The 144,179-nt window shown below is 47.7% G+C and overlaps 1 protein-coding gene across 1 annotated transcript; it reads left to right on the forward strand.

The window, feature by feature from the left end:
- Window positions 1–2,757: 2,757 nt before the first annotated feature.
- Window positions 2,758–69,757, forward strand: ZNF516 (zinc finger protein 516). Its single transcript, XM_037806304.1, is given in 6 exon segments — window positions 2,758–8,510; window positions 60,078–61,534; window positions 68,129–68,191; window positions 68,193–68,226; window positions 69,050–69,085; window positions 69,088–69,757. Coding segments are annotated over 6 exon segments (3,420 nt in total). The 5' UTR covers window positions 2,758–6,745; the 3' UTR covers window positions 69,153–69,757.
- The last annotated feature ends 74,422 nt before the right edge of the window (window positions 69,758–144,179 follow it).

Raw genomic sequence — 144,179 nt, forward strand, 5'->3', positions numbered from 1 at the left:
AAGGCTCCTCAGTCTGGTTGGGGTGAGAAGTGCACGGGCGCCCGGGGTCCCGCACGGGCAGGGCTGAGGACCTTCTAAGGCCAGGGAAAGCATTTGGGCTTTACTGTAAGGACGTGAAAAGCCTGTGAAGGGTTTTGAGACTCCAGCAGACCCTTCTGGAAGGATGTTTTTGGCTGTATCTGGAGACAGAAAGAGATGGAGAAAGGGCAGTGTGAGGCTCTTCAGAATCTGGGTTGCATCTGTTGGTACTTTGGATCACAGTGGGGTGTGGGTGGGTGGGGGGCGCCAGTTAAGATGGAGAGGTGTCCATGAGTGGTTGAGAGCGGTGCCAGCGTGGCACGGTGGTTTGTTGTTGGGTTTTGGCAGAGAGGGAGAGGAAAGAGTTGAGACTTCCATCGTTCCCAATTGGGTTGTTGGGAATGTAGAGTTGTTCTAAGGGCTGGAACTCAACCCGAACCAATGTGACTCCCAGACAAGCCTCAGCTTCCCTGGGAAGATTTGGCCGGTCCCTGCAGATAGAGCTGACTACTTCCCTCCCTGGCTTTTCTGCAAACTTTTCCTTGTCTTAGCTGTGCATGGCCATTCGGCACATGGCTTTATAATTGTATATTTACGTGTTTGTTTCCCTTTTTGGCTTTTGGGTTCCTAGAAGCTAAGTGTTGTTTCTTGGTGGCCTTTGATTCTTTGGCTTCTCATTTGCTGCATCCACCCAGTAGGCTCTCAAGATGTGTCTGTTTTAGTGAAACCCTGGTTGAGATCTGACCACACGACCATGTGCTGTAGGAGCTTCTCTATTGCAGGTGCTTTGGGGATGGCATCTGAACTGTATTGAAGTTGACTCAGCCTCTGCCAGCCAGCCCACCTTTGTTTCCTATTTGTCATTTGACTCCATGAAAATGTTTTTCTTTCTGGCTACAGGTTTTGGATCTTGGCTTTCCCAGTGCTTGTTCTTAAAGGTGTTAACTCGATGTCAGTGGAGCTAACCTGGGGCCCTGTGCTCCTGCTCTGGGGGCTGTTTCATATCACCCAGGGCTGCCTGAGCAGATGACTTTTCAGAATTATATTAAGGTCAAAAAGGCAGTTCCCAGAGTCCGGGCTTTCAGGAGGGAATTTATTAGTTGAAACGTTGACCCACAGATTAACTTAATCCCAAATCAGGTGAGTGTAAGTAATTAAGTAATCTTGGGACAGTTGGTTAATTTCAGTCGTACTGTCTCGGCAGAACACACACACAGGCACAACTCTCTGAAGGCGGAGCATCAGCGTCATACCTATGTCTTTAGAACTAGGGCTTTATGTGTTTAATGATTATGCTTTATATATTTTATTTAATAAATATAGCTATATAAATAAAATATAGCAATATATTTCATTTCACTTTATATTTTGTCCTCTCTTTAACCTTTCTCCCTCTTCATTATAATATGTTTTTAAAATGTAGCTTCAGATTGATTGCTCATTAGCTCCGCAGACACACACACACAAATCCAGTGGAAGTCTATTTTAAAACCCTAACCAGCAAGTCATTTTTAAGTCTGAACAATTAGGCTGCAGTCTTATCTGGCAAGTTCTCCATTTCGGCTTTGGAAAGTTTTTAATGTATTTTACAATAACAACAAAACTGTGATTTTACTGTGGGTAACACTTTTGTTCACACGGGGTCTGTTTTCGGTGGGTCTGTTGGTGGACGTACGGCCGCGTGATTGCTAACGCACATGCAGGCAAACGCTGGCTCTCCCTCGCCCCCTCTGCTCCTAATATTTGGGGGCCAAGAGACTTTCCTTTAATTTCCCTGGTGTGGGTAACAAGCCAGCACTTACACATTTTATAAGGCAAGTTATTTGTAAGTTGATGTGTTTAGGAAAGCTGGAGCACCAAATGGCATTCAGCGTGCATCTTTCCTGTCTGAGGAAGTGAGTGGGGCAGCTCTCCGCTAGAACTTATTTGACCAAAACTGAGGATTATAATACTTTACCAAACCTGGTGGTGTTGGAGGGGCCATGCCCCAGGAGGGACCAAAGCACATGAGGGGAACCACCGGGGACCCTCCTGGCTCTCGGGGCTGGTGGTGTTTCCTGGAGGACAGCAGTTGGTGCCTTCTCACGGTGGCCATCCAGGGTGCACTTTCACATTGGACGTTTCTTTGCTGGAAAGGAAGCAATAACCTTGAGTTCGGTAGTGATTTTTGATGCATCTTAGAAGAGCAGTTGCAATGATCTGTCGGTTTGGCCACTGCACAGCACGGAGAGAGCCAGTTGTGGGGAATTCACTTTTGCTGCTGCTTTCATGGTTTGCAAGGAGCCGCGTTAGTCACTTGTCGCAGGGGAAGGTGCACTTGACGGAACTCTGAGTGGAGGCAACTTTGTTACTGTTTGATTTCTTTAAGATAATGGTGTTTCTGACTTACATTGTATTACCATTATAGTGGGTACCCCCTCCACCCCATTTCTACATTCATATATTTTCCCCTCAAAATATTTCTAGGTTCCTTCCAGCCCCTTCCCCTGTGGTGCTTGCAGGGACTTGGCAGGGCTGGTTTTTGAAAGGGGGGTGGGCAGAGAAGGGACGGAAAACAAAAAAGAAAGAAGAGCTGCTTGTTGCCCTCAGGGGCGTCCGTCACCCTATGTGGGAGTGCCTGTAGGTGTCATGGGCCCGGCGCTATGCTGGGGAGGGGGGTGCTTGGTGAGAAATGAAAACCGGGCTTCTCGGGGCGAAGGGCCTGGTGTTTGGCTGGGGTGGGGGTGTCAGAGAATCAGAGACCGCAAGATGAAGCCTGGACCGAGGACATGGGACAGGGGCCTCTGAGGAAGCAGAGCCGATGGCCCAGGCCTTTCTAAACATGTGCAGAAATCCGGGCCCCTGGGGAGTCAGACCGTGTCGGGCTCAGTGGCATGATCAGGCCCGGGACCCCGGCTGGGCCCAAATCGGAGAAGGGGTGTCCGCCTGTCAGGGTGGTAGGCCAGGACCCCGGCTCCGCCTGGAGCAGGAATTCAGTACCTCCTGCGTCCTCATCTTCCCCGAACCCCTGAGGGGCCTGGAGGGCATGGCAGTGACTCCCTTTTTTATGGGAGGGGAAGGGGAAAAGGGAGCTTCTGGAAGCCTCCTGACATTAGGCTCTGTGCTCTTGGATGCTTTTCCTTTGTGCTGTTCCAGGGCACGGGCGGTGGCCTGGAGGGGGCAGTGACTGATTTGAGGAGGGGCTTGCCAGGGGGTTGGCGGTTCAGCTGGCACACGCTCCCAGAGTAACCCCTAGCCCCCTAGCAGATGAGGAAACTGAGGCGCAGGTGTGAAGGGCCGAGTTTTACGGACAGACCCCTCGGCCCCTAGCTAATGGGGAGGCTGAGGGGACTGAAACCAGGCCCCCCGATTGCCATGTCCTGCCTGGTGCTGCTCCAGCCCTGTGACCGGCCTTGCCACAGCTGGCACGTGGCAGCTTCTCGAGGGCAGTTTCCCACGGCCCCATGTGCTGTTGAAGCTGGACTTTATGGGGTGCCCCAAACGCCAGGGTGTAGCAACGGAGGAGGGAGCAGACCAACCCCAGAGCCCAGGTTGGAATAACTTGTCCAAGTCTTCTCACTTGAAAAATTCAGTTTGAATTCAAGGTGAGCTTGTGGGGTTTTGCCTCTTGTGATCCTAAACTCACCGAGCATGTTCAAGCTCTGCATCTTGTCCTTGTAGATGGATTTTGGCTGTGTTGAATTTACCTGAATTTGAGAATTGTCTTTACATTTAATATCCTTCATGACAGAACATTAGAGGCCCAGGGGTGTCTGTAAAATTAGTTCAGAATCACTAACATCCAGGGTTTCAGGGTTCCGAATTTTGGTTGTTTTTTCTCTGTAAACTTAGTTCTATATGGTTCCTCAAAATTGGAAGATTTTTATACTCAGATCAGGTCACTAAAATCAACATACATGGTACATGTCATTCATACGGTTATATACTATACCAAATTCCACATTCTTGGGGAAAAAATAAGCCCTGAGGATAGCAGTGGATAGATGTAAATCATTGGCCTTGTAAAATCATCAAGAATAAAATACAGCCCTCTTCCACTGTGCCAAGGCCAAAAGGGTTTGAGAAAATAAGTTCATTTTAAGAAGCGTTCCTGCTTGCCTCATTTATTTATCCGGTGTCAGGGGAGGCCTTTTTGTTTGGGTGGATTTTTTTTTCCCTCCTTCCTCTTGCCCCTCTGTCAGCCACGAGGACTTGAGTTCTGAGTTGGGTCCACTTTGCTGGCTCTGACTATCATGGAAGTCACTGCCTGGAACCATCCTTGTCTTGCTTTTTCAAGGTATGATGCTCAGATTGGGTGTGTGTCTTTAGGTGCCTGGGAAACTTGACAGCATGGGGCTTTCTAGAAAGAATATTTAAATTATGTAATTCTCAACAAGGATTTTGCCTTTGCATGGTTGTTTGTGGGAGGAGAAGTTCGGAGATAGAGGCCACATGTGGCCCTCTCTGGTGTTCTGTTGGCGCTGTTTCCCCCAGTGCGGAAGTGGGGGGAATAGAATTCTCCTCCTTTGGGGGTGTCTTGGTGACCCACCTAGCATGTGTCCGCTGGATTCAGAGCAGATGCCCCTGCCCGTTCCACCCTCTCAGTGGTATTCTTTTGTTACCCGGCTGTGGCAGCGCTGACATCTCTCTCCCAGCATGTACTGCCCGGGGGGTGGGGGACAGATGACCAGCAGACAGAAGCATGCACTCGCAGTGATGCGGCCAGCTGGCCACACAGTTCTCAGTGCCGAGGTCTCCGGCCACTTGGGTCTGAGCTGTGCCTGCCACAAGGCTTTTTAAAAGATGAAGTGAGGGTTCACCCTGGGGTCTGGCTGGGAATTGGGGTCTGGCATTTTATAGGTCTGTTTTTCCTGCTGCAGGGGACACATTGCAGGTTTAGACAAATCAGAGCGAGCACAGACTCCCAGCCTAAGACTCTTCTGAAAGGGAACCTCGACTATTTGAACAAAAGAGATGCATGGATAGACAGTCACCTTCAAAGCCAGAAACAAGTAGCTGCTTCATATTTTATAAAATTTAAAATATGAGTTCTTAACTTAGTCTGTAGGAGATTGTAATTGTGTTTTCAGAAGACAACTTCTTTTCTGAGGTTATAGCCTGTTTTTGGAAAGTCTGCCTGTCCCGGGTGCTGGCACACCCTGTGCTGGGCCCACAGGCCCCTCTGGCTGAGAAGAGGTAGGTGCTCTTGCAGGTGGGAGAAGGCTGGATCAGCACGTGCAGGGTGTGGGGGGTCAGGCCGAGGTGTCTGGGCTTCATCTGAGAGCAAGTGAAGGACGCGCATCTGCCCCTCCATGCCGCCATGGCCTTGCTTAGAAGTGTTGGCATCAGGGAAGCCAGCTCTGCCCGCAGAGTCTTCCTGGACTTCGGATTCTGTTTGGGTGATGCTTCCTCACCCTTATGAAGTATCTACCTTCTTAATTGAGGGCTCATTTTCTTCTCATCCAAACACAGCATTACCCAGCTGATTCTCATTATTAGCAGTGGTTGGGCTCTTGAAAGCCCAACTGTGAAACTGAAGTAGCTAATCCTGAACCTCGGCTCTGGAAAAGTACGAGTTAGGGTCCTCTAGTCACCCAGGAAAATACAGGTTAAGGTCCTCTAGTCATATTGTCTTCATCTGATCAACACAGAGCCTGGTTCATGTGTTTCTGTGATTCGTGAACATGGACCTCGAAGCCGACAGCACCGTAATTCATTCCTGAACAAAGTGCATCCCAGCACTCTGGCACTCAGGACCACTAGACAGCACTTCGGCACTATGCCTCAGGGTCACTTTAACAGTGAAATCACCAATGAAAAGCAGAGACCTGAGAAAAATGTGGCACTAAGTAGACTGCCAAAAGGACGCTTGTTTACAGCATGAGCTAAACCGAAGCCGTTGAGTCGCCTCGTTCAGCCTCAGTTGGGAGCGTGCACATCGGGCTGCTTTGCATACGTCTGCAAATGAGTACAAGACACCACTTATAGTGATTTTGGGTTTACAAACCAATTTTTGTGGGTAGGTGAATCTGCTAATATGGAACTGCTAATCATGAGGCTCGATTCTTTGTAAAATGATTCTAGCAATTGTAAAGTGCCTTTGCAGCTGATGGACCATGGACTCTGCTTTGTCCCTCACTGTCTTTCTCTTCCATTTCTTTGCCTTCTCTCCTCCTAGCTTTGTTTCTCTTTGTCTCTTATTTCCATGGACACCACTTGTCCTGGAGCCTGTAATTCTCACTTCCAGACAGTGCTTCCTTAATGACTTGATCCCTTTTTAGTAACAAAAAAACCATTTTAGTTACAATTAGTTAATTTATTTAGCACACAGTGATTTGATTGTCAGTAGTTAATTATTGATATTTTAAAAGGGAAACAGCTGCTTGTTTGTGTACTTGCATTTTTATTGTCACTTTCATTGGTGTTGGAGTAACGTTTTCCAGGAGGATGCACTGGATGGCTGTCGTTGACACCACTGCATACACGTTTCCTCTGGAAGCTTTGCTCACGAGGCCTTTATGTCTTCTCTGTTTCAGGTGCTTGGTGCCTGGGCATGCCCTCCGCTTAGAATATGCAGGAACCTAATCCTAGCAGGCTCGTCGCTTGCAGCTGGGAAGCAGATGCCACGTCTGAAAATGAAGAGATAAAATACTGTCCCCGCAGGACCACCTGTTAGAAAGCTCTGCCCACCTCCGGGCGAACAGAACTGTGACCTCGCCCCTGGGCAGCTCATGCCATAGTCTCCCCAATGGATCGAAGCCGAGAGGCTGAGACGGAGCTGAGGGTGGGCTCCAGCCCCAGCAAGGCCGGCAGGAGCCACGAGCTGGATGGGGACAAGATGGTGGTCCACAGCTGCTGCATCTGCGGCAAGAGCTTTCCCTTCCAGAGCTCCCTGTCCCAGCACATGCGCAAGCACACGGGCGAGAAGCCCTACAAGTGTCCCTACTGCAGCCACAGGGCCGCCCAGAAGGGCAACCTGAAGATCCACATCCGCAGCCACCGGACGGGGACGCTGATTCAGGGGCAGGGGCCTGAGGCCGGCGAGGCCCAGCTGGCCGAGTCGCGGGTCTCCGAGGGCCTGGGCGGCTGCACCAGCCCCACCAAGAGCTCCTCGGCCTGCAACAAGATCCTGAACGGGGCGGCGCCGCTGGAGGTCGGCAAGATCCTGCTGAGGAGCAGCCGGAAGGAGCCCGAGGCCGCGGGGGAGGGCAAGGCGGCCGCGGCCCAGTGCTCCTTCTGCAAGAGCCGGTTCGAGCGCAAGAAGGACCTGGAGCAGCACGTGCAGCAGGCGCACAAGCCCTTCAAGTGCCGGCTCTGCAGCTACGTGACGGTGCGCGAGGAGTCGCTGCTCAGCCACATCGAGAAGGACCACATCACCGCGCAGGGGCCGCCCGGCGCCCCCGAGGCCTGCGCCGAGAACGGCCGCAGCGAGCCGAGCCCCGGGGAGTTCCCCTGCGAGGTGTGCGGCCAGGCCTTCAGCCAGACCTGGTTCCTGAAGGCGCACATGAAGAAGCACCGGGGCTCCTTTGACCACGGCTGCCACATCTGCGGCCGGCGCTTCAAGGAGCCCTGGTTCCTCAAGAACCACATGAAGGCGCACGGCCCCAAGACGGGCGGCAAGAACAGGCCCCGCGGCGAGCTGGACCCCATCGCCACCATCAACAACGTGGTCCAGGAGGAGACCATCGTCACCGGCCTGTCCCTCTACGAAGTTTGCACTAAGTGTGGCAACCTGTTTACAAATCTGGAGAGCTTGAACGCCCACAACGCCATCCACCGCCGGGTGGGAGCCGGCCGCGCCCCGCCGCCGCCCGGGGGCCCGGACCCCGCGGCCGCGCAGCAGCTCTTCCTGCAGTGCCTGAACCTGCGGCCCTCGGCGGCGGGCGGCGGACCCCCCAGCGCACCCTCGGGCAGGAGGGTGGCCGAGCTCGACCCGGTCAACAGCTACCAGGCCTGGCAGCTGGCCACCCGGGGCAAGGTGGCCGAGCCGGCCGAGCTGCTCAAGTACGGGGGCTGGGACGAGGCGCTGGCCGGGGCCGACGTGGCCTTCGACAGGGACCGGCGCGAGTACATCCTGGTGAGCCAGGACAAGCGCAAGCGCGAGCAGGACGCGCCGGCCGCGCCGGGCCACCCGCGCAAGAAGGCGGCGGGCCCCGGGGACGGCCTCCCGCCGGGGCCCGACCTGGACTACCGGCCGGCCTCGCGCCAGAGCCGCCGCGCCGCGCAGAGCAAGTCGTCCGAGTGCTTCGAGTGCGGCAAGATCTTCCGCACCTATCACCAGATGGTGCTGCACTCGCGCGTGCACCGCCGTGCGCGCCGCGCCGCCGCTGGGGACGCGCTGGGGGACGCGCTGGCGGACGGGGCTCCCCGGGCGCGCTGCGGCTCGCTCAGCGAGGGCGACTCGGCCAGCCAGCCCAGCAGCCCCGGCTCGGCCTGCGCCGCCGCCGACTCCCCGGCCTCGGGCCTGCTGGCCGACGACAGCGGCGAGGAGGGCGCGCCCGAGCCTGCGCCAGGTGAGCCCGCGCCCAGGTTCCCGCGCCCTGAAGGCCTGCGCCCAGGTAGCGCCCACCCAGATGGCCTCGAGCCCGTGTAGCCCACGTGCAGGCAGTCCCGTCCCCGAGAAGCCCCGAGCCCGGATAGCCCTGGGCCCAGGTAGCCCCATGTCCAGGTGGCCCCGTTCCCAGTTGACCCCGCACACCAGGAGCACGTGCCTGGGTAGCCCCGTGTCCAGGTGACTCTGCACCCAGGTAACCAGGCATAGGACCCTTGCACTCAGGTACTCTGTGTGCACCTGCCATCTACATTGCCTGCTTCTTTTGCTAGTTAGCCACACCTGTGTGAATAAGTTAGCACCCTTTGCCTCTTGAACTGATGTTCTCTCCCAGGCGTCCCTGATTTCCCAACGAAAAACAGCGGTGGGCACTCCCAGGTGGGCCTTCTCCTCGTTGTGGGTCCCAGATCCTGTTTTCTAATCCACAGCACACACAGGTTCACTCTCGTGCATAGACACACACACATACACACACACAGTATCCTTTGTTCTCCCGCACAGCACACAGATGCATAGAAGAGTAACTTCAGATTGGTGTGCAGTTATAATTAATCTCCTTGGATTCAAGTAACCCTGTGGGTTTAGAGATGGCTAATTGGAGTAGATGACTTTGCAGATAGCAGACACATGAATATTTAAAGGAGCTTGGACAACTTTGTTTTTATTTTCCTAGTTTTCAAAAAAAAAAGTGTAAGCATTTTGATATTTTCTTCATTATTATTTGTGTTTGGGTAATTCTTTTAAGTGGAAGGTGATGTTTCTTTTAAGGAACTTGTAACTTTTCCTACATAGCCAGGGATGTTTCTCTCTTCTCCTCACAAATTGGTTAATGGGTTTGTTACTACCTGACAGTTGGAGAATGATGGTAAGCAGTGTGCTTCTGCAGGGCTCCTTACATTCTTTCATGAGCAAAATGACCCCAGTGCATTTCTTTGAAACACAAAGACAATCTGCATAGTTTTCCATATTGGAGAATTAGCCACATCTTTTGAATGGAGTTTAATCATTGTGGGCTTATACAGTGTATTACATGATAGTATTATTAGGTTTTAATACATATTGAGACAACAAAAACATAGGGAAAAAGTGGGTTCTCTCATCCTTTAGATCAACCCAGGCTGAATCTACATGTGCATTTATAGTTGTGTATGTGGGTATATGAATGATAATACATTATGCGTCAACCCACACTTTGCTTCTCATTCCTTCATCGTTAGTCCTGGGGTGAGGAGGCAGGAGGACACACTAGTCTGCGAAAATTCACTGCTCATTCAGTTGAGTTCTTGTGCATTTCTGATGAACAGTTTGTGATGTGAAACTTGGTGGACAATTGTGACCCCTGAATGGTTTTTTTTGAAGTTTAATTCTTGGTTTTCTTTTTCTTTTTACAACTATGTATTTGACTCGTTATGTTCCGATAATACTATGCCTGCTTTTTGGAGAACATTGGATCACATACTAGGAGACCACTGACACCACCCCCCCCCCCAAACACACACATTTTGAGGATTCATTTTTAATATTTGGAAAAGATCTTAGGCCTCGCTTCCATCCATTATGATGGCAGGCAAATGATTAATAATAAGCTAATTAAGTAGTGCTTTTTGAATCAAGAAGTTAGATCAAGTCTTTTATTATATATTGGAATTTACTCCCCCCACCAGGTTCCTTAAATTTTAGTAGTCATCATTTACTTCTTGAAGAGAATATATATGTTTTCCTTTGTATGCAATTTATTTTTTGAAACATTTCATGCCTCAAATGGTTCTGTAATAAGATTGTGCATTGTAATTGAATTTAGCAAAAAGAAGAGAAGACAATAAATAAAATATTACAGCTTATTGAGTGGCCAAAGAAATTTGTGGCCTGACAGAAGCTTAAAAAGCCAAAGCATTGTGGGCTCCTCAGGTCACTTTTGAAACCCAAAGGACAGCTTTCCCTCCCGAGAGCACAAGCTTCTCCGTCAGAGCAGCCCCACCAAAGGGCAGGAGCAGCAGGAGGGGGCTGAGTCGTGGGTGCTCCTTAAGGGGAGAGACTGTGATGCTGATTTACCTCCTCACAAAATGCTCTGCTTTGTAGGATTTGGTAAACCTTTCAAGCAGTTATCTTGGAAAAGAAACTGGGTGTTTTGAATCCTCTATTTTGATCTGTAGTGTGTCTTTTCTGAAAATCATATGCTACTTTGGAAAATACTCGCCTTAAACTTTTATGTTATTTTAAATTCCCATAGAACTCTGCAGAGATGACTGGATAAAACTGTTAGAGCAGATACGTAGAAACTGAGGGACAAAGGATGGAAGTAGCTCTCCATAAGGACAAATCAACTTACGTCTGGCAAGGCTGAAATCAGAATTCACATCTCTTTCCAGTATATTGCGATTGTTCCATAATTTTATCCAGCAGTTTTTTTTTTTTTTTTTTTTGACATTCAGGAATTGGTTTTAGAAATAACTTACGTTTTCAGATTAACTGAAAAAAACTTACTTCTTTAGTGAAACATGCAAAAGTGTTGCTCTTCTCCTGCTTTGGAAAGCTGGGAAAGTCACATTGCTTTTTTTTTCCACCCAAGGCAGACTCTCAGGAGTCCCAGTTACTAACTTAAAGTACTCGAAGAGCAAAATTGCAAATAAAACTCAGTAACCAGAAGTATGTTTCTGAGGTAGATTTAGATCCTGGATTGACAGAGGCACGTGGCATCAATAGAAAACACACTTTTGCAGTTAGTAAAAACTAAAACTTTTAGTTGGGAACGAAGAGAATTGGAAGGGCATCTGACTGAAGTTTATAAAAATCAACATTTCCAAACACAAAGGGGAAACAGCGAGCTTTGAAGTTGTCATAGGAACACTGAGGATTGCCCCACAATTAACATGTGAACCTCGAGTATACGGGCCCAAATACAATTCAGCCAGAAAGCATTTAGCAGCCCTTCATTTTTTTTTTTTTTTTTTTTTTCTCCCACTGGCTGTACACTTTCTTTTTTTTTTTATTTTTTTTAATCATTTTATTGAGATATATTCACATACCACGCAGTCATACAAAACAAATCGTACTTTCGATTGTTTACAGTACCATTACATAGTTGTACATTCATCACCTAAATCAATCCCTGACACCTTCATTAGCACACACACAAAAATAAGAAGAATAATAATTAGAGTGAAAAAGAGCAATTGAAGTAAAAAAGAACACTGGGTACCTTTGTCTGTTTGTTTCCTTCCCCTATTTTTCTACTCATCCATCCATAAACTAGACAAAGTGGAGTGTGGTCCTTATGGCTTTCCCAATCCCATTGTCACCCCTCATAAGCTACATTTTTATACATCTGTCTTCGAGATTCATGGGTTCTGGGTTGTAGTTTGATAGTTTCAGGTATCCACCACCAGCTACCCCAATTCTTTAGAACCTAAAAAGGGTTGTCTAAAGTGTGCGTAAGAGTGCCCACCAGAGTGACCTCTCGGCTCGTTTTGGAATCTCTCTGCCACTGAAGCTTATTTCATTTCCTTTCACATCCCCCTTTTGGTCAAGAAGATGTTCTCCGTCCCACGATGCCGGGTCTACATTCCTCCCCGGGAGTCATATTCCACGTTGCCAGGGAGATTCACTCCCCTGGGTGTCTGATCCCACGTAGGGGGGAGGGCAGTGATTTCACCTTTCAAGTTGACAGCCCTTCATTTTTTGTGAACTATCCAAGTGCCCGAGAGACTGAGAGCATCTTCCGAAGTTCGCTGCCGCCAGGTAACCTGGCTGTGGGGTCCCGCTACTGGGAGAAGCCCCTTGGGGCTGCGTTGCTTGGGGCTGGGAGTGGACGAAAACGTGTGTTTAAAGCCAAGGCAGCGAGGAGCCCTTTACTCTTGTTTATCTGCATATCGTTGAGGTTAGTAATAATTTGACTCCCGCAACTTGTGACCCGTTCTTGTTCTGCTGACGTCTTCAGTCACATCAAAGCCATGTTCTGTTGAGCCTGGCCTCTCCATTTGTGTTTGGATACTTGTTGCAACTTGGTAGGAAGTAAAACTTCAAGTTTTAGAGCAGGTCATGGACTTGTCAGTATTTGACTGTTTTTGACCCACAAAAATGGCATGTTATATGGTTTAATCTGAAGAAAAGAAAAATACAATCTAAAGAAAAGAAAAATAGAAAAGTAGGATCATAAGCAGGTTGAAGAAATGTGGGGTGAGTGATCAGAAGAAAGAAAATATGGTTAAGAGAAGGAAAGATAATTATTTTCACAGAAAGAAATGGGTGTACCTTCAGAAAGTCTCCATTGTCCTGTATTTCTTTCCTTACTTCCTCCTCCCCCAGTAGGTAGTGCCGGCTTTTTCCCCCCGAAATTAATTGCCGGCCGTCTTTCACTGTAAACACTTTAGCTGAAGATGGGCTTTGAGACTGGCCGATTGACCACGTTTGAGAGATGAGGGTTGGGGGATCAGGCTGCAGGAGGCTGTGAAGCAAGAGGTTAAATAGCCCTTCGCCCTCCTTTTTCACAGGGTAGCTTAGGGAGAAGATGTTTCTCTATGTCCACCCATTGAAACAGGATTTAGGATGAGTCTTAGAAAAGTAGGAATGGAATGTGGGGGGCGGTGGGGAGGGGTCTTTGCCCATTGGTAGCTGAGCCGGCTGGGGGTGGGGAAGCTTTTATATGTGAATTATTGTTTGAGTTTGCTTCAGTTTAGAGCAGAAGTCATTCGAGCTGAATGCATTCTCCCCTTTGTGCTTTGGGTCCGGTCTTGTAAAGATGCTGTTCTCCTTAGGAGGGGCCCGGGGGGCTGCGGGCCACCTAGGGTGGCACCGTTAGAATCTCAGACTCTGAGGGTGGGCGTGCTCACCCAACACGTTTGGTGGTCAGACAGGGAGGCAATTTTGCCTAAGTAAATACTTCACCGGTCATCCCACTGAAGAGGCTAAAGATGAGACAGCAAAGAAGAGGGCTGTGCACCAAGGAGAGGACTTAATAAAAGGAGACGAGGGGCCGTCAGAGCACACACTGCAAGTCACGGCAGTTTACCTGGGGAAGCCACTCGGACTCGTCTGGGGGGGATTCAGTGCAAAGAAGCACCACCCCTTGGCACAGAGCAAAGCAAAGTCATCTTTCTGAAGGGGAGGTAGGGGACAGAAGGGCCCTGCACTCAACACGAGCTTGCAGAGTTGGTACAAATCAGGAGGAGGCTGCTCTTTTTAGTAACTGGAAAGACTCCCTCAGTCTGCTCCATCTCTTCACCTCCCTGGCAGCGCAAGGTGCATTTTGAAGAATATCTAGTAAATGTCCACAAGCAGCTGGAGCTCTGGCAGTGATGCGGTGAAGGTGAGTGTGAGGGCCAAGCCGTAAAGCGAGAGACAAACTGCCACGTGGCCCGAGCCAAGCTGAAGATGGCTTCGTGAACACGCTTTGTCTCGCTGGAAGAAAAATAAGCAAGAGAGCATCCAGAGAACAGGGCCACACTGATTCAGGTGAGGAAGACTCCACAAGGAATGTCTGAAAATGGCGATGGAGGTGAACTGGGAGTAGAGACCATGTAGACCAAAGAGTAGTCGTCGTGAGGCTGACAACAGATTGAGCCAAACACGAGTTGTGAAGATGCTCAGTGTTTTTTTACACTGTACTGAATCCTGGGAAATTTACTTTTTTGGGAATAAAGTAAGAGTTGAAAATCCTCATTAATTTTCTGTCGAGTTGAAGAATGTAGCAAAATGCATTATAAAAAATGCTGAGATGTACTTGACAATCATATGGAGAGTGCCCTGTGGTTTAGTTAACATCCTGGCAACCAGAAGTCGCTCTTAATCAGTGCTCCCACACATTCAGGCATGGAAGTTGTTGTTCCTAAGGCTTGTCTTGAGGTGCTGTCACACCGGGTATGCTTTCAGAGTTACCAAAGGAGGATGACATGATGAGAATAGTATTTTATAAGTACACTTTACCGTATTCTCATCCTTTAAACATGATAATCTGTGCATGATGTGCATGCTAATATCTGCTCAAATGCAGTACCACATTCCCTGAACTCACCAGAATGAGTATATTATACTGTGAACGACATTTGACTCCAAAAATTATACCCTGGGATTTCTTCCTATCACGAGAAACACATACGGGATCTACGTAGTCAATATTGTAAAACATACAGAACACACTCGCTTTGGTTTTTGAGGGAAGTTCAAACACTTGATTTATTCTCCCTCTGTCTTTAACACAGAGTAGAATCGCAGAATTGTAGAGCCGGGAGGGAACGGAGGGATGCCTGGTCTCCCCACTTCAGTGTAGAAAGTCTTATAATTCACTCAGAGCTGTATTTTTTATTTTTTTATTTTTTCTGTTTCCTGAAGGACAGCATGACGTGGTGGAATGCACGTGAGCTTGGACTCAGGAACCTGGATTTTCATTCCGCTTTTACCCCTGAGTAGTGGTTTGGTCTTAGGGAAGTTCTTTAGCCTCCTTGAGTCTCCAGTTTCCTCCTTTCCAGAATGGCAGGCAGCGCTTGCCACCGCAGTGGCATCTGATACATGCAACGGTTTTTGTTGGTGTTAGAGTTGGAACCGGCACTGGCGTCTCCAGCTTCCAGCTCCCAGCCTCGGAGCGGAGGGCCAAGGTGCACACTCATGCCGTCGCTGACATCCCTCCAGGTGCCGCGGTCCCGTGTCCTGTCCACGGGTGGAGAGAGGGATTCAGCTGCGGCCGGTCACCCTGAGCTCGGTGCTGTGGACTGATGGTCTTTTCTGTTACATAGATGCTGCTCACGGTAAACGTTGAGTGAGTGTCAGCTAAAGGTGAAGCTAATATTCTGTGTTCCAGTACCAATGGATGCACTGTGTTTATAGATTCTTATTTGACATGATTTTTAGTCTTTGCTTCACATCTTAAATTTCTTTGCTATTTCACTTCTTCATTCTGTTAGAATTTTTTGCGTTTGCAGTATGAGTTGTTGCTGGCTACCATTTTGGGATCCTTCCACGTGGTTTAAATGTCACCTTTGCTATTTTGTCATTAAAAAGTGGGACGCTTGGAAACCTCCAATTCGGACTTGACACTTGCTACTTGTTTACTTTTTACTGGAAATGTAAGGATCCCACCTTGTAGGATTTGTCTAGTAATGGTGAGTAGAAATGACCCAATTAGGCTCATTCCCCCCATGCCTGAGCGGTGTGGGGCTCTGTGTGGAGAGCTGGGGTTGCAGGGGTGTGTCTGCAGGAGGCTGTACTGATTTCACATCTGAAACCACCAGTTGCTGATCAGCTGCAAGAAAGAACAGGAGCCTCTGGGAACGGCAGGTGCTTTTGTTGAACTCATCTGTTGCTCATGGACAGCACAGAAACGCTGGAAGTTGCTGGCTGGGGGGCTTGGCTGACAGTTGCTAGGTGGTTTCCGGGCCAGCTGGGGGCGGTGCTGTCCCGGAGCTGGGGAGCAGTGCGTTCCCACCAGGGAGGGGCCACGGTGCCCCCTGGGTGCCCTGTCACTCAGAGGTGGTGGTGCTTTGTCTCAGAGCCACCCTGGAGACGTTGCACCCTCGTGTCCACCGAGTGGCCCCTGGCCACATCTGCTGTGCAGTGCATCTTGCACATGTGACATGACACATCTGGCTGCCGGCATTCTAACCTCTTAGTCCATTTCTTTGTACCGATACCAGTTATTTGTTCAGAGCATAGGTAGGAGCGTGTGGCCTTTCTGTTGTGCTCTTATTTTCTCACTGGCTCTCATCTTCGCAGTCTTCCTGACTGAGGGAGGGTGGCTGCTCAACCTTGAACTAGCTTCGTCTTCCGAGTTGAGAGGGAGTGGAATTGGGGAATGTCCTGTGCTGTGGGGCCGCATCTTGCACAAGGGTAGTTGAAATACTCAGTGGTCATTTCCGTTTGGACATCTAGACACTGTATTATCCGATAATAATAAGTGATTAGCAAGGTAATGGTCATGACTCCTCTGATATTTAGTATTTCAATGAATGTTTGGGCTCAAACCACGATTTTGCATTGAAAGCACCATGTGAAGGTAAAATGGTATCACTGCTGTTTAGAATGTGTGTGGATTTGTTACTTTGATGGTGAGTTGTCAGACTTTGACTGGGATGCTGGGAAGTTGCATTTTGCACTCTTTGGCCCTTTGCATGCTGCGTTGTGCCCCTGGGGCCTCCAGCAGAATGATTTGTGAGCTGAAGTGACTTGGGACACTTGGTGACAAGTGGTCCCGCTCGGACCTCCCACAAATTCACGGCTGGAAGATGTGGGTCAGGTCTGGGTCGTTCGCCCTCATTAGGGAGAGGCTCTGTGTCCTGGGACCCCAAGGGGGCCAGAGGCTGTGGGGAGACCCAGGGACCTGGGATGGGGGGAAGGTCCCATCCAACGGGGAGCTGGGAACCCCACCGGGGAGCTGGGCTCCCGGGGCCAAGGCTTCGGCGACACGGGCAGGGCGTCTGAAAGCCAGCGGGCAGCCAAGGATGTGACGAGAGGTCACCCACCAGCAGAGGCTGGGTGAGAAGACAGGTTTGACCCTGTGGGGAGAACCCAGATGCTGTGTCCAGCCAGGTGCAGGGGGCTGCCACATGTGGTGGGAACCGTGCACCCCAGGACCTGGAGGAGCCCGGGACAGAGCCCGGCAGCTTGCTCCTTCCCGGGGAAGCCTCCTTAAGCACATGGCAGGACGGTCCAAACAGGCCCGGAACGTGAGGACGCGGGCCCCAGGCTCTGGGGTCTGGGGCTGCCTGTGCCCGACCGTGACTGTGGGGGCTCTTCCTTGCCGGGGATTTGGGGTCTGAAATCCATGGCTCCTGCCAGCCCGGCCGTGCACCCAGGACGATCCCTTTCGGTGGCATTGGCTCCTTTAAACGAACAAGTCGTGTGCTCTGTGCTTTGCCTCCTTGTTGCTGTGCATTTTCATGGTAGGCACTCTGAATTATTTACAGGCTAGACTCCCTCCTTTCAAGCACTTAAGTTATATTTGATAAGTGTTTTTGTCGTGCACCCTTCTCTGGAACAGCTCTTGCTTTTTCATTTCTGACTGGAGTGTTTTTCATTTGGATATTTATTAGATAATTTCCTGTACGCCAGACCTAATCTGAGGTCAATTTTTAGGGGGGTTTCCTGGGCGACTAAGAGGAGCCAGTGTTTGCATATGCAATTTGCATAAGCTTTTGCATATTAGAATGGTTTGTGGCTTTAGATGTATATTTCCCTAGAATTGCACAAAGCCAGGGGTAGTCCTCTTTGGAGGAGCAGTAAGAAGTAATAGTGGTATTCGTGGAATTTGGCCTGATTCTGCATGTGCAGTGGATGTGGCGATACCCCCTGAGAGCACGCCTCCCCTCTTGTCTTATTTACTCAGAAGCCATTGGTTTGAAAGAAGTATTTCCAGAGATTAGGGAGACATTGGGCTGTTAGCTCCCAAATATGCTGCAGGAAAAATGTGCCAGTGCGGGATACTGATCACGTGCTTCGACTTGGCGGGCCTGGGCTGGGGGACCTGATCAGCCCCTGGGGAGGGTGGTGGGCACGGGCGACAGCGCCCTCCACAGCCCCCCAGGCCTGGGAAAGTGGAGCCGGAGGCAGGCCCCATTTCCTCACCCAAAATACCACCGTTGGGGGAGGCTTGCCGGAGGGAACCGTCTTTTCCCCACCCCCTTATCTTGCCCCTGACACTCCCCATTGCCAGAGCAACTCCCCCACCGTCAGTGCGCATGCGCAGTTACCAGAACAACTCCCGCCCCTTGTCTATCAACCTCTGCGTCCTCTCTGAACCAATCCAAGCCTTCGACCTCTACAGCTACCCCGCCCTCTAATCGCCCAATATAAGCTTGTGCTCTCGCCTAATAAAGCTCTCTCTTAGTTTTCTTCTATGACCCTAAAAGAACCGTGTCCTGCCTGTTCCTTCTCGCCGCCCTCCACACCTTGCACGCCCCCCCGCCGGGGACCTGGCCAAGTCCCCCGCCTCGCCTTCGCCTCCGGGAAAGAGCCCCCGCCGCCGGTACCCTCAGAGCAAGCCTGGGAGCCTAGGATTTAGCTACCGGCCGCCACCCCCCCCCCAGACGAATCAACTGCGACCGCATGCCAGAGCTGAGTATTAGTCATGTTCCTTCTTCAAACTCCAGGATAGTTACTTTCAGCACTGAGAATGAACTCTTCCAAATTCAGGATGATTACTGTTTTCATTTAATATCCTGATCGGTGATAACAATATAACATTTGCATGACAGTTCGATGGTGACACCTGATGAGTTGATCGTCTTTGGGAAATTCTGTGTGTGTGTGAATCTGGTATTGCCAACTTGCTGGAGAATGGCGGCTTCCTCCAACATCACAAAATCTGGTTGTGCCTACGTAGGATGATTCGATAATTGAACATTATCGGACTGGTTCATTAATTGGAGTTCATTAACTGGACTGGTGTAGAACATCTTTTTGATTTTAGAATGATAGTTGGGTTTACAGTCTGGCTTCTAGTTAACATTTCATTTGATTTAAAACTCATCTGTAATGTTACTTTCTTTTTTTAAATTGATTGCTAAATGATTAGTGAGATATGATTTATACAGATTATTTTGCTGTTGGACTAGAAAATGGTACCAGCAGGTAGATTACAAATTTCCATTTTGATGAACTGTTATTGAGCACTGCATTTTCAAAAATGATGAAATACGGTAGCACAGGATATGAGGTTGGAAATAAGGTATAAAAGCTTTTTCTCAAAAAACTTTTTGTTGTAAACCTTCTTGACTGCTAGAGAAGAATCAGGAATGGCCTTGAAATGCAGTTAAATGTGTCACCCTGAAGATGACTTCCAAAGTTGCTGAACCTCAGGGGTGAAGAAAGGAATTGCAAAGTATTGACTTTGAAATTTTTTGCAAACTGTGAACGTGACAGTTCTGGTCCGGTTATATGTTATAACAACAAGAAAAAGAATCCCTGCAATTCCGACGGGTGAACAGTACCCTAGAAAGATAACCCGGCAAACCACGTAGAGATAAATTCTTGATGTTGCTTAAAAAAACGAGTGACCAAAGGGCTTGATGCTGAACGTTTAGGAAGAGATAAAATTGGTTCTGCAGAGCTGCCGGAGCAGCTGGACAGCACCTGACAGACATTAGGTTCTTTGACACCTTTTAAATACCCACAGCTCTATGCATTTATTTTCCATTCTGGGTCAGCTCTTTTTCTGTGAATTTAAAGATCTGATATTTCACGGATGTTGCCCTTTGCAGAAAGTTTAGGGCTGTGCCACCCCGGTAAGCTTAGGGCATTTTTGCAGAGGGGAAGGGGGGAGGGGGCTGTTTTTTTTCCTGGAGGGGGGGTGGGGGGGTGTCCACACCCCTCAAAGCACACACCTGCCTCTGCTCTCCATCTCCCCCATCATTTCCACCCCTTCTTCCTATTGGCAGTGGGCAAAGGGGAGCAAGGAAACTTAGGGTGCCATGAAACCCCCACGATGCATCCACGACCAGTCAGTGTGCTGGGCAGCAGTGGATGATACACCTGGGTCTGTGGCCGTAGGGGCACCCCTGAGTGTACCTGTGCAGCCCACCTTCCTGGCCCAGGTCAGGGGCAGAGGCCCAGGCTTTGGCCTGGACGGGGCGCCTCATTCCCGTGGCCCTGCCTCCTTGGGGTCCCGAGCCAGCCCCCCTGGTTGCCGTGGGAATGGCTCTCCTCCGTCTTCCTGGAACTCGCTGGGGTTGGGGGGGAGTGTCTTGTCCCACAAGGTCAGGCCCCCCCCCAACCCCGCCTCCCACCTGGGGACCCCCTCATTCCCACTCCCTGCCCAGGCTGCCTCTCCCCAGGCCAGGGCCTGGCTCTGTGGCCCCCTTTATCTCCTCTCCTTTCTCCAGGGACTCCTGGGCCCCCACGATGGTGACGGGGGTGGGGATGGGGCAGACGCAGGGAAGCAGCAGGACCTGCTATGCCTGGCATATGGTTAATTTTAGAATTTGACCCAATCTTCAGAAAATTTACAAGTGTTTCACGGACATCTGCTGATTGTGGACAATTCAAATCACATCATCCCCTCCTGCCTTTCTGTCACCCCCTTGCCTCCTCCCCAGTTTTATTTGAACCCTCCCAGGTCTTTAAAATACACTGACATATGTAAGTACCTGTGCATACATTGATTGGGACGGTCACTTAATAAGATCTTCTATTTGTTTTGTTCCACAGTTTGCTTTTTCCACAAAGCAGTATGACTCGGAAATCTCCCCATGTCGGTAGATGAGCCTCAACCTCGCTCTTTTGAACTGTGTGTTTTGAACTGTATAATTAATAGCCCATTTTAATATTATTACAGTGTATTTGTGTATTGATGGACTTTCAAGTTGTTTCCACCTTTTCCTTCTATACAGTGCAGTCATAGACCTGCTGGAACACTTAGGAGTATTTCAGGATAGATTTTTTACATGAACTTGCGGGTTTGAGGGGTGTGCCCATTTTATGTTTTGATAGATACTGCCAGATAGGTGGTAATTGTCATATCCAACAACAGCTTATGAGTGTGTCCACTTTCCCCCACCCTCAATAATTTTGGATATTTTAAATTTTCTGAAGTTTGCCTATCTGAAAGAAGAATGGTGTATTTTTATTATTTTTCATTTTTCTGATTTCTTTCACAAGTTCTGCCCATTTGTATTTCTTCTGTGATTTACCAAGCATATTTTTCTAATGTGTTGTTTGTCCTTTTCTTATTCATTTGTAGGAACTCTTTATATATTATGGACACATAGCTTTCCTTATATATACTGTAAAAAATTTTCTCCCAGTTTCTCATTTGATATTTTACTTTATGAAATTTTTTATTGTAGAATTCTAAAAAGTTTTTACCTTTATGATTTCTGCGTTTTCTGAACAACTAAGAAAGACATTCCCTATCCCACTGTGAAATATTTTCATTGAATTGATCTAGTTTGCTGTTTTATATTTGCTTTATTCCACATTGCTTCAATCCATGTGGAATGTCTTACGTATTCTGTGAGGTGTTTTAAAATTTTTCCATATTGACATCCAGTTTTTCTGACATAACTTATTCCATAGTCAGTCCTTTCTCCTAGTTTGAATCATTAGCCTTGCCCTGTCCTGAATTTCCCGGTGTAGACCTGCATTTCACTGAAACTCCGTCTGTAACCCACTAGGGGTAAGAACAGGAATCTGAGGCTTAGAGCTGAAGCCCCCTCCCACAATGGCTCCTCTGGCCCCGTAGAGCTGGTGAAAGCACAGTTGGCCCCAGCCCGGTGCTTGTGGTGACACCACAGCGGAGGGAGGGAGAGGGGCTGAGAAGTGCAGGAGCTGCTCCTTGCCTGGGCCCCTGCCCCTCCCTTTACAGCCCCTTCCCCAGCAGGGGCGGGAGCAGTGGGTGGGCCGGGGGCTCCTCCACACCTGTCAGTAGAACAGGGATGGTGCCATTGTAAGTTGGAACTCTGAGCACATTTGCCCTGAAAAACAGGGTTACGCACAATAGATGGTTGGATATTGGCGATTCCAGAAGTTCTTGTTACTTTCCTGTGGGGGTGGGGTGGGGTGGGGTAGTGAAGGGACTGAAATGTTCATTCATGGATGTTTCCCAAAGCAAATTTGTTTTAAACAGAATAATCGTTGATTGGACAGCAAGTTGCTGTGTATCTTGAGTACCAGCAGGTGAGGGATTTGTAAGACCTAGAAACAAAAGGTTTGCGTGGATGGAACCTGTGGGGATCCCGGAATCCCAACTCCTTGTTAAGGAACGGACTCCGAGAGGCCCCGCCCCAGCCCAGGATGGGTTTTTAGGGACCTCTCTGGTTGGGGTCTTTTAAGGTACTGTTAGCTTTTCCTCCTAACTTTTTTCCTTTTTCTTTGAACGCATTCCACTCTTCTCAGTAAGCTGGCACTGTACATAGATGAAAAAATAGTTTTCCTCTTTGTATATAATGCTGTGTGTTTACATCAGTGTTTACATTTTTTTTTGGACTGTGTCTAATTCACACAGTCGTTTGCAGTAATCCATTCAAATAATGTGTTTGTTTTAGAGGAGAACAAGTTAAGAGTTACCAGTTTTAGCAAATAAAAATGCAGGGCACCCAGTTAAATTAGGCTTTCAGAAAAACAGTGAATCCTTTTTTAGTATAAACATGTCCCATAAGATATTTGGAACATACTTATGCAAAAAAATTATTTGTCTGTCTGAAATTCAGATGAACTGGATGTCCTGTGCTTTATTCCACACAGCTTCGATCCTCGTGGAACTTTGTCCAGCAGCCCTAGAGGAAGTGTCTCTTGTGGGTAAATCTTTTCTGGTAGGTTGTGTTATTTCAGTGCACGCAGGAAATGTCTGGGCTTGTTTCTCAGCCTACTAGTTGGCCTGTGAGAGCCTGTTTAGCAGCTCTTTGTTTATTGCTAGGCTGGAGATTTTGGTGACCTCCTACTAGCGGATGTTGGAAGATTGATTAGCTGAGGAGGAGAAGGGGAGAACATTTTGGTGGAGTTTGGCTTCTCGTTTACACTTGTTAACATGTTAAGCACATGTGTCATTAGTTCTATTGAGGGTGGGAAAAAACCATGTTTAGTCTGTTTGCCTGAAAAAAAAAGTTTGCCTTTTCTAACACGGTTCTTTAAAGTTTCTTAAAGTAGGATTATGTAACATATTGGACTGTGATACGCAAAGCGAAAGAATGTGTCCTGAGAAATAATGCTTCCGGGGTTGCCTTCTTGGCGTATCTGCCAGTAACGAGGGCAGAAAGTTTAGTTCTGTCCGGGATTTATATGGCGAAGGGTAGGGAGCCCTTCGTGGCCACCATCCTGTTGGTTTCTCTTGGATGGAGCATTGTTCTGTTTGGAGCCCCAGGCCTCTCCAGGCTTGCGTGGGGACCACAGCCTTTTCACTTACTTTGTGACACGTGGATGGTTGTTGGCAGGTGGAGGCCTAACAAATAAAGGCTGCATAGAGTTTAGGAGCTGGTGCAGGAAACTGCCTGGAACCAGTTTGCCATTATGTGACTCCTTAGTTGAAATCAAAGAAGGTGCGGGAGCCCTTTGATCGTTCTTTGGACACAGACCATTCCAGAAGGCGAGCCCCATGAACATGGGTGTGCATGCCCCGTGCCGGTGGTTTCTACAGAGCAGAGCGAAACAGCTCACCATCAGGTGGTCTCCAACCACCAGCCCAGCCTGGCAGCATGAGGAAATCTGTCCTAATCATGCATCCCCTTTAGTGGATAGATTTCGTCTGGTTCTAAATTGATTTTGCTGTGTATAACCTATCTTTATTTAGTCTTGGTTAAAAATAAATTAAGTATGTGTGAAAAAAATATCAGTGGCCAGTCACCATTTTCTTGGGAATTCTTGGTCCTGTGTTTGAACTGTTAAACTGGTATAGTCGTTGTAGAGTCCACAAAGCAAATTTAAACATCATAAAAAAAACAGTAGGCTCCTTCCATTCTTCCAGTCCTACAGAATATGCAAACAGATTTTAAATTTATTTTAAAAGATTGGCCTGTAATTGAAATAGAAGGTTCTCTGAAACCTGGTGTTACCTTGAGATAAGGCCTTTGTGAGTCAGCTGAGGGTTCCAGCTTTACCTGAAAGTATTTCAGAGGTGAGTGTTATCTCTTAGCAACATATGTTTTGTGTCTTACGCTTAAATGACTTTCAGGCAAGGTGCTGTCAGTTAAAATTAAGCATTGATGGGAAAATGCAAGAAGGACTTTTTCTCTTCCCAGAAGAACCTCATGAATTCCCAGATTTGATCACCATAACTTTTCCTTTACTCTTGTAAAAAAGCTTGCAGTTGTTCTCCTGGGAATGTGCACAAAGAATTCTGGAATCTCATCATATTCCAACTTAAAATCCTTAAAGAAGATGGGAACAGCAGAGGATTTCCGTGTAAACACTAGGTGGCGAGATGATTAAATATTTAGTGCTATAGAACTAAATACAATATTGGGAAGACATTTTGTCTTCTTTCATATGGTAAAACTCAGTGAAGCAATTACGAAAATGAATTATCTATACTTAAAGATTTGGACAGAGGAGAATTCAGTTAGGTGGTTTTATTCATGTATTCCAGTTCTTGGTTTATAATCGGGGCTCTCCTTCTGAGCTTTACCCTCTGTGGATTAAACTCTTTTGACTTGTCCTTTCCTTGGAGACCTGGAGCAGCGCCTCACCCCTCGAGTCGGCCTGGCTCGTCCTCCACGCTGAGCCCGGCTTCTGTTTCTGTCTTCTGCCGTGCCCGTGTCATTTCCACAACCCCTTTCCGCACTGGATTGGTGTCTTCTGCATCTCTTCAGTTCTCTGCCTTTCCGTGCCCCTGGAGCCCCACTTTGCTTGTAACCTAAGTGGTTTAATTCTGCGATCACGCTTTTTCCTTACCTGTTGCTCAGACTTGGATTTCTGATCCTCCACTGGGCCCGTGGAGAGGTGATGCCCGGCCTGCCCTCCCAGGGCCGCACTGCTGCCTCGGGCTCCAGCCCAGAAGTTGGGACACAGAGACGCGGAACGACAGGCTCACCACAGGCAGATCCCGACGCTGCCTGGCGGCGGCCCTCCCGCACCCCTTTCCGGGGACAGCTGCTCCCCGAGTTCCAGCCGGTGCACACCCCTGTCTCCAGGCCCGCCGCGGAGTCTTACTGAATTCTGAGCAGCCCCACCCAATTTGGTACTATTAGCGTATGTAATTATTGTGTTGAATTTAACTGAGATTTACTTTAAATTGCCCAAGAAGCCATAGCTTTATTTAAAATAATAATAATCATTGATAGGTTGGTGCATTCGTTAATTTTTAGGATTAAAAAAAAAGCCCTTGCCTTAAAATGGCCAAAATTACATAAGTTGATGCTTGTGAGAGGCAGAAAAACCCACGTGACTTAGCTGCCAGGTCTTGCAGTGTTGTTGGGATAGATGTGCTTTCTTAAAAAAATATTTTTTCCTTTGAAAATGTGTATTCTGCAGCACTGTGTATACATTCTTACTCTACATAAAATTAAAGAAACGTGAAGTGTCAGGATATAGGCAATCCACTGTGCAATTTGACAAGTTCATGAGATTTATTTGTGGATATCGTTGGTCTGTGTGTTCTGCTCCATGTAGCTTTGAGCTCTTAGAAGAGACCCCAGTGACTTAGGAAGTGTGGAGTTGGTGTGCCCATTTGTCCTTTGAGTCAGAGCAGGTTCTTCCAAGAGTGGAGGGAGGAGCTGGGTGTGGCATTTTGTTCCCGGAACCCGCTGGGTCTTCCTCGTGCAGCCCCTCCTCACCCGGACTTGTTCTCCAGCTCCGTGGCAGGTCTCCCCTGACAACCAGGAGGCTGCCCGGGGACCTGTGACCGTTTTCTTCAGCCACCGGACGTGGAATCTGCTTGTCCTACCGTCCCTGTCGCCCAGAACCTGCCCACACGACCCGTGCCCTCCTGGCTCCACTTGTGGTGCTGGGACTGGAGCAGATGACAGAGGCTTCCCTGTTTGGGCTCCTGCCCCCTGAACTCGGCATCACACTGGGTCTCTGGTTCCCTTTTCCGAAATGCACTGGCCCAAGTCAGGAGAGTTTCCTTCTCGTTTGCCTTCATTTGCTAAAATTTGTAGTCAGTAATTGACCCCAACCACGGGTAATATTTGGGAGTGTTTCTGATGCACCCTTATCAGTGAAAAGGCAACTGGAGCTGTTTTATAAATTGTCAGTGTCCAGACGCTCAGGTCACTTTCGGATCGCCACAGGCCTCCTGCCTCGGCTCTCGTCTTTTGCTCTCCCTTTGGGAATGACCAGACTTCGGGGTTTGTAAAAATCTGCTTTCTTGTAATCTGTTATTAGTGATTGCACAAGATGCCCATGACCGGGGAAGCCCTTGAGTGATGCTGGGGGCTGGGTGCCAGCTGTGTCCTGGTCTGGGGCTGGGATTCCGTCATCTCGGGACCCTCTGTGTGCTCACCTGTGTCATGTGGGACCCTCTGTGTGCTCACCTGTGTCATGTCAGGGACCTTCTATGTGCTCACCCCATGTCATGTTAGGGAGCCCTGTGTGTGTTCATCCTGTCCTTTCTATAGTTACATTGAAGAGGAAAGTGTTTTTCTTATTTTCATCTATGAACAAACTTGTTCTAACATTATTTGTTCAATTTTGGCTTCAAAACTAAATTTGCTATATATTTTAAAGCTGTCATTCATTTTTCTCTTGGCTTAGCACTAGATGCTTCCCAAGGGTAAATAGAGGTTAATTACATTTAAAATGAAGTTATTGGTTTTGGATTTCTTTCCACCCTGATTCTTTTTCAGTGTTGGGGCTCTCCTGATTACACAACCCCCCGACTCCCTGTCTTTAGTCGTTTGCTTTGGGAAGGGCTTTGGGTGAATGAAGCGCCATTTGTGTCACCAGCAGTGAAGGACGTGGGTGCCTAAGAGCAAGACAATAAATGTACTGGGGGCTTCAGAAAGCACTGGGAGATGGAAATTAAAAATGACTTTATTTTAATGACAGATTTGTTTTACCTACCATTTGTAATCTAATTAGAAAAAGCATTCACAATTGTATTTGACCTCTAGGCTGAGAAACCTTTCCAACTTGATAACTAGCAAAATTGTGGTTTTGCCATTTAGTAGGTGACCGCTTGTTGCCTTCTGAATATTTAAATCTCTCTCCTCTTCAGAGCTTGAGTTCGTGTAACTCTTGGCTGAGTCGGTTCAGGCTTTCTGAAATTCATACAGAAACGTGATGACAGCAGTAATTACACAAAGGGAACTCTGTGTTTTTTTTATGAAAAGAAAAAAATCTTCAGGGTAGTGTTTTTTCTAATTGAAAAACTACCAAGTGAATAGAATTCAATACGTCCCAAAAGGGAGGAAATATCCCTTCAAACTTTACTACTTTGTGGCTTTAAGTAGCAAATCTGATGTAAATGCTGAAACAGCAGGTGTTTATCGAGGATTATTTAATGTGCTATGCTAAAGTAAAAGAAGACTTGTCCTTGGATTATGCATCTGTTTAAATATTTTACAAAACGTGGTAGAAGAACTGATGCAATTTTTGCAGATATCTTTGGTAAAGGAAAAAAAGTCATTAATGTTTTCAAACTGGGTGAAGGAAGAAGAGTGTTTAGACGTTAAAAGCTGAAGTTCCTGGAGCAGTTGTCTAGCTCTGGTGTCTGCATTTTCCTGGGTTAATAAAATGTTGAAAGAGCTGGGAGGGGTGCAGAGGAGAGCGTTGAGGGCTCAGCTGGTGCCCCCCAGTTTCCCCCCTTGCCTGGGACAGGCAGAAGGTCTGCGAAGTCTCGGTGCAGGACTTGACAGCAGCCGTCAGAGGGCTGCGGGCTGCGAAGCGCGGGGAAAGCTGTTTATTCCTCAGTATCTCAGCTTGCCCTGACCCGGACTCTGTTAGGTTTAGGGAGGATTTGGGGGCTGTGTTTGCCAAGTGTGAGAATGGCTAAATATTTCGGCATTCGTTTTTTGTTCACTTTTGTTTGCTTAACCAACAGCTCTAGTTTGAGATAAAAGCCCCCCCCGCCCCCCCTTTAATTTGGAAGAGGAGAGGGGGGAAATGAACAGAGCATATATACTCTTACATCTAGAATCACCTGAGAAAGAAGGCAGTATTTAGGAAGGAGGTGAAATGGGTATTTTTTTAAATTACTGCCAGCAAAGTTTCTGTCAAATCCTACTTCTTGTGAGAGTGTAAACCTTCGTGACAAGCAGTGCACAGGCTCAGGTGGATGGCTGTCACTTCCTGAAGGTGGCCCTCACGTTGCTGGTTAAGAGGTATTTCAGATGTGGTCTGAACGACAGGTTTTCCAGGAAGTGCTGGTCACTGTTGCTGGAGGCTTACAGATGAATCTCAATCACAATTTCCCATTCTAACATTTGGACTTGGAGTTAACCTGATGATTTGAAACAAGAATAAATATTTGACTGAAAAAAAATCCCAAACAGCACATTTGAATAACAAGCACCTCTTCTCTTTTGTTATCAATGAACAAATTCATGACTTTGGACAGTAAGTTTAAAGCATCTACAACCCTCCATGTCCCTGAGCCTAAGAAACCGCAGCATCATTTGTCAGAATTGAGAATCTTCACCACCTGAAAGAGAGGAAGGGCCCGGAGCACAATAGATGGTTCTCATGGCGAGGCTGGTCATTCTTTAAGGAGGAGTGAAGCTTTTGTTATGTGCGTGAAATGTCTTACTGCACGGTGGTATTCTTCACTAAGCTAACATTTGTCTTTTCTGTCACTTTTCCTTTCAGTAAGATTCAGTGGTTTGGTGTATTGTGTTAGAAGTCGGCCCTTTATTGAAAATAATTGTACATTTACCAATAGACGGATGTATGACTGAAAATAATTTATTCTGTTAGTATACATGAATGAATTTAAATTCCGTTATTAAAGTAGATTGCTAATAGGTTGTTGGCCCTTTGGCAGACTGAGCTAATTGTTGGTGTGGAAGCAGCGGTTTAAAGCATACGGTTAGAGTCAGATGCGGGAACTTTAGAAGAGGCCTCGGACTGAGGCTCAGGCCTTCGTCATGGGAGCTGAACGGTTGCATTCTGAACCTGAATTCCAGAAACTCTGACGTGAACTCTGTATTCAGTACACTGAACTTCTCTTTACAGTGTTCTTTCCGCCAGTTTCTCTGTGTAATCAACACGAGTTCCATGTTATTTCCCGGTGAGCTTCTGCAAAGCTCTCTCTTGTGGGCGGGTGGTGTTCGGTCAGCTCTTCTCCTCCACAGCGGCTGCGCCCCTCGACCGCTCCTGGCCACCCACTCTGAGGCTTCACTCTGCCGCCAGACCCCGCAACCCCAGAGCTCGGAAGGCGCAGCCTCCGCAAAACTGGGTGAAACTGTACCATTAGCCAGAAACCTCTGCATTGCTTCAACTTAAAGCTGGCTGTTTGCTCGTTCCAGGCCATTGGTTGTGAAATGCACATATATTTACTTATATTGTAAGGTGATGGTTGAGAAAAGTGCTTTCAGTGGTTGAAAATTGACATTTAGGGAAGCAAGTTAGGCACCAAAGTCAAAATGAAGCTTGCCATCACTGCTGTCAGGGTTAACTAATCATCACGTGGACCGATTACCCAGATAATCATTGAGTTTCAGATATTCATGCCTTAGAAATTCTTCTGCAGTTTTGTTCTGTAAGAATTTTCCACTCAGCTGGCTCTGATGTTTTCCGTAGTAGGTCACGCAGTTGATCTGCTGTGGTGAGGCTCCCCATTTAAGTGTGTGTGTGTGTGTGTGTGTGTGTGTGTGTGTGCATGCACACATATGTAACATGTATATATCACTTGATCTGAAAAAATAACTGGAAGCCAGACTCGCCGGGTGTTTGCTATTGAGTGTTTAGCGAAAGCATGAATACGAAACGTTCTTTTCTGTCATCCTCATGGTTTGTTGTCATTCTATGAAATTTAAGACAGTAATATCAAATTTAGAATTTGCTGGCTTATTTTATTTCTCACATAATTAATTATTCTAAGTCTGCCAATTTGGCAAGAAGAAAAGTCCTTTAAAAAATCTTGAGAGCTAATGAAATAGGGAGACTTTTTTGAGTGAAGAAAATCTAAAAAAAAAACGAAAACAAAAACTAAACTAAAATGAAAACTTAACAATGCAAATAAATTACATAGATTTGAAAAGTAGATTATGGCTCAAACGTTTAACCATTTAGTAAGTCGCCAGTATGTGTAACACTGTTTACATATATCAGCCATGTCCTTGACCTTCAGATGGCACAGAGAGAGAGAGAAAATATTTGCCCTGTGATTGGCTTAATTTTAAAACTACGTTAAATTTTAAGGATGCAAAGTGTGTTCTTGTTATAAACACTCCCCAAATTGGAGCCAGTATGACAATTTAAACAGGATTATTTGAAAATGAAGTCTCGCTTAGGCACATGCTACTATGCTCTCAAGAAAAAGGAATGTTTCTGAATAAATAGGGTTTTTTTAGAGCAAGATTGTAAATTAGTAGTTATTAGTGATACTGAAAGCCAAACACTTATGATCTGCCTTATTTAAAGTAAATACATAGAAATATATGTATACATATCAACATGTATGTCTTAAAAATTCTCTTGGAAATATAGTTTTAAAGTGAATTTGAGCAGAATAAAGGCAAAAATAATGTGGCTTTGATGGCAGGAAGTTTCTCAAAAAATCTTTTTGCTTCAGTGTTTGATTTTTTTCATTAAAAATTACATAAAACCCCTTTAGTTATTCAGCAGTTATATAGAACATTTTAATGTTTTGTCAATTTGAGAAAATATTTAACCAACTCTTTTAAATAACCAGTGTTTATTGATAGCGCTGGAACATTTTTGTTCCCGAGATTTTGTGAGGATTTTTACTACTTCACTGATACTGTTTGCTTACATCCTACTTTAAAGTTTCCTTTCCATGTTAGTTTTGTCTAGTCACACTTATCTCATGCCAGATGTAGGTTAGATAAAAAAATCTTTTGTATGTTGGCATAAAATCAATCTGCAAGCAAATCTAGACAGAGAGCCTGAGTGAGCTGGATTATTTCTGAGGGTAAGATAGGACTACTCCTGTTTTTAAATAAGAGAAGAAATAAACAACTTAGCATTGTTTAGAAAAGTATTAGAAAATAATAGGAAAAAGCCAGGCAATTAGAAAACATAATTATAACACTCTGTTTTTATTTATTTATTTATTTATTTTTATTTTTAGAAACAAGCACTTTATCTTATTCGTACAATAGGAACCAGGGCATTTAGTTGTTTGGTTCATATATGTGGTTGCCCTGTTATTTCTTTAATCATTGATTGGGTGATAGATTCAACAAGCTTTTTTTGGACATTGTGTTGCAAGGATTTAAAAGATGACTGTGAGTAAATCCTCGCTGTGAAGGAGCTCCCCATCTAGCAGAGAAGGACATATTGTGTTTCCATTCAGCATGCCCAGAACTTAGGGACATGATACTATCCACAAATTGCACATACAGACATGCACACACACAGACATTAGTGCATTGTTTATTGCATACACATCAGCTGTGTGTGGTTTTAAAAGCATGTCGTAGGGTTAACTCCACCAGGTTCTGCTCCAGTACTTAAGAGACGACATTTCGTTTTGGGGATCGGGGTGAGGGGTCCTGAAGGAGGATGAGGGTACAGTCAGCTTTCAAGACACAAAACACTTTTCTATCGAATCTGAGAAAGCCTTGTGTCATTTTCAGCAGTGGGTCATATTTCCACTTAACAGCATTTGGATTCTGCCATCAAATGTGCTTTTCCAGATTTTCACCCGGAACTGGATTTCGATGCTCTCTTCCTGGATGTGGTAGCTTGTGTCAGAGAAGACGTGAGTGTGGACGGTGCCTCACTGGAGAGGTGTAGACCTGGGGCCTTCGGGGAACATGTCCCCTGGGCTTTACCACTGATATTATTGGTGAGAACTTCAGAAACGAGGCCGGGTTGAGATGAGACAGGATACTGAAAACAGGACAAGAAGCCCCTATGTCGTGGGCCCGCAGGGAACTGAAGGTCACCTGGGCCCCCCATCTGGGCGTCAGGGCCCAGGTCTCAAGCGGCTGCGAGTCACCCAGCACCCTTTCCAGCTCCATCACAGGTGGTGTGTGTCTGTCACAGCCCTGACCCCTGCCTTCCCTTCCTCCCGGCCTGCCTCTGTCCTCCCCATCTCCACCCAGTGTGTCGCAGCCTTTCCCAGCGAGACCCGTTGTGCATTTGCACTGAGCCTGCAGAGTGTCTGTCTGTACCCTCTGGCTCCCTAGAAGATTGGAGGCGCATCTGTAACACACCTGCGCCTCGGGATGACCGAATCGGCCAGTGGTCAGAGGGCAGGAGCTTCCATGGCCAATGGGCCCTGTGGCCTCCCCGCCAGGCCCTCAGCTCGCCGCATCCTCATCTCCCAGGAGGAGCACTGGTCTGTGGCAGGGGTCCCTCAGCCTTGGGTCCCTTTTCTGCGTCCCCCTGCTTGGGACTGTCCCCTCTGGCACTTGGTACCCCACAGCCCCGGGAGAGGACTCGTCTCCCTGGACCCGACTCCGCTGCTCGCCGTGACGGGCTCTCCTGGCCCTGATGGGCAGTGAGGACGCCGCTCGGCAGGGAGGCCGGTCCCCTGGGCACCGTCGCCTCGGAAGATAATTGATGACCTTCTGCACCCCAGTTGACCACTCTATGCGGACTCTTGTATTTTTCTGAGAAAATTAAAAAATCTGGAAAACCCCATCGCGCTCTTCTGGTAAGACTTACGTTGTGCTGTCTCGGACAGCTGGTCCCGACTCCCTCAGAGGTTCAGATGTTTTTATTTTAAGGTTGAGATGACCTCCATGCTTTGTTAATTTCTTTCTCTGAGCATCTGACCATAAAAAGGGATATTTTAAATATTTTTAAAGAATGTTTTATGCTGTTGGGCCGGCACTGGTTTCCAAGTGCCGTTTTCTCACTTGGCCTGAAGGCGGAGTGCATGGGAGCTGTTAGAGGGCCACTGAATCACATCTTTATCGCTGACAGAAAATTTAGAGTTCTAGATTAGTTTCTTTATTTTATGGATGAAAAACAAAGGTCAAGAATAGCTTTTAGCCTTGTGAACCCAGAGCAGTGCCTTCTCCGTATCCAAGATAGAGTTTTAGGACTTACTGAGTTTGGTGCTGTTGGTTTTTGTATTTTGCAAAATGTTTGGAGCTATCGAAACTTGTAAAATCCAGCCCTTTCCTTTGATTAAAAGTCAGTGATAAGTGTTTCATAGTGACAGTTTTGCTTTACCTCCTCGCCTTTGCCGCTGTTCTCGGAATGTCATCAGATGGCGTCGTACTTGTCAGCTCTGGGATGTCAGTGGTCCTGGAGGACAAGTGCCAGCTCAGAATTTCTCCTTTGGTTAAGAAGTATTTAGTTTAAGCACCACCTCACTTGCTTAACCATCTGCCAGTCTTCTTGTCTTGAGGACGTGTTCTGTAGAACTCTGTATTTTGGAAGAGAGATTTTGCACTGAACCTCACTGGTGTGCCATTGGACGTCTTCTCTGAGTGAGCTGGGAGATGGCAGAGCCTCTGTTGGACGTCTGCTGTGGGTGAACTGGGAGACCCAGAGCCTCTGTCAGATGTCTGCACTGGGTGAGCTGGGAGGGTAGCTGAGCCTCCGTCTTTACCTGCCCACTGGAGTGGGACCTCGGACCCCACGAGGCCCCTCAGACCAAGCAGGCAATAGAACATTTCTGTCACAGGAGCAAGTTGTTTGGACACCGCTGACCTGCGGGATTAACTGTGCTTTTCAATTGTCTTGAGAAAACAGTGTCTTAAAACAAAAGCATTTCAGAGGAGAGCCTGTTAGAATTCTAGCTTTTCTTCTATTTTGACACCTGAATGTTTTACGTCACTTTAGGAGCCACACATTCTTCTCATTGATAAATGAAAGGTAAAAATGAGCACACTGCTATGTAGTCTCTGGAGCGTTGATTGTGTAGATGTTTGTCTTTGAACTATTTAATTGGCTACAACCTAAAATCTGAAAAAATTCCTCTGGGAGCTTTTTGCTTATTATTGACATATGACATGCATTGAGAGCTAAAGAAGCCTGGGAAAGAATTCCGAGTCTGAAATTCCTCCTCTTTTCCTCTGTCCTGACCTTTAAAGCACCTACAGGGGAGCGGTTTCTTTTCTTGGATTCCAGAATTAATTTCACCAGAGAAAGGTTATTTCCACTGTATCAAAATAATTCGAGACTTTTCGAAGTCACAGTCCCCCTCCTCCCAGGAAAGGACCCCTCCCCACTCCCAGCAAAGGAAGGGAGCTTTATTTATCAGGGTTCGGAGCAGGAAATAAAAGCCAGTCGAGGAGCGTTCAGCGGGAGAAGGTAATACAGGGAATTAAGAATTGTTAGAAGGGCAGAGGGAGTCTGCTGCAGGCTGGGCCATCTGAAGGCTCTGGAATGTTACCAAACTGACCCACCTGGGGGTTCTGCTGTCCCCGCACTGGAGGAAGGAGCCTCTGTGGACACTGAAGATGCGTCTCCCACCATTGCCTCTGGAGACCTGAGTCGGGGAGCTCTCTCCTGAGGCTGCTGCTGCTCCCACCGTTCCGTGGCGGCCGGGACCCTGGGGGTGGAACCCACTGTGGGAGCCCCCGTGCCCTCACCTCTGGCAGCGGCAGCCCAGAGCCTCTGCCCTGAGGACACCCCGTTTCCATCACGCCCTGCTGCAGGGGCGTCTGGGAAACACAGTGTTCTCGGCTTCCCCAGGTCTCCCGCTGCAAGGGGGGGGGCATGGACATGGAGAATGCAGCACCGATGCCAAGAAGGATCTCCGAGCTGGGCTACTGAGGATGATTTTAGTGCAGTGTTTGGCATGACTCGTTTTTCTGGCATTGTTCGTACCAGAAAAATAATTTGACCCACCCGTCTTTTCATCCTTTAGTTGAAATTCAAGTGCTTGGGTTTTGTGTTGTTGTTTTCAGAATTAAATTTTACTGTTAACTTCAGAATTATCTTCTTAGATTTTTTCCTGCTTAATTGCATTTGACAGTTAATGGTGCCAATGGTAGCATTTCCTACAGTAGTTTGAAGGCAAGGTTTATAAATAGAATTTTATTAACTTTGATAACACATTTTAATTCATTTTGATAATGAAATTTTTATCATTAAATTTGATGTTGAAAATTTGGTCATCAAAGAATTCTACTATAGTGTCCCTGATCTACAAAAAACAGGATTTCTGTCAATTTGTACAACAAACCCATGCAGAGGAGATGGAGTGGAACCACACTGAGGGAAGTTTTAACTTAATTTTTCTGTTTTTATCACTACGTCCAATCATTTGCTGTATATTCCCTTGAAATACTAATTTTATGAGTTTAATATCTCACAGCCTTCTTCTGTCTTCTGAGATTAGATAGAAAAGGGCATACTTAACTTTTTATATATTTGGCTTTTGGCTTGTGAATGGGTGATACATCCTGACTTTAGCAGTGATGTTATCAATGGCTTGAGTCCCAGCTTTTATGGGGACTTTACTTCAAAGTGTTAAGGAGATGGCTGGCTAAAACATCGATACTGAAAATCCAAGGAAACTTTGTATGCATTGTTTTGCATGAATTAATGAATGAGCAGAGAGTCACAGTGAAAATGCTCACATTGATCAGTTTTTGAAAAGCAGTCTGCTACTCTGGCTTTGCCTTCGCCCATCCCCCTAGTCGCCGTCTTGCCGTTGCCTCCTGGTTCTGTGGCAGCTTTGTCCAACAGATTCCTGAGAGCAGTGGGCCCTCAGTTTCCCACTTGGCAATATCAAAACCATTTACATCTTCCATCTTTAGACATTTCTCAACTTCTGGGTTCTTTCAGAACATTTATTTAAATCTCACAGTGCACTTTATGAATTGGAAGTATTGGGATTGTGCAGTTCTTCCCAGTTTTTGCAGTTTTCCTGTGGTTTGTCTCATGCAGGGGGACTTTTGGAGAGACCCAGGAAACGAGTCCGCGTCAGACCCGTGGAACCAGTGGGCCATTGCTCCTGAGCGCGCGTCTCACACCCGCTGGCAGCAGCTCTCTGCCAGGGATCCCCTAGTCCACCTGGAGAGACACTCTCCTGTTGGAGACGCAGTGTTCTGATAGTAGCAGAGAGCTGGCTGTTTGCCTGTTATTAAAAATGTTACTATACAGTGTACTTTTCTATTCCTACCAATTGTGTCCTCCCCTAAGACAAATGCCTCTGGCCCCTAAAAATGCCCCTCTCATCCCCAAAAATGCAGCAGCCTGGTCTTGTCATTTCATGTGATCCCTCCTCTCATCACCCAGTGCACTCATGTGGCAAAAGGAGTTCTAGTCCTGTTGAGAAATGGCCTCAGAGCCAACGTGCCTGACAAACGGGGGACAGAAGAGCGCGTTGCACTGCACCAGGCAGATGCGCACGGTGCGAAACTCTCCAGGTTAGGGAACCCGTGTTCTCCCACAGGAGAAAGGGGTGAAGAGGCATAAAAGGGATGAAAGGGACTTAAAAGACTTAGTAGTACAAATGGACACGGCTAAACTGTAGTTCCTAGGGAGGTGTATTTAAGCTACGAAGAAAGGACTATAAAGAAATGCAAGGAAGTGATTGCTCTGGAAGTCAGGACAGGGTTCCTCCTGTGGGCGGGGGTAGGGGGTGGGGGGCTGAGTGGGTGGCCACGTGGTGGCTGGAAAAGTTCTGTTTCTTGACCTGAATGTGGTCTCGGGGTTCACCTTAGAGTAATTTATTAAACTATGCACTGGTTTTGGGTGATTTTCTGTGTCTATGTTCTCCTCTACCATAAAATTGTTGAAATATTTAAGGGGAGAAATGGTGGGGGTAGACAATGGATTGGAGTGGCTAATGTTCATAGAGAGGACTACTCTTGTTAAGATATGGCCTTAATGTTTACAACGTAAAATGCTCAGGTTTTAACCCCCATCCCTTCCCGTATAAGAGGTGCTTGCTTAGCACTCTCCTGAGTGTTTTACGTGCCTTGCAGAGTTTCTCAAACCATGTAATGAGGTAGGTGTTATCCCATTTTATAGAAGAGGAAATTAAGGTGCAGAGGTGTTAGCTCACTGTTCGAGCTGGCTGGTAAGTGCGAGAACCTGGATTCTGACCAGTGGAGGGAGACACACTGCCCACCTTGCAGCCCGGTTGGCTACAGTTGCAGGTGAGGTGGGGAGAGAAGGACCCCACCTGGCGGTGAGCACCGAGCAAGATAAGGCAACTTGGCTCTTCATTTACTCCTCTCAAAGAATTAGTCTCTGTTCCTTCCTGTCTCTGAGAAAGGTAAGAATTCTTTTCATTCTCTGATCATCGGTGGATTCAGTTGGGACTTCCTGCTGCAACAGTGGAAAAAGGAACAATTTTATTGACTACTGGGGAATTTTTACCCCTCTTGGATCAATAAAAAAGTTTTGGTGAAAAGCCTAGAAGACATGGTCTGTGCCAGCAGGTCAAGAAAACCAGGAATGCTTAGTTTGGGAAGAGGGCGACTCAGGTGCTTGCACTTGAAAGCTCTTATAAAAACCTTAGGGTTTTGTTTTTGTGGAGGAGGAATTGGGTTCATTGTAAGGCTTCAGAATGCAAAACCCGATCACAGTTACGCGGCAGTGCACTTGCACGTAATGACTGTGCTCTGAAAACCTCGTGGGCTGGGCGGTGCCCGCTGGGATGGGAGAGGCCAGTTCATAACCGATTCTAGAGGAGTCCCCTGCGTCCGTGAGACGCGAGCTGCATGGAGCCTTCCACATGGAGGTGGGTTACTCTGCGGAGTGGGGAAGCCTGTGAAGGCAGAAGAGGAAGGAACTTTCCACCCCAGCTTTGAGTGGACATTTGGTGTTTGGGCCAAAAGTGAGGCTCAGATGACGAAACGTGCTGCAGCTTGGTGCTGACCAACTGGAACAGAAGCCCAGTCTTCAAAATGGCACCCACCTCGTCACGCTTGTCCATCGACCCTCACAGAATTCCTGGTGGAGTCCCAAAGGATGGCGGGTTCTCTTTTAGACCCCGATTGAAACTTGGATGGAAGGACATGCCGTCCCTCAAATCTGAGCGCGGAGATGTGTCTCTGCCTTTGAAATAGCACGGGCATCCATTGTGTGTTTTTCATGGCGTCACAAACTAACACCTGGACGTTCTGTAAAGATACCGAAGTGTTTACGACTGTGGTCGACTGTGTCACTGAGGAATGCCTTATTTTAATTTGAAGTTAACCAGGAGCAGGACCACGATGAGAAAACAACAGGCTCAGGCGTCCGTGCAGTCGCGGGGTGAACAGCCAGGGGAGAGCGTGGAGGCTTTTCGGGTGGCCTCCGTTTCCCCTCCCTTGCACGTCGGCAGCGGCCTGTGCTCCTCGGCTGCGCTGTGGGTGAGCGTGGTCACCCCGAATCTCTCGGTGTCCTCTTCTGCCCCCTGGGTGCTAGCGCTGTCTGTTTCTTACTTAGGAAGCCTCTTCCGAGCTTCCTGTGGGATGCGGATGGCGCTGTATGTGGCTGGCATGGGGGTGGGAGTGAAGCTCGGAGCTGTGCCTCTGCCCGGGCTCGACAGCCTGCACGCTGTGGACGTCTGGACCCAGGAAGCCCCGGTCATGGGGCCGCCCTGTGCCTTGTGGGGCGTCCGGCAGTGTCCGTGGCTCCACCCACCAGGTGACAGGAGCCCCTCCCCCACCACCCAGACTGTCTCCTGACACCGCCAGGTGTGCCCGGGGCCGGTGGGCAGTGGACTCTGTGCAGTAACCCGGACACGCACGTGGGTAACACAGGGAATGCTCAGTGGGTGCGAGGTTCGCAGCCAGCGTGATTCCAGGCAGCAGCCGGGAGCATCTGCTGCGTCTCAGGTTGTCCCTTGGAAGGGCCCTGACCATGGTGTCAGCTCGGGTTTGAGGGCTTGCATGCTGGTGCTGTGCTGACGGGCATCGGACAGCAGATTTGTTAAGCGAGAGAATTTTTTCTGTTTTTCTTGTGGGACGGGGGTGTGGAGGGAGGCGAAGCCCCTTCAGGCAGGTCCGTGGCGGAACGCCTTCGCTCGGAACTCTGCCCCGAGCCCTGCGCCATGGCCCAGAGAACCTCCCGGCGTCGCCCGGCGCTCCTGATGCCGCGGCCCTGAGCTGGACCCGGCTCCACCTCCTGCCGAGCCCCAGCGCCCACGTCTGTGTGTCCGGCAGGGTGGCCTCCCAGAGGCTGCGGGTTTGGTCCTTGGACCACTGCAATGAACTGAATCACCCGAAATTTTGGGGTTCCTGGTGCATATAAAAGTCACGTTTACACCGCACTGTAGTCTGCCGAGTGGGCACTAGCATTCTAAAGTCCATCCCTTGATATGACACAGAGACTCGCAGTGAGCACTTGATGTTGGAAAAATGGCGCAAACAGACTTGTCACAGACCTTTAGTTTGTAAAAAGACGCAGTATCTGTGAAGTGCCAAAAAGTGAAGCACAGTAGAACGAGGTGTGCCTGTACACAAGGGAGGTTCCACTGCACTGTCCTGATTTAAATCCAAATTTAAGGGGATTTATAGGTACTTGGAATGTATGTTATTTGCCATCTTGTAGTCTTTCAAGAGCATTTTTCTGTCCTATCCAAACCCTTGATTTTTCACATAGATTAGGTATTACACACAGTCCTGGGATCATGAAATTAGCCTCTCGGAACCTGCTCTTCCCATTTAAAACAAAGCTGCTGACACTGTGCAGGTAGGTGGGGGTCTGAAGACGAGGGCCCACTGTCACAGACCCCGTTGCGGGGAAACGTGTCCCTTGTTTTACTGCATTGCTGTGTCATGACATTGGCTCAGGGAAGCCATTCCATAGGGTGCTTGCACAGGGAGTTAATATCTGCTGATTGTGTTTGCCGGCACTGCTTGCCCCTGCAGTGTGTTTGGAGAGTTTATAAAAAGCGAAAGGCTGAACATATACCATATGTCTCACAGAGGCATGGCGGTGGACGCAGGCGATTTCCCGTGACTGCATAGCCCCTGCCAGGGAGGGGCTGGGGGCACAGGGGCTGGGGGCCGGGGCGAGGATGGGCCTTGTTACGCTTGAGTCCAAGCCAGATGGCTAGGGGTGTCCCCTGGGTGAGAGAGTGGGGTGGGCTGGCTTCCCTGGTGCTGCTTTTGGCTCCTGCACTTGTGTGGACACATTTCAGCAGCACTCGTCACCAAACGCTGGCCAGCTCCTCCGAGGTGCTTCGCGGGGGCCCTTGTGGGGGAGACGCGGCCGAGGGCCTTGTCCTTCAGGCCCCGCTGCCCGGGCAGAGCTGACCTGCCACGGCTCCACCCTGCGGCTGCTGGGCCTCCTTGTCCTCCGGACACCAGGGCCTGGTGACCGGCCACAGGGCGACGGGGCAGTGTGTGCCTACGGTCAGCGGTCCACCCTGCGGGATTTAGTGGTGTGGTCAGTCCAAATGCATGGCGGTCAGAATTGTGTTGTTGTGACTGTGTGTGGTTATATAATTTTTCCCAGATTTGGAAAACAGTGGCCATTTCATGCTTTCAGTCTATACTTTTTTTAAAGAAATTCAGTTTTATTGAGATATATTCACATACCATACAATCATCCATGGTGTACAATCAGTTGTTCACCGTACCATTATATAGTTGTGCATTCATAGTCTTTATACCAGAAAAAGTAAAATAAAGAATAAAAAATAAAAGTAAAAAAGAACACCCAAATCACTTCCCCCCACCCTATTTTTCATTTAGTTTTTGTCCCCCTTCTACTCATCCATCCATACACTGGATAAAGGGAGTGTGGTCCATAAAGGCTTTCACAATCACACTGTCACCTCTTGTAAGCTACACTGTTATACAATCATCTTCAACAGTCAGGGCAACTGGGTTGCAGTTTGATAGTTTCAGGTATTTACTTCTAGTTATTCCGATACATTAAAACCTAAAAAGGTTTATCTGGTGCATAAGAGTGCCCACCAGAGTGACCTCTCCACTCCATTTGGAATCTCTCAGCCACTGAAACTTTACTTTGTTTCATTTCGCATCCCCCTTTTGGTCAAGATGATGTTCTCAATCCCATGATGTCGGGTCCAGATTCATCCCTGGGAGTCATATTCTGTGTTGCCAGGAGATTTACACCCCTGGGAGTCGGGTCCCACATAGGGGGAGGGCAGTGAGTTCACCTACCGAGGTGGCTTAGCTGGAGAGAGAGAGGGCCACATCTGAGCAACAAAGAGACACTCAGGGGGAGACTCTTAGGCACAATTATAAGCAGGTTTGGCCTCTCCTTTGTAGTAACAAGCTTCATAGGGGCAAGTCCTGTGATAGAGGGCTCGGCATACCAAACTGCCAGTCCTCAATGTGAGAACATCCAGGTGAGGAAATCCAACACTTCTGCATTTTCTCCCAGCTCGTCTGGGAGGCCCTGCATATATATTTTTATTCTCTGCCTAAATTACTTTGGGATGTGTCTCTCTTTCACACTAACCTGTTCAAACCTACCAGGTCTCACTTCCTAGTCAAAGTTCCTTGTCATTGTGGTATTTGAACAAACTGTATGAGTTAAATTGTTTAGGAAATACAGATCCTGCACCAAATAAACATCTCTTCCCTTGGTCTCACAGGGAAGTTAGAGTTTTAAAACACAGTTTCAGCCTTTACCTTTTGGCCCGGTTTGCCCTAGTCCTAACTAGATCTGCTTCATTCATATCTCTAGTTGAAGTCTGGATGCTTTTGCAGCTTCTTTAACAGTTGCTAAATGTGCTAATACTGACATTCATATCTGCCGTGCTCTAGCTCTTGAGTTTCAGGTGTCACACAGATACCCAATGTTCCAGAGACCAATCAGGGATCAACATCTCGAGTTTAGAGATAGCCATTACAATTCAGGAATAGATGTGACTGCTGTAGGAGCTTACAATCTAGGGACCATTACAATAATCGTTTCCCTGTTAGGCTGTGCTGTAAGATTCAATTCTGAATTTACACTTGTAGTTAGTCCATACTGGTGAGGCATTATAGTGTTTGCCTTGGTTTCTGGCATACTTCACTCAAAATGCTGTTTACAGGATCCATTCACCTCGTTGTGTGTCTCACAGCTTCACTCCTTCCCGTAGTTGCTCAATATTCCATTGCATGCACACACCACAGTTCACCATTCTGTTCCTCAGTCTGTGTACCCTTAGGCCACCTCCACCCACTGCAAATCATGTATTCTGCCTCCATAAACACCAATGTGCGGTCACAGTTGATTCTTCTGGGGGGGTGGCGGCCGGTTGCTGAACCCTCGGCTCTCGGCGTTGCTCGGAGGGTACCGGCGGCGGGGGCTCTTTCCCGGAGGCGAGGGCGAGGCGGGGGACTGGGCCCGGTCCCCGGCGGAGGCGTGCAAGGTGTGGAGGGCGGCGAGAGGAAACAGGCGGGACACGTTTCTTTGAGGGTGAAGAAGCCAAGAGAGTTTATTAGGGGAGAGTCCAAGCTTATATCGGGCGGATTAGAGGGCGGGGTAGCTGTAGGGGTTAAAGGCTTGGATTGGTTCTGAGAGGGCGCGGAGGTTGATTGAAAAGGGGCGGGAGTTGCTCCGGTAACGAAGAGGGTGGAGGGTGCGGGTAAGGCACCGGGGGGGGGTTTTCTCCGGCAAGCCCTCCCCAACGGTTGTACTTTGGGGTGAGGAAATGGGGCCTGCATTCGGCTCCACTTTCTCAGGCCCGGGGGGCCGTGGAGGGCGCTACCACCCGTGCCCCACTACCTTTCCTAGGGGCTGATCAGTTCCCCTGGCCCAGGCCCGCCAAGTCGGAACTCGATAACAGTGTCCCGCACCAATGTGCCAATGTTCATGTCTCTACTCTCAGATCTTCCAAGTACATACCCCACAATGAGGTTATAGGACCTTATGGCCTCTTGCTATTCAGCTTCTTGTGGAACCACCACAGTGACCTCCAGAAAGGCTACACCATTCTGCCTCCGCATCAACAGTAAATAGGTACATCCCTCTCCCCATGTTTTCTCCAGCACTTTTAACCCTATTTATATTTCTTCCTACAATTTTATAGAGCTATGTTCACATACCATACAGTTGTCTACAGTGTACAGTTAGTTCACAGTATCATCATGTAGTTGTGCGTTTATCACCACAGTTAGCACCTGAACATGTTGATTACTATGAAAAGAAATTTTTGTTTTTTTGTTTTTTTTAAATGAATAATAAAAAAGATAATAAAAAGAAAAATAAAATACCATACAATACAATGTAATAGTAGGGTCAGACAACCGCACCACTACCAAGAATCCCATATCCCTCCCTTATATCCCCTTTTCATACACATTGAGCTTTGGTATATTGCCTTTGTTACATCTGATGGAAGCATATTACAATGTTACTGTTGACCATAGACTCCAGTTTGCTTTGATTATATTTTTCCCTCAATACTATCCCCTTTCCAATACTCTGCATGGTTGACATTCATTTGTTTTCCCATATGCAAGAACATTTTTATATTTGTATATTTAGTCACAATTGTTGACTACTCCAGTTTTTGCTAAGTTAAACAGTCCCAGTCTTTATCTTCTGTCTTTACCTCAGGTGTCATACACACCCCTAGTCACCTCTTTCAGCTTTATGCACCTTTTGTTTTTAATGTGTGTGTATTGTATGAATCATGACATCGATATGTCGATAGAAACACCTCACTAGAAGGAAGGGTTGGAGACCGAGATACATCTGGCATGTCGCTAATGGCGATACATAGTTGTGTGTCTGTGTATATGTACGTTTGTGTATGTACATGTAAGACTGCGTGTGTGTGGGCTTGTGTGTGTGTGTGATGGGGCCTGGGTGTGGGCGTGCATGCAAGAGAAGAGACGAACACGGCAGGCAGAAGTGGGAGCGAGAAGAGGGACCCAGGTCGGCAGAGAATTGCTTGAGTCTCATGCTTCCCAGCCCTGGTGTGGGTGACTCTGCAAGCCACAGAGCTAATTAACCTACAAGAAAACAGTCTGCCTGTTTTTACATTTGGTTCGTGGAGCTTCACTCTATGTTTAAACCCTACCACCATCAACAGCAGGTTTTTCTGTGTCCTGAGAGTGCACTCGTAAGTGGCCAGTATTCTGAGAGAAACGGAGGCCCAGCAGCCTGAGAAAGATGTGCCACGAGGGCAGCCAGAGTTTGTTTTCCTCAGTACTGAATCCAGCAAGAGGAATCACAGTGACTCACTGTTCTGGTTTGCTAATGCTGCTGTTTTGCAAAACACCAGAGATGGATTGGCTTTTATAAAGGGGGTTTATTTGCTTACAAAATTACAATCTTAAGGCCACAAAGTGTCCAAGCTAAGGCATCAACAATAGGGTACCTTCACTGGATAAAGGCCATTGGCATCTGGGAAACCTCTGTTAGGTGGGAAGGCACATGGCTGGCGTCTGCTTGCTCCCAGATTGCGTTTCAAAATGGTGTCCTCTAGAATATTAGCTTTCAATGGCCTTCTTCAAAGTGTCTCTCAGCTGCAGCTGCTCTGAGGTCCTTCTGTTTGTGAGCTTTTATAGAGCTCCACTGAACTAATCAAGACCCACGCTGAATGGGCGGGGCCATACCCCCATGGAAACAATCTAATTAAAGATATTACCCACAGTTGGGTGAGTCACATCTCCATGGAAACAGCTTAATCCAAAGATTCCAACCTAATCAACACTGATACGTTGACCCCCCCCCCCCCCACAAGATTGCATCGAAGAACCAGGAGCTTTGGGGGACATAAAACATCCAAACCAGCACACTCATGAAGATTTTCATTTGAAGACTGGAAACATTAATGAGCGTTGACCAAAGCCACACTCTTTAGCAAGTGGAAGAGAGAGCTGAGGCACAACTGGGCCGTACAAGAGGTCTCCAGAGAAGCCTGGCCCCTCTGCCCATCCACCCTCCATGTGCACACATGCACACACACACACGTGCAGCTGTTGTCTAGAAGTTACACTGCATCGGTGCTTAAAAATTCTGGTTTTCTGCATTTTTCTGAACATAGCTTCAGAGTCTACCACATATTCAAAACATAGTTGGGCACGCAGTGAATGCATGCTATCAGCAGGTGAAACAAGCTGCAGGAGAAGCCGCAAAGAGTGAAGCACCGGCCTCCGTGGTGCAGTGGCCCCTCGCCCCTCCTCGGGCAGCGCGTGGTCAGGCTGGGGGCTGGGTGTGCCCGGCTGGGGCCTCGTGGCCGTGATGGCGGCTCGGAGGGTGGCCGGAGAGAGGAAAATGGCCCGTATACTTGCCTTTCAATCTGCCAAGATAATTTGATGGAAAACAGCTCATGCCTCTCCTCTTTAGCCTCCCTCCCTTTTTAATGCATAGATTCAGGACTGCTGCTTGGCCAACTTCTGGAAAATAGTCATAGAAACCCCATATTGCAACTTCTTCTTAAAATAGAAGTATGACTAAGCGATTGAGAAAATAAATACAGTGATTAAGGCTTTCTTGAGATTTTGAGAACCCATTGTTAACTCAGTGCTTGTAATTCTTCTTTCCTGATTAAAAATATATATATATAAATAAAAGGTGAGCTGTAAAAAAGGAGCCAAACTAAAGATACATGAGAAGAGGAGTAGTTATTTCATTTTTTTAAAAAGATAAAAGGAAAACTAAGGAATGAAGGAGTTCATGAAGAAGAAAGGCTTTTCTATGCCGGCACCCTTTTCACGAACGCTGTAATTACAACTCTTGTATTACGGCTTATATGGCTGAGGAAACCTGCCAAGATTTCAGAAAGCACTTGATGTGATTTGGGGAGAGTTGCTTAATTATTAAATACGTAGAAAACAGTCCTTTCTACCTAGTAGCTACGGTGGAGTGGAATGTGGAGGATTTGATATTTATGTCATAGTTTGAAACGTTCACATAAGAGATGAAGGTGTGTTGTTTGTGTTCATTCGTGTGTGGGTCCCCTGGAAGGGTGCGCAGTGCCCTGCTCACTCCCTGGCGTGGGCGGGTTGGTGGCCGGGCCCCTCGCCCACAGCACAGCTGCCTCCGTACCCCTCTCCGCTGAGCACCAGAACCCCCCAAGCTCGGGACCAGGCCAGCGCCCATGTGGGTAAGGACGTCCGGGAAAGCCAGGTGGGATATTCTTTTTACGTATTTAAATTCATAAGATAGGAAAGTACAGGCTCTAGCAACTTCTCAGAAACAGCCGCTGTACAGGGTGGCACCCCCTGAATGGGGAGGCCCCAGCTGCCCCTGTTGGGAAAGGGGACACCCCAGGGGAGGAGAACAGCTCGGCTTGTAGGACCACACACCTTTAGGGTTCCTTTGGACGGAGGTGGGGGGCTTCTCTCCCCGCTCCTGGCTGCTGGAGCTTTGGGGGTGGCTGAGCCCTCTCGTTCTCCTTCGCCCTCGTGTATAAATCGGGGACCCTTCTACACACCCCCGAGTTTCCTTTTCTGCCAAGCTCGGCGTCGTCCCTGCCCACACTGGGGTCTCGGTCGGCGGGGTCTGTGTCCGCTCGTGTGGTCGTCGCCCCAGCCCCTGGGTGCGGCCATCCTGCGCCCCGTTGCCTTTGCTGGGGGGTGAAAAGCCCCTTGCAGGGGCCGCACCCCCAGACTCGTGTTTCCCGAGCTTCCCGGATGTTACGAGGTTCTCCGGATTCTCCAGGCTCCCCTCTCCTTTTGGTGGTCTCCCAAAGGCCTTTCAGAGACCCCAGCCCCGGCCCCATGGGCCCTGCTTTCCCCCACTCATGTCTGTGCCCCAGCGCCTTCTGCACCCCTGCCTGCCCTTCTCACCTGCCCCGCCTGGCCCCCTTGTTTCCATGGTCTCCTCAACTCCTTTCCGGTCGCTCACCCCCAGACCCTGCCTCTCTCCCACAGTGAGGAACGGCCTGCTTTAGCCTCGGGGTTCAGCTCACCTGTCTGCTGGGTCCCCTAACTCAGATGCCCCTACAAGCCCGCACAGGCCCGGCCTGGCTGGGGAGGGGCCCGAGATCAGGGGCCGCGTCGCCTTCCTTCCTGGGGCCTGGCAGCTCCCCTCCGAAGCCCCCGTTTCCTCAATGGTGAAAGGGGGGTCCTCAGGGGCGCGGCTCGGTCTGTACGTTTTTCCAGGGTGTGCGGGAGGCAGCCCCATGCGGGAGTTCAGCCCTTCTTGTTAGAAGATGCGTGTTACCATCGTCAGAGAAGGGAAATAACTTAATGCTGCTGTAAGAGGACTTGGAGGGGGAAAAAAAGCACCTGTCACCAACCCCAGGATGGGTTTTCCTCTTGAAACCCCAGCGTCTGTGGCTGGCCACTCAGCTAACAGGTCCCCATCCGGGGCACAGACTGGGTGCCCCCCTCCTCCTGGCACATCCGTTGTGTGCCCTCGATGCCCTGCGCCCGCAGAAGCCGCGGCCCCCATGCTGCCCTGCCCTGGGCTGCGAGAGTGGGCACCGCGGCTGCGGGAGGCTCTGTCATCGTGGCCCTGGTCCCAGCTCGAGAAGCCGCTGCAGTGGGGTTCTCTGCCATGACAGGGTCCCCCGCTGGACAGGGGCCTGTGCACCCCAAAGAGCCCGTGGCACAACCCGTGGAGGAGACCCCAGGAAAGGGCAGCCAGCGACTATCTCCAGAGGGAAGCTGGGGGTCGGCCCCGTGGTAGCGCAGACGCTGTGGGTTGACGAGTGAGCGTCACACCCAGCCGGGGGTTCCCTGGCAGGAGGGAATTTTCCGAATTATCCGTGTGGGGCGGCTCTGTAGCCAGAGCCCAGACTCCCCGCCATCCAGTCTGGGGTGACCGAGGCCGCTGACCAGCTGCTGTGACTGTTCAGTGCTCAGCGCTCAGTGCACTGTGAAGGAGCTGTGTGGAGGCCAACGTGAACAGTTGCTGGGAAATATCCTGAGTCAGTTACTAAATTCTTAAATTGAATGTTTCCACAAGGTTGGTGGCTTGAAGGTGCTTTCACGGTGGCTGTAACACCCCCTCCCCAGTCATTGCACGCGGGTTTTTCCATCTAAGTGTACTTTGGCCACATAATTCAAGTATATGACTAACTTAAAGCTATTTGCATTTTTGCCCTGGGAAAATGTTTATGAGTTCTCAGAGCGCAGCGTGAGATGCTCTAAGATGTCTTGTTGAAGCTCTTTCATCCGGAGGCTTTGTCGCTGTGAAGCTGTGAAGCTGACGCTCGGCCGGGGCTGGGAGGCGGCGGTCAGCCCTGGGGAGCAGGTGCCACCTCGTGGTGCCGCGGACGCATTGCGGCCACGCCGCCCGCCGCCAGAGCCAGACCACCGCGTGCCGCCACGCAGACCAGTGGGGCAGTGAAAGGGCCTTTCTTTTGCAAATCCAACACTTGCCTGATTTTCAAGTCTGGAGACTATACCAATAAATAATCCTAATTTAAAATGAAAGGGTCCTCACATTTTCTTGCAAATATATGTATAAAATATATAGTATTTGATTTTCCTTTTTTCTTTTTTTGGATAATTCAGCATTGCAAAGGAAAAACTTTTAAACCACATAAATGCTAGGCAGTGTGTATATTAGCCATTTTTGCGTTGGGGAAACGTTTACAGTGTTACTTAAGTCTTAGGCGGTTCTTTCTCTAACACGTCACAGGAAAGGAAAAAAAACAGTTGTGGTCTAAGTTGGTTAAGTACGTTCTTTGAACTGGTTGATGAGAGATTCCCGATTGCCGTTTTAAAATCTAAAAGCTTTTAAACAATTCCTTGGACTATTCTTTATACGATTTAATTTATTTTCTTTTTATATGTGCTGGCATCTTGTTCAACAAATGAGGTTGTCTAAGGAAAGATATGTGTTAGGTGATGATTTTTTTAATCACCTTAGAAAGCATGAATTTGTAAATGGAATTGCTGCCATTTAAGCAAAGTGTGTTTGTAAACTTTGATTTAATGATTTCTTTTTATTTTTATATTTCTTTGCATTTTCTTAAATGGACAGGTTTTAGTTTGCCATTAGAATTTGGGGTGAAAGAAGTGTATGAAATGCAGAGTAGCAATAAAAACTTGAATTCTATTCACTTTAGTGGCACACTTTTCACAAGCCAACGAGCAAGCACTTAGTGAATTCTGGATTTCTCAAATATAATTATGTTCTGTGACAGGACAAACTACTATTTAGTAATTGAAAGCTCTGGGTGGAAACTAGAGGTTTTGATTAACCTTTAAAATGTTGATATTTGTATTCAGTCAATAGCAAATCTATGAAAAAATTCTTTCTGATTTTAAACTTAAATTTTTTGTATGTAACGTGGTGAATTTGTTTAGTAAAAAATCCTGAATTTAATTTGGATTAAATAGGGCTTCCAAAGTGTGAAGATTTATTAGCATATTTTTTCATTAACACAAATTACTTACAGTTTTGCAAGTTACTTATGCTAATAGACTAAACGTTTAAAATGAAAACTTTCCATTTAATCATACAGAGAAGGTGGGATGGGACAAATTAGGGTTTAAAATATATATTTGTTTATTATAGAACGTAAAAATACGATGTTGTCAGACGTTGCTCCAGTCTGTGTGTTTCCATTTCATTCGCTTTATTTTCTTGTAGCTGGCACTGTATCCGTAGTGAGAAAAATGCAAAACGCTTCCTTAAAAGATACTGTTTCCGACTCTGGGGCTGAATTATCCCTTGTGGTGCTTTCATCCTGTAGGAAAAACCAAAGGCTGTCCTTTCTGAGGGCTGAACGGAGAGCCCAGGCTGCTGTTTCCCCTTTTGGCAGTGACCTTGTTCGTTTGCTGGAACTCCAAATGCTCCTGGAAGTTCTCGGCGTCCCTCCTTGCTGCAGCTCCCCTGGATTAAGGGCCCCTGAAATCGGCTGCTTGTTCTGCTGCTGCCTTGTGTGCCTCTGCATCACAGAAATACAAACTCGTCGCTGGCTCCTGTCGATTTCCTTTATTTTCCAGAAGGGGAACTTCCAGATTAAACCGGCCTGGGGCTGTGCCTGTCAGTGTTTCTTCTGCTCTGCCTGCACTGAAAGCTTAAATTTGTTTTTTAATTGAAAAGCCCCAGGGATATGGCAGCAAAAACTTTTTCTGAAGTATTTTCTACTTCAGTATCCAAAATACAGTATTCCCAAACTGAATGATACATCTTCATCCCATTTCCCTGAGAATCAGAGTTTCTGCTTGTTTCCAAGTTTCTTTTAGCTCGAGTATCTTGCCAAGGGCTCTTTTTCCCAGATGCCTGTGCAATTTCCTCTTTCTTCACTGCTTGCATTTTAATTGTCTTCCTCACTCCAGTTTCCACTAAATCACGATGCCTAATTGTCCTTGTCCGCCTCACAGCGTCTCACCTTCCTTCTGCACCGTATCCTTTTTGGTTACCAGTTTTCCTTTTTAAGACGGGTGAAAAGCGATAAAAGCAGAAACTTCGGGAAGCACTGTTGTGCGACTGTGGTGGTCTTCCAAGTTTTTGGGAATTGATAATATTTGTTATAAAACTTAGCGGAAGTTCACAAATACTAAAATTACCTGCTTAACTGTTAACATTAATTTTGACAGAGTGGTTCCTAATTTTTAGGTTTCTTCAGATGTGATACTGGGAGGAGGGCTCCGTCAGTGCTGTGTACGGCTGGAATTGCTAGTGGAGTGTGGACAGAGGCTGTTTCCTTTCCATCCCGAGCACCTGTTGCACCCCCCCCCACTCCCCCTTCTGTGGAATTAGTTTTGTGAGTCTCAGGAGTGGGTGAAGACTGTCTCATAATCACAGCTGCTGGGGGTGGGAAAGCCAATCATCCAAATGTGCAATTTGCTGTCACCCCTTAGAGCTGGCCACTGTCGAGGCCCTTGTTGCAAATATTACGTCTGGATTTTAATTAAGAGGGTGGGGCTGTTAATCAAACCTCAAATTTCAGGTCATGCATAGAAACGCTGGGTGAGGAGGAGGGAATGCGGGTTGGGGGGAGCTTCTCCTCTCACTCTACTTGCAGCTTTAAGGAACTCCGTGCTGGTGACAAGCTGGTTGGTTGGGGTTGTGTGTGTGTGTGTGTGTGTGTGTGTGTGTGTGTGTGTGTGTGTGCGCGCGCGTAGAGCTGGAGAGAGAAGCAAGTTCATGTCTCTGAAACACTTGTCACTACTTGAAGGCAGATGGGCAAAGAGTGCTATTAAGGGCAGTGTAGCAAGTGGCAGATGGATAATTTTGCAGTGCTTTTCTTTGCCATCATTTTGCGTTTTCTTTCATTATCGTGTGCTTGTGCATCCTGTTGTGGGGAGAGGGTTCCTGTTCCAGAATTGCAAATCTTAAAGCCCCTTGGAGTGCCAGGTGAACAATTCTGAAACTTCTGCTGCACTTGAAGCTCAGCGTTTTGCATTAAGGATTGTCTCACTTCCCAACCAATCCAAATACAGTCAAGTTTTTCGGAAAGTCAAGCCAGGGTTCCCTTCTGTGGTCTCTGATTCTCCGCCCGCAGTTCTTCCCCGAGGTCCTGCGGGAGAGAATTTTGTCAGCTGCCCTGTGGTCTGCGTAGTCAAGGGTCCCTCGCGTCGTCCTACAGGTGTGTATGTCTGTGGAGGGCCCCAGTCTTAACTGGGAAATGAAAAACTGAGTTATCTTTTTCTTTTCCCAGATTCAGCCCTCATTTAAACATTCATTACAAAGTCTCTTATTTATATTTTAAAAGGCACAGTCTTAGGAAAGTCCAGAGATTGGGACAGTTGATCAGTCCAAGAGTTTTCCTTAACAGATCAGGTGTTGATTTTGTGGATTATTAACGTACTGTCTCACAGACCGTTTGGCAACACCAGTGGAGTCGGGGCAGTTTGTGGCAGACATGCTCTGAGTTACGCTGTGGCCTGGGATAAAAATCAAAATTTGCTTCTCAGGTCTGTGGCAATTTGGCAGCAGAAAAAAGGTCTTCATAAAAGGAAGTCTTCTATTTTATAATGAGAACTAGACGAAGGATATTGTTCCAGCAGGAACTTTCTTCATCAGCCTGAGCTGGAGCCTGGTTTCTTTCCCGGACCAAGGTGATACCGAGTCCCTGTTGGCCATTTGCAAGTCCGATTTGAGGATGAGCGATGGGTGACAGATGAGTATATTCCCCCGGTGTGCCAAGTGACTTTGCCTCCGTTTCCTTTCTGCAAGATGGGGCTAGTAGGATTACCTCCCGCACTGGCTGTGAGAGCAGACATGGCACGTGACGTGCTCAGCATGTTTTCAGATACCTAGAAGGCCCTCGGTTCACGGGAGGTTTTGTGGCTCCTGCCAGGGGTCCGTCGACTCTGTTGGTGAGTCAGGCTTCCCTTCTCATGAGGCATCACGTGGGCAACCGTGTGGCTGAGTGGGCTCTGCGTTGCTGTGCTGACCCTCACACCACACTCGGCGGTGGCCCTGAAGTCACTGTGGCTTCTGGGCCTGGGGCGCACTGGGGGACAGGGGAAGTAGTCTGTGCTCACAGCCACTGGCCCCCTCTGCGCCCACCCCACCGTGCTCCGCTGGCCACTGCCCAGTGCCCACGGGTGGCCTGGCTGGCGTGGGGCTCACCCTGCCTTCCTGGCAGGTTCAGGACGAGCGAGCTGACTCTGCCAGTAGTGCCTGTGACGTCAAACGGTGGCCTCGGCGCTCGCCGGGGCAAGGGGCTCCAGAGCCCCTCGGGGAGTTCACTGCAACATCTGTAGCTGAGACCACCAGTTATGTTTTGCTTTATACTCACGTCAGAATTCTTAGTCCTTATTCACAAAGTAGTTCACTGTGGCGAGAGACTGGGGAACCTCGGCAAAACCCCATCGATGACACAGGAAAGTTGGTCCATTAAAAAAATCTTGCCATGTGCAGTCCCGCAGAGGAAGCTGAGTGTGCAGAGTCAGCTCCGGAGTGAGAATGAAGGTCAGTGCAGGGTAAAACTTGACAGTTCTCATGGTTTTGTCCTTGGTGTGGCATCAGAGAGAAGTTCTGGTTTTCTTTTGCTTTTCATTTTCATCAAAAAAGTGGGAAGCTAAGAAATTATAATACACGGGAAAAGAGTGAAAGCATCCACAGCCATAAAATGCAACAAGACACGGACAGAACGACGAGTGCCCCATGCCCAGAGTCTCGGAGCCGCGAGAGGCAGGGACAGCTGGCTCTTCTTGTGAGAACACACTTTCCCGGAAACTTGAAAGTGTTTCCTCTCGGGACACTGCAAGGCCACGTGGGGTGGTGTCTGCGTAGGTGCTCCACAATGAAATGAAAACTTGCTGTTTTTAAAGTTGAAATTAAGAAATGACTTTTTTTAAAACAGAAGTGGGCCCCCCTTTCTGTCACTCAAAAGTGCCTGTACAAATAAAGCAAGAGGAATTGAACAGAAAAACAAAATGAGATTTAAGAGTGTCTATGAAAATCACTGTTCATTTCTGGGAGGTGCCTGCTGGGCAGTTAAGTCACCGATGCCCAGAGCCTTGGAAGGGACGGAGAGGGGCGGGACCGTGTGCCCGCTCTTGGGTGCTGTGCGCTGGCTTCCGTGGAGGCCTGGGGAGCAGGCTGCGCTGACGTGGCCGCACCCCTGTCTGCCTCACCTGCCGTCCTTGGCCTGGCTCTAAGCCTGATGCCTGTGGCTTCCGTTGTCCGTCTCCTCGGCTCCAGTGCCCTCGGTCTTGGCCGCAGGGAGAGCCGCCCTTTTCTTCCCGGCGATGCTCAGGTGCACCCACAGCCGCCCCAGGCTCTCGCTCACCAGGCATTGAGCGAGTGTCTGCATTGGCAGCAGCCCCACCCCAGCCCTCCTGCTCAGGTGGCCAGTCCCAGTTCCTGCTACCTGACCGCGGAACCCTTGGTTTCTGGAAGCTTCTGCCCTGGTGCACTGCCCTGGACGTGGCCCCGTCGCCTGGCTCCTCTTAAGTGTGGTTCAGAGCCCAGGCCTGGCTGGTGCAGCAGCCGCCCCTTGCTGTACTGGCTGCCGATCCTAGAACCCTCCGGAAGCCGGAGACCCTCCGTGGTGCTGGAGCACTGGCTGCCCCTCCTGCCCCGGGGGAAGCTGGTGCCCTGCGCAGGACTCTGTCCCCGCGTGGGAGGTCTCAGGGCCAGGCCTGGTCCTCCTCGCGGAGACCTGCAAACCTTGGCTCTGCCAGGCGGGCTCGGGCTGCCCCCTGCTCGGGCCGGCCCAGTTGGAATGGCTGCCTGGCCCCACTGCCCGTCCGGGGCACTGGCAGAATGGGTGCAGGTCCCGGGCGGGCAGGCCCTGCAGCAGGCCCTGGAGACTGTCTTTGCTGGTCCAGGGGTCCCGTGGCTCGGTAGGGGCTGGGCTCGCTGCAGGTGCCCCCGCCGGATCCCGCTGTCCCCCGCATTCCAGGAGCCCGCGTTCTGGCGTCCGCTGCGCCTTACGCACAGCATAACTGATGGGCTTTCATAGCCCATTTAAATTCCCTTTTGGCCAAACCTGGGATCAAGTGTTTTGAAACTGTTCTTGTTTTGTGAATCAGAACAGTGAGGCCCACAGAGCGGATGTGATCTGCTTCCTCAGCAGATCAGTGGCGAAACACGCTTGGGTCTGTGCTCGCGGTGCCGCGTCTCCTCCTTGGCACCCGATGCCAGCGGGGCCGGGGCGCTCCCAGGATCCGGACGTGAAGCGCGGGCGGTGGGGTGGGGGCGATGGCGCGTGGGCAGAGCTTTCCCGGGAGGTGCCGGGGCGTGCGGGACGTGGATTCGTGTTCTGTCGTCGTGGTGGGAGCGCCTGGAGGGGAGGCGTGTTTGAGATTTAAATACATGCTTGACCCGAACTCGCTCCATGAAAGGAAAGCGAGAGCTGGGCTGCGCCTCCTGAGCACTGTGACCCGCAGCCCCGAGCTCGAGGGGCAGGGTGTGCGCTGCAGGGGCCCTCGGGCTCCCACGGGCGGCAGCCGGCGCAGCGCACGGACGGGGCGGTCAGTCCCGCGCGACTCCGGAAGGGCCCCGGTGGCAGGCGCCCGTGCATTTTGAGCGGTTTTCCTTCCTTTGTCCCGTGGAGAGGAGGACAGGGGCGAGGACAGGGGTAATGTCAGGGGTAGTTTGAGCAGGTGAGTTGCAGTTGCATAAATGATGTCATAAAGTATTTCAGATGTTTGGCTGCATGAATAAAATGTGACTTCTCGATGAAATTAGAACTGGAAAGTATTAAAAACTTAGACTTTCTTGATGGAGCCGCTACAAAAGCGATCATAGAAACAGAGTTGAAAAATTCAGAACTAAATTAAAGACTTTATAAGAGACAATATGTGCTTTTTTAAATTAAAGAATCTTCGTGGTGATTCAAGTAATGCTGTTTTTGGGAATGGGAGGAGGAAAGGTTTGCTCCCAAGACTCCTGAGAATTAATGTACTTAACTCACTTTTTTTTTTTTTTTAAGGAATGAGAAATCTCCCACTTTCTTCCTGTAAACTTTTAACAGCATGGAATGGTTACCTTTCTTTACCTTTAAAGTAGTGCCACTTCCTGCCACCCTCCCTTCTCCCCTTTTTGCTATCAGTGCAACGTTGACTCAGATGTCACGGGGGCACATGGTTGCAGTTACTGGCTCATCCTGTTACTTCTCCATCCTGACTAATAGAGGGGGAGGAGCCCCCAGTTTTTTTTTTTTTTGCTTTTTTTTTTTTTAATTCAGTTTTATTGAGAAATATTCACATACCATACAGTCATCCATGGTGTACAATCAACTGTTCACAGTACCATCTTCTAGTTGTGCATTCATCATCTCAATCTATTTTTGAACATTTTCCTTACACCATAAAGAATCAGAATCAGAATAAAAAAAAAAAAAAATAAAAAAAGGACCCCCAATCACCCCCCACCCATCCCACCCTGTTTTTTATTTAGGTTTTGTCCCCATTTTTCTACTCATCCATCCATACGCTGGATAAAGGGAGTGTGATCCACAGGGTTTTCCCAATCACACAGTCACCCCCCCCTTGTCATCTACACTGTTAAACAATTGTCTTCAAGAGTCAAGGCTACTGGGTTGGAGTTTGGTAGTTTCAGGTATTACTTCTAGCTATTACGATAAATTAAAACCTAAAAAGTGTTATCTGTGTAGTGCATAAGAATGTCCACCAGAGTGACCTCTCGACTCCATTTGAAATCTCTTAGCCACTGAAGCTTTATTTCATTTCATTTCACATCCCCCTTTTGATCAAGAAGGTGTTCTCAGTCCCACAATGCTGGGTCCAGATTCATCCCCGGGAGTCATATCCCGTGTTGCCAGGGAGATTTACACCCCTGGGAGTCGGGTCCCACGTAGGGGGGAAGGCAGCGAGATCACCTGCCGAGGTGAAGCCCCCGTTTTTAAGAACCCCGAGCATAGCATTCTGAATTTGACTGGCGGTCAGCCCGCAGCCTCAGTCATCGTGCCCCCTGGCTGGGGTGCCTGCCCCAGGCCCCTGCGCTCCCCGAACACCAGTGTGGGGAGCAAAGCCCCTTCCTGTCCTTTCCCTTAGGAACCTGAGATGGCTTTGGCAGCTGGTCAGAAAATACGTGTATTGGATTAAATAAATTGTATCCATTATTTTTGGAAATAAAAGCCTTTAGGAAGGAAAATGAAAGGGGGTGGAAATGGGGAAAACCTTCTTTTAAATGCTTAGGAAAAGCAGGTAAGAGAAGTTTCCTGCTCAGAGGGTGCGGGCGGCAGGGCAGCCTTGCGGGGGCAACTGGCCTGTGTAGAAAGAGGAGATGGGGGCATCTGCACGCGGGACCATCCCCAGCCAGTCCTGCTTCCCGGGCCCCGGCGCCTCTGCCAGGAGGGAGAACAGCGGCTCGCGTCCTTGGTGTGCTTTCTAGCTGAGAGGGGAACCGGAGAGAGGCGCTAAGAACTGAGTGCTTTAAAAATGAGATAAAAACTAAGATCAGGCTGAATGGTGGGACCCAGATCCATCATAAAATGTAAGGGGAGTGCTTTGTTCTGAAAAGTGCCCGGATTGCATTTCCAAGCCTTTCAGAGGGTCGTGTATATGGGTGATGTTGCCTGGGAGAGTTAAAACCGTTAAAGCCCTAAATTCCCCTGCAGCCAGGTGATCCTGGGGTTCCCCCGTGAAACAGGCCTTGCTGTGTGTGCACATGAGCCTGGAAAGCACCCCATGAGGGCCACGGCACATCTGTGGAAACCGGGTCCCTGTTTGTGTTTTAAAACCACATCCATGCACGGACTGTTTAGAAAGCTGCAGGGAGTCAGTGGCGCATGGAGCTCACCTGCCCAGTCATGTGGGTGTGGACTGTTGTGTGCACACGTGGTGTGCCAGGGACCCAGGCGTGGAATGCTGTGTGCACATGCAGTGTGTCAGGGACCTAGGTGTGGGCTGCTGTGTGCACACACGGTGTGATGGGGACCTGGGCGTGGACTGTGTGTGCACATGTGGTGGGTTAGGTGCAGGGGAGCCCTCCTCGTCCTTCTGAGGCGCCTCTCCTCCTCCTAGCTGCCCTGGAGGACCGTGGCCAGGGGTAAGGGCAGCTGTCCGTGCAGTCCCCAGATGCTCCTTACTTGTGGTTCCTTCTCCTTGGTTTAATTTTAGTAAAGGCAAGCCTTTCGGGCGTGTGGCCTTTAAGGGGGTTGTGTGCTCCCTGCAAGATCTGTGAATGCCCCCACCTCCCACCTGTCGGGGGCAGAAAAGGGGCAGAATAAAGTTGGGACGACCCCGAAGAAGTCGTGAAGAGCAGGGAGGCACCTCCCCTGGGTGTGTTTCGCCTCAACCTGGCCTTGATAAAGCTTTGAAAACGCTAAGGGGCAGCCAGCACCTTCTGCACCCCCAGCGCTGTGAGGCCGGCGGGGGCCTGCTGGGCGGGCAGAGCGTCCCCTCGCCTAGGCCGAGGCCTGTGTTTTGTCGGCTCTGACCCAGGCTTTGATGTTTAAATTAACCAGATCCTTGTTAACTGAAGAGCACTCACTTAGAAGAGGGTTCCGGGGGGATGACAGCCGCAGGCTCCCCGGTTTCAAGAAGCATCTGGTTTCTCCGCTGGGTGGGTGGGTGGAGGGTGTCCGTGCTTACTCGCTTCACTCATTTTGTGACCTGCCCCTGTTTAATGGTCTTCCCAGAGCCAGCCGGGCCTCGGAAAGCAGTTTGGTTGTTTTCTTGGTACCGGTTTCTGTAACAGCTCACCCTTCCCCACCCCAGCCTCTCCTGAACCCCAGCTCTTCAGCCTAACCCAGTCCTGGTTCCCCTCCCTCCCCAGGGTCGAGCCTCTGTTCTGATATTCCTTGCAGCATTTTGCCCACGATCCCCACACCATTCGTTTTTAATTTATTACTGAGTGTCTGCGTAGAGGTACAGAAGTTCCACTAGATGCTTTTGTACTCCTTTTTGGGAGCCTGAAAGTTTGGACCTTTGACAGGTGTGCTTTGAAACCCACCCAGATGTGCAGTGTCAGATGACACCACTGCACTCGGCCTCATTGTAAATCCTACTAACAGTCCTTGGCGGGTGTCTTCATAAATCCCTCTTCCTTCCATGCAGGAGAGACCAGATCCCCCACCCTGCCCCGAGGTTCGCTTGGAGAATTAAAAATTGAACTCAGCATAGGGAGACGTAGTCTGAATTAAAACAGAGGCGTATAGCTTTTCTCCTGTATTTGATTCCAGTTTAAATGCACTTTGCCTCAGCGGTGCTTGGGGATCCCCCATTTCTGAGCCATCACAGTATCTGTGTGTCACCGATAAATAGACCCGACTTTATTTAAATGTTAGCTCTGGAGCCGATGTGAGCCAAACACTTCATTCCCCCAGCCCCACCTCCCACCCCCCACTCTGCACGCACTACGTTCTGGTGGCATTTTTTAATATTCTCGTCATCCTTTAAAATGGCTTGCGAGTGGCTCATTCTATGTACGAACTGAAAATGAACGTCCATTATTACGCTTTTTCAGGTTCCTGGCAAAAGTATTCTGTGAAGAAAGCTTTTCTGCTTTGATGAAGATCCCTTTGGAATAGATTCCAATTTGATGGAATTTCTAGGTCTCATCTCCAAAAAATTACGTTCTGAGTAAATAGATACCTACATTCCACTGAATGTTAGTATCTTTAATTTTTTTTATTTTAAACACAGTAATACTAGAAGGCCTTCTCTTAAGAGATGGTGTCATGTTCTTATGCCCCCACCCCACGAGATGAAATATCCCGAGGGGAGTGGGGGACCAAGAAGCCAGGCAACAGGAAACCAACCAGCAGAATCCTGCACCGGTGGCTGGTAGCTTACCTTCAGTACTTCGCTAAGGTTTCACATATCCGGAAATATTTGCGAGCTTCCTATATTACAATTCAGGGTCGTGCGTGCACACTTAAGACAGGAGTTTTGGTCGATCCCACTTGCACATCGTCTGCTCTGACGTGGGAGACGTGTGAAAGCTCAGTGTTCTGAGGTTCTCCGGGCAGCCCCACACCTTGGTGGTGGTTTCCCCAGCTTGGCTGCGCTGTCACGCAGCGTGATTTTGGAAGTTGGAAGGTTCCCATCCCACCAAACCTTTCTGTGCTGTTTTCCTGTGGGGGAGAATTCACATAGACGATGTCCCCTGGCCTTGGCACGGGGAGTTCCAGCAGGTCCCCCGACCCTCTGGGATCTGGGAGGCCCTGGGGCCGCCCATCCAGGTGTACTTTCCATCTCTTTCAGGTAACCTGCACGAGCAGGTGAAGAAACAGTGGCTTGACTTGCCCCTCACTCTAGTGCCTGTGAAGGAAATTTTGGGCGGCAAGGTTTTGGACTTGAAATCTGAGTCTTAGAAAGGAGGTTGATAGAGGACCATCACTGGAGTGGCTGAAGTTGACAGTGTAGCTCCACCGCCTCGGGGCCAGAGGGTGGGCAGGTTTGGGCAGCACCGGCTGCCTTCACCCCGGCCTCTGCCGAGAGCCAGCGGTGTCACCTTGTCACCTCACCGAGCGTCCTTACCTTGAAGGGACCAGGGATGACCAGCAAGCTTCCTCAAGGGTGTAAAACTTTGTACTGTTACAAAGAATTAAGTTCTCATCCTGGTTTTTAATGTAACTGGTCACCCTTTGTTAACTAGTAACTGTTAGTTGCGTGCAGTTGGGTTTGCAGCTGTTTTGTTTTTGCATACTCTCTTTTGCATCTGTTGAAAGAGGCCCTCCTGCCTGAAATGTCACGGCATTACTCTTAGGTTTGGTTAGCTCTGAAGAGTGCAAACTAAACTCAAGAATTGTATTATTTTTCTAAAGACAATATGCACTTCATATCCATTTGTATGTTATGGCTGTATTCTGGATATTCTTTTAGGTAACTGTTAACTTTGTTGGATCTTCTGAGTTCCGTGAGAAATGCTGACTTTGCCTTTTCCTTGTATTCTCCAGGGGGAAAGCCATATCGCTGCAGCTTTCCGGAAGCAGCAGCACCGACCATGCTCTCCAACGGAGACCAGGGTCACGGAGTGGGAAGCAGATCGGAGAAAGGCCCCAGAGAGTCCAGAACGGGGACCACAGCTTCGGTCACCATACTTGAAAACAGTGGCAGAGACACTTCCAAAAGATCCGATCATAGATTCTCTCTTGACTTAAAAACACCAGCGTTTCACCCCAAGCAAGAGGCCCCGGGCCCTGGCGACCTTGCGGCTCTTCCTTCAAGCATGGAGGTGACTTTTCCGGAAGTAGCAGATGTGCAGCGTTCCGTGGAAAGCCAGGCCCCGCGCCCTAAAGACAAGCCCTGGGAACGGCACAGCCAGGAGCCCTCGGGGGGCGGGAAGCAGGCCCCGGCCCCAGACCTGCTGCCCCTGGACTTGAGTGAGCGGTCGACCCGGGACGGCCCCGGCCGTAAGGAGGTGGCCTCCTCCGTGCAGGCCGCCCTGATTGCGCACCCGTGCCCGTTCTGCACCCATAAGACCTACTACCCCGAGGTGCTGTGGATGCACAAGCGCATCTGGCACAAGGTCAGCTGCAGTGCCATGGCGCCCCAGTGGATGCAGCACAACGGCTACAGGGCCATAAAGAGCAACCTGGTGTTCCTGGCCAGGAGTGGGCGCACGGGCCCGCCGCCGGCCCTCGGGGGGAAGGAGTGCCAGCCCCTGCCCATCGCACGGTTCACCCGCACTCAGGTGCCAAGCGCCCCGCCGGTCCCCAAGAACACTCCCCTGGGGGTGCCCACAAAAGCCGCTAGCATGCCTAAGAACAAGGAGAGCCTTGCGGGGGTCTCCTGCGAGCCGTGGGCCTCGGGCCCGAACGGCTACCGGCAGACCAAGCCCAGCCACGGCCCTGAGCAGCACCGGCCGGCGTCCAGGCAGGAGGCGGGCGCCCAAGCCAGCGGCCTCGGCAGGAGTGCCAGCCCCTCGCCCACCGTCGTTGCCCGGGCAGGCCCCCAGCCCTCGGCCAGCGGCAAGCCGGCCGAGAAGCATGCGATGGCCCCGGCGGGGGCTGGCCTTGCCGCCCCCCAGAAGCACAGCACCCCCGACTCTGCGAAAGCCAAATGCAGCCCTCAGGCTCCCTGCAAGCCTCTGTGCAGAACCGAGCAGCACGGGAAAGGGGAAGGGGGCCCCGCACTACCTCCCCGCGAGCCCCCCGCCAAGGCCGCCCAGGAGCTGAGGACCCTGGCTCACTGTGCGGCTGCACCCCGAGGGGAACACGCCGCCCCACAGCCTCCGCCCGGCCTGCCCGGGGCCCCCGCTGTCGTTCACTCCATCAAGCAAGAGGCAGCGTCCGAGCGGCACGAGAAGCACTTGGACATTCTCAACATTTTCAAGACGTACATTCCAAAGGACCTCACCACCCTCTACCAGAGCTGGGGCGCCAACGGGCCGGCCTCGGAGCACAGAGGTAAGGTGCTTGGTGCCCTCCCCAGCTTCCAAGTGCCCTGAGTGAGCTGCCTGTGATGGCCATCCTTCCCAGGTGTCCTCTGGGGACCCGTCCTGGAAGCCCGGGGTGCGGCGCGGGCCCCTCCACCTCAGGGCGCAGCCTCAGGGAGCCCCTCAGGGTCTGTCCTGAAGGTCAGGGGTGCAGCATGGTGCCCCCATCTCGGGGCCCAGCCTCTGTCTGCTCTGGCAGCCCCGGAACAGGCTGCACACACAGGCCTCGCCTTGCCCGATTCTGCTCGGCTGGGAACACGTGCCCGCTGGGTGAGCACCATGACTTTCCTGCTTGGGAGAAGTTGGGTGGTCTCTGCACTCCCTGGTCCCGGTGCCATTAGTTTGGGGATCACTTCCCCTTCCTCTGTGCTGAAATCTGCCAAACTCAGGCAGACTTGGTTGCCCTTCAGTTTCCTTGTCATTTTAAACAAAGAATCAGTTGACATTCATTGACGTCTGTCAAAAGGCAGTGTGTATCAGAATTTTTTTAAAATACATATTTTAAGTACATATTTTCTACAAAAAAAAGCAGCATGATGAGTACTCCAGCATTAGTAAGCAGAACCTTGCAGAGTGGGAAGGTACCAAATAAATTTCTGGGATTGACTTGGGCTGAGTTTCGTGAAAAAGTAGCCTTAGAGTGGTGATTTTCCTTTCCTCCTTAAAATAATAATAACAATAATGAGAAGAGGCCTGTGGTTTTCCCGCACTCCATCGGATGCACGTACCGTGTGCACTGCCGTATTCTTGAATACAGGTGAAAAGTAGCTGCCTGTTAATATCCCAACGCTGGGAAATTTTAAGTATTACAACCGAAAAACAAAAACTCCCATGGAGCACTCTCTCTCTCTCGCTTTATTACTGGGCTGGTGTTAACCCTTTTCCTTGAACAGCATCATTGAACATAAATCGATAATTTCTTAAAGCAGGTGACCGTTCACAGGGGCCTTAGAGATCTGGCAGCTCCAGCCGTGGACCCACCCGGAGGATCTCTGGTGGTGATGAGTGCTTGGCGGTCAGCCCCTGGGTGCCCCTGGGTGCCCCGTTGTCCCCTGTGACTTTGGAGCCTGCCCAAGTGCATCCACGTGCCCGAGCCCGCTCCATTAGCGTGAAGTGGTGTCCTAGGCTCGTGTCTACCCTTAAAGAAGAACTCGGATATTTTTTGAATAAGAGAAATCGCACGTGGTCTAAATTTTTGCAGACTTCTCCCGTGACATCATCATTGGAGGCTCTCGCTCCATTTTCTTGTTTTAAAGAGCGCTGTGCTCTTTTTACTCCTGCTCAAAATACGCACCTTTGTGAACTTTTAGGACGAAGCCCTGACCCCAGAAGGTTTTGTGCCATCCATTATGCCAAGGTGTTAATGGGAACCAGTAATCCCCGACTTGCCTTATTTATTTAAAGATCCTAATCCTGTCTCAGAGCTGAGGGCTCAGTGCTTATGGCATAACCGAGAGTCATTGTTGGAGGCTAGAGCCCACGTACCTTTGTGTTTTCGCATTTTCGGATTTCAGTGAAATTAAGTGAATTTTCACAGGGTCTGAGCGGTAGGTTTTAGTCACGCAGACTGTTTGCTGTTTCAGTGAGTGAAAGCGTCTTGAGGGGACTTTTGGCCCCGACGCCAACCTCAGCTCTTCCTAGAACAACCCGAAAGAAAAGCTCTCAGTGTGAAGTGAGGACCGGGTTGGCAGTTTTCCTGGTCGTCCCTTCTTTGCGGGCCCTGCCCGCCCAGTAGGTGAGGCTGCCACTGGCACCAGGGTTTGAATGACTTTCAGTCAGTCTCCGGACTTGTAATTTAGTCTGTTCTGGTCTCATGGCCCACGCACAGCCGGGTCACTCCCAGCAAGCGGCACGCTCACTCTCTTGTGCCCCTTTGTGCTTCCTGCTGTGCCTGGGTTAGTCTTTTTTTCCAAGAAAATTTGAATTTCCAGTTCATGTTTTGAGAATTCCAGAGGAAAGAATCTGATGCAAAAAGTAGCCCTTTCCTTAAATTTTTAATAAATGGTTCTTAGGACTTTTTAAAAGAGAGAAACTAAGTATTTGTCTTTTAGATGTGAAGAATGTGATGTCATCCCTAAAGCAGAGGTGTTCTTTGTGGACATTTCTGTGTAACGGGCACATGGACGTGTGGGTAGTGCTCAGGTCAGCAAGACTGTGTGGTTTTGAGGTTCACTCTGATTTGGTTTCTTAAGGGGAGTGTTTTAAGCCTTTGATCTTAATACAACTTGTTTAGAAGTACATTTTTAGAATCGTAGCTGCCTGCATATAGAAAAGAACCTCAGATCAGCTTGTCTAAAGCCCTTCATCAATCCCACACAGAGAGGTGGTCCAGGGCCCCCATGAAGAGGGCCTTAGCACCACAAGGTGCCCCTGTAGCACTGGTGACCCGGAGTGGGCTCCTGGCTCCCAGCATGCGAGCGCTCTGGGGTCCGACAGCCCGTTAAGGGCTCCCCTGGCTCCTGGCTGCGAGGGTCTTTCCTGCGCCGGCCGGCCTGAGAGCTCGGCGATTGGGGTCAGTGCTTCCCATTGGGAGACCTGCTTCCATTACTGCAGTCTAGGAAATGTGTCACCAGGAAAAGTGACAGCTTTGACACATGACCGAATTCACTAGAATTCTCAGGTTTTTTTGGTCCACTTACTGCCGCTCAGTCTTTCTTACTGTGAACACATACAGTTGATTTTTGAGTCATTAAACTGGACTCTTATTTAATTCATTTTTATTCATATTATTCTTTTTTCCTGAAAGTTTTTATTTTTAAATAATTTCAAACTTACAGGACAGTTGCAAAAATAATACAAAACCCACACAGAGAGCTCCAGCAGACCCGCTCCCACTCAGATATGGGATCCACCAATTTTAACATTTTGCCCCATTTGCTGTATCATTCTAACTCATCTACCCATCCCTCCACCCATTTATTTTCCAAGCATTTGAGAGTAGGTGAGTCCGTCACACTCCTTGAACACAGGTACCTTTCTAAAAACAAGGATATTAACTTGTTACCGCCTTGAGGACAGTTATCTAGTTGAAGGCATTTAACGTTGACACCAAGTCACCATCTACATCCCAAGTTTTTTCACATGTCCGAGTTCATTGTTCTGAGTTGGCTTCTGATACAGTCTACCAGCGCTTCCTAGATCTTCCTTCTGCCGTCCCAGGCCCTTGCTCTGTGTCTCCCTTCGTGGTGTTATCCACACATCCGAAGGTCACCCTTCTCCGTGTGGTATCGTCTGACGGGAGGTAGAGCTGTGCCTAACAGCCTCTTCTGGAAGCATTGTCAGGGGTGTCTGAACACTCCCCGGGGCGTGAGTCGGGTGTGGGAGCTGGCAGTGTGATTTGGAGTTGTCGCTGGAGGTATTCTCACTGTTGAGGTTGATTCAGAAGTCAAGATAATTCTCAGAGCCTTTTCCCCACGTGCACGGCTGGCCGACGTTGACCCTGAGCAAGCAGACTGGAGACCCCCAGAGAGGAGGGGCTGCAGGGAGGTTGCGGTTGCGTCTACTGCTTCGGGGGGGGGGGTGGCGGCCGGTTGCTGAACCCTCGGCTCTCGGCGTTGCTCGGAGGGTACCGGCGGCGGGGGCTCTTTCCCGGAGGCGAGGGCGAGGCGGGGGACTGGGCCCGGTCCCCGGCGGAGGCGTGCAAGGTGTGGAGGGCGGCGAGAAGGAGCAGGCGGGACACGGTTCTTTGAGGGTGAAGAAGCCAAGAGAGTTTATTAGGGGAGAGTACAAGCTTATATCGGGCGGTTAGAGGGCGGGGTAGCTGTAGGGGTTAAAGGCTTGGATTGGTTCTGAGAGGGCGCGGAGGTTGATTGAAAAAGGGGCGGGAGTTGCTCCGGTAACGAAGAGGGTGGAGGGTGCGGGTAAGGCAAAAAGGGGGGGGGGGCGGGTTTCTCCGGCAAGCCCTCCCCAACGGTTGTGCTTTGGGATGAGGAAATGGGGCCTGCATTCGGCTCCACTTTCTCAGGCCCGGGAGGCCGTGGAGGGCGCTACCGCCCGTGCCCCACTACCTTTCCTAGGGGCTGATCAGTTCTCCTGGCCCAGGCCCGCCAAGTCGGAACTCGATAACAGTGTCCCGCAGGAGGTGACCAGTGTCACCTCACGCAGGGGCTCGCAGACGGGCAGGAGGAGTTAAAATGCCACCGTTACTGTCAGCCCAGGCCGGGGACATAGATGAATACAAAATAACTGATTTATTGGTATTTATATGAGTGAAAAATGATACTATAATCTCTGTTTCCAGACTTTATGGCCAGCCTGTATTATATGATGGAATGATTTTAGCGTAAAATCAAAGATATCAGAAGGGAGACGTCTAGATAGAGTGATGTATAAAGTCTTTTTTATTGTGACTTTTCCCCATCATTTATACCAAGGAAACATTAATATTACAAAGAGGAGAGATTTTTACGTCTTCAAACAATCAGATCTCTTGGCATGTAGAATCTTCTCAGTCATCCTGCATCCTCTTATAGTTGGGCATATTGCAGTGTAATAAAGTGCAACATTGCCAGGATGCGGGAAGAGCCTGTATGTGTCTGTGTAAGGGTTCCAGGCCTTTCCTTCCAGTTTCCAGTATACTTGCCATTCTCATCCTCGGATTCCGGCTGGCATGTTTGAGCCGTTTGCTTACCCGACAATCTTGCGTTCAAATGACACTTAGAACCTTTTTGATGAACTCAGAACTTTGGAGTAGCCAGGACACTATATTATCGACCACAACGTGCAAGTGTCATCTCCTCAACAAGGAAAAGAGAACAGGAGGTGGGAAAATGCATGGAAAGAACTATGTGCATGTGTGCTGGTCCACGCCGTGAGACATGTGTGAGAGTTCTGTTGTGGCGGTTGCTATATTGGGTGGGAAATAGCCCCTGAAAGAATCGTTTAGAAGATATCTTTTCATGACTTAGTTTTTCACATGTTGTAAATGCTAGACACAAAGACACATTGTTTATCATCATCACCACAAGGTGTCTTGCGCAGGCCCAGGGAGAATGGACACGGGGTACGGCGAAAACCCAGGCATCCGAGTAACCCTCAGCAGTTATTCTCACGGGCACTCAGCTGCACAGGGTATAAGGAGCATGAACGGTGAACAGAATCGCTTTCAAGTGGAGATTTTCCCAGACCAGAGTAAGGGGGAGGAACACTATTCCTGAAAGAGAAACAAGTTAGCTGTTTGACAAAACACGGCGTGGTGAAATGTATTTCCCACTAAATACATCTGACGGAGAGAACTCTGGTTGCACCGACTTTCTGGGCAACGTGGGGGAAGTCACTCACGCTCGGGCTGTCAGGTGCACAGATTACCCGAGACGAGCCTCTTAGGCCTTTGCTTCAACCTGACTTATTTGCTTAAAAAGGGTCTTAGCACGAGGATGTGTGAACGAGCAGGACACGAAGCCCTTCCCAGGAAGATGGTGATTTTCATGGTGTGCAGTGAATGGGATACAGAGTTACACTTAAGAGAAGGTTTTTCACTAGTGACCACAGGGCAACATATTGGTTAAAAATTATTCTTATTGTGCACCTAAGTAATGCAGTGGGACATTGAGTACCTTGTGGCAGGTTCTTCAATTTCTCTGAGACTCAGTTTCCCTATCCATTAAATAAGAAATTTAAGAAGGTCTCTCTTACACTTCAAATATTTCTTTGACTATCTATAAACATTCCCTGTAATGTAAAAATGACTTTATATGATTTTATCCATTGAGGCACTCTGTTCAAATTAGGGCAAGAAAAATAGTATTGAATATTTGATTTTCAGGTGACTTGACCAAGATATGTACTTGTTGTCTTTTTTCATTTGGCTTTCACATTCAGATGTCAGACCTTAGGTACATCCATACTCAGCTGAGTAAAACATAATTTAAAAAGTACTGCTGCAGGTGTCAATTTTTCTAGTTGATATTTTATTTTATCCACTGAGTTATAAAGCGTTCCAGAGGCGATCAGATCCAGTTTAGCCTTTACTTTTCTCCAGGGAGAACTTACTGAAATAGAAAGGTGTACAGACCGATGTTCTTCTGTATCCCACTTCTAACAAAAGTTGAGCTCGTCTTTTTGGATCAGGAGGAAAAAGCCAAAGCCAGGCATGCTTTCCAGTCGGCGACAGGGAGCTGACCTCTGGAGAAAAGATGAGGTCCGATGCCCCCCACATTTTAAGTGGCTGAGCCTGTATGCTCCCCAAAGCCCGGAGAAGCTTCCTGCTGTCTCTGGCCTGGGGGTCCGGGGTGAGCTCGGGGCTCCAGGGCCCGAGGCCAGCGGTGCACGCTGGGCCCCAGGATGGCAGCCCAGGGCGGTGGTGGCACCGAGGCTCTGCTTGTGTCCCTTAGCTGCCCATGCGCCCTGCCAGGCGTCCCCCTCAGCAGACCCAGCTCACTGTGCAGCCCGGGCTCAGCGGGCATCTGGGTACTCCCGTCCACCCCACCATCCTGTGTGAGCTCCTGTCGCGGCCCTGCAGACCCACGAGGCAGACAAATGATGCTCGCTGCTTGCTCCCTCCTGCCTGCGCACCACCTCCTCACCTCCACAGCCAACCCCACACCACGGCCACCTGCGGGGACGCCCCAGACCCAGGCCCGCCATGGAGACGTCACCTGCGCCGAGTGTGGGGGGCGCTGTGTGCAGCCTAACCCCCCCCTCCAGGGCTCACCCACAGGCCCACTCGGGTACTGCCCCCCTGACCCTCACAGCCACTTTTATTTGCCACAGACTTTGGCACAGTTGGTCTCTAGCCCCTGTGAGGTGAGGGACTGTCATCCATTTCCGTAATTCCATACTAGACTCCCCGTTCAGCACCTGATTCTCTCTCTTTTTTTTTTTTTTTTGCATCAAGTGCCTTGTGGTTTAATTTGCAATAAGCCTGTTTGCAAATGTTTTATTTTAATTAGAGAGAAGAGGCTTCAGAAATGAATGTGCTGATGAGTTATGTCGCCACCAGCAAAATTGCAATCAAAGTGCCCCTTCCGCCTGATGTGCGGCTTTGCTTGATTTCCTCATCGGGACTGATGGGAATGATGTGGGAGATGCCGGGTCCCCCGGGCATGGTCAGGGTGGGGCGGCCGAGCAGAGCCCCCAGCCCCTGGCCACAAAGCTCGCGTTGCCCGCATCAGGCTGAGGCCACCGGGTGCGGGTCGGGGAGCAGGGGCTCGGGCTCTGCAGAGTGAAGGCTGCGTCCCCAGCCAGCCCCGTGCAAGGTGTGCGGGGCCGAGTGGTGCGTGAGGCGGGAAGAGGCCCTCTGCACACACACCGGTAGTTAGTGTCGTCAGTGATTGCTTTCTTCAGCAGGGGAGGCTCAGTTAAGAAGGCCGGGGGGCCCTGGGCAGCCAGTATCCTTCTCTCTTACAGTGTGTGTTACGGTAAATTGGTGTTTTCTGGCCGCAGCCCAGGAGCTGGTGTCTTTTCTGTGAAAGCGTTTCAACAGCGATGGACTCGTTTAATGTTCATGGAGCTCGCGAGTTTGTCTGTGGACGGCTTTCCCTGTTCCCTCAGTGGTGTTTCAGTCTAATGGACTCCAAGGAACTGAATGCTCGCCACCTCTGCCGACACCCCGAAACAAGCAGGTCCCACCAGTAATCGGGTCTTTGGGTTTTAGCATGACAGCTGGGAGGAGGAAGGCAGGGACACTTGTCACTAAAGCACCGACTGCTTTTTCTAGATGTGTAAATACCCTCATGCTGCTCTGCCGTGGGACCTGGCCCTCCAGGGCAGGATGGAGATGGTTGAACCACACTGGGGGTGAGGTGGACACAGCCACTGGTGGTAGGATTGGGGTGAGATGATGGGTAGAGACAGTCGGTGACTTAGGACACTAAAACTTCCTATTTTTCTAAGATTTTTTGGATAGAAGTTTGCTTTTGAAAGGAATTGGTTTTCTAAACAAAAAGAGAACCTCCTTCGTGGAGGTGTTTTTCCATCAGAAATGCTTAGTGTAGGGTTTCACAGCTATGTTCTTCCGGAGTTGATTTTCTTCTGCGTTGTGTACTTGACTGGGCCTGTACCTCCATGCGTGTGCACGTAGATGTGGGATTTTAACACAAACTGCTCCATGTACGCATGCATGCAGCAGAGCTTTTGGACGTGTGTGTTGTGTTGGGATCGTGGGCATCACCGTGTTTCTGGGTTCTTCTCCCTGTTTTTCCCTCATACGGGATGTTACATTCTTCATCTGGTTCTGGCCCAAACCATCGCCACATTACACCATCTTGCCAACCACCTGCCTTAAAAGATTCTGCAAGTGCCAGCTCTTCCCCTTGTAAATGGAGTGTTCCTTTGTCACCAGGGCAGGACATCCTCGGCCCCCTCCTAAGTTCAAGCAAGCTACTCCACCACACCTGCCAGTCGAATCTTCTCTAGGACTCACAGTTGATGACGGTGAGGACGATTTAGAACTCAGAGAGCATTCCGGGCTGTTTGCCCACTGCCGCAGAACACGAGGTGGTTAATGATTGACTGGGTTTAAAACTGACATTATCTGATCAGGGATTTTTGTTTGTTTTTGCTTTTTATTGCAATTTTAGAATTTCTCTTTCTTGCTAAAGGCTCCTTCTTCATATATCATTGAGAAAATGTCTTGCCATTAATTACAGTTTTCCAGTAAGTGACTGTCTCTCTCTTAGTACTGCCCATAGTTGTAGACTTTTGTAAAGCAATTATTTCATGATGGCATTCTATGACCATTTATGAAATAAATATGCCCTCTCACCCAATTAAAAGATTTCCAAATACACATGGCCTCACTAGAAATAGGGAGCACGGCCCTGTTTACAGAACAGGACCCCCCTGCTGCCAGAGAGTCACGGGACGTGTCTGTGGGATGCAGTGACAGCAGGGTCATGCCGTAGTTGGAGAATTGCATATCGAGGTTACGAGGGGAGGTGGCCCGAGTGAGGGGAGGGTCCCCTCTTACATGTGACCCATTGAGTCCACCAAACGTGGGGCTCCTTGGGGTGGCGTGTTTGACGGGCAGGGAGAGTTGAGCAGATCCATGAGTAACTCAGCGAGAGGCTTCAGGAGCACACATGCATTGATTTGCTGCATATTAATTCTACCACAGCCTTTCTAACATGCTTCCGTCATAGGGAGAAATAGGAGCTCAAACACGCAAATAACCAGAAGACTATAAATTGTTTCATGTTACATATGGTTCTGCTGGGAATGTATAACAGTTATTCTTCCTTGATTATTACAGAGAAAAGATAGGGTGTATATTTTTGTATTTGTCTCTGTAAACCAAAATTCTGTTATTTTATACTTATTCCCACCCAACCTCCTTTAGTTTCAAGTTCCATCCTGTAGTCTTAGGTAGTGTGTGTTTCAGCTGGAACCTGTGTATTAATTCCTGATGCAAGGGATCTTTTCAGCCTCATCACAGTGGTCATTCAAGCCAGTGGTGTTAGAACTGAGCTGGGTTCCCATTTCTGCCTCCTGATAGCAGCCAGTTAGTTTAATTCCACATTTGAGACAACGCCTCTGAGGGAACTTTTTGTCCTTAGTTACACTGAAAATAGCTTTTGTTGATTTCTCACTGAGTATTCTGGTTCTGTAATGATGTTCCATTTCCCTTAACACACTTAGGAACTATACTTTTAAGAATTCACCTAAAGATTTGTCTGCCAAAATAGCTGAAAGACATCAGTGGTAGGTAGAGGGTTAACTCTTAGAGTTTTTCCTCGTCATCCCGTTGTTCTCATTATTTACTAAAATCACAACTGCAGTTTTAGGTTTAGGACCCTTTAGAGATTTGTAGAATAGTTCTGTAGTTATTTGTGTCTGAATGTGACTCATGAAACTTATCAACCATCTTTTTCATTTGTAGAGTGCATCAACTAATTAATATTTAACATCAACTAATTAATATTTAAGTCATCTTTTCCTGTGGTCTTTAGAAGCTGTAGATCATAGGCTTTTTTTAATCATAGAAAATTGTGTATTCATGCAGAAATTATGTAAGGTAGCACTAAAATTGATTGACTTTCGTATATGTATACACATACACTACTGTATTCGAAACTGAGTTTAGGATATATTGAAAAATATTTGGAAATGTAGTTCTACAATAATCACTTATCCACTCATTAACAGTATTTACTGAGCACCTGCTATATGCCAGTCCCTGTGCAGGTTATTGGGGGGACAAGATAAATATTTTTCCTGCTTTTCCTAACATTTTTAAGGTTCTTAAAATCTAATGAGTGGGTTAGACAAGAAAGTCAGGGAGAGGAGCATGTCATCGTGCTAGGGGAGGCCCCTGGGAGGGGCAGGCGGCCGAGGTTGGGGTGTTTGGAAGACCCAAGTGTTTAAGAAGAGTGAGTTGGGGTTGACGGGGCCTGGGATGGAGAGAGGAAACCTCTGGAAGAGAGCCGGCCCTGGAGAGACCCGGGGGCGAAGAGCTTGTTTCCCAGGGGAGTGGAGCCGAGCGCAGGGTGGCGGGAGGAGGGGACCGGGGCAGGGGAGGGGGACGGAGGTGGATCTGGGGAGCGGGAGCTGGCTCAGAGCTCCAGGGGTGGCACGTGCATTCCCTCCTGAAGGCAGCAGGGGTCCAGTATGCCCGCCAGCTTTCTATCTTCAGAAAGGTTATCTGGAACGCATTTGCGGTAGTTCAAGACCACGGCTGAGTGTGTGAGTGGTCGAGTGGGAGGTGAGGGGGCCTGATTGGGGTGGGGCTGTCGCAGAGCACATGGGTTTGCGAGATGCTCCAGAGGAGTCAGGCCAACTTGGGGATTGGACGCAGGATGTGAGGGGACCCCAGGTTGTCTCTTAGGCAGCTGGCTCAGTGGGGGCCCCATTCCCTGAGACTGGAAACGCAGAGTGGAAGGGGCCAGATAATTCCAGCTGATGTGAGATGCCTTTTGGAGATCTAAGGGGGAATGTGAATACCCAACAGGCTGGTGAACCTCGGGTGTGAAGAGAAGAAGAAAGATCTGGGTGGGGAATGTACACATTCAATAGCCACCAGCATTTAAATTCACTCTGCATCGGCTAGTTCTATTTTCAGAGAGACCTGTATAAATTATCAGAGGGTGTGGCTTTGATTCTCCACCTCAGGCGTGTTACTTAAACTGCATTTCCTTGTCTATAAAATAGTGATAACAGCAGCACTTCTCTATCCTTTCCATGAAAACTAAAGTAATAAATGCACCATGTCTGCCACCAGGCACCCACTCGGTGACCGTTAGCCCTTGTTGGTGCCAGTTATTCTAAAAATAAACAGTGGGCCTGGGAACTAGCGAGAGCTCCTGTGGACTTTGGGTACGTAGTGGACCACGGTGTGCATGAATGTAAACACATCTACACACACAGTTGTGACGGCGCAGCCACGGCTCACCACACGGGATGGCTCATTTTCCTTACCTGGAGCTCTTGTTTTGTTTTGTCAGGGGATGGTTCGAGTTGTTCATTAAAGAAAGAATATGGGAAAACTGTTGGTTTGAGAAAAGTATTGTCAACCCAGGCCTTGCTTTCTCGTTTGCTGCTCTCTGTTCACAGACCATGTTAGCGAGCAGACATCGTCAGCTCTTATCTATACAACCGTAGAGCAATGGTCTTTATTTTGCCATAACAGCATTTGAAGTCTCCGTATCGGCTCATTCCAAGGAATCACGATATACCATCTAGTCAGTGAAGCAACCGGCAGGAGGTCCAAGTAAATAGGCTGTAACTGGTTTAATTCATCGGTGGTCAGAATGAAGGATCTCTTCAGTGTTCACAAGGACTTTGAGGAGAAAAAAAAAATACTTTCCTTTTGATATATCTTTGGCAGTGTCCTTTTTTTGTACGTACAGTGTGTAAGCCCCTTCTGTGCTACAACAAGCATGTCTTCTACATGGAGAGCTTGAGGCGTTCATTCAAACTGGGCAAGTCAGCAGTTGTTTCTCTGTTCACACATTGTTGTGGTTGGGTCTAGCGGAAGGGATAACTGAAACTTTAGAAGTTAAAGATTTAGATTAAATTGTAGGGCTTCCGAGAGGTGGATAGCTCACAGTCTTGCAGCTATTCTCCAGGCTCCGCTTTCTTTTGGATTTATTGTAAACAAACTAGCAATGTAAACTGGTTTAGGTGTTGGGTGTGGGAAGCTGTTTTCAAGAATGGAACGTCCATGTGGTGAGAATAATCCTTCCCGGCTCTTGGGAATAAAGGAACTCACCATTGGCGCCCCATGTAGTATTCAGTAAAATGATCCTGGTCATAAGGGTAGCTAATACTTCAAACCAAGTATAAGTAAGATGAGGAGTTCATGCATTACCGTCATTCTAAGACTCTCTGTCATAAATTTAGCACAACTGATTAAATGTTTAGCCCCAGGAATCATCAATATTCATCATATTCATCATTAGAAAGAAAATGGTTGAAAATAATATACTGAAATATGGATGTTATTGTCCTGCGGATTTTAAGGGGTGGGACTGGAAGTTTGTTTATTCTTGTGGAGAAATGCTTTTTTTGTCATTTTCTTACAAATATGCTTATTTTCATTTTTTCTACTGTACTATTGTTAAACATTTGAAATTAAAATATAATTTTTTAAAACCAAGAACAATGAATCCTCCCCATCCCTGGCTTTGGGATTTAAATGATCAGGCAGATTTTTGCTGAAATACAAAATTTGGCATTTTTAAAATTTGTTTGCATTCCTTGCCAAAATTTAAAGGCTATGATTAATAGTTTATTTTATATTAATTCTAAATGTTATTTTAAAATAGTTAAGCTGGAAAAACAATTCCATTAATCAAAATTACAGAAAATGAAAAAATAAATGGCAACCTAATTTGTCTCATTTTAACTGTGGATATTATAATGCAAATGCTGGAGGAATCTCAGGTTGACATATTTGAATATATGTAGAGCATGTTTTCAGAATCACCTTTAGACATCTGGCATCTCAGAGCGAATATCAGAATCCAGACTATTTGTGTGAGCTCTTCTTACTCATAAACAAAGCCAGCAGCTTAAAGTACATCCTTTCTCCAAGTGCGACTTGTTAGCAGGAGTAACGAATGTAACTAGTGACTCCTGGAAGTCTCTGCTGGCTTTGGGCCTGTGGGTGGAGACGCAGTCGGTGAGGTGCCCCGGGGAGGTGAGGTGTCCCAGGAGGTGAGGTGTCCCGGGGAGCTGCCTGTTAAGCGTTTTCGTCTCCTGGACTGATGGGAGGCTGGCTCAGCAGGTGGCTGCCCTCTGAGGCTGAGCATCTGTGTGTGGGTCCTGGGGGGAAATGGGTTTTCTTGTGTACATGTGATTGGCCCCAAACGCAAGGGCATATACATTCCTTAGCTTATAAAGAAAAAAGGGAAAAAAAGAGTAGGCCCCATAAGGAGCCAGAAGTCGATATCCATCCCTAGAACAGCAAAATGCCTTAAAGAAAGATAGTATTTCAGCATTACTGAAAAGCCTACAGTTCACACAGCTGCAGAAAAGAAAAGCCACATTTTCTAAAAAGACACTTCTCAGTTTCTGACCGTTGTTTCTTTGTAGGAGAGAAGAAAAAAAAGAACAAGAAAAACAACTTGTGTGTGCTCAAAATATTACTGTGTCCACTTAATTTAAGTATTTTTGTGGCTCTTTTCTTCCATAGCTGTGTTTTCTCCTGATTCATTAGGTGAATTTCACTCATTTCTTAAAAACTTTGTAGGACCTCTGTATTGAGTAGTAAAATGGTGGTCCAGTGAACAGATAATTTAAAATAACTGTTAAAAAGTAGGGTAATGTCTGAACCCATCCGTTCAGTTACAGAGAACAGCCACCTAGTATTATCTGGGTTTATGGACTAAATCTAAAACTGTAATTACTTGGGTGTATATAATATGGAGAGGCATATACGATCCAGGTAGGCATGTGTTTAACCCTTTCTGAGCTCCGTGCTTTGAAGCTTCCAGTCCTCTATGGAGAGAGAACAGGTGCTGTGACACCTCCGCTGGCCCGCAGGTGCTCGTCCTCCGGCTTTTACAGCCTGAGACAGGTAGGGTGGGTGCTCCGACTCGGGTGGGTCCCGTTTGGACCACTGCATAGAATCACCAGCTGGCCTGTCTGCTGTGAACAGTTGCTTCCTGAAGACATCCTAGGCCAGACCCTTAGAGCTAAAAACAGCTGCATCCTTCTCTCCACCAGCACGAAGGCTGTTTCCTTCCTTGACTGTATCCCTAGAGCCGCTGCAGGGTGAGCCCTGCCCTGGACAGGTGCCTTCCTCCGGCGCCACGGGGCCCTTGCATGGCACGAGGTTGCGGTGCAGGATCGTAAAACCCCTTTCTCGGTTGGCTGCAGGACATTCACCATCAACTTAAGGATGCGTGGTCATGTCTCTCATTTGGTTACATGCCCAGGTTTCAGATAAACTGCAGGCAACAACCCTGCACCCAGCCCTCCCTGCCCCTGTGCACGTTGGATTGTGTTGAAAATCTTTCTGTCTTCCACTAGATGTCAACCAGTGGCCGTCCCGAATCCAGGGCCAACTTCAAGTCGGCTTTTCTGAAATTGTCAACGTCAGCATTAATTCATGATGTCAGCCACCCACCCCCCATTTCTAGGGTTCCTGTAGGCATAGCTGGAAACCAGTTAGAACTTTACATAGTGCTCTGGTTTATGTGTGCATGTTAATTTCAAGTGGTCGGTTTCACTTCATCAAGACTTTAGCTGAAGGTTAATGTAGTTAAGTAAGATTAATCTTGCCACGTTGTTTTTGTCTTCAGATCGTAAACTCCATTGTTCAAAACAGCCATGTTTCACAGGTAGCTTAAGAGCATTCTGTAAAAGCTGCAAGCTCACATTTGTTCTCGTTTTTATCCTGTTCACTAGACTTTAGAATACCCTTCTGTTTTTCCAACGTGACAGTTATTTGTGGAAATTGGTGAAAACCCTCTCGGGTTTAACAGCGTTAGGTGAGAGCATTTGTATGGCCCCCACTTTCTGCCTTGTTTTGGAACTGCCATTCAGGTGTTGACCTGCTTCGGACGACCCAGTTGTTCTCCTTTAACCCCTCCCCGATCCCATTTTGTCACCTTCTTTCTGGAGCTGGTTCGGGAGCTCTTTTCTGTCCTCCTTAAGCGTGAAACAGCGAGGTCTCACCAGCCTCTCCGAAACCTCGGCATCGTTTTTTAAGGCTGCCTCGAAGGCAGAAAGGCAAAATCAGAGCGCGCCCCGCTCATGTGAGGTGAATTCTGACCGGTGTGCTCGGTGAAGGTCATTGTCTCTGCTCTCGGGTGTTGATAAAATTAATTGGAAACATGTGCATGGAAACCACACGGCAGAAATGAGTTTTCTCTCGCTTCCTTTTCCGCCTGCAGGGGAGAGACCCTTCTAACGCAGATGTCGTCCAAACAGTGCCTCTCGGAAAGGGACCCAAAGACACATTTCCTGCGCGCTCCGGACCCGCCCAGCCGTCGGCAGGACCCCGACGGCTGGTTCCTACCGCCTCCGGACGGCGACCCCGAGGACCTCGTGGAAGGACAGCTGGAAACGCCTCTACCTGACACCTCAAGTCCTGGAGCCCTTGGCTCGCGTGAGATCGAAGGAGCGGCCTCTCCTGAAACATTTAAACCTAAGCGAAGATGTTAGTCCCTAGAGTTACGTGTATATATTCTATATGCATATCTCTGCTAATCGATCATAGTCCCCTATTTTCTTATAATAAATGGTGGTCCTGGCAGGCACTGTAGGAGCACAAGGCATCTGTGTTATTCAAGGCAAGTTTGAGACACTGGAAAAAATGACACTTGTGTGTATTGGACAGAGCAAAGAAGCTAAGCACTGTACTAGGCTCCCTGACACTCAGAAGGACCGTGTAGAGAACCTCAGAGCAGACAGTGTGAATTCGAGGTCGATAAAGTGTTACTACTACTGCCCCTCCTTGTCTTGGTGGGTATTTAAAGTAGTCAGTGAGAGAGGGGATGGAGGTGGTGTGCAGGGGCTGTGGGAACCAGGCTTGCTGATGGAGTGGAGGCTGACGAGGGCCGGAGAGGTCGGTGGTTCGGCCGCGTTACCCCTCGGGGGGCAGCTGCAGTCCCCACTTGCCCGTCCTCTGCTTTCCTCCATTCGTACTGAGTGAATATGGCAAAGGAAGCACAGCTATGGGAATGCGTATATTCTGTTTGGGAAAAGAGAGCTAGGTGAACACTAAGCAAAGCAGGCTTCTTGGCTTGTTCTCAGGACCTTTTTGTAACAGGGCTACATTCTGCAAACTGCTTGCAAAGGAAGACTGCATGTCTTAACAGGTTATTTAGCCACTGACCCCCACCCCCACTCCCCCGCCCATGCCCCTGAATTTGGGCCTGATGTAGTCATTGCAGAAGAATCCCTGAGCAGGTTGGGGGGCCCTGGGTGGCTCAGTACTTATGCTCTGGAACCTTCTGCTTCCACTTCCTTACAGCCACTCCCCAGCCATCCTAGCCACTGCTCCGCCCCAGCAAGTAGGTATCTGTTCTTCTGGGTCTCGAGACTGCCAGAGGGGGAGTGGCTTCTTTCAGAGCGGCACATGCTCTCCTGACAATACGATAGCATCGTGCCGTGGGCCTATCGGCATCTTGGGCGGCCGTCACCAGACCCATGGGTGGGGGGACAGCTTTATATACCTCTTCCTCAGTAACTTTCAAATGCAAGTTTTCTTGGTGGGGGTGAAGGCCCATAGCAGAGGATCTTAAACCATGCAGTGTACGCAGTTAAAATTGTATTCCACAGATACGAATAGTTTCTTTTCCTGTCACAGTGACACACACTGTGTGACAGTGATATTGCTGAGAGTTTCAGATTTCTTCACATATGATTTTATGCATCATCAAAGTTACTGCTGCCTTGAATGAAAAAGTTCTGTGAAATTTTTTGCAAAAGCTTTACTAGGTTTTTTTTTAATTGTGAGATTTTTGTAAAGGCAGGAAATGGATTAAAATGAGCATGCTAAATATATTTTTCAAAAAGCAATAATTTTACATGTACAGAAATTATCCTAACCTTTAATACTGGTGAGAGCGACAGTTTACTTAATGCAGTAATGGATTAATGCAGTTTTTGTAGAAAATGGGCTTCTGATACAAAGACTTGTTTAAACACACACACACACCCTAAAGTATGGTTTTCCTGTTCTAATGATTTGTTGAATTATTATATTATTATTATTATTGTTGTTATTGTTATTAGTTAATGTTTGGTTCTGGATTCTACTTGTTACTGATTTTAAATTACTTGACGATTCAGGTTACTTTGCAACACTTGCAAACAATGCATTGTAACTGACTAGCTTATATATATAAATATAAATATTATTTTTTCTTATTTTTTCCTGATATCCTTACACCACATATGTACCCAGAATGCTTGTGTAGTGTTGGTTGTAATAAGGAATGTCTGTTGCAGATACTATGAAGCGACTGTAATTGACTGTTCTGTAAAGTTATTTTGAGCAAAGTTGCAGAGACAGATTTTCTTCTGCTCATCTAAGAAATCAAAGTACCTTTCTGTTAATTCATGTCTGATCGTTTTGATCGTTTCCCCCAAAGTGATCATTTCTGCATTTTCTGGCTTTTATTTTCTTGGCTGAAAGTGAAGGATGACAGTTCAGGAGTTGACAGGGCCAGTGGTCCAGCCTGGCCGTCCCTCTGTTTGAATTATTGAAAGGAGCCCTGCGCCCAGATGTGACACTTGGATGGAAGGTACCTTCCTTCTCTTCCAAAGCGGCTTGGAAAAGCCGTTGATATTTAGAGCTGGAAGGCCCTTCCTGGTGGGTTTTCCCCTCCAGACAGTCTCAGGGGAGAGAGGGGCCCGTTGGCAGAGCTCAACTGCAGGAGAGGGGTGGCACAGGGGAAGTCGGTTTCCCTGACCATACGTCGTGTAGAGCGCAGAAATAAGGTTTCCACTTGTGAAACGAATGCGGGACCCCCAGGGTCCTCACTTCCAAGAGGGGCCACGTTCAGGCGTGAGGACGTGGCGCCGTTTCCACCTGTCCCTCAGTATTGCATTGGTTTGTTAATTCGTTTGTCAGTTTGACCGTAGTATTTAATATGATTTGTGTTTTCTTATTTATTTAGCCAATATGTTTTGATTCACATTTTTTTTCCTTGAGTGATAATTTCGGCATGACCCACTCCTGTAAACCTCCTTCCGACTGTTACAGACTTGCTACTACCTCTGCCAATCTGCTGTTTCCTTGTTTCTTAACAGGATTTTTACAGTGTTGCTGTCTAATGTAACTTAGACAATAAAGGGTTTGGTTGTCTACGCTGCAGCTTTTCTGTGTCCCTTCCCGCTCTCCCCTGCCCGACGTCCTTGCTGTCCCGGGTTTGGTCCACGCCTGCCCTGGCTTTGCTTCCAGCTTTCCTTCTCACCCCGTCCTCTCCTCTCCTCTGTCTCCTCACAGCTCTTCCTTGTCTTTGAATCTAAATAACAAAAATAATGAGCTTCTAAAACTCCTTCAGGTTATTCACTCTTATCCCTTAATTTGAAGAATGAACATTTAAATTGTCAGAAAATTCAGATGTTAAATATCTTCTCTGGGAAATTGTCACTGGTCCTGTCCCATTTCTGCCTGACTCCTGAAAGAGCTCCTTCTGGCACGGGATGGGCAAATTTCACCCTGGTCAGAACAGAACACGAATGACCAAGCCAAAGGGATTCCACCTTTTTTTTTTTCTTTTTTGGTTTTGCTTCAAAAAGTACTAATTGTTTTAAGTTCTCCCAATATTTGCTGATTTTATTTTTAAACCAAAAAAGATGCTAGTTTCCTGAAAATACGGTGCTCCAGGAAATTGCGACGGAGAGCTGTGGGGTGTCAGGTGGTGAAATAAGGAGCCCTGACTCTGTAGCAGAACCCACCTGCTGAACTGGCCCATGTCCCAGCTCCTGGGGTTGCTCTCCAGGCCCTGGTGAAGGCACCTGGATAATGCAGCAGCGGTGGACTCAGCCAGCGGCAGGTTTTGCTCCCCTGGTCCCTCCCGGGCCGTGGCCCAGGCAGCTCTGTGCTCTTTCAGCGCAGAGATGGAGTGTAGTTTACACCACGGACGGGGCCCCTTCCTGGATCAAGGGCCCACACGGCCGCCCCGGGCTGGGCTGGGAGACAGCGGGCCTCCTGGCCTCCCGTGGGCAGACGCTGTTTCCAACATTCCTTCTTTAAAACAACACAGACAAACCGCACACACACGCGCGCGCACACACACACACACACCTAGAAGTTCAAATACTGTAAAAGAAAGAAGGAAAGATTGTGCTTGTGTAGCTTATCTTTTCCCTCTTTCAAAATGTCTGAAGTCATAGATGATGTTTTTTCTGCTTTTAAACTTTGGTGAATTCTAATTGCAGGCATTGCATTCACCAAGCAAGAAAAGAAAATAAAAGAAAATCATAATTCAGAACTCGAAGTGAAAAGCGTTTGGCAGATTATCAGCCCCTGTGTGCTATAGTGGAGCTGTAGCAGGGAGCCTTCTCCTATGCTTATGTGAAAAAGCTGAAAAATAAAAAAAACAGCCCAGCCTGGGTAAAATGTTCATTCTTCATCAACTTTGCTGATTATACTTTGAGGCAGTAAAATACAAAAGACCATAGAATTTGTATTTCTTTTTTTAAAAACAATTTATAACATTATATTTTGTACTCTTTATATTAGAATTTGTAACTAGATTGATGTATTTAACTCTATTTCTGAAAAAGTAATTCAATGTTTCAGTTGTGTGATAAAAATATTTAGATAAAACATATTCATTCTATTGGAATTTGAAATAAATAAAAACATCTTGGAGTTCTTGAGATTTGTAAGACATTTTTCCCCTATTTCAGAATGTGGCTTAAATCATTTGACAGCCCATCTTGATCTGCAGAAAACATACTGCCTGTCCCCTGTGGTAATTTACTTTTGTTGGCTGAACACAAAATAAAGTTTTAATGCTCTCTGTTTATCTAAGCATTAGGGTTTGTAGGGTGATTCAGAGGATGGTTCATGTGACAAGATGCTAAAATGCTAGTAAGGGGGTATTTTTTTCTCAAACGTTTTCTGGACTCAAGGATATATACACGTTTGTTTTTTTTAGTGGAAGTTGACTATATATTTTTTCCATTTTTTTCCCCCAGCACACCTCTTAACTCCCCCACCAAATATGCAGTGTTCGTGCACTGTAAGCCACATGGCTTGCATGGGGACAGATGCAGAAGGAATCTGGAATCTTCCATACTTGGATGAAATCACTGAATCAGGAATTTTGGGAACGGGGTGCTACTGGAGTGGTTTGCTATGGTTTACTGATTAGATAGTGAATAGAAGATGTACAGCCATCAAATGCACTAGAGGGATTTTAGTTAAAAAAGGTAAAATATGTTTTAAAGTTAAAAGATATAACTGCATTTCTATTTAGCAGAGACCTGAACACTTGAGCCTGCTTTTCTGATGTGCCATGGAGGTGCCCGTGGCCAGCGGAGTGTGAGCTGCCCAGGTATTTGCACAAGTCTAGCTCCCCGGGAAGGCACCCCATGGAGCCCAATGTGCATCCCCCTGTACCATTGGAAGGAATCTTCCAGAAGGCCTTTAGATTTAAGGAGACAGCAGAACCGAACCTGCTTTCCTGTGACCCCCATTGGTCAGATTTGTGGTGGGTTTTCTTTAGAGCCTCTCTCCTGTTGGATGGCCAGATCTTACGAAAATGGGGCATGTTCTAAATGAGGAAACGGCAGCACTAAATGAGGAAACGGCAGCACTAAATTCCTTTGTAGGTAACTGACGTTTATCTGAAAAGCTAATAGTACTCATGTGATACAACAAAATTCCCCATCCCAAATCCATGTCATCTAATTCAGGGAATTCCTTTCTGCAAACGCCTGGGGGCGCTGATGCTTGTGCCCCCGAGAGACCCCAGGGTGACTGTCAAGTAGCCTTGACCCTTCCCCCGGGAAAGCAGCTTTCATCCTTCTCTCCCCCACTCCTGGTCAGCATGTAGCGTGAGCCGTTCCAGCGTGCACCGATCCTCCTCGGCTGTTGGGACGTCGGGTGGAAGACAGCGGTTGAACATCTGCAGCGTCTATAATTTGCCCCGTATCGTGCTGGGTAAAAGAACCAGATGTGGTCCAAGCCACACCCACACCCACACCCACCCACCCACTGACACACCCACACACGCACACAACAAAGCGTTAAAGACATTAAAACAAATCAACGCTTTTATGTGGCATCTTTATTTTTCCCTCATCATCTCGCCATTTGAAAACTGGAACTGATGCCTCCCCAATCTGTGCTCTTGAGGCTCTCAGTCTTTGTAGAAAGTGAGTTATTTGTCAAGACATTAGCAAAATTACTGGGGGAAAATGTGAAAAGTTCTGATCTTTTCCTGTGTGACAAGTTCTTGGGATGTCTGACTTCATCACTGTCCCCGGACGGCCCCCCGAGGCCATAGAATGCTACAAGGGAGGGAGAGGCCGGTAGAGATCTGGAGAGCATGGCCGCTTGGTTTCCTTTCTGGGAAGAGGACCGTGTTGTGAGAAGAAGACTGCAGTGAAAATGACACCGTTTTCTGTCAACTGAGGAAAATGTTATGGGGATTCCCAAGCCAAGACAATTCTTAATGGGGTAGTAGATCTGCTGAGAGTAAAGCATCAGCTCAAACTCTCAGCTTGATCGCCAAGGGGTTCAGGGCCTAAAGGGCACGGGGGGTGAGGTCCTTGCCACCAGGTTGTGGAGAGAAGAGCGGAGATCAGGGCAGGAGATGCCTCCATCTGTCTCTTCTTTTCACTTCCCCAGTCTCCTTTGGCAGCATTTTGTTCAATGCTGGGAATTAGACTTAAAGAGTGACGTCTGGTTCAGAGCCAGAGTGTTTCCAGGACAGGGAAACTGAAAGAGGGAGTTTCATCCGGAGAGGAAAGGGTCTACCAGGAGAAGTGGTAGGTGCTCCTGGGAGCTTCTCGCTGCAGGCCTGTGGCTGACGGGTGGGAGCGGCCGGCCAGCGCTGGCTCCGCATGAAGTGCTGTCTCGGGGTGGGGCCATCCAGCACTACCACGCTCTGCCGCCGTCTGAAGGGGCAGACACCCTGGCTCATGGCGAGAGAAGCCGAGGCTTTAGGTTCAGTTTCGAGGAAAGCAGTGTTAGAATCCTTGCACAGAGAGGTGAAGTGGAGCCAGACAGACATGCATGTCTCATCAAGAGATTTCAGGATTCTCTGTAATGGTAGAAATTGCATGTAAAGTTTTTGACATTACACATTCCACCAACCCCCGAGCCCTTGCTGTAGGCCGAGGACGGTGGCGGGTCCTGGGGCTGCAAAGGTGAACACGATGGGGCCTGTTTTTGAGGCTCTCCTGGTGGAGGGAGAAGGTGGGCATGAAGAAAGTGAATTCTAATTCGAAGTGTTAGAGGCTACAGGGATGGAGAAGGAAGAGGGATGGAATCCTTTGGGGAGGGAGCTAAGCATCTAGTAAATCAGCCACATGCACGTCACCAGGTCCAGGGCCCTACATGAAACTTTTGACAGAACTCTGTAAAATGGCTAATAGTGGTAGTGAGACTTGGACCAAATTTTCATTTAATTTTAACCTTACTGAGTTGGGTCACCTACAAGGGGGTCGTGATATGGAGGAGAAAATTGGCAGGTGGACGTCAATGCACAGAGGCTTAAGGAAATGTATTCCAGGAAATAACTCGTGTTGTTAGAAAACTTTGACTTGTCAAATCTGACAGAGGCGAGGGACTGAGGTCACCGTCACTCATTCCTTGATGACATCCACTCAAAGTGAGGCTTCAGGAAAAGAGATCAACAAAACGTTTCAGCGGGCCAGATACTGTGGGGACAGACAGCATCGGCCTGAGTGTATGTCTGTCTCTCGGGGGGCACGGACCTCTCTAAGGCTTTGTCTTTCTGAACTGAAAGTGCCCCACCTTGGTTATGAGACACATTCAAGTTTCCCCTTGCCCGCTGTGCCGCGCAGCTCCGACTGCTCGGTTCTCTGAGCTGTGGTGGTGACCCAGGCACGCACTACCTCGGGAACAGACGTGCACGAGTTTTACACCTCAGGAAGTGCAAGGGATTGTCCAGATCGGGGTGGCACGAGAGGAAGGAATTCAGGAAAGAGGAAAGTGAATATTTAAAAGGACTTCCTCTAAGCCAAGAAGCTGATAGATGTTTTCACCCATTTCACATTGTTCAGGTCTCACAGCTCTCTTTAAGGTAGGTGTTCGTGCATTTTACCCCTGGAAGCACTGAGGCTCGGAGAGGGCACTTACCCACAGTGCCACAGCCAATCCTTACAGCGACACTGTTGGAATCCGGGGTCGTCGGGTTCCACGCCCACTGCACTCTCACACTCTCTGTGGCATGCAGGTTAATAACGATGACCTTTATATGATATGACCCATTTTCCAAAGTGCTGAGACAGCAGTCATCCTACTGACCGCTGCCACGATCCTGCCCGGTAAGGGTGTAGATGCTATCGTCCTTATTTACCACATGGCCGAGGCTCCTCCCTGGATCAGAACCAGATGGCTTGGATCCCTGAGCTCTTATCTCAGAGGCCTCAGAGCTTTCCTTGGCTGACCTTATGTAATTACCAGGAGCTGCAGCCCGTAGGGGAAGAACCCGAATGGGTGGAACATCCGGGTGTGGCGCAGACCGAGCGCATCCATCGCTGTCTTGACTCGTTCTCCCATTTTTGCTCATTCCTCTCCTCTGTCAATTTCTTCCCTCGTCACCTGGACGTGCTCCAGCAGGCCTCCCTGCTCACCCACCAGGTAAGAGCTTCCCCTGGTCCTCTCCCGTCCAGCGGCGACTTCCCTTCCTTCCTTCGGGGTCCAGCACGCCGCCCCTGCCCGGCTTGCGGTCACCAGCTCTATCCGCTTCGTTGTAGTGTCTCCTGTCAGGATTTTAAGGGGCTCCCTAGGGGTTAAGTACAGTGATTATTTTCCCCTTCTATTGTACTTCTTTACTTACTTTTTCTAAGGAAAATTTCATGTGTATTCCCCCTTATATTTGTCATCCAGATTCAACAATTACAGCATTTTGCCAGTTTTGGTTGGTCTGGTTTTGCTGCAATTCCCAGAAATCATGATATTTCAACTGTAAATATGTCAGGGTGCATCTCCAAGTGCAAGATACACACACACACACACACACATATATATATATATGCATGTGTATGTATATATATGCATGTATATATGTATGTATTATGTACATTACATAACTTTAAACGTGATAGGAATTTTGCCTTCTGAGTGTTCCTTGATCTTTCAGTGGAGTTTCTTCTCAAACCTACCCCCTGTCTTGGCTCTCCCTCATCCCCCCTCTCAGCTCCCTCTCTGGGTTGCTGTCCTCTGCACGTCAGCTCCCCTGGGCCTCCCACACTCCCTGTCCCGGGGGTGCAGGCCCCGCTCCCTGGGGAAGCCGTCTCCACACCCATGACTGCCTCATTGCATCCTCCTGACTTCTGCACCGCTCTGCCACTTTGGAAATCCTGCCCAAGGACCTCAAACTCAACTCTCTTCTCTCGAGTCTCCCCCGCCGTGTTCCACCTGCATGCACGGCCTGAGCATCCACTCCGGGTCACCTGGCTAAGAAGAAGTGGGTCGTCTTTGATGTCTTTGACATCTCCCTCCCTGCCCCGTCACCTGCATCCCGCTGCTCCCGTTGGTCCACGCTCTTCTCCAGCCTGGGGACGGCCACTGAGGCCCTTTGGCCTCGGACCACACCCCCTCCACTCGCTCTCCTTTTCTTGCCCCCACAGGAATTGTCCGGGCACGTGTTACATCATTCCACTCCCTCACTGGGAATCTTTCGGTGATTTTCTATTACTGCTAGAAAAATCCTGGATTCTACGGGGTCCTGTCAGTGTCTTCATGCTTTGCCCCCCCACAGTTAGACCAGCACCCATCCTTCCCGGAAAACCTGCTGTGCTTCCTGACGCTCCCTGACTCTTGTTTACCTCCAAGGCTGCTCCTTTGCCTTCGTCCTCCAGACTGCACTCGAGGGAATGCCCCCGGGACACCTTTGCTGGTGTGCCCCTCTCTCCCGGCACCCCTGGCATTCCCCCAGCACACGGGGTACCCCTGTTGCTGCACTGACACAATATTTGGGATTAAACACACCCGTGTTCCCTGCCTCCTCCCACTGGACTCCGAGTGGTTTGAGGACAGAGAAGTGCACTCCGTTACCACGTTCTGCTTTGAAGCAAGGTCCCTAGTAAGGCCCAGTGTGTTTCTTTTTTCCCTCTGATTAGATTTTGTTCACAGTACCATTATGTAATTGTGCATTCATCAACACAATTAAATTTTTTTCAATTTTTAGAATATTTTCATTACTCCAGAAAAGAAATAAAAATAAAACTCAAATCATCCCATACCCCTAAGCACCCCCCTCCATTATTGACTGATAGTATTGGTAGAGTACATTTGTTACTGTTGATGAAACAATGTTGAATACTACTGACTGTAGTACATAGTTTACTGTAGGTATATATTTCCCCTATATAGCCCTCTATTAATAACTTCTGGTTATAGTGTCAAACATTTGTTCTAGTTCATGAAAGAGATTTCTAATATTTGTACAGTTAATCACAGACATTGTCCACCACAACATTCACTGTTTTATACATTCCCGTCTTTTAACCTCCAATTTTCCTTCTGCTGACATACGTGACTCTAATCTTCCCCTTTCTACCACATTCACACACCATTTGGCACTGTTTGTTATTCTTACAGTAACGTGCTACTAGCACCTCTGTCCACTTCCAAACACTTAAGTTCAACCTAGTTGAACATTCTGCTCATAATGAGCAACCGCTCCCCATTCTTTAGCCTCGTTCTATATCCTGGCAACTTATATTTCATGTCTATGAGTTTAAATATTTTAATTATTTCATATCAGTGAGACCATACAATATTTGCCATTTTGTGTCTGACTTATTTCACTCAATATAATGCCCTCAAGGTTTCTTCATCAGCCCGTTTTTTGTTTTTTAAAATGATTTTGTTCACCCACCCTACTTTCTGTCCTAAGTTAACAATCGATAGTTCCCTGCATAATCACATATTTACGTATTCACCACCATCACCACTATCTATATAAGGACATTTCCGTTTTTTCTACAAAGAAAGGGGAAGAGTCAAAGAAGGTGGAAAGACAAAAGAAAAAGATCACAGCTAAAAAGCAACAAAAGGAACGATAGAATTCAAATAAAGTATAATAAAAGAGACGACATCATCAATGCCGAGAGTTCCACGTCCCTCCCTTACATCCGTGTCTCACAGGCATCCAGCTTTGGGACATTGCCCCTGCCTTGTCAAAGGAAGCATAATACAATTTTTCTGCCAACTATAGTCTCTAATTTGCATTGATTGTATTTTTCCCCAATACCACCCCATTTTTAACACCTTGCAAGGTTGACATTCATTTGTTCTCCCTTACCTAAAAACATATTTGTACATTTTATCACAATTGTTGGGCACCCTAGGTTTCACTAAGTTTTACAGTCCCAGTCTTTATTTTCCCTCTTTCCTTCTGGTGTCCCACATGCCCCTAACCTTCCTCTTTCAACGATACTCAAAATCATCTTTGTTCAGTGTACTTAAATTGTTGTGCTACCATAACCCAAAATTGTGCTCCAAACCTCTCACTCCTGTCTTTTCCTGTCTGTCTGTAGTGCTCCCTTTAGTATTTCCTGTAGCACAGGTATCTTGTTCACAAACTCTCCCATTGTCTGTTTGTCAGAATATATTTCAAATTTTCCCTCATATTTGAAGGACAGTTTTGCCAGATACAGGATTCTTGGTTGGTGGTTTTTCTCTTTCAGTATCTTAATATATCACACCACTTCCTTCTTGCCTCCATGGTTTCTACTGAGAAATCTGCACATAGTTTTATCAAGCTTCCCTTGTATGTGATGGATCACTTTTCCCTTGCTGCTTTCAGGATTCTCTCTTTGTCTTTGACATTTGATAATCTGGTTATTAAGTGTCTTGGCGTAGGTCTATTCAGATCTATTCTGTTTGGAATATGCTGCGCTTCTTGGATCTGTAATTTTATGTCTTTCATAAAAGATGGGAAATTTTCAGTGAATATTTCCTCTGTTATTGCTTCTACCCCTTTTCTCTTCTCTTCTCCTTCTGGGACACCCATGACATGTACATTCATGAGCCTCATGTTGTCGTTCAGTTCCCTGAGATGTTGCTCATATTTTTCCATTCTTTTTCCTATCTGTTCTTTTGTGTGTAGGATTTCAGGTGTCTTGTTCTCCAGTTCCTGAGTGTTTTGTTCTCCCTCTTGAGATCTGCTGTTTTGTGTCTCCATTGTGTTTTTCATCTCTTGTGTTGTGCCTTTCATTTCCATAGATTCTGCCAGTTGTTTTTTCAAACTTTCAATTTCTACCTTATGTTCACCCAGTGTTTTCTTTATATCTTTCATCTCTTTTGCCATATCTTCCCTAAACATGTTGACTTGGTGTTTGAAAATCTTTGATTGATTGTTTCATTAAAGTGAAACAGTTTCTCAAGTGTATCTCAATTGAGGTGTAAGGTTTTTCCTTTGACTGGGCCCTATCTTTATTTTTCCTAATGTGATTTGTAGTTTTCTGTTCTCTAGGCATCTGGTTTCCTTCATTACCCCAATCAGATTTTCCCAGGCCAGAATGGGCTCAGGTCTCAGAAGGGGGCAATAATCAGTATCAGGTTTCTCTGATGGCGTGCCGTGGAAGATTGACAGACTTTCCAATGAGGCCTCTAGACCCCGTGCTTTTCCTACCCTGCCCAGCACGTGGCGCCCGTCAGCCTGTTGCTCTGTACCACTCCACCCAGGAGGGACCAGCTCAGTCCCATCTCCTTCCCGGTACTTTTGTGTCATGTGATGTTCTGGGCAGCATCACTGCAACTAACATGAAACCTAAGTGTAAGTTGGAATGACTTCCCAGACATTTACTTAGGTATGATGATTTTCCAAGTCCCATAAAATTGTCATTAGCATTGTCTCTGGACAGTTCTTCTTCTTCTTTTTAAAGCAGGATTGCATCCATGACTCAAGGAATTTCCGTTCCTTATTTAATGCACAAAAAAAACCCATCTTTCTCCCTGTTTGCCGAACTTTTTTAACCACCCAAATAGAATCAGATTCCTTCTTCTATTCATAATGGTGTGGGCTTCAGGTAGACTAGCAAAGCATGCTGATGTGCTCATAATGAAATACAGGGGAGTTTTATTATTTAACAGCTATTAAGGAAGAGCTAATTGTATTTCCTGTAGAGGAGAGAAGTGAGCAGACGCAGATGCTGCATCCTCTGGTATTAAGCCCTCCAGACGTGGTTTTAGACATGCCCTCCGGGATGCATTCAGTCATCAGTTTTTATAGGGCTGTTAGAATAAAAACAGTAAACTAATATCTAAGCATTTCCCATGTGAAGTTGTCTCACTCTTTCTAGGGCTTAAAATTATGGAGCTGCTTCACGTGGGCCGCGTCCATTCTGCAATGGGGATAGACTCCAAAAACAGATCTTTTGCTCTTTATTTTGTGACGGGGCACTTGAACAGAATCCCAGAAAAGGCCGAAGGGACCCTCAGGGTGATTCTGTAGATGTGGCTTGGTGCCCTGGGTGGGCTGGTGACCGTGCTGAGGGCTGGAGAGGGGCTGCAGGGGGAGCATGTGGCCCCTGCGCCCCAGGCCGGAGGTGCTGGATGGATGTGCCCGGGGCCCTGTTTACGTGGTACCCTGTTTATGGGGTGCTCAGTTTCATACACCGCCTTTTAACAAGCGTTTGTGCCTCCCCAGAGTGGGCTGTTCAGGAGCCCCGTGCCTGCTGACTGCGCTGCTGGGTGCCACGGGGCAGTTACCCCGAGTGTGGTGTGTGGCATGGGGGCTGGGGTGGACCCACTGCTTCCTGCTAATTTCCCAAAGACGGGAACTGGTGCCAGCCTTGCAGCCTGGAGGAGAGGAGGATCGCGGGCTTTATGGATGCAGCTTGGAGGGTTGTCTGGGCATCTGGGGTTCCAGGGCTGCCTGCAGGTGGGGGGCCACCGACTTGGCAAGAAGGCCTCAGCCCCAAGACCCCCACCCTCCCACTGGGTCAGGCCCCACAATTAAACACTAGATTCCTTTTTAGCTTTCCAGAAGCCTCTGAAAGGTTTTCATGTAAGCTGAGAGTGGGCTAACGTGTTAATTAACCACATTACACTTTATCCAGAATTACCACATGACTCTGAGAGAAACAAACCCCTCTCAAAACAGAACAATTTCCAAGGAGATGTCTAAAATCCATCCACTTATGAATATATAATAAGTTTCCTGTTAGGAAATTGCCTAAGTTAATTTTAGTCAGAGACACAAAGCCTGAAGGTTGGGAAACCCCTTGGAGACTATTTAGCCCCAAATTCTCTTTTATCTAGATGGAATCTTAAATGTGGAGAAGTTATACAAGTTTCTCGAATCTCACAGATATATTATCTTCGGTTTTATTATTATATTTATTATTATTTTATTATTTTTCTCTTTCAGATTTTCTATTTTAAGCTTCTTCATCATTTCCATCTCATGCTCTCTGCCTTTTCCTTCAGTTTTACACACTTCTGTCTTCCAATGTTAACTCCTTCCAAATTATTTCTGGTTTTATACATGAAATGTGCAGCATGGAGTTATTCCCGTATCCTTCAGCTAAAGCTTCCGCGAGCGCCAGATCCCTGACAGGTCAGAAGCGAAGCCGCGACGTGGCTCCCGGACTCAGGCTCCTCTCGCATAGGCCCGGGGAAGGAAATTCTCCGAACCTCCACTCTGCAAACGCGGCCGCCCCGGGGGCCCCCGTGCCTCCGTCCCCTTCCCGCTGTCCCCGCCTTCTCCCCCGAAGCTCCTCACCCTGAAGTTGCCCTCGTCCGCCACTAGATGGTGGAGGCGGCCACAGCTGCCGGCGCGGGAACCCCGACGCGAGCCCATGCGCCGCCCTTTCTGTCCCCACAAGCACTCCCGGAGCCCCCCGGCCTCGGGCTGAGTTGCGCTCCGGGGGGCGCCGCCCGGGCGCCGGGTGCGGAGGCGGGCAGGCCTGTCGTCGGGACGCGCGCGGCTCATCGGTGCGTCCAGCAGCTGCGACCGCGCACCGCCGTGCGCCCCGCTTGGGCTCGGGGGCGACCCCCGGGACAGTAACCAAACCACAGAGCTGGAGGACGAGGCCGATGCGATGGCGGGGCCCAGCGAAGAGGGGGGAGTCAGGGACAGCGAGAGGCCCCGTGACGCCGGCAGGAGGAAAAGGAGCCCTGAGGGGCGTTGGGGGGGGGGGGGGGACGGCGGTGGGCCAGGGGACGGCGCGGGCTGGCTGCGGCCGCGGGAGGGGGGCCGCGGGCCGGGCGCGGTGCAGTGGGTGGGCGCGCCCCGATGTGCCTGAACGGGAGCCCTGGCCGCCCCGGGGAGAACGGGCCGCCCCGGGGCGAACGGGCTGTGGGACCTGCTCTAGGGCCGCGGGGCAGGAGGACTCGCCGTCAGGCCTGGAGGTGGGCCGAGGCCCACGGGAGAGGGCGCCCAGGGGCGCGGGCGCTGGAGCGGGGTCTGGAAGGAGCCGGGCCACAGAAGGGGCTGGCAGCTCCGCCCGGGTGGGGGAGGCCACAGCGGGGTCTGCGCCCAGAGGGGAGGGGGAGGCCACACAGGTCCAGGCACAGCAGGCTGAGGGGCCCGGGGAGCAGGGGATCAGTGGGGGCTCTTGGCACCAGGCAGGGAGAGATTTTCTCATGTTTGGAAATAAACTCCTTAGGGAATTTGGTGGTGACTTTTATGGGTAGCTTGGCTGGGTTCTGGTGCCGGGTTATTTGGTGGAACGCTGGCCTAGTTGTAGCTGGGTGGGATCAGCATCTACAGCCAGCTGACTTTAAGTAGAAGTGATGCTCCCTGAAGTCTGGGGACCCCATCCTGTCAGGAGAAGGCCCTTGGAACGAAAGCTGGGGTTTCCTGAAGAAAGAAGGAATTCTGCCCCAAGGCTACAATGTCTTCTTCTGCCTGAGTTTCCCGCCTGCTGGGCTGCCACAGACACCCCGTGAGCCCATCCTCTCCCCAACCCCCTTTCTCTCTCTCTCTCCCCCCTCTCCCCCTCTCTCTCCCTCCCTCCCCACTTCATGCACACACACACACACACACACACACACACATACACACACACACGCCCCGTTGTCTGTCTCTCCGGGGAACCCTGACTGATGCAGGGACTTTCCCTTCTCCTCCATTCCCTAAACAGAGCAGTGGCCACCTGCCTACCTGAGTGGAGCCTGGAGAGGGCGGGAAGGAGCAGGTACGAGGCAGGAGGAACAGTGCCAGGCCAGACACAGGCCCAGGTGCCATGCTGGGGAAACCGAGGCAGATGGGGCAGCCTCCCTCACAGCCTGTCGTGGGATCATTGCTCTAAGGGTCAGCTTGGTCAAGAGCTCACCAATTTTAGCCACATTGACATGCGTTTTGTATGTATGTTACTAGAAGAACAATTTAAAAAAAAATAAAAAAATAGGATAGTACAACAGACAGGGACCCCTAATGTAAACCATGGACTACAGTTAACAGTACAATTATAATAATATTCTGTCATCAATTGTAACAAATGTGTTGCACTCATATGAGGTGGTAATAATAGGGAACTCTCTATTTTACGCATTTTTAAAATGTTTTTTAAAAATAGAAATAATGGAAAGAGTCTAGAAAAGTTTTTGTGTCAAATGTAGGTATATTAGGTTTAGAAGGCCTTACTAGAATTTCAAATTTAGATATTTTTCTATGTAAAAATGTGACAGTTAACCCATCTATACATGCTATTAATTTAACCAGTGGTAGAAATATTTCTGAGTTGGAGAAAATCTCATATCTAATATTTTTGGTCATCACTTGGAAATATTGTAGAAGCCAAATATAAATCCTGTGTTTTTTTCATATTCTGGTCAACAAACACACATTGTCTGTGTTCCCAGAAGTGGGCTGCACATTGTGGGGAATGAAACATCCCCGACAAAACCCTCGTGCTTCTCCGACTGCTCTTCCGTTAGACCCCTGCTGGCCCTGTTCCCCATCTCACGCACGTCTCAGACGCTCTTCTCGGAGGGGTCCCCCATCGTCTCCTCTAAACCCAGACCACCCCTCCTTATCGCTATTCACTCATCTGGTTTTTTCTTTTCATAGCCCTTAGCACTTTGTGTTATTTATCCATCTATTTTTGGTTCGTTATTCGTTTCCCACACCAGACTATGATGCTAAAGGACAGAGACCATCTGTTGTGATCACTGCCGTATCCTGGAGCCCAGAACACAAACACCCTTAGACCCCCAGTGGAAAACAACGATAGACATCGATCTCTGCTCAGGGTTCTGCAGGCTGGCTCAGTGGCCTTGCCAATCCAAGTGGGGCTGGGTAGGTGGGGGCATCACTCACGCCCCTGCTGTGGGCTGTGGGTCAGGGAGGGGCTGCACTGATCTGGCTGGGCATCTTCACACATCTGGGGGCTCCACTCGGATAACTGGGCCAAATCTGCTCTGCTTCGTGGGTCTTGTTCTCCAACAGGCCACGCTGGACAGATGCCTGCGGCAAAGGCAGAGAAGCAAGATTGGGTGTGGAGATCTGCAGAGCTTGGAACTCGTGCCCTAATTCACAAGGCTGGCCCAGATTCAGACAGTGGTGAATAGATTCCACCTCCTGAAGGGAGGAGCTGTGAAGTCACATTGCAAATAATGTGGATACAGGGAAGGCTGAAGAATCAGGGCTGCTTTCACAACCAGTCTACCGCAAATAATGTGTTAAATGCAACAGTAAAAGTATGTAGAGGACACTGGGAGAATAGAGGAGGAATACTTAGCCAAACCTTAGGGTATAAAGCCTCCAGGGAAAGCCATCAATAGAAATGTATAATATAAAAGATTAACTCAGAGCAATTACAGAATACAATAAGGATGGCTAAATATACCACTAAAATTTTCCCTCTATGATACATACAAGAACTTTCCTATTGGGAGTCTGGAGCTACTTGGTTGGCTCTGCTCTGAATATCTACATTTTTCTGCTTTTATGTAGGATTTCATCTTCACAATGCCTGGGTGTCAGCTTCAAACATTTAACTCAATGTGACATATCCCAAGTTCATGTGTTTTGATTAGACTTGGGGCTCAATAGAGGCCTTTATCTTTCTGGATTTGGCAGGTTTATTAGAGGAGATTTGTTCTTCTCTTTATCATGTATGTCATCTTCCGATTGACCATCTTCTCCTGAGCCACGGATTCTGCTCCGGACGGGGTGAGGTCCTGATGACATCATCATCCTCTTATCATCATCACCATCATCTTCATTATCGTCATCACCATTGCAGTGCCACCATCATGACCCTTATCACCCTCCTCCTCCTCCTCATTCTGCTGTCACCATCATCATCACCATCACATCATCATCATCACCATCACCATTATCATCATCTTCATCGGTAAATGACAGTGTACACAGAAAACATGGACCAAGAGATTAGTGGGAAAGTAGATTGAAAATAAGGATTGTGGTGTGTTTAGTCACTCATGGCTAAAGCCATGAAAATATTTGAGCTCTCTAAGGAAAACAAAATAAAAAGAGAGTAAAATATCAAGATACAATGATAATCATGTAAGAATGGAGGAAGAAAGGTGGCCAGTTACAGGTTCAGACATGGAGTTTCCAGGGAGAGGAGTGCTACAGGCTGAGGTGACATCAAAACACAAAGAAGAGCCATTGTGTTTTGAAGAGGAGCATCGTTGGTGGTGTGGGAGGGTGGAGTTTCACGACACTGGTGGGGAGGAAATTCAGATGGCGGGTTGTATCTCTCACGGCCGCAGCCATCACAGAGTACAACCACTCAGCTGCCTTCCCCCACAGGAGTCAGAGCCCGCTGTTGGACATCTGCTGGACTGGTAATTAACCAAAATAAGGAGACCCTTTCTGAAATACTTGCTTGAAGAACTAGAATTTAAATTTGTATTATTAATAGAAAGATCTAAGCAGCCACTGTGAATCAGCTGTGCAATTTTTAAATGGTCTTTTGGAAAAAAGTTGTCATTGGGGGTTTCAAGAAATGATGAAGCAGCTTCTGTTGTAAAGGAGGTATTGGAGAGGAGAAAAATAGAAAACTAGTGCCTGAACTGTTGTTATAGTGTCATTAAAGTATTTTCTTATCAAAGTAATTGTAAGGCAAATGGGTAAGGACTATAATATAAAATGCCTGGCATAAATAAGGCTATTTGCTATTTTTAGATAAATTCTAGACTATATAGCCATGATGTGATACATTCGGAAAAGCTGCTTGAAGGAAGTTCACGCGTGTGTATCTAATACCTTACGTGGAGCCTGGCGCACTGATGGAGGAGGGAAAGAAGCAGAGAGGCAAGGCGGAGGCAGGAGAGGGGAGGAGAGAAGAAGATATTGTAGCGGAGCTCCAAGGCATTTGAAACCAGTTTAAATGGCCTCTCCCGGATCAGTGCCATCTAAAGGTGTGGAAACTCCTCGCAGATGCGAGCATGCTGGTGACCCCTGAGGGATCAGGAAAATTGAGGAAGTGACAAATATTATTCCAGGTTTCAAAAATAAGATGGTGGGTTCACAACCTACCTGCTGGTTTTGTTGAACAGTCTTCTGGGATATGTCATTAAGGAGCTGATCTGAAAATACCTGGAAGAGAAAGAAGTTCACCAAGAACAATACCAGGGGGTCTCCACAATCACCTCTTAGCCCAGTGCTGACATATAATTGGTGTTCTGGAAATGTCTGTTGAATAAATAAAAATGATTGAAACAAGCACTGTGGGTCTAACGATATTTCCTTCTTTGAAACTTTAAAGGATTAGTAAATGAAAAAATTGGGACAGAACATGTATGTGGGATGTCAGCACTGAGGTATTTGACAAGCTATCCTTGCAGAAAAATGAAAAATATGAGCTGGGCATTTGTACAGCTGAGAAGACCTCTCTGTGAGTTATTTATTTGTTCATTCAAAAGTTATTTAATGAGCATCTACTCAAGAAAAACAAATTGACATATTATAAACGGGGGTCCTGATTTAGATTTGGAGGAGGGGGTCAGGGGACGCTCATCTGCTGTAATGTTGAAGCTGGGACCTGAAGGAGAGTAGGAATTTGCCAGGGGAATGGTTGGGGAAGAGCATTGCAAAAAAGAGGGACATGGCCAAGTAGAAGAAGCAAAAGGATGTAGTGGAGGTGGCTGCAGTGATGGAGGGTCAGCATGGCTCAAAATTGGACTGAAGAGGGATGCAGGAGTCAGAAATGTGGGACTTCTTGGGTTATGTTATGGCCAGGACTTCTGGCCCTAATCCTAAGTGAAAACATGAGATGCTGCAGTTTTCTATTTAGCAATTATGACATGTTTGGTGGGTGGTGGTTTGGAGAGGACAGCTGTTCTAGTATTGGGGAGAGATGATGATGGCTTGGGCAGGGAGGGAAGTGATTCGAAGGAAAGAATTAGCCAATATCAACACATATTAGAGAGACCCAAGTGGCAAAATTTTGTAATCCATCCAGTAGGGATTGTGCTGAGTGAAACGTCAAGGCTGGCTCCAAGATTTATGGGAGTAGTAAGCTCAGGGCCATTTCCAGAGTAGGAGGATCACCCGAGGAGCAGCAGACATCTGAAGGAAGGTGAAGGGTTCCCTTTGAGGCACAAGATAATACAGGAGCTTCTTTCAAAATCTCACTCAATGGGGTCACTGCTGCTACCCAGCCCAGTCCCGCTCCATATTGCCCCTAGAAAATGCAAGTAGCCTCATAGTTTTCTAGAATCCATTCTCATTCACCTCCTCACCTTCACCACAACAAAGATTACAACTAGATTTCTAAAATGCAATCTAGTAATATTGTTTCACTTTTTGGACAGTATTAAAATTCAGATACTTTCAGGTTGACATTGGTTGTGCTGGGCTGTCAGCTCTGCATGAATCCCAGCCCTTCCAGAAGCCCTTGTGCACTGCAGGGGGGAAGATGCAGCAACTTTACAGCATCCCTTTCCCTGCATGGTTCCGGCTAGAGGCTGCCAGGGAGGAGCGCTCTTGAGTCTGGAAGGTGGAGGACAAGGAGAAACCACGATCCCCCAGAGAGGAGCCAGCAGAGGTAGGGGTGGGGGTGCATTCCTGAGTGTCACCTGATACTGCTGAATGGCTACACTGTGCTGTGGCATCGAGCTGAGAATCATTTGCTTGGGCAGTTCTGCTCCAGCTTTCTCTCCCCAGGCAAGGAGACAGTTGTATAAACCTCCAATGATTTCTCGCATCAAACCCAGAATACCTAGAGTGGCTTCTGTTTTCCTGATGCAGTTGCCTTTCCCAATGAAACCCCAAACTGATCTTTCCAAACTCAGTCCCCAATCTCCGTGTCTCTCCATGCCTCATACCCTAAGTCCTAGTCAAAATCATCACTGGGCTTGCCCTGAAGGGCTTAAATGACCAGCTCCGAGCCCGCCACTGAGGAGGCACTCAATGGAAGTGTTAGATAAACACTAAGTGGAACAATCTTTGTGCCTCAACATCATGTGCTTCCTCTGCTTGCATGGCCCTTCCTCCTGCCCTCCTGCCCATTCTGCAGACACATGCTGGTTAGCACCTCAGTGTTTAGCTCAAGTCCCCTGTGAAATCCTTCCCCAAAGTTTCCATGCAGATTCAGTCGCCAGGCTTCCCACATACACAGGACTGTCTCCATCATTTTTAGGGCCAGTGCAGGATGAAAATGGAGGGCTCCTTGTTTGAGACACAGGAAAAAGAGCATTGTGAAAAGTGCAAATGCCATAGAAAGCCTCTCCCTTTCTCCCATGGTCTCTATCACCCCATCAGGCTGTGTAACATCACCCTCCGTCCTCCACACAGGGCTGCTCACAGGGCTGCTGTAGGTCCTTATGGCCCTGGGGTCGATCGTGATTTGGCACACAAGCTGCCCCCTGGCTGTAGTGTCCCCCACCATCTGCAGGGCCCTTGTGTGGGGCTCTGGCTGGGCAGGAAGTCCAGCAAGCATCTCCCTCCCTCACAGGCCTGCCCCCAACCTACCTGGACATGCAACAGCCCCCTTGGGATGTGCCCCTCCACGTGAGATGAACTGGGTACCTGGATTGGAGGTGGCCAGAGGTGGGTCAGGTGCCCTCTGGAAGCACAGTGGCAGTGCTGGCCCAGGACAGGGGCACCATGGGGCTCCTGCTCTCATCTGGCCCCCCTGCACCACACCCAGCTCCAGTGGAGGGAGCAGAGAGAGAGACGGGGGTCCCTGGGGATGGGGAGGAAAGGCCAGGAGGAGTTCTGGGGCACCAGGGGACAGAGAAGCAGGTGGCCACTCTTGGGGAGTATTGCCACTCTGGCAATACTCAATTATCCTACCCAACTTACAAAATTTAAGTGAGAAGTAAAATTCTTAAGAATTTCAAGGCAGTGACTACAGAGCATGAAAGGCCACCTGCCCTGGCGAATGCGGCTGTGGGTGACGCTCTGGTCACAGGCCTGAGGCCCTGGGTACAGCTGCATGAAGTTTGGAGCATGGGCTCCAGGCTCAGCTTACTGGGTATAACTTTATCACTTCCTAGCTTGTCACTTGGGGGATGTGGCCAAACTTCCTGCAGCTTCCACTTCCTCATCTATATGATGAGTGTAACAGAGCCTGCCCTATAGGGTTGTTGTAAAGACTGAGATGATGTGTGAGGCTCCAGCTTCTGGCCCGTGGCATGTGCCTGATACCGGGCCACCCTCTGTACTATCGTACACTATTACATACGTAGATGAAGCATAATAGTACAGCACCCTACCCATGCCACAAGATTGGAAAGTGACCCATGTTCAGCATCCTGCAGGGGCCTTGGGCTCTGCTTTCCCTGTTCCTACACATCACAGACCTCCAGAACCCTCCAAGACACACGGACCTTCTTATTCTCTCCTGCTTTTGCCTGCAGAGGGCTGTGGGGGGCCTCTCCTGGGGAAGCCCATGTGACAATCCTTACATCTGTGCCCAGTGCCAAAGCTCAGCTGCTCCCGAGAGAGGCTCCTGGGCTGCATCCCAGCTGTGATCGGTGGTGAAGGGAGAGGGTCCCCCTACCCTGTCCCCAGGCTCCCCAGCAGGGCTGTGTGGAGCGAGCTGCTGTATGGTGCATCCTGGGATCACAGGCTTTCAGAGCGGAGATTCTCAGCAAATGAACACTTGATTCCTCACACAGCACAAAGGCCCAAAAGAGCGGGGGAAGAGGGGTTGGCCAACTGCTCCTGTCAGGGTGGGTGGATGGCAGCTCCACATGCCTGCTTCACATCAGAGGTGAGGGGCCCTGTGCTGCCCTTATGCTGAGTTTTTATACACCCTAGGGGGAAGGGGCCCTGCTACTGAGCATAAAAAGATGTATCAAGCAACTTTGTGCAGAGTTTCCACCCTGGCAAGCAGCTGGGACTGTGTGTTCCTGACTTCAGGCTCAAGGTATGCTCATTTCTAGATAGGCTGATTTTCCTGGTTGAGACATAACATCTCCCCCATGTTGCAAAATGCAGACCCAGTGAAACATCTGCACACAAACCAGCAAAAGGGGAAAAGGAGGGGGTTAGACACAGGCTGGGGGCTGCTGCTGGGCTTGTTCACGACCTCCCCAGGAGGCTGCCAGGCCCAGGGTCCTGGGTCTCCCACCGTGTCTATGAGAGGAGCCTGTCAGCTCCCCCGGCACCCCTCTGCAGCGTTCCCACCTGTGTGATGCCTTCCCCCGGGGACACCCTTTTACTGCCGTGACCCTGCCCTCGTTCCCCCACCCCCCCAGTTCTTCCTGTGTGCCCCGACATCTGAATCTCAGTTCAGACGCAGGCTGGGGACCCTGGCATAGAAACATTTGATTAGTGGGCCACCCGCTTGCTAACCGTGTGCTCCGGAGGGCAGGGCGTGTGGCTCAGCGAGTGAGCCCTGACACCCCCTCACCACCTGCCGCCTGTGTGGGGCGAACGACCTGCCGTGTCCCTTGGCACCTACCTGGCCCCGGTGTGAAGCGGGCGTCAGTGACTCCTGCTAAGAACCCAAAGTTTTGTTTTCAAGACTCTGAACCTCTGATTTGGAAACTCAGTCTAGCACCATGCTCAAGTCTGCAAAGCACTAGCTAAGGGGGGGGGGGGGGGTCAGCTATGCAAATTGTCTCTATTCTCGGCTAGAACTTGTGCTCCAAACCCACCACAGCTGCCTGAGCCATGTGTCAACTTCAGAGATCCTTTTTTAAATCTTTACTTTTCAAGTCTAGATCCCCCATCCCAGCTTCATTCTTCCTTGTCCGGGCCCTTGCTGGCTCCTCCAAAGGGAACCTCTCCCAGCAGCGTTCTCTCTGACTGCAAGTTCCCGGTGGTCTCCCATCTCCCAGATGTCACCTTACCGCTCTGAAATGGAAAAGAAAAACATGTGAAGGGAAAAAGCTTTGCATTCTCTAACTCCTCCCCATGTGTGCAGGACCCAGTGTCCTCCCACTGGCTCAACTATCCAGCTTATCCACGCCCTTTCCTAAAGTGGGCTGGGGAGGTGGGTTTCCAGCAAATGCTAATACAGGTCTCTACCTTTCCCATCGTCTAATGTCAGAGAATATGTGTGTTACTGTGGACATGTTGGAATAGAACAAACAGCAGCAGATAGTTGGCACATCGATTGTTGCAAGGCCCCCGTGAGGTATGTCAGTAGGATATATATATATATATATATATATATACATATATATATATATATATATATATATAATCTCTGTTGTGTAGTTTGGAAAAATTGCAGTGTGGAGAAGATGTGATTTGCTGGACATTGTCCCACAGGGCAGAACTGGGGCTGGGACTGGTGAGGCTGTAAATTCTCTCCTGCCTAACTCACAGCGCTTTCTACTTTACTGTTTGTATCTAGGTTGAAAGGGGAACATGTCACCTTCTCTGGGTTATAGAAGAATCTTGGTAACCTCTGGAGGCTCCTGGGGATGAGTGGCTCACGAAGCCGGTGAGATGAAGTGAAGAGGAACGGAGCTCTATCTTCCCACCTCCCACGTGACGTGGACACACTGGAGTTTGCACAGATCGTTCAACATTTGTTCCTGCCTGGCCTCCCCAGGCCAATGTTCCACAGTGGGCCTTCACTTAAGGGGACTCAGAGTACTTAATGTCGAGCAATGTTGGTCAAAAACGATTGGGTGATGTTTGGGATTCTTTTCTTAGTGTGTCCTTGTGAGGCATCCACCCAGACACTATCTAAAATAACCAAAGAGTAGGAGTTTAGATAAAGCAGTGGTGCTGTAGCCCTTGCATTCTTCGGAGTAAAGCTTCATGTGTTAGCAGAAGTGACCTGAAGCTTTTCCCCACGCAAAACTTACTTGGTGTCCCGTTGATAGCTCCATCCCTCTAGCGTTAGTTTTGGTGAGAAGCTGCACCAGCGCACTGGGGCGGATTCCCTCAGCCTGTAGGGGTGTCGCGAGTTTTCTCAGCTAATGCCCAGGAAAGCACCTGGTGTCCTACCAAGAGCGTCCTGCCAAAAGGCATCTTCTGGCCCTTGGGAAGGCGTTTGCCCAGGAAGCAACCCTGGGTCGTTGGTGCCTTCGTTCGAACCCGTCTCCTTTGACCGACAATCCTTTTACGGGCGTGTCTTGGCAGCAGAACCAAAACCGTGCACGTGATTTGGGTTTTAAAGTGGGGATTTCCAGCAGCCCGGTCTGTAGACAGCAATATTACATCCAGACGGCTTTCAGTTGACTCAACTTCACTGTCATAATGAGGTTAATGAAAGAAATGCTTCTCTCCTGGGGAAGTGTCCTCGAACCCGCCTCAGGATTGATGAGGCGCGGGAGTGAGAGAGGAACCTTAAGCAGCAGTTATTTTTCCACGCCGTGCTCTTGACCTTAGGCAAATATGACCTGAGACCTCTGCTCTCTTCCCGGGGGAGGGCATCGTTCCCGTGTGGGGGGCGGGCGGGCAGCTCGAAGGGCTTCCCCTCTGCCAAGCGCTGGGGAGGCGTTTGGCATCACTCCCGGAGCGAAGCGCGGGCGACTCTTACCCAAACGTCCCATCATCCTGGGAAAGGCGGGCTGGTGACAGATCTATGGGGGCAGTTTTGACCCTTATACCAGGTTTATTTTAGACACATCACAGCAGTGAATGCCAGCGTGTCTCGTGAACTACTGTCCTCCGGCCCGTCTGCCCTCCTGTTGGATTTAGTGACACCATCCTTTTAAATGCATTGGTAGGGAAATAAACCAGTAGGCATAGTTTGATGTGTGCTGCGTGTCTAGCTCGAGAAGAGCTGGTCAATCCCTGGAGCAAGATTCCGGAAGCCCAGGATCCTCTACTGTCATCCTGCCAGCATTTTACGCAGGGTTTTAACAAACAAACAAACAAACAAACAAGAAGCTCAGAAACAGAGGAGGAGGCTCTGGTCACCGCTTGGCCTTACGCTCTGGAGACAAATGAACACAGTTTATCATAGACTGATGAACGCAAGCCTGTGTATCCTAACAGCAGCCACGTTTCTGGATCTTTCTTGTGCGGTTTTTCTTCTGTCCTGACTTTTTTTTTCAGTTTACAATAGTGTCAGTTATTTCTTCTAGTGTTACTTTATTTTTTATTCCAGATGGTTTCCCTTTAATATTAGACTAGGTATACATGTTTATTTTAAAAAACTGAAAAAGACAGGTAACCAAAAAAAAAAAAAAAATAGCAGGCTGAAATCCCATAATGAAGAGGTAACCACTGTTAACATTTTGATAAATATGGTGCCAGATAATTTATCATATTTAGTATAGTATGATTGATAGGATATCATGTGATGATATGATATAATCTAATATACAGTAATGTGATATGATATGGTATACTGTATTCCCCCAAATAAAAGTTTCTGCTTTTCTTTTATGAATCTGATTTATCTGATTTATTATATGGACGTCATCCATGCTAATAAATGTCCATCTACAACATCATTTTTAATGGTTGCAAAGCAATCCAATGTGGTGGTATATTATTCATTTAATTCTGTTTTGACAGGCCTGTAGGTTATTTCTTGTTTCTATTTTATTTAAATTATTTCACACAAAGCTCTGCTCAGCATCCTTTCTTCCTCCGTTTCAGTGCACTTACTTGATTCTTTCTTTGCCATATACCCTGGACATGAAACTGTTGCCCTTTTAAAGGCTGTGATACATCTTGTCAAACGTCCCTCCAGGAAGCTTGTAACCATGTATACCTGCAGCACTTTCCTGCATCAGTGCTAAAGGTCGCTGAAACGTCTTCATTCAACTGTTTTTAAAGCATGCCTCTCTGTAATTTTTTGTTTCCTGACCAAGTTGACTATTGTCTATTTGCCTCTTTGGTTTGGGGCCAATTTTTCATCTTTGGTTAAAAACAAGGAAGTAGCAATTTGCTTACTAGACCTCTCTTGGCATCTCAGTGACAAGGGATGGGTCGGTCCCATCACCTGACAGTGACCTTCTTTTCCTTCTTTCTGCCTTGACATTTCCTCTGAGATTCCGCACACGGCCATCCGCAATGCAAGTTGTAAATTGCATTTAAGGCCAATGCACCAACCACGGATGCCTGAATTATGAAGGAGCTTATTGTCCTGACTGCAGTCTTGCTTACCCTTCCATCCGTAAATGAGCCTTTCATTTGTGCCCAATTAATTTTCCAGTCAATTCCTGAAAGTTTCCACTATTTTCTTCAGGTAGTAAATGCTGATGGTGTAGTGAGACATTTGCCTCTACCCCATAATTTGTGTAGCTCTTTGTGCAACAAATTTCTTTCTTTTTTTTTTTTTTTAGAAAAAAAAAGTTTATTTGTTTTGACAAGCCCATGTGCTACCACCGTATTGTGCCATGAACATGTCATAATATAAAATAGTCCCTGCAATTAGCTCAGTGGTACTATGACTTAGAAAACGGCTGCTTTATAATTTTTGACAATTTGAAACTCAACCAAGTGCTCCCTACAAACACCCTCATTATTAGATAGATGTTTCTTCGGTTTTGACAGGGGCAGAAGCCAAGATAAACCAACCGTCTCTATATATCGCAAACAGCAAAATGTAGAACAACCATTTTCCAGAGTTTAGACACAGAAGGACTGGAAGAAAGGACAGCAGAACCCAACAGGCAGTGCCCTGGTCAGTGAGTCCTGAATGCCACTGTCTGCACAGAATGAGCTAGAACAAGGATTCCATGAGAAGTACACGCCCACACAACGGCCTCAGACCTGCTGTTACGTCTTCTGTATCTTAGTTCAGACTTGGATTTTGATAGATAGATATACGTCCTAGTTTTTCTAGTAACTTCTTCCAGAATAGTAATTATTCTCTGTATTTCTTGACATTTCTGATGTCATTTTAACCAAGATTAGAATTTTTTCGTTTGCTTGTTTTAGGTTAAGGAGATCACAATTGACAAATGACTTATTTTCTCTAACATTTCTCCAGGTTCTTTTTGAGGCTTTGTGTGATAATTTACTTACTTCGCAAGCACAAATAATGTGAAACAGTAACAATGGCAGCGTGAGTTTCTTCATCTGCTTTAACAGAGCACTGAAACATCCTACTTTGTCAGACTATTAGGAGGCTTGTTTTATGTCTTTGCTATTGTTAAGTAAAAATAGAGATCATGTCACTGTCTGTGTTTGGTGAAATGTCTTACTCATTTAACATGCTTTATAAATAATAACATTAATAATAGTGCAGCTGAATCACTAAATGTCTTCTGTGTTTTTTTTGCTCACCAAATTCAGAGCTGGCTTTTCATTCTCTTCTCTTCCCACTCACCCTTGCTTTTTGTGGCATTTTAATGAGTTATTTTAGCCTAAAACATATTGTTGTGTTCTGCATATGCACGTCTTATTTATATCTGCTAACAACCTTTTAAGGATGATTTTATTATCTGCTCTTTGGGGATTCAGAGATATTAATATCACCACTCTGCAGCTCAGAGAGGTTAATTAACTTATCAAATGTGACACAATTAATAAGTGGTAGAACCAGGATTTGAACTTGGGCTTGTCTGGCTCCAAAGTCCGACTTTTTTTCCACTGGAGCATTTTCTTGCTCTCATGCTCTAGGAGTATCATACTCCAAAACTTCGACCTGGAATCTTCTCTAGTGGCCTAGAGCCCCAATTCTCTTTAGGACCTGGGTGGTCACCCGTAGTCTCAAATGATGGGATAATTGCTTTTTCAGAAATCAGATTCATTGTTAATAAATGCAAAGAAAATAAGGCTCATTCGCTTTCTCATCCAAGCTGCCGGCGTGTTCTATGAGCACCTGCCATACGCCAGGCCATCCTGTGGGTGCAAGGTGTGGTGAGCACGCAGGCGATGGAGAGCTGCCCCCACCAAGTCACCAAGAGACTGAGCACACCTAGAGGATGGATGTGGTGTCCACCCCGTGGGGCCAAGAGAACAGCTGGGCCAGAAAGCCTGCAAGGGGTGGTCATCGGGTCAGCGTAGTGGGTGCTCATCGGGTCAGCGTAGTGGGTGCTCATCGCATCAGCATAGTGGGTGCTCATGGGATCAGTGTAGTGGGTGCTCATCACATCAGTGTAGTGGGTGCTCATCGGGTCAGCGTAGTGTGTGCTTTTCAGATCAGCATAGTGGGTGCTCGTCAGATCAGCATAGTGGGTGCTCATTGCATCAGCATAGTGGGTGCTCATCGGATCAGTGTAGTGGGAGCTCATGGGATCAGTGTAGTGGGTGCTCATCACATCAGCATAGTGGGTGCTCATTGCATCAGCATAGTGGGTGCTCATCGGATCAGTGTAGTGGGTGCTCATGGGATCAGTGTAGTGGGCGCTCATCGGATCAGCGTAGTGGGTGCTCATCAGATCAGCATAGTGGATGCTCATTGCACCAGCGTAGTGGGTGCTCATGGATGCTTATCGCATCAGTGTAGTGGGTGCTCATTGGATCAGCATAGTGGGTGCTCATCGCATCAGCGTAGTCGGTGCTCTTCAGATCAGCATAGTGGGTGATCATTGGATCAGTGTAGTGGGTGCTCATCGCATCAGTGTAGTGGGTGCTCATCACCCCAGTGTAGTGGGCACTCATTGCATTAGCATAGTGGGTGCTCATTGCACCAGTGTAGTGGGTGCTCATGGGTGCTCATCGGGTCAGCATAGTGGGTGCTCATCGGGTCAGCGTAGTGGGTGCTCATCGCATCAGTGTAGTGGGTGCTCATCAGGTCAGCATAGTGGGTGCTCATCGGGTCAGCGTAGTGGGTGCTCATCGCGTTAGCGTAGTGGGTGCTCATCGCGTTAGCATAGTGGGTGCTCATTGCACCAGCATAGTGGGTGCTCATCAGGTCAGCATAGTGGGCGCTCATCGGGTCAGCATAGTGGGCACTCATTGGATCAGCGTAGTGGGCGCTCATTGGGTCAGCATAGTGGGTGCTCATTGCATCAGCATAGTGGGTGCTCATCGGGTCAGTGTAGTGGGTGCTCATCACACCAGTGTAGTGGGCGCTCATCAGGTCAGCATAGTGGGTGCTCATTGGGTCACCCCATCAGTGTAGTGTGTGCTCATCGCACCAGCGTAGTGGGGGCTCATCGCATCAGCATAGTGGGTGCTCATCAGGTCAGCATAGTGGGTGCTCATTGGGTCAGCAGTCAGTGCTCATCGGATCAGTGTAGTTGGCGCTCATTGCGTCAGTGTAGTGGGTGCTCTGGGGTCTCCTGGCCCTACCAGGGCCGTCAAGCAAGTCTCCAAAGAATGTGATATGAGTAATTAGATTGAGGCTTGAGGAGGGGGTTAAATCCAGCCTGGGAAAAGGTGGCAGAGTTGAGAAAGCACTGTCTTAGGAGTTGCAGAAATTTCCAGCTGGTTTTGTGGTCTTCAGAAAACCGGTGGACCTTTCTAGGCAGCTGTAATCTTGTCACGACAATAAGGGGGGGTCTTAGTCTACGATGAAGCATTCTGAAAAGCATAAGCCAGGGCACAAACAGGCAGCTTCTGACTCATCACTTCTTAATCTAGTCAGCTGACAACCTTAAACAGTGAAATTTTGGGTAGACCTGCATAATCAAGTCTAAGAGTTTGAGTCTTAAGAAAATAGCGATAAAATTCTTGAGCCAAGTTCTGACTTCTAATATCTCTTTTTTCTTTGAGTGCTTGGTTGTTTGGTTTTTCTTTTACAAGAAACTGTTGTTAATAAATTCTTCTTCAAGCCCAAATGTGTTTTAAATTCTTTGGCCAAAGCCACGAGGTTTACGTAGGAATCACTGCACTGGCCCCAGGTTTATGATCTTTTCCCCATATAGGTAAGATAGAAGAGTTTTATACCAGCGAAGTTTTAGAATATAAAATGCATACATACAGTCTTCCAACTATTTTTTAAATCCAATTTTATTGAGATTGTTCACATACCATACAATCACCCAAAGTGTACAATCAATAGTTCACAGCACCATCATAGAGTTGTGCATTCATCACCCTAACCTATTTTTTGAACATTTTCCTTGTACCAGAAAAAGTGAAAGTAAGAATAAAAGATAAAAGTAAAGACGAACACCCAAATCACTTCCCCCCACCCTATTTTTCATTTAGCTTTTTGTCCCCATCTTTCTACTCATCCATCCATACACTGGATAAAGGGAGTGTGATCCACAAGGCTTTACAATCACACTGTTACCTCTTGTAAGCTACATTGCTATACAATCGTTTCCAATTATTTTTAAATTCATCTGCTCTGCATACATTTTGCTGTCATGAGTCAAATTGCAAAAACAACACTCCACTCTGTTGGTGATGCCCCATCCACGCACAGCTCCTTCTCCTACAGCTCTTATCTCAGCCCAGGAGGAAAAGCAAACACCTAAGAGGTGTTATGTGAACAACGTGCAATGGCGTCACCTCACAAAGGCAGAATAAAACAGGAAGAAGGAGATGAGGCAGGCGTTACTATTCTTTTAACTCTGATGCCTGATTTTCATTAGCTCTGGGCTTGGGTCCCAGGAGGCCTCCTTGGTTTCTTTTAAGCTCTAGTTGTATCAATGAAGGATTATTTCACATACTATCTGTACTTTTTGGTTGCCACTTTGCTCTACAAGCCCCTTGTCAAGCCAGGGAATTTGAGTTATTGAAATAATAAATCACACTCAAAATCCTGTTGTTTGGACCTGAAATGCGAATCGATGTGGGCATCTGCTGATACGGACTTCTCCACGTAAACTTGACCTTGTGCTGCACTTCTGTTTTGTGAATTACTATCTGAACAGAGTCAAATGCTTACAAACCTCAGAGCCTGATTTTATTACAGGTACTTTAGAGTCGACGATCAAGATGGACTGTTCCAGGGACTGACTTAAGCTTTCAAATGGTCAGGAAAAACCTGAAGAACAAACCAAGCAGACTATGAAATTGTGGATGGTGCCATGTTAGTTGCTTTCGTATTGTTTGATTTATTTCTGTTGGATTATTTCTTACTGGGCTTACTACTATGATCTTGGATACTTAAATGGTAATTGTAACCAGAGATCTGTATACCATCATCTGTCATCTATATCGATCTATACCTATATCTTTCTGTATACCTCAATATCAATATTGATTATGATGTTGATGTCAATACTGATACAGACATAGAGTATTTATGTTAGAGAATAAAAGAGAGCAGGGAGGAGAAAAATCACAAGACGTGTAGGATGTGACTGTTTAGCATTTGAAAGTGAAGGTACATTTTTGTTTTTCACCTTCACTACATTCTGAAAATGAATGAATTGAAGGGAGGCTGAGGGCAGCCGAGTGTCCAGACTGGATTTGTGGAGAATCGCTAAGGGATTCTTTCACAGGTGAATGGGTGTTGAGAAGCCTTGGGGAGCCCCAGCGTTTGTGTCCCTTTGTCATTGCCCTCACAGGGTCCTGCTCCTTCCTGACGGGCCGGGCAGTTTTCAGTCACTTCTGAGAGCACGTCCCTGTCAGACTTGAAAGCTTGGGCCATGTCTTAAGCTCATGTGAAGGAGGGAAAGGAGACACTTTCTTTTCTGTTTTATTCCTAATCCCTCCCCTTCTTAATTTTCTCTTCCTCTCTGTTAGAACTTATTGCTCAAGAAGAGTCAGAAGGGGGAAGGATCGGAAGCCTCTTGCCTTGCCCGGGCTCATCTGGCAGAGCAAAGCGTGTGGCAGCAGCCGGGCTTTCCTGCCCCGGGGAACGCCAGGGTGGAAACGTGGACATTGAGAAAAGGGAGAAAGCGAGAGTGATAGTGAAGTGCAAAGGATAACGTGGTACAGATGTCAGAAACACCACGAGGGAGAGTGAAAATATGCATGAGGAGCTCAACCCAGTTCCCAGCACATGGAAGGTAATCCCTGTGGCTACGGATTACCCGGGCAGGGCTGCTCTCCAGCTCAGCATCCAGCGCCACACCCGCACTGTGGGTTCCAGGTCTCCTCCAAAGCACGGGCCACAGACTCGCAAACTCAGCCTCCGATTCTCTGGTGGTGATGGGATGTGACGTGTACGTGTGTGCGAAACCTGATTTCTCTTATTTATCTCCATCCTCTGCGGATACTGACTAATTGGGCCTCTGTTGGAAAGGCCTCGGACCTTCTTGCCTTGAAGACTGTGTGAAGTCTTTCCTAAAAATAAATGTCCGTTTACTGTGGACGTTCTGCTAACGTATGACCTGACTTTTGCTATGATTTCGAGGTCTGAGTGGTGTCGCTTGATGGACTCTTCTAGTAGGCCAGCATCACCGGGTCCACTCCTCTTTAACTAGCCATGCAGGAACCTTCTGCAAGGCTCGGATTCCAGTTTGCCTTGCAAATGAACTCCAAGGCATGAATCAGATTCTGGGGGGAGCACTGCCTGAAAATAAAATTGAAAATACAGCCATTGTAGCCAGCAACAAATGATGTTGAATTATTTGTGGGGATGAGATACACTTCTTGGCCTTTATTTGATGTCACGGAAATGACAGGATTCAGATCTCTGAAATCCAGGCCGGGATAATGGCGAGTGTGGCCCATCTTCTTCTACTCAGCCAAAGGCAGAGTTTCCTATTATTTTATTGTAGTTTTTTGTATTTAATATACAAGAATTTGACAAAGTACTACAGTGTAATCTTCTAATAATATCCATTTTACCCCATAAAATTATTATATCCAGTCTTAAAATGTTAAATATGTCACTATTAGTAGAAAGGAACATAAAACTCAGTTTATAATATTAAAACTCATAATGTGACACAATGCTATCAATCACATTCCCTGGCAATGTGAAACTTTCCTATTTTTCTTTAATTTTGCATTTTTAGTATAGCAAATTGAGATGTGAGCAGCAGGTTTTGGCTCATAATCCCCTGGCAGTGAGTGGCAGGAAGAGTCTAGGAAAAGCGGTGAGAAAACAAACCACGTAATTCTCTAATATTTAAGAACATCTCAGATAGATTACTGAGATTTAAGATCCTGAGCCATAATCAGCGCTGGATCAGAGAGGCCTTCCAGTAATTACAGAGACCAGGAGTTACGCCATTTTGGAATAAATGGAGATGGTTAGAAAAAGGCTGGAGTTAAATTGTGGGAAGAAATTGAGACATTCCTCTTTGATGGTTTCAGTTTTCTCTCCACCAGCTTTTTTTTTTTTTTTTTAATGAACTCTGAATATTTTACTTTAAAGGTAGAACAACCTGTCAAACTTGGAGTTATTTTTTAAATAAGCATGTTAATATAGCTTAACACAAATGATGATCTCTCTGTACCTTTCCATAGAAAATTTAAATGGCAAAAATACCTTCCTGTGAGTGTTTAAATGTGTCTGGGAATGCTTACTCATTATGTTTCTTAAGAGAACTGAGCTGTAAAAAGTCACCTTTTTATTTTACTAATAAACAGAGGAGTGTCTTTTAAAGACATGTGCACCTGGTGATGAACTGAGGACCGTCACGCAATAAAGCTAAAAAAATAGGTGCAGCTGAGCTAGCCCACTTTCTCTCATACATAGCGTAGCTATCAATTACTTTGTGATGCGTTATATGGCATAATCTAATTCACCATGTCACACTTTTCAACCCGATTTATAAATTCAACCAATTCAGCCTCTGTGTCATTTGCACCAAGTAATTTTAGCATCTCAAGAAACAGGTGCTCTTTGGAGGGCTGGGACAGATTCATTACAGGTGCTGCACTCGTGGACCCAATTTGCTCCCTTAGCAAAACGAACGTGAGTTCTCCGTATAAAACGAGGACGCTCTGTATATTGTGATTTTTAGGTGGGATGTTTCCCCTCTGCTCTCTTCTTGAATGTATCCACGCAACTCGAATGCCACATTCTGAAGCATGTATTTGAAATTCTTATTAGAAGTTTGTAACTTTTATGGCAAAGGAATTGAAAAGCAGACCACAATGGTAACAGAATGCCTGAAGATTTCTTCTCCATAATTAACAAATCTTTCTGTTGCTGTTGCCAAAGGCAAATCTCAGTTTCTAGCGAATCTAGCACTGGTTGCATATAGCTACATACTGCTGTTTACCAGCTGGCTTTGCAGTGAAAACCAGGGTCGTCTCTATTAACTGCTGGGTGACAAATGACCAGGACAAATGTCTTTCCAGAGAAAAGACTCCTCTGCTGGAGCAGTGATTCAGCCCTTGAGGACTCGAGGAGTTCTCACGTGTTTATTGAGCACCGACTGGCTACTCGCCACACTGCCAGAAATGGGAGATGGAGAGAAAAAATAAAAATGACCACGATTTGCATAACCCAAGCGCTCACCGGGTCTATGAAGAAAATGACGACAATGTGATTCATTTTACTTTGGGGATGGGAGAAATGAGGATGAGGGGGACCCCACAGGGGAGGAGACGACTGATCTAAAGATGGGGTGGAGCTGGCTGGATGGTGAGGAGGGGCTGACAGACGAGACCCTGCCATGCGAGACGAGCTCAGGTCCAGCGTCGTCTGTTTGTGATGTACCGATCGCTGTGGTTTGTTCTTGAAGCTGCCAGTCACTGAGGGTATTTCGAGGGAAGCCCTTCCTAGCACAACCTCATTGAATCCTCACAACAACGTCATAAATTAGGAGCCGTTCCGCCCGAGATGACGTGAAGAAGCCGTCGCTGAGAAGGACTTTTCAAGCTGTGCCTCGAGTTGTGGGCAGCTGGTGGTGCAGCTGGGATCCCACCCCAAAGCCCGCGGCTTCAGCCACCGCCTCAGACTGGAGGGCTGTGGGACCTACAAAGAGAAACTAAGAATGCAGTCTACTGATTGTGGATCATCTGTAAACACAGTTAAAAATATATTAGGTGTCTTCCAAATGATGCTAATGCAACAGCTTATTCAACTGAAAATTTAGTTGGGTAGAGGGGTTAAACTTGTTTCACCTCCTATAAAGGAAGACAAAGAATTGTAAGCAACAGGAGATGCATGTATAAATACACACATATATATATTAATAAAAATATCTGTTTATGTATGTATTAGTTTCCTATGGCTGCTGTAACAAATTACCACAGACGTAGTAGCTTAAACAAATACAAGTTGCTCACCTTGCGGTTCTGGAAGTCAGGGCCTGAAATGGGTCCTATGGGCTAAAATCCAGGTGCCCGCAGGGCTGCGTTCCCATCTGGAGGCTGGTATCAGGCAGGGCTCTCCAGAGAAACAACTGAAGTTCTACCCACTTGAAGGCTTTCCTTTCACCACTGTCCTTCTAGGACATCCCAGAAAGGGGCTGCAGTGCTGCAGCTGTCCACTTTCGGGTGGTGCCTGCATATCGTGCAGAACCATCCGTAAACCAGGCCGAGTCTTCTCTTCCTCAGTCAACTGACTGTAAGGAACTCCCCAAGATGCCATAGCTGTGGGCTGGGAAAGAGAAGGTAAGGTGGAAGGAGTGGGGGCCATGGGCATTTGGGCCACTTCCTCATGTAACTTACTTGTGCCTTCCAGACCCGCTCAAGCTCTATCTCATATATACCATTTCCATTTTATGATGGAGTGCTGCTGTGCACGCCCAACTGTATGGCTTGGTGGGTCAGACAACACCCAGTTGATGATGGGCAATTCAGGTCTCATGGTAACTTGGAGGCCCACAGTTAAGCATTCTGTCTCTACTAAGGCGTAGTAGCAGGCCAACAGCTATTTATCCAAAGAAGAGTAGTTATTTGCAGAGAATGGCAGGGTTTTTCTCCAAAATCCTAAGGGCCTGTGTTGTGATTCTCTTATAGGAGCCTGCCAAAGGCTCCAGGCAGCATCTCTATTTGCCACTGACACTTCCAGCACCATTGGGTCAGCTGGATCATATGGTCCAAGGGGCAGAGCAGCTTGCACAGCAGCCTGGACCTGTCGCAGAGCCTCCTCCTGTTCTGATCCCCACTCAAAACTAGCAGGTTTTTGGGTTATTTGGCCACACTCAAATGAGGAATATGTTGCCTCCCAAATCCAAAGAGGCTTTGGGCCTCTTTTTTGATCATAGGAGCAGCCAGACACAACAGGTTATCCTTTTCCTTAGAAGGGATGTCTCAACATGCCCCACACCACTGGATGCTTAGACATTTCGCTGAGGTGGAAGTCCCTGGATTTTTGTTGGATCTGTCTCCTGCCCTCCAACATGGAAAAGCCTTACCAGTAGGTCTAGAGGCGTTGCTTCTGTGGTGGGGGCAAACTGCCACCTTTCCCTGGGCCCCACAAACACACCCTGTGCTCAGCACCAGGCACACCAGCCTGGAGGGATAAATCACAATGCCCGGGAGGTAAGGGGACTGCCGGTGCATGCCTTCCCATGTTGTCCGAGCATTTGGAGCATTCACCACAGATGTCTGACTCTTGTGGGCATTTTTATGACATCCAGCTCCCGTCCGGTGGTGTATCTGTCTCCAGGGTGGGGGACTCCTCCACTGAGGGGGTCCAGCTCAGTGACAGCAGTTCCCACAGTAGCATCTGACCTACAGAGAAGGGCGACTACAGAGCCCTTCAGGGATGATGGCAGCACGGGGACACCAGGGAGGGCTGCTGTGTAGAACACAACCCTGTGTCGGCCACAGATTGAGACCTGCTGGCTGTTGGGGAACCGATGTCCACTAGTGAAGGTGACCTTGCTCTGTGTCTTCTCTATGTAAGATGATCTTCACCAGAGCCTGTGTGTTGTGCTTTTGCTAGTGACCCCAACACCCGTATTGGAGTGGGTGGACATCTCTTTAAGTGTCTCTTTTCTGTCTGACCAAAACTACTTCTTGCTCACTGGGTCCAGGCAGCATGATGTCATCAATATGATGGATCAGTGTGATGTTTTGGGGAAGGGAAAGGTGAGCAAGGTCTCTGCAGATTAGACTATGACTGCAGATTAGATTATGCTGGGGAGTCGATATACCCCTGAGGTAGGGCAGTGAAGGCGTATTGCTGGCCTTGCCAGCTGAAAGCAAACTGTTTCTGGTGGTCTTTACTAACAGGTGTCAAGAAAAAAAGGTATTTGCCAGATCAATAGCTGCAAACCAGGTACCAGGGGATGTGTTGATTTGCTCAAGTAATGATACCACATCTGGAACAGTAGCTGTGATTGGAGTCATCACCAAACTATTGTAAACTATTGTTAAATTCATAACAATCCACTGTCATCCTCAGAGATTCATCTGTTTTCTGCACAAGCCAAATAGTAAAGTTGAATGGGGATATGGTGGAAGTCACCACCTCTGCATCATTCAAGTCCTGCATGGCGGCACTAATCTGTGAAATACCTCCATGAAGGTGGTAGAGCTTTTGATTTACTATTTTGCTAGGTAAGGACAGTTTTAGTGGCTTTCACTCGGCCTTTCCTACCATAATAGCTCTCACCCCACAAGTCTCTCCGCACTCCAGTGGGGATTCTTGCAGTTGCTGAGTATGTCTATTCCAATTATGCATTCCAGAACTGGGGAAATAACCACAGAACGGGTCCAGAGACCCACTGGACTCATCGTAAGGTGGATCTGAGCTAAAACTTCATTGATCACTGTGATGGTGAAGTTCCTGTGTCAACTTGGCCAGGTGGCAGTGTCTAGTCGTTTGGTCAAGGAAGCACTGGCCTGATTGTTACTATGAGAACATTTTGTGGACTTAAATCATCAGTAAATTGATTACATCTATGGCTGATTACATCTACAAGCAACTGAGGAGACTTCCTTCAACAGTGAGAGACGTCTCATCCAATCACTTGAAGGCTTTAAAAGGAGAAGTGACGATTTCAGCAGTCAGAAGGGAGAATTTTCATCTCTACTTCAGCCAGTCAACTTCTCCTGGGAAATTCACTGAAAACCTTCATCAGAGTTCCCAGCTTGCAGCCTGTCCTACAGAATTTGGACTTGCTCATCCCCACAGTCACATGAGACAATTCTTATAAAAGTCTCATGACATTTACAGATATCTCCTGCCAGTTCTGTTTCACTAGAGAACCCTCACTAATACAATCACCTCACCTACATAAGCCCCTACTCTGACTGGCAGGCCACAGTGACATTTTGGGTTTGGAATTAGTGGAATTAATGTCAGTTCAGAACCAGTGCCTCATAATTCCCCAAATGTCTGATCATTACCTTCTTCCCAAAGCACAGTTACCAGGACAAAAAGGCCATAGCTCCCTTTGGAGAAGGCTGGGAGGAAGATTAACTGTATAAATTTTTGGCAGTGTGACAGGGTCCTTCCCCAGGGGTACCTGGCCTTCCCCTCATTCAAGTGGCTCTGGGTCTGTAAACTGTCGCATGTCTGGAAATTGATCGAGGGGCTGTGACTCTCTGTTTTTGTAACTCAAGGTAGACTTTTGCTCACTTGACCCAGAACTCTTCTGCACATCAGATCAAGTAAGAATTAGTGGACTGCCCATCTGTTTTACTTCTAGGTAGTCCATGATCTACTAGCCAATGCCATAGGTCTCTGCAAGCCAGATTATTTTGACTGCTGCTTTGAGCCTGTTTTCCATTATGGTAGCCATGCCCACCTTGTCTTTGACGATTAACTGCTGCCATATGGCTCCCGCCAACCCAGGATCTGATCATCCCCAAGGTGTTTAAGGATCCAGCTCAGTGACAGCAGTTCCCATGGTAATATCTGACCTACAGAGAAGGGCGACTACAGAGCTCTTCAGGGATGATGGGGCTAGTCTCACAAATTTATTCCTCACAGTCCTGGTAAAAGGTGTGTCCTCTGGACATTCCAGGGGTGTGTGAGCAGGTCCTCCATGATAAATCCACTCTAACATTCCAGTCTCTCTAAGCCTTTGGATCCCCTCCTCCACATTGTACCAGGGCAGTTCTGGCATCTTAACCTCAGGTAATGTCGGCCAACTTTTGATCCATGCTTAAGCCAACTATCTGAACAAACTGCTAGAGCTGTTTCTAACCTCTTGAGCTACAACATTGAATGCAGAATCTCTGCTTATTGGGCCCATATCAATAAATTCAGCTTGACCCAACATTATGTTCCTTCTGTCATTATCCCACACCCTTACATCCATTCCCACACATATCCCCCTGATTTCTGACTGTTTAAATTAGAGAAATCATGCAGATCTTTTGGACTTCACCTTTTGGGCCCTGTGGGGACTTCATTCTAGTTTTGGGTCTAGAAGAAAAGAGGAGTGGTGGGGGTGGATTGTGAGAAGAATTAGAAGTGTCTTGTAAGCCAACTACCTCAGGAAATTCCATTGTAGTTTCATCTGGTGAAACAGGGTTAATCTCTTCAGAGGAGGGGTGGGGGCTGTTTCCTCAGGGGAGGTGGTTACAGGTTTATTATACACAGCAGAGTTAATCTCTTCAGGGGGAGGCTGGATGGCTGGTTCCTCTGGGCAGACTGGAGGAGAAGGCTCAGCAGATCCTAGGGTTTCAATGTCCCCACCATTATCATGCTTATCCCATATGTCCCCATTCCAAATTTCAGGATCCCATTCCTTCCTAATCAACACCCTTGCTTTAACAGCAGACACCCTGCAAGGTTGGAATTTTAGTTTATGTTGTAATTTGGCCACTTACACAATGAGACTCTGGCTTTGGTTTTCAGAAATCTCAAGTCTGTGGCTGTAAGAAAAAGAGTTCTTTTCAGGGCTCACATAGAATTTGTCACATCCTTCAAGTGGCTTGAGCCTTGAGCTCATTCTTTCCGTTAACAACTTTATCCAGCATATTTAGGAGCAGCCATCATCATACCTTTTAACTCCACAAGACTGTGTTAAGGTGTGAATACACTGTCACCCAGCGCCTCCCGTCTTAGAAGCATTTGAGTAGCGGCATCCAATGGTGACATTTTGCATATCACTATTGCCAGCTCATGCTATGGACTATCAATGGCATTTTGATCATGGGAAGTAGAGTCATTAGTGGCTTTTAATCTAATCAGATTAGAGAATCAATTCTCAAAAATCCTAGAACCAACTCACCAACTGAGAAATCTTACCCATAAAACCACTCTCATTTCCAAAATCTGTGTTAGTCAGGGCTCTCCAGGGAAACAGAACTGCCAGGAGATGTGTGTGTGTGTAAATAGCATGAGATTTATTATAAGAACTGTCTCATGTGACTATGGGGATGCACACGTCCAAATTTCATATGGCAGGCTGCAAGCTGGGAACTCCAATGAAGGTTTCGATGAATTCCCCAGGAGGATCTGGCTGGCTGAAATAGAGATAGAAATTCTCCCTTCTGAATGAGGAAATCTCTCTTTAAGGCCATTAACTGATTGTGGAAAGCAATCTTGTTTGTTGATTGCAGATGCCATCATCCACAGATGCAATCAACTGACTAATGATTTAAATCCACACAATACCCTCACAGTTACAATCATGCAAGGGCTTGCTTGACCAACCGACCCCATCACCTGGCCAAGGTGAAACATGAATTTAACTATCAGAAGGTTCTAGAGAAGAATTCCTTTCCTTGCCTTTTCCAGCTTCTAGAAGCTGCCTGCTTCCCTCGATTCTCTTCCTCCATTTTCAAAGCCAGCAGCAGAGCGTCTTCAAGTCTGTCTCTGACTCTGTTTCCACCATCACATCTCCTTGGACTCCCCTGCCTTCCCCCTTTCCTTATCAGGACCCTTGTGATTGCATTGGGCCCACCCAGATTACCCAGGCTGACCCCCCCCATCTCAAGTTCTTCAACGTCAACACCTCTGCAAGTCCACTCTGCAAAGTCCGTGTTCATAGGTTCCAGGGATGAGGACAGGGACAATTTTGGGAGCCATTATTCTGCCCACCACAATATAAATAGATGTCATTATTTATATATTGATATGTATATTAATATATCATAGATCTATACTCTATGTGTGTATATATGTGTATTTATATATATCTCTATATACATACAGACACATACAATGACACTTGTTAATTGCCTATTTTTCTCCTCTTAAAAATTTTCAACCTTTTCTTTTTTTAATGCTTTTAATTAGGATATAGCTCAGGCAGTAAAATGTGGTGCGAAAAATATGGGATTGGATAGCCTGTTTCCACTATCTTGAGCAAGTCACACTCTTTTTCAGCCTTGTTTTTCTTAATGGTATAGTAAGGGTATTGGGTTTAGACTAGCTCTAAGGTTCCTTCTAGCTTTGGATATCTAAATCTGTACCATATTTAGATTCAAGATCTAATCACGAGCCACTCATAGCCTCCGTGAAGGGTTTCTAGTAGTGAGCCTGGTTCAGATTGGTCAGTATGAACACTACTTTCTGGTTCGGTTTCCATCAGTCCTGTTGGAGTTGGCCTCTTCACGGCTTACATGTGTAGCACGTCACCGTCTTCCAAGCTCATTTGTCCATGCAGCTCTTATTCCTTTACCTCTACCTGCTTCTTAGGCATCAGTGATATGGCTGACCCATCCTCAGTAGGAATGGCTTCCTGGGCTTCTGCTAGTGCCGTTCCCTCCCAATTCCCTTTCCCAAAGGCTTCATGACTGATAACGTCTGTTTATCAGAAGCTCACTACAGAAGAAAGCAAAGTTAACTGGCTATCATGTTGGCCAGCGTCTATGCCCACCCTCCCACCACAGATGTTGCTCAAGATAACTAGTGCAGTCAACTAGTTGAAGACCCAATTGCTGCCTAGGCTAGGAATTCAATTTGGGTATAAAAGTTATATGCATGGTTCTTATTGTGCGTTTTTTAGGCTAAATGAGCATAAAGTAGAATTATTTCATGGAATTCCCAAAGGTCTATTTTATATCTTCTAAGCACAAAAAGCCAATGAAAGAAGAGACGAAAAGTATTCCTAGAACCTACTGTATTTATGTAATAGTTTTGAGCTTCAACACCATGGTTATTTTCTTTCTGGTCCTGGGTATATTTTAGAGAAGGAGAAATAAGATATATGGGGAGGAAAAGGGTACATTTGGGTACCATCATATCTGTTATCACTGTGATTGCATTTGCTTAGTAAATTTCTCAGTGCATTTGAAAGGAGATGCAGGCTGTCTTTTGGCTGATTTGCTTACGTCGCTGCCACCCCATACATAAAATAATGTTTATTTGCACTTCAGGTTTAAAATAGTCTTTGCACATGTCTCAGTGATGGGGTGGTTCTTGTGTAAGCTCCTTTTCATGGGACGTGGGCAGTGGTCTTTGCTGGGGAATATGCTGAACAGGATAGAAAGTATCGGTATAAAATGTAAGTGTACACATGGGCCTCCTTCCAAGGCACTCAGCCAGAAGAAACACCAAGCCACTGCTAAATCATCTTAATGAAGAAAGTGTTGTGTGAGATTTTGTTTTTTTCTTAAGCAAATGCATTTGTATTTGTTTCAGAGGCTGTCAGGGATCAGTCAAGCAAATCTTTCAGTGGAAGAGAAAAATACGTCCTAAAACTCAACTCGAGTATTTCTCTCCATGTGAAAAGGGAGATAATGCTGTGACCGGCACTGAATTTGGTTTTGAGAGTTGCTCTCACCGAGAGTCCAAACTAATGTACGAGATAAATACCTGCTCCTCCTTTGTAACCTCCACTCCTGGACACCTGTATCAAATCCATACGCTGCCTGGAATGAGCCCCTTTTCATTTCAAAGTGAGACTACCAAGAATCAAACTCACAGGATGAAGGAGACTGCTTGAGTGGGTTCCTGTTCTCCTCCCACTTCTTTGCTTTTAAAAGGAGAGGGGACACATCAGACAGAACTGACCTTGGAGGTGTGGGCACAGAAGCTGTCAATGAGCCGGAGGAAAATGACCTTGGTCTCCACGCTCAGCTCCAGATTTCTGCAGCAATAAGGAGAACACAGCGCTGGCACGGCATCCGTCTTCGTGCTCCCCCCACATGGCCAACAACTTCCAAAGAGCCTGGCTGGAAGCTTTTCAAGCATCTGCTTTTTTCCCTCTTCTCCATTCATGTAGATGTTAACCACTATGATAGAGGCGAAATCATCCATAGAAATTACGATGAATACTTGTTTCCTTAAAACAAAATGTTAGACTTTCACTTTCATACAAAAGGAGGAAAATAACACAACCTTGTGCATGCATTCCCATACAGAAGGTTGTGGGGACTTGCAATTGATGCTCAGATGTTAGTTTAAGCCTGTCGAGGTCACAAATAGACTCTGAGAATGCAGAGAGCGATACGCTGCTCAAGTTCGTCTGTCTTTTCCAGTTTAATGGAAATTATGCTATGACTTGAGGATTGCCGTGTGTTCTTTCTATCCTCTTAGGCAATAGATTCACTGCCTGTCCTGAGAAGCCTACTTTGTTTGGGGGGAGGTTGGAGTTTTTCAGAGAGGATCCTAAAATCCTCAACTGTCACTCACTGGACTGCAAGAGCCCACGTGGCTGGAAAGAAGCGTCCAGCCCACGTGGTCCTGGGTGGCTTGTTTGGTCAATGTTTGCTCTTGACTGCTGGAAAACTTTTAACATGGGCTTTCTGTGTGACTCCCCACAGGAATAAAAGGGTGCCTTCAGGATGGATAATCCCAAACAGTGGTTAACCCTCAAACCGTTTGTTTTCTCCAAGAAAACTCCAGACCTAGTAATAAAGCTGGACACTGCAAATTAGTTTGCAAATGACAAGAGAATCAGCCTTTTCATTCAGACACTCTTCATTGCTCCTTCATGGTAGGGGCAGCCTGACACTCTTTTGAGTCAGATCTTCTTCTGAACAGGAATGAGACGGTCACATAATTAGGTGCCGTGGTTTAGAAGGGGCTCCACCAGAGCAGAAGGGAGAGGATGAAAACTGAGAGCATGAAACCACCACCTCATGGTCAAGGGCACTGCTCAGACCCGAGTTCAAATCTCTTTCTTGCCACTATGAACCTAGCCATGACTGAGGTAAGTTAATGTTCCTCTCTGGACCTCAGTGTTCCCAGCTGAGAATAAAATTTCCAGCCCCATGAGGGTATTAACAATGAGTATTAAATAACATGGTGGACATAAATTATGTAGCACCATTACTGGCAAAGAGTAAGGGCTTAGTAAGTGATAGGTGCTATTTTTAGTTTGCAAATCAACTTTTTGCCTGCCACACTATGCAGAGGAGGGGAAAAAGTCCAGATGCTTCTTATGCTAAAGTAAAGATTCCCTTAGAAGATAATTTGTATTATATCAACCATGCTTGTTTGTTTAACCAAGCTAAAAATTAGCATATTTTTCTAGGCGCTAGGGAGAAAGGACTACTGGTTGTCATATTCTTTTAACTAATAAAATGCAGGGATGATATTCTTTCTGTTTTTATGGCTTGAAGTATGCAGTATAGTATGATACTGTTATTTGTTGTTGCAGGAAGGTGTTTTGAAATGGTGGCTCTGGTGGATACTTAGCATTAGTTTACAGTGTTCTAGATGGGTGGCTAGTCAGGGAGACGGGAAGGGGCTTGGAGAGAAGGGGAAAGGGCTGGAAGATGGCGAGAAAGGAATGTCACATGAGAGAGCAGAAGCAGCCAGTGAGTCAACGAGCTGAGGCAGGACGTGAGTGGGATACAGTTAGCCTTGCCTGTTGGAGGAGGTGGAAACGGGGCTGAGTGCTGTAAATACCCACCCTCATCTTCTCACCCCTTTCCTGCATCTCACCACCGTGCCTTCATCAGCACCATCATTTTTACATGTGGAAGATGGATTCATCCATTCATGACTGACGGCAGAGAGGGCACTTTAAAAACATAAATTAAAAAATACGGCCATTTCTTTACTGAACACCCCTCTTAGGCAAACATATTTTAAAAGCTGCTCAAAAGTTTCGGATGGAAATTGGTAGCTCTGAGAGGAAGTCCTTTTTGAAATTTCACATTACACGTGCAACTTCCCAGGGGGGAGGCCGTGTTTTGGAAGAAGATAGCAATAACACATCTGTCTTTCCAAAAGCACAGTGCAGCTCTAGCACTGGATTATGGGAGATTTGTGAACGCCTTTCTGAAAAAGTGCCATACGTCTCTTGGTTTTCGGGTGTAGGAAGGCCAACAGAAAGTGGAAGTGTGTTTCCTGGCAGATTCTGATAGAGCCGATGGATGTCTTTTCTAGCTTACATTTTACTTTTTAAAAATCACTCTGAAAAGTGACATTGACTTGATAGATGTGTTGGGTAGCCGTTTTAATACTGAAGTCTGGAAGCTTTCAACAACCTTCCCATTGGCTGAGTCAACAAGTCATGTGAAGACTTGGTAGAGCTATCTCAGTTGGCAGAACAATGTAATTTGACAAATTTAAAAAGCAGCATATATTGATCATGAAATGCAAACAAAAGATATTCCTTTATTATTGGAGATGAAAACACACACATGTTTAGTGATGTCTTCCTATAATGAGATGCTGCAGTACTTCAATTATGTTCTTAAACTTCCAGTAAAATTTCATCATTTCAAATCCTACTGAAGCCATTTAATCAAGGCCAACTTGGACATGAATATCTCTCTCATACAGAAAAATGCAAATGGGAACAACTGGTCAAGGTAGTTCGGATAAGTGGCATCTATTAATTTTGTAGCAAGGCCCTCCCTCAATGGATGCCCTTGCTTTGAAGCATTAGTCCATCTTTAAAGGGTTAACTGGTGCCCCATTGATGGAAACACGATTGCAAGACCCAGTAATGCAGTTTAATGCACACTGCTTGAATTCAGAGTTCATGTATCGTCTAGACTAGGGGCCAACTGGGTTTGCAACACTTGATGCATTTCTTCAGAGGAACAATTTCACTAAGGACATGTAGATCTGCACTAATCACAGGTTCTGGAATTCCAAGTGCTGTGAAAGGTCATGACCTGAAGCCCTTTTAGTGTATGACTGGGGTGAAGGCCCAGCCCTTTGGAATGACGGCTACCATGGGCTATTTCGCATGAAAAACAATCTCTAATAAATGCCCTCTGCCTTTTTCCTTTCAAATCAATGACAGTAATGAGTGTGAAAGGGGAGCTTCCTATGCGTCAAGTGTTATTTACCCCTGAACAGAGGAGAGTTTGCCTGAGTGTTGTTTCCATTCAGAAAGATGAAAGAGCAGAGAATTTATCTCAGAAGACAATTTTGTTTTCATTTTAGGGCTTCAGTAGGGAGGGTGTGTGTGAAATCTCTTGAAACGCTGAGACAGTCTTTCTTGCTCAGAGAGCCCAAGACTGTCAACCTGTCAGAATTAGGTTCTTCAGATGGTGTTTTCCTCTGGGCTGCTTCTCATGCACAGAAAGTTCTGTTATTTTCCCAGATTTTAGCTGGATCAAAAGAATCCATTTTATTTCCCCTTTTTGTTCAAATTATTTCTCAGTGCTTTCTCTGGTCTCACAGATGTAAGGCTGGGAGACTTGTGGGTCAAGATCATGTTTGGAGGTTTCTGAGGAAACATTTGTGCTCTGTGGCCTACATTTTTCCTTACAAAATTTAAATCTGACCACGACCGACCATATCCCTTTGAATTTTATTTCATGATTTCTCTCAAAATATCCTGTTTATGCTCTTCTAATATTTGTGGGTGCTTGTTTGTCTGCATGTTTTTGCTTTCTCCCCTCATAAATGATTCCTTTTCGGCCGCACATTGAGTCTTCCTCGGCTTTACTCTTGCTGAGGTGGAGATTTATCCGCAGGCTTCTCCCCTACATGCTTCTGGTTCTCTTTTGGAGGTCCTTGTTCTTGTGAAAATGTTACCCTTTGGAATTAAACGGCCTTCTTTTATGTATTAGGAAAACATCCTGTGGGTTTTTCCTTGCCTGCAACTTTCCCTCCAGGCTTGGGTCTGGGAATATATTGAAGATGGCAGCGGCGGCGCCTCGGGCTTCTGGGTAAGAGCTCAAGGCCTTAGATTTCAGCCGTGACCTAGATCCTGGGCCAGGCGAGGTGGGAAGACGCCACCGGCCGTCGTGCCCACGGGCTCGTCCTCAGAAGCCAGGGACACTTGGCAGAGCTGGTCCCCTCTCCAGCCCCAGGGCCCTGCTTGTCGCCTGAGCACCCTGGAATCAGCTGCCCTCGCCGGCTCCCCACCGCTGCCCGCTCTCCCCGCACGCAGCCCGGCTCCGGCCTTCCCAGGCTGCTCCCCGGTGGCACTCCCAGCTCCGTGTCACCACAGGACTCCCAACTCCTTCACAGGCAAAAAAGCCGCTAACCAGACGCTCGGAACCTGCTTTTCTAGACCAATCTCCCTCTGACCTTCCCAGTGAAATGCATGAGCCCGCTGGATCCAACTCTGTGCTGTCTCCAAGGACATCATTCCCTTGACAGGTGCTTGTGCCCTTTTCCACCCACCAAAAGGACCCCCGTGCTGGTTTTCAAAAGCCAGAGCAAGCACTGCCCTGTTTGAAAGCCTTCTAGGATACTGCCAGCTGATCCCTGTCTCCAAAACCAAGCCTAACTCCAGCCCCGACCCCAGCCTCACTCTGGCTCCCAACCCCGAGACACCTGCCTTTCCCCACGGTGCCACCCACACCCACCTGCGTCCTCCCCACTCTGGGGGGCTGCCTGAGGGCCGGGGCGTTCCCGCCTGCACAGATGGTCCCCAGGGGGCTTCTTCTCGGTGCCCTTCCTGGTTCCTCAGCAGAGCCCGCTGCCCTTCCCCACCGCCTGACCTTCACTTTTGGGTCAGATGGAGGTGATGGAGAAGGCTGGAGCGCCTCTGAGCAAACTCAACACGAAGAATCTGTTTTACAGCATTGGCTGCAGGGCCTGGGGCGCAGGATCCGGATTGGCCTCCGAAAGGCCTCCCAGAGCCGCTCTGCAGGGCTGGACCCCGCGGAACCATCAGGAAGGCGCGGACTCAGGAGGCCACACTGCTTGGGCTTTGAGAGCAGGAGCAGGAAGTGCCGCTGGACACATGCCCCACCCCACCCCCTGCCCGCCATGTGGGGTTTCTCACCCCCTCCCTGGAACCCTGCTCCGGGCCCACCGGGAACCTCCCACCGAGGCTGACACAGGAACCCAGTCGCCCAAAAGCCTGGGTGCACCTGAGTCTGGGAACACGGTTTTGGGTTCTCTGGCCTCTTGGATGCCGATGGAGGTGGGAGCAGAGGCTGGGCAGGTGAACTCATGGTGTTTGTGTTGTGGGGTGAACAGTGCCCTTCCAAAATTCAGTCCACCAGAAGCTATGGATGTGCCTTATTTGGAAACAGGGTCTGCAGAGATCATCAAGTTAGAGGGCTGTGCCTAAGTCCAGTGACTGGCCCTGGTAGAAGAGGGGGCTTTGGACCCAGACAGGCCTGGGGTGGGGGAGGGGTTGCATGTTGGTGGAGACAGAGGTGGGGGTATGCAGCTAGAGGAGGGGCCCTGGGCTCCCAGCAGCCAGAGGAGGCGGGAAAGGCCCCTCCCCAGCCCCTCCGGGGCAGGGATGCTCTGCTACGCATGTTGATTTTGATCTTCTGGCCTGCAGAGATGCCAGAGAACCAATTTCTGTCTTTTAAGCCACCCAGTTTATGACAGTTTGTTAGCAGCCGTGGGAAACCAATACCGTGTACCGCTGAGCATCCTGGACTTGAACTCTAAGTAGCATGAGCACAGTGAAAGCCAGGGCTCGTGCACCTGCCCCTGTCGTGAAGGAAAAGGGCGTCTCCTTTGTGTGCACCCCCTTCAGCCACTGCCTCTGTTGCCAGGAGACAGCCACCCCACTTCTGGGTCAGTCGCCTGTTGGAAAGCCCGTAGCTTCTGGACAAAATTATGACAACCGCCATCCATCGTGCACATGCAAAATCACAGCCGGAAGGAAAAGAGAAAGGAAAACATGAGGAAATTTGCTCAAATACAAAGAAGAAAAGACTGGGTATGGCTGCTCTCTAGACCAGAGCCCAGAAGGCATTTCCTGCTCCGTCAGGTTTCCAGCTTCCCCCTCTCCTGGACCAGCAGCTCCGCTGTCGCTCCTCCAGGTCCCGCGGAGGCTGTGGGTGGGGCTGATCTTCCTTATCTTCAGCCTGTGCTTGGCAGGACCAGCCGCGCCCCCAGGGCCACCCAGGCTGCCCCTGGGCTCACTGCAGCAGCAGTGCTAATCCCCCTGAATTCCGGGTCAAATACCTCAGGCAGCGCTGAACTTCCCTCTCGTCTGCTGGTCTGGGGACAGAAGTGGCGCTGATGGTCAGGCAGCTCCCCAAACTGCAGTTCTGTGACATCACGGTCATGTCGTGGTGGGACCTTCCTGCAAAGGCGGGTGGACAGGGAGCAGACCCTGCGTGGGGTGAAGCCGTGAGGGGAGCCCCTCCGCCGTCCACCAGGTGGGTCTGAGACTCAAGAGTCCACGGAGGGGAGAAAATGCCCTGAGTTCTGGCCTCTGTTTTGGACTCAGTCTGTACCCTGAGAGGAAACACCCCAACGCAGGAGGACGTGGTTTCTGGCGTCCCTGAGCCGTCAGCTGGCCGAGCGTGAGAGGGGTCGCCTTGGTGAGAAGCGGCTCCCTGGGGGATGCTGTCGGCGATCGAGCTGTCCAGGAAGCTCAGGACGCTGTGGCTCGTGGAAGTCAGGGGCGGGTGGGTGGGTCAGGGAGGGAAAGCCCATCAGGAATTACAGCCTGATCTTGTGGGTGAAAACTGCTGGCGCCTCCATGCTTGAGGGTGAAAGGCCGCTGAATGTCCCTCTTGCCCTGGCTGTCCTCTAGGTACTGACTTTGAGATGGCGCCTGGGCCGCGCGGCAGATCCGAGTAAGAGGGGCTCCAGCTTTGCAGCACCCGAGGGCTGAGGGGGAGAGGGGAGGCCGCCGAAGTTCTCGGAGCCAGAGAGGGAGCCGGCGCCACTGCGGCTGCAGCGTGGGCAGCCAGGGCCATCCGTGTCAGCTGCCCGGACGGGCCACGGAGCCTCGCTAAGGATGCTCTTATGTGCTGGGAAGACGCTGTGGTTCGGGGCTCTGGGCTGATGACTTCTAGTATCTTCAGCCCTGGATACCTTGCTCTGAGTGGCAGCTGGGTTTGCTCCTCAACCCCTGCCCCTTCCAGGGCCGCGTCTCATTCCAGGACCTGTCCCTCCCCACCCTTCTCTGACCAGCCAGTGAGCTGACAACTCTGCCCCGAGATAAGACACTCAAAAGGTGCAAGTGTTCGAGGAACCCAGAGCTCCACGAGAATGAATCGCATGTGAGCCCATCTAAGGTCAGGAGCACATCCCATTTCCTTGGGGTTGACCATCTGTTTGTTGCTACGTATCCTGCTGTATTCTTAGGCTCACCCCAATTGTTCTTTGCTTTGGGGATCAGGTTACATTTTCTTGACTGGGAGATGGCTTGATATACTCCTATCTTCCAAAGCAAATTTTGGTGGGTTTTCTCACTACTTATTTTTCTCGGCAACTAGATCAGCTCTCCCCCAAAAAATGAAAACAAAATTTTCTCATTTATTTGAATTTCAGTTTTTGATTCTCAGACCTCTGCAACATTTTCCAACACAAGCTGGTGGAGTGGGACAGAACATAAATATCAAATGCAAATACATAGGTTGCAGGTTCTATTATCCTCTCACCCTACATGGACTAAGATATTGCTGTTTAAATATTTAGCTAGACTTTACTCATTTTAAAGCCTGAAGCCAAAACCTTATTTTTCCCTCTTTGGACCAATTGATTTAAATACAGGTACAGAGTGAAAGGGGAGGGATTTCCTTTGGTCTGATTAGAGGTGAGTAACAGAAGGGTCTTTATGTCGTCATTTCCATATTCCAATGACAAGACTTCTCTTTCGGACGTTTGGATGAAAACACAGCAGCCAGGATGGCTTTCATCATTCCCGATCGAGTCCTCAGGGAGACAGACGTGCACATTCGGTCGAGTGTGTGAATTCAGAACTTCTTTTTAGACTCAGCGGACATTCGTCACGTGACTCTAGTCTGCCTGGCACTAGACCTTATGTGCCATTTGGGACAAACTTCTTGTTCTCCTGAAGCGATACTGTGGGTAGAGAAAAGTAGTCATTTCATAAAAACCATGCTAAGAAATTGTGTACACTTTGATTTAACCCCAGTCTTTCAGAATAAATTAAATCCTTGTTCTTTTTTAGCCTACTTGAATTTATTGGTGGAGTATCACAACACAATATCCTAAACCTATATATTTGCTACAGTTAAAAGTTTCAACCTGAGACTCTTTGTTTTGATAAAATAGAATATAATCAATCAATTTCTCCATCTGCACATGGATGAACATTCTGTGGATTACATATAGCATAATGTTAACCCCAGCCTGATGTTTTGTCGTCTGGCATACTTTGGGGCCTTTGATTCAGAATAATGCAAGGCAACTTTACCATTAGCTTGAGAAAAACTTAATTTTGATGGTAAATCTGCTATAAAACCAGTATAGCACAATCCCAGGACAAGTATTTAAGGATTGTGTGTATGGAACTTCTTAACGATTTGAATAGTCCATGAATTGATGAAATATGTGGGCTTGGTGCATTCTTCTGCATAAGAAATTTTAGGCTTCTCTGTTGGAAGAATCTCTTTATTTGCCTGTGCTAGTCTTTGTTTTATGATATTCCTCCTTGTTCTTCCCCAATTCAAAAACTGAGAGTTTATGTTCTTTTAACTCAACAAGTAACTGGAAAGAGCAGACATTTCGGATTTGTGCTTTCCCTTCTGCACATCGCGGCTACTGAAAGTTCTCAGTCATTTATACAAGATCCTGAATGAATCAATTGGAAGGAAAATTTATCTTGGCTGTTAATGGTCTGCCAGACGTTTTCTCCAGAATGAGAAGCAAACTGTAATTGCATTCAGAGAGACAAAAAGTCATCCCAACTCATAGGCATCCCCACCCAAATTGGGTCCTAACAAACATGAACTGAAATAAAAAGATAACTTACTGGACAATATATCTACAAAAAAGTCTAGGGTGGGTCCTGGTTTCAGGGGTTCTTTGTCAACAGGTTAACTCAGGGAAACCCGGTGGATTCACAAATCGGTAACAGAAATGGAGTCCTCTGAAGAAGAGATGCAGAGGAGAGCTGAGCCAAGTCCTGGACCAGATATTTGCTGCACTGACAAGCCTGGGTTTCCTAAGCCTTTGTTTGGAGTTGAGTTGCTTTTATGCAGCATAAGCTAATGAAAATTAACTGATTACAGAAATTAGGACTAGAAGTGGGGTGATGTCATAGTGAAAATAAAATCTAAAATATGTGGGTGGCAAGTGGCAAAGAAACTATTATTGGAGACTGGAAGGCTGCCGACCCATTTTCAGCAGTGCCAAAACATTTGGTAAATATGTCACCTGGCATAACTGGAAATGCAGATAGTTTAGTTAATGAGCTTGCAACTTTAGGTGAAAACGTGGGAATCCAGAATATCATTGGGTGAATCGGTTGCTATTGACTGTATTTGACTAGGTACTAGAAGAAGGCAATGATCTGAAAAGATCTAGTCAGGTTTCCAGTCAAATTGAAAGAAAAGAGGTAATTATTTTTCTTATCCGACTGAAGGCAGATAACATTAAGACCAGCATGAGCACCTGGGCTGATTGACAGCCTCAGGGCAATGCCCAAATCAAGGTGTAGTTCTCCTGCTCTTTGCTAAGACTTCTGTTCGGATGAAGGTGGCACCAGAAAATACTTTTGGTTGAGTGAAATCCCTCAAGGAAAAGAGCTCAAGGGCATGAGCCCATGGAAACTTGAGAAGCACAGAGCGCATGAAGCAACTATGAGGAGCTCTGAAGAGAGACCCCTGACTCTAAAAGAATTGTTCCTGCAGCTGTTGTCACGTGGGCTGATGCATTAAAATCTGGGAAAAGCTGACAATGCTTTTGAGAGAGTTGTCCTGTCCAAAGAGCTGCCAGCTGGGCTAGAGGACAATGGAACTGTAAAATGACCTCTGGGCCCCAACTTTCCGTGGGAGGAAAGTGGCTGAGATGGTTGTTCAGGCACCACGTGATTTTGGTCCTTGAGATAGCCAAGGAGAGGATAATTGAAAAGGAAGGACCCCCTGCAGGCAGTGGCCAAGAGCCTTGGGGGACAACAGCCTCAAGCAGGTTGCTGCTGTCGCGGAGCACAGTGTCTAATTGAGGACCACAGCCTCCCCAACGCTTGCCCATTAGGGGTTCAGAATTGCTGACCAAGCACCATGACTGCTGCTCCCCATTCTCCTTTCCACGTGGGGTGCATCTAGTGGCTCTTCTGTCCCATTACTGCACTTTGGGCGCTGGGAACTGATAACCCTCTTTTAGCTCATAGCTCTCCTGATCAAGGGGAGCCACGGGTGGACTTGATGTAGGGATTCCCATGAAGTTGTGGAGTATGAACCCCATATCATGACTGGGTTGGAACATTGGGGCACTTGAGAGAGGGGAAGTGTGTTTTGGGTGCAGAGGGAAGGAAACAAATATTTGGGACCAGGGGTTGGACTCCAGCAACTGTACTATTTTTAACTCAATACTTACCATGCCCCCTTCCCTGGAAGATCCTGCATTCCTGCTCACTGCTGCATGGCTTGCAGGGGGTCTGACTCCCTGCCTTGCTGACACCGGGCTTAGCCATGTGACATATTTGAACAGTGGAGCCAAGAAATTTGATATATGCCATATTCAGTAGAAGCTTTAAGAATCATGGCATGCTCTGCCAACTCTCCTTGTCTTTTTCTTCTGCCATGGGAATGGCTTATTTGAGATCAGGGTTTCTTCACTGTGCCAGTTGGGATGTATTATGTCCTCCAAAACCGCATGTTCTTTGATGCAATCTTTGTGGGGGCAGATGTATCAGTGTTGATTAGTGTGCCAGTTTGAATGTATTATGTCCCCCCAAACGCCTTTATCTTTGATGTAATCTTGTGTGGGCAGACCAATCAGTGTTAATTAGATTGTAATTCTTTGAGTGTTTCCATGGAGATGTGCCCCACCCAACTGTGGGTGGTGACTCTGATTGGATTATTTCCATGGAGGTGTGGCCCTGTCCATTGGGTGGGTCTGAATTAAATTACTGGAGCACTATACAAGATCAGACAGAAGGGGCAAGGTGCTACAGCCAAGAGGGACACTTTGAAGAAAGCACAGGAGCTGCAGATGAGAGACAGTTTGAAGACGGCCATTGAAAGCAGACTCTTGCTCCAGAGAAGCTGAGAGAGGACAAATATCCCAAGTGCAACTAAGAGTGACAATTTTGAGGAACGGCAGCCTAGAGAGGAACATCCTGGGAGAAAGCCATTTTGAAACCAGAACTTTGGAGCAGACGCCAGCCACGTGCCTTCCCAGCCAACAGAGGTTTTCCAGACACCATTGGCCATCCTCCAGTGAAGGTACCCGATTGCTGATGTGTTGCCTTGGACACTTTATGGCCTTAAGACTGTAACTGTGTAACCAAATAAACCCCCTTTTATAAAAGCCAATCCATCTCTGGTGTTTTGTATTCTAGAAGCATTAGCAGACTAGAACAATTAGATTGTAATTCTTTGATTGTTTCCATGGAGATATGACTCAATCAGCTGTGAGCAAGATCTCTGATTGGATAATTTCCATGGAGGTGTTACCCCACCCATTCAGGGTGGGTCTGAATTAAATCACTGGAGCCAAATAAAAAGCTGCCAAACACAAGGAACTCAGAGCAACTGAGAGTGACATTTTGAAGAGGAGCTGCAGCTAAGAGAGGACAAAATGCCCAAAGAGCAACATTTTGGAGAATGCCATTTTGAAATGTAACCTGGGAGCAAGTGGACGCCAGCCACGAGCCTCCTGAGCTGACAGAGGTTTTCCGGACACCAATGGCCATCCTCCAGTGAAGGTACTCCCTTACCTTGGACACTTTATGGCCTTAAGACTGTAACTTTGTAAGCAAAAAACCCCCTTTATAAAAGCCAATCCATTTCTGGTATTTTGCATAATGGGCAGCATTAGCCAACGGGAACATCCGCCTTGGCACTATTGAGGTTTGAGTCCAGAAAGTTCTGTGTTGTGGGAAGCTGTCCTGGGCACTCAGGGTGTTGTGGGAAGCTGTCCTGGGCACTCAGGGTGTTGTGGGAAGCTGTCCTGGGCACTCAGGGTGTTGGGCAGCAGCCCTGGCCTCCTCCAACCACGTGCAATTTGCACCACCCAGTTGTGACAATCAGAACGGTTCCCAGGCATCGCCAAAGACCCCTGGGGAGCAAATGTCCCCTGGTTCAGAAATACAGACTTACGTGAAGGAACACTGACATAGCCCATGTGAGGGTTTTTTTTTAGCTTGGATTCCAGAATAAAGAAAATCATTGAGCAGAGACACAGTGTAGCCACAGGGACATGTAAGATGAGCAGCAGACAAACCACTGCTGTGGAAATCCACTGAGTTTCAGAGCGGTATGAGGAGTAACTTAGCAAAAGCTGACTGCTGAGCTTGGCGAGCACAGGCCTGAGCCACACATTCTCTCCGTGAGTCCAGGGATGGTGCGGCTCCAACAGTTACAAAGTTCAGAACGGGCACGGAGTGGGGCAGGGCACCTGCCGTGTTAGGGTGAAGACGTCCACAAATCCGCTTGTGTTAGCAGGATAACACCCTGGAGACCTGTAAACGTATTACCTCACGCAGCAAAAGGGACTTGGTAGATGTGATAAATTCAGGGACGTTGAAATGCAGAGCTTTTCTGGGATTACTCAGGCAGGTATGACATCATCACCAGGGTTCTTATCACTGAATGAGGGAGCAGGAGGGGAAGGTCAGAGCAGTAGATGCAGGGATGGAAGCAGAGGAGGGAGAGATGGATTTCTGGCTTTGTAGACAGAAGGGACTGTGAACCGAGGAACGTGGGCAGCCTTTAGAAAATCCAGGAACAGATTCCTCCCTGGAGCCCTCAGCAGGAAAACAGTGACACCAATACTTGATCTTAGTCCAAAGAAACCTGTGTCTGACTCCTGACCTCTAGAACTGGAAGATAATAAAGTTGTGTTGTTTTAAGCCATTAAATTTGTGGTCATTTTTCATAGCAGCAGTAGGAAATTAATACATTCCTTCTCCATAAAAACAATTAAAAATCAAAAAAATCAAAAACAAAAAAAATCAAAATCACTTTTTTTCAGAATGCGGGAAATTAACCAAAGGCTGGCAACAATGTGAGAAGCACTTATTCATGAAACACGGCTGCGTCTTGGGAGGGACTGTGGGGTCTGCAGCGTTTTAACCTGGCCTGCCCCCACAGGTCTCATAAGCTGCACTGTAGCCTTGAAAGCCAGAGCCTTGCAGCCAGGGGGCTGTGAAGACCAGCAGGTCTGCAGCTGCCGGAGCGGCCTGCTCCACACCCAGAGCACTGCCCTGTGGGACCTGCCTCACCACTCCCCAGAAAAGCCCGACTCACAGGGTCTTCTTGTTAGTTGGCTTTACTCAGAGCTCTGCAGGAAAAGCTCTGTCCCCAGGGTATTTGGCAGAACAGTCAGCTGCAGTTGTTTATCATCACAGCTGCCTAAGGCTGCCATACGCACTGGGGAAACAAGGGCTTGGTCTAAAAATTTTAAAGGACGATCTCAGGAGCAAGATGTCCAAAGGGCGCTTGTTGGACATCTTCTTGGTAACCTGGAAGGTCACTCATCTGGGCAGGGCTGTGTACTTGCTCAGGACAGACCTGGGAGGCCCTAGTGACACCCTGCAAATGATCCAGGGGCCACACCGAAGTCAGAGTGAAAGCAGAGACAAACACTGACCCTCATTAACAGGGTCACGGCATTTAAGGAATCTCTCGTTAGCGGTCCACCATGCCACCAAGCAGGACTTCCCTGGCCGCACACTTCAGGGAATAGGGATGTCAGAACTAGTCCAGCAGGTCACTAGTCAAACAAACTGCAGGAGCAACAACAAAGAAATAGCAACAACAATAAACCTTTGGGATGGGAGAATTCTGATTTCCACAGTTGCCACATTAAAATACCTGAAATGTTGAGTTTCCAACTAACATTACAAGGCAAGCAAAGCTAAAGGAAAGTGTGTTTCATACAATGGAAAAAATATCAGCCAATGGAAGCGATCAGTGAAGAAGCCCAGATGTTAGACTTCATAGACAAATACCTTACATTTGCTGTTTTAAATATGTTCAAAGAACAAAAGGAAACCATGTCTAAAGAATTAAAGGAAAGCATGAGAGTGACGTCTCACAAAGTGGAGAATATCAATAAAGAGTTAGCAGTTATGAAAGGATCAAATAGAAATTCTGGAGTTAAAGACTATGTGTGAAATGAAAGTGTCACTAGTGGGGCTCAATCACAGATTTGAGCTTGTAGAAGAAAGACTCAGTGAACTGGAAGACAGTCAACTGAGATGACACAGCCTGAGGAACAGAAAAACAAGAACGAAGACAAATAAGCAGAGCCTCAGGGCCCCCTGGGACCCCATCACATGCACTAACACATACAGTGGGAGCACCGGGAGGGGAGGAGAGAGGGAAGGGGGCAGAAAGAATTGTTGAAGAGATAATGGATGAAAGCTTTCCAAATCTGATGAAAACATTAATGCACACAGCCAAAGAGCCACACCCAGACACACCATAGACAAACTGTCAGAAGGTAAGACAAAGAGGCAAGAGAATAATGACTCATCTTGTTCAAGGAGTCCTCAGTGTACACAGCCAAGGTTAAGTTAAGGGAAAGAAGCCAGACCTAAGAGACCACACATTGTAGGATTCTGTTTATGTGAGGTGTCTAGAAAAGGTGAACCTGTACTAGCAGAACTTAGATCAGTGGCTGCTGAGGCTGGGAGTGGAAATAGCAATTAACTATAATGGGCATGAAAATATTCTAAAATAATTTATGTTGATGATTGCACCACTCCAGAAAGTTACTAAAAACTTATTGACTTGTACAGATGAAATGGGTCAATTTTATGAGACAAAAATTATCTCAAGAAAACTGTGAGTTAAAAAAAAAAAAAAAGAATGGGGAGAAGACCTTCCTAGGAGAAACGCTGAGGAGTCAGTATGTTTCTGTCTTCTCCAGTCTGGATTCATTGTTTGTTGCTGTTTAATATACAGTAGCCTTTATTTTACTTTTCCAACTTACTTTGAGATGAAACATGTTCCGTTTTTGTTTCTTTTCTTTTTCTCTTCATTTTTGGCAGAAAGACCACAAAAAAGGTGGGCCCACCTTGGGGCATCATATCAGAAGGCATATGATATTAGTTTGTCCCAATACTCATTTGTTGTTTTTGAGTATTTGGCCAAAGCAGGGTCTACTTGGTTTGTTCACTGTGAAATCCCTTGTTTTCCTTTTGTAATTTGTAGGGAAATACTTTGAGACTGTGTAAACACCCTGTTCCTCATCAAACTCACATCCATCGGCAATTTTATAACTTCCTATTTATCAGTTTGCATTGTACTATAAGGAAGAGAGCTCTATTCTCTATTTACTTATCTATAGCAGTATGAATTTATGGATTCTTATTTTATTTGATGGGTTTAAGCCATTGTTACCAGTATTTCTTTTGATGGTCAATCTGCCCCATATTGGAGAAGTGGGGATTCCTTCTCCTTGGCTCCTGGGTCCTTTTATATGACTCCATCATTCTCTGAACACTTCCTTCTTTCTGTCACTACAAGTTGTTCCATATTTTGCCTTTACTTTCCCTGTCTCAGCCCTGGAATCAGCTTTTGTTCTAGGGAACCCTGGTTCCTTTTAGTAACTATAAAATTTAGAAGCCAAGATCTAGGCATTTAGGTGTGTTCCTTGCTATGGGCATGCTACCGCTTCTGGATCCTCTCAGTGCTGAGTGATGCATCTCCACCTACATCTATCCATCTATCCATCCATCTATAGCTAACTGTATATTGAAAGCCATGAATAATAATGATGCATCTTTCTAATCCAACAGACAAAGGAGCTAGAATGGCTAAAACACTTTGAAAAAGAAATGTAAAATGGTATGAAAAAGTCTACCTTATTTCAAGACCTGTTATATAATTACAGCAATCAAGACTAGACACATAGTAAAATGGAGCAGAATAGAGAACCCAGAAATAGAATCTCACAAATTGCCCAACCGATTGTTGGCAAACGTGTAGAAGCAATTCGATGGATGAAAGACAGTCTTCTCAACAAATGGTACTGGAGCTATTAGGCATCCATAAGCAAAAAAATGAATGTTGACTTAAGTCTCATACTTTATACAAAAATTAACTCAAAATGGACCATGGACTTAGATGTAAAATGTACAATTATAAAACTTTTAGAAAAAAATACAGAAGGAAATCTTCAGGATCCAGGACTAGGCAAAGAGTTCCTAGACTTGATACCAGAAGCATGATCCATAAATGGAAAAAATTGGTAAATTGGAGTTCTGCAAAATTAAAATCTTTTGCTCTGCAAAAGACCCTGAGGAGAGAATGAAAAGAAATGCTAGACTGGGAAAAAATATTTGGAAACTATATATATGACAAAGGACTCATACCTAGAATATATGAAGAACTGTCACAATTCAACAGTAAAAAAATCCAATTATAAAAGAGGTGATATATATGGAGAGAATTTTCATCAAAGAGGATGTACAGATGGCAAATAAGCACATGAAAAGATGTTCAACATCATTAGCCATTAGGGAAATGCAAATGAAACTATGATGAGATACCACTTCACAATTATCTTGGGTAAAATAAAAAATAGGGATGACAACAGATTCTGGTGAAGATGAGGGGGGACTGGATCACTCCCCCATCGCTGGATAGAATGTCACATGTCACTGCCACTCTGGAAAAGAGTTTGACAGTTTCTGTAAAAGCTAAATGTGCACTCACCATACCTTCCAGCAATTGCACTACTGGGCATTTATCCCAGAGGATGAAAACTTATTTTCACGGAACAAGTGTACATGGGTGGCTGTTACCATTCACAGTAGCCCCAAACTGGAAACAACCCAGAAATCCTTCAGCGGGTGAAGGATAAAACAAGTTGTGGTTCATCCACATCACAGACTACTTCTTGGCAATGAAATGGATGAATCTTTAGATTATGCTGAATGAATGTCATGGCCCAAGAGGGCTTTTGTAGCCAAAGGACTAAAGAAAGCACTGGACACATTCTGAGACATGAGCTTTTATTCTGGGGCTTACCTGCAGGGTGGGAAGTCGAGTCACGTTGCCCTGAAATCAGGAGCTTCTCTGAATGGATTCAGGAGCTGCTCTGAATGGCGGTGGGTTCAGAGTTTAACATGAAGATACGCTGCAAAAGCAGGGGGTGCCAGGGAGTGGTTTATAAGGGTTAGGACAAAGACATTCAAATGGGTATGAGGGGAGCGGGGTGGGGTGGGGGCTTGTGAGGTAGGAAGGGATGATTGTAGTCAACAGGGAAGAGGGGAGGATTATAGATTACCTTGTAGCCTCAGGGAGTCTCAGGGAGGAGGTAGTTTCAGGTGTAGGTTACAGTTAGCACCTGGTATTACAAGGAGAGTAGGTCAAACATTAGCTGTCCTAGGTCAAGCAAACTGCTGTGTGGAGTCTTCAAGACACTTGGAAGGCCCCGGGCCCCCGGGGGCTCCCACAGTGAATAAAGCCAATCTCCAAAAGTTATGCACCATTTGACTTTGTTTATGAAACATTCTTGAAATTATGAAACTATAGAAATGGAGGACAGATGGGGTGGAGGTGGGAGGGTCATGCGAGAGGCTGTCAATGGGCTCTAAGAAGGAGCCCTGTGGGGATGGAAATGTTCTGACGTTGACTGCATCAAAGTCAGTATCCTGAAGGGATATTGTACAATGGTTTTTCCAGATGTTCCCTTAGGGGGAACTGGGAAAAGCCATACAAGGGATGCCCCTCTATTTTTCTTATGACAACATGTGAATCTACAATGATCTCAAAATAACAAGTTTGGTTAAAAAACAATAACTACCACAATACTAGTACATGCATTTGTAGCCTTAGTAATGGAAGGTCTCTTGGGTTCCTTCTAATTCTCTGAGCAAAGCTTCTAGCACAGGGAGGCAGTTTCTACATTGGCTCTTTGGGAGCCATCCTTTCTTGTTGCTGATGGGAAGAGTAAACTGAAAATCTTGAAACCCTGTTATCATTTCAGGTCCTCAAGTGGATGCTTATCATCATTATGAAATGTGGACAGTGGCCATGCAGAAATCTCTAGGTATCCATCAAGTGATTGAAACGCTCCCAGGAGTTCTCTTTCCTCCACAAGTCCTAATTTGATCTTTGAAACAGAAGCACAGGAAGGACGCACAGCCAGGACGGAAGGATTCTGACAATCTCCCCGTCTCCCTAAGTTTGCCTCTCCGAGACCACGTGTGACGGGCCCCTCTCCAACAGCTGACCCCTAACGGGGGTCAAGGCCCCACTGTGGGGAGAAGCCCACGACCAGGCAGGGCTAAGTGTGTCTCTGGGGGCTCAGCTCCTCAGAGGTTCCGGTGACGATTATTTAACAGGATCCAAGAACCTTTCATGGACTTGGTTAGTTATTGTTCCAATGAGCTGATAAGAGAATATTGAAATCAATTTGCAATCTCTCCATGGACTTAGGGACTCTGCAAAAGTTTTCTGGTGAGAGTTTTGGAAATACTTACAGCATAGTATTAACTATAAATCATATCAGCATCTAAAAACAATACTTTTCTTGCTTTGTGGAACTGAGGATTTTTTAATGCTCATTTGTCATCCATATTTTTATTCCACAAGCATTTATTAGATACTTACAATATGCTGTTCTAACCTATCATTATTAAAGAGAGAGTTATATTTATAAATCTACACTTTTATGCAGGGCATTAATTTTTGGGAATCATCCCAACATGTCAAATGCACAAGATGTAATGGAAAGAAAGTCTCATATACATTTCTTTTAACTTCTTTTCGTACTTCTTTGATATTTGTCACTAATAGATGAATTTTAGATTCTGTGTGATCTTACGTTATAGAATAAAGGGAAAGATTCCTAAACCCACATCTTTGTTCCTTACATGGAGAACTTGGATTTTTTCACATTTTTATTTTGATAACTTCTTTATGGACATCTCCTATTTGCTCTAACAGTGGTTTCAGTTTGAAGCAGGATATCTGATATGGTACATGGTAAATCTCAAGAAAGTCTTCTTGTTTTCATAATTATTATGATTACTTTTATTATTGCTTTTTACCTACTGATGTTGAATTGGTTAAATTGTCCTTAAATTAAGCTTATAGTAAGATGTTAGTGCTGAAAAATACATGCACTAAATAAATAATACTTAATATGAATGGTTTTATTTGTGATCGTGTCCTGTTTTTTTCCTATGAAAAGTTTATAGTTTATGCAATAACTTTCTTACTTTTGGATTTTAATGTTTAATGAGTTTAATCCACTATCCATGAGTTTTTATCTGCAAAATTTTGCTTCTTCTTGGATGAAACTTACTGCAGTTGAAGTGCCATTTTTCTCACCCTGCCACTGAATTTGTCATGTAGAAAGATGCTAATGAAACAAGACTGGGGAAGATGCACAGGTGTATTTTACAGGCTCAGATTGGCAATACTCTGATACACACACGCGTGCGCGTGCACACACACACACACACATATGCAGAGAGCTGGGCCTGATCAAAGACTTCCATTTGGTTGAACTTGGCAATGATTTTGAAATGTTGACAACTGTCAAATTAAGATCACCCAAGCCATTTCACAGGCTCAAATTTGGATGCAGGCCTCAGAACAGAAGGAGAGAGCTCCTGGCTCCTTCCCAAGTGACTTGCCCATCTATCATCCGGTTTGCCTTGCTCCTGACATGAAGCACCGTGGAGACGAAGCCACACGGGAACGGGTAGGTCAGCCCCCGACTCCAGGAATCACTTCTGTCCACCTGCATCTTGGTGAGAAAGAAAACATTTAAAATGTGCAGACGAGAAGTTGGTTAGATTTGCTCATCCCTCCCTCATCCCACTTGGAGAGAAGCTGGAATCTTCCAGGTGGTAGCGGGGAGGGAGGTGGGTCTAGATCGTCAGTTCCTTGACGTGCTGTGTTGTTCTGTATTCGGTCGCGTTGCTGTTTTCTGTTGTTATGCTTTGAGCGTACACCCACGTCCCCCTGTCAGCCGTGGTTTAAATGTTCATGTGTTTCTTGTCTTCCTCTTGACTGTAAACTGCTCAGAAGCCACGACTGTATCATCTCAATTTTGGTCAGTATTTTTGCGTCTAGTACAGCATTTGGCATAGAGCGAGGGGTTTAATCAACAATAACATTGAATTGAGAATAAAACAGAGTTTTGATTCATGAAAATTAAAATCTTTTTTGAGTTGCTGTCTTTATTGGAACTGACAGCAGAACAGAGAAATTTAAATTATTTACTAAAAACTTTTTTCTCTGTCATGTTTGAATAGTTACCTATTAGCTGACATGCTAACTGAATCCTTTCAGTTAGAAAATAAATGGCACCATGGGTTTCTCCCAGAGGGCTCCTCGGCTGCCCAGTCACCCGCAGACCTCGCGCTCCACGCTGGGCAGGGCCTGTCAGGCACTGTGGATGCCACTTAGGGTGCTGCCCGGGAGGGAGCCACAGCATGCATTCTAAAGGGTCCCTTTATCCAAGGTTATTAGAGAATTTCCATCTAGGGAGAAGAAATTAAATCACCATCTAACTTCAGGGTCTGCCAAATGTACCAAAGCATCTGAAGTCGCCGTTCAAAGCTAATCTCCACGTGCTGCGACCGCTCAGGCCTCAGAGCTGCCTTCCGGGCCCCCAGCCTGCCGAGATCCCAGGTCCATCAGTCATGGGAGAGAAGCGAGAGGAGCTGGCACGTCTGTGAAACGTGAGCTGCAGCCCAGGAGGAGGGAGCGGAAGCCGGGTGGGTGCACGAGCGGGTGTGCCCGCGGTTACCCGGGTGCCAGACGCCTCCCTGCTGGTGGAGGAAGGAGCAGGGACGGGCTGATGCGCGCGGGCAGCCTGCGCTCCCCGGCTCAGCCACCAGGTGTCACCAGCGCGCACTGACAGCGCGTCTCGCTCCTGTCATTAGCAGAGTTGCCTTTAATTTCCTTACGCGTAGTTCTGCAGCATCTTTATTGGCGGTGACGTTACAGGGTGGGGAGGGCCCCTTTCCTTGTCTAAATTCATGAAAATCACAATAGCATCTAAATTCTCCTTGATGCCTGGAAGGCAGGCAAGCGATCAGAATGAGAAGTAGCAAATGGGGGCTTGCAGGAAGATGGAGCTGATACATGTGCTTGTACAGGGGCTGGTCTTGCATCATAGTTTGGCTAATGAAATCTAGGCACGCTTCTCTTCCCTCTTCATCTCCACATGTTATGGCTGGTTAAGTGATTAGTGTGTTTAAGAGAGCGTTGGGTGTTTTGTCCCTCTAGAGATTTGCAAATTTGGGATTGTTACTCTGGAAGTATGAAATCTCCATTAAACACAGGACAAAACTCCATTGTAAAGGGTCCCAGGATGACCCAGGGAATGGCCACTAGCACCCGTTCAGCCTCTTGCCCCTTCGGCCCTCCTCCCTGCCCTCCCTTCTGCTGCCCCCCACGCCTTGGCACCCCTGCCCTCTGCCAGGATCCTCTGGCTGCAGCAACGAGAGGCCTTTCCATTTATTGCACACGAGGAATGCAATCATCCGAGCTCAGCTTTCATGGAAAGTGCACAGGAATGGTTTTTGGCTTCCCAGTTGAGCGTTTAGGAGGACCTGAGTGTAAGGCTCGTCTCGCAGTCCTGGGCCAGTGGCACCTTCCCCATGGCGGGCCAGCCGCCCAGTGTGTGATGGAAACCTGGGTGGCTACAGATGCGTCTTCTCATGGTTCCTTCTCTGGGTCATCAGTCAGGTCCTCCGGGAGTAGCTACATCTTCTCTCGTGCTTATGACCAACCCACACTTTCAAGTCCGTCTTTCCAATGGATCACCTTGACAGAACAGATAAACTTTTGAGAAAAATGGCTGCACCCTTACCCGTATATCTCTTTGGGAAAGGGCTTGCGGGGGCTTCATCTTAATATGCAGGTGGGCAAGGCGTAGGGCACAGCAGAGCTGAGTCAGAGCAAAGTACCGTCCTCCCAAGAGGATGCAGAGGGGGCAGGCAGGGCAGAGCACAATGGGAGACCGTGTAGGGTACAAAGATTAGTGGACATCAGACAGTGATACCTTTTGTGGGTCCAATTTTTAAGCAGTGTATTCTTATTAAAATTTACTGAACCATCGGTGGTATGGAATACGTTTTTATATACTTAAGTTTCTTTCTCTTCTGAAAATTTTAATGCATCCTGGACTGATAATTGCTTAGTGGACCACACCAAGGTCTGATTGCCCAAGAGGTACTGATTTGACCCTGATTAGAAAATGGATTGGGATTCATTTTGCATGGAAAGTTGTGCCACTTTTTAAAGCCCTCATATTTTTAGACCTAATGTACATAGACTTTGGTGGGAAAACTGTCAGTTGGTGACTGTGTGGTAGAAGCACAAGGAAGTTTGATTCTGTAACAGTGTATTTGGCTTTTATTTGCTGTATAAGGAATTATTCTTTAAGACACCCCATAAATATCCGGGGGGTGTCGAGGGCATGGGCCGCGCCTCCTCTGGCATCTCGTGAGGCTGCGTTGTCCAGAGTCCTCACCTCCCGCTGACCCTCGCATGGACGGCAGGGCTCTCGCAGGCCACCCTGACTTGTTCTACAAGTTCCAACTTCGGAGAGTGAAGAGGTCCTCTAGGGGCCTCAGAGCTTTTCCGAGTGAACCTGAAGTACAACCAGGAGACGGTGTGGGAATCAGGAGAATCATTGCTCGGCAGCAGTGCTGCAAAGTCTCCAGGCCCGTCAGTCCCCAAGGGCGACAGGGAACGACGGCAGGGAATTGCGCCTTCCACACTTGACGGGGAGGCTCATTCTTGCCGGGTCACAGAGATGGCAGTTTGCCTGTAATGGGACCCACACGGCATGACCCCAGACCTCCCGTTTTAGTCCCGTTTCCTGGTACTCCTTGTTGCAGGCTGAATTGTGTTCCCCAAAAAGATACATTGCATTCTTGGACCCTGGTACCTATAAATCTGAACTTGTTTGAAAATAGGTCTTTGCAGTTGTAATCAAATTAAGAAGAGGTCGTGATGGACTTACAAGGGGGTCCTTATAAGAAGAGGGAAATTTGGACACACAGAGGGAAGGGCATGTAGAGATGCAGGGATGCAGAGGCACAGCTGGAGGGGACCGTGTGATGCCACAGGCAGGGATCGGAGCAATGCTGCCCCAAGGCAAGGAAAGCTAGGGGGGCTGCCACCACCGGGAGCTGGGGGAAGCCAGGGGGATTCTCCCCTAGAGCTTTCAGGGGAGCATGGCCCAGCTGACCCCTTAATTTTGGACTTCTGGCATCCGGAACTGTGAGACAATAAATTTCTATTGTTTTACGCTCCCTGGTTTTTGGTACTTACTTACAGCAGGCAACGAGGACAATCCTCTGTCCATCAGCTCTGCTCTCACCGAGCTCGGGCACACGTGGAGCCCCGCAGGCCCTCGCACCCGCCCACCTTCCCCGACTCCTCCTTCTGCCCCCGCTGCCCGCCCCCTCCCTGCCAAAATCCCTTTCATCGTTGAAGCTCCCCTTAGG

The sequence above is a fragment of the Choloepus didactylus genome, chromosome 16 (genome assembly GCF_015220235.1).
Source record: "Choloepus didactylus isolate mChoDid1 chromosome 16, mChoDid1.pri, whole genome shotgun sequence".
Lineage (NCBI taxonomy): Eukaryota > Metazoa > Chordata > Mammalia > Pilosa > Megalonychidae > Choloepus > Choloepus didactylus.